Consider the following 123598-nt stretch of genomic DNA (forward strand, 5'->3'; position numbering starts at 1 on the left):
TACTGGCTGGGATGCATAATTTAGTAGTTGGGGGGATGTTGAGGGTGAACATAGCGTTCTGGTGGGTTTTTATATGACCAGCAATAAACTTACGATAAATTTCCCCTATTTTCCTTGCCTTTAATTTATTCAAATTATCGTGGTCATTTTGTGGGTCAAAAACGCAAAAATGAGTTTGATACTTTTATATTTCCAATACGACAAAATTCTATTCGTCTTTAATTTAGAAATTAACTTTGTTGTTGTTTTCAAACTATTTCGGACCCTTCCGGCCACACCAACCTGATTTTGAACCTGAGTTTCGAAAATACGATTGTAGAACAACAATGACCAATCGATGACCCATCGATGGACTTTTTATGAAATTTCTATGATCCACCGATGGGATTTACTGGGACTACAACCCGGATAGTTTTTTTCCCAATTAATCATTAAAGATCCAAGTGGAGTCAACTAATAAGTATTCTAATGTTTCAATTCAGTTTGGCTTGACTTAACTTCATACTGACACCTGTTTTCAAAAACTTTCATTTTACGTTTTCTGAAACTGTTGCATGATTGTATGATTTTTACGAAACAGATGTCTTTTTATCATTCTTCATGTGAATTTTGTTTAAAAAATCAACTCAAGTTGGTAGAAATCTTGCTCAATTTTGTGTACCCGTGAAGCATTAAACACTTACAAAAATTTTTTCTTCGAAACAAGTAAATTATATTATGACCAAAAGGTGAAAGATACCAAAAATGTTCAAATTTTTGGTCCAAAAATATTATGACCAAAAATGTTCAAATTAAGGAACTTGCTGTTTTCTTCCCAATAATAAATACAACCTTTGAAAGCACCTAGCTTTTTATTTAAAGGGATGCGATCGTGTTGATAAAAATCAGATTATTTTTTTACTGTTCTTCACTTCTTGCGGATCAAAGATATTCCGGTATATATCACTCTGAATTGGAGATAAAACGAAATCGAAAAGAAGTTTGCATGCCGCCCAAGTGGAGTTGATCTGGTAAGTTTCGCCTTCATTCTAAATCTGTTCAATAGACAGCTGCCGCTTGAAAATTTACATGGAACAAAGTGGAAAAAAAACATAACAGTAAAAGTCCTGGCCTACAATTCAAATAATTTTCATTGACTAAGCCATAAAATTATACTTAGTTTGGACTAAAAATGAATTGGGAAATCAATGGGCATGATATTTTTCTGGTGAACGCGGGCAACGTGCCTTGCAGTAATGTACTGCGCACGTGATTCATACTCACAAAACCCGCACTCAAACCGTTTCCCCTTGCGTTCATTCACAACCACTACACTACTCGCAGGTGCCCGTCTTTTGCGCAAATTCCGTACAAGATCTATCCGTTCGTTGTCGATATCGAACACCTTCCTGACCGTTAGAATTTCATGGCATATCTTACTTTCCACATCCGCAACTACAAACATAACTTCCGGCTGGCATTTCATAATCGATTCGTGCAACTCAACCGTAATAACAACCTGTTCCATATCGATACACAATTCAATCAAATCAAAGTCACTTCGAGTCAACAACACAAATATCAATATCAAGTTCAATCAAATCTGAAATACACAAAATATGAAGACCATTGAGTCTACTATTCAAACACTGGAAAAAGGTTAACATAAATACACTGATTAACACTTGGATTGACACCCCACGGGCTTAATACATTGGTGCATTCACGTCATTCAGGTAGAAACGGCAGAGGTCGGCGGACGTCGGTGGATGTCGGAAGTCGGCGGAGGTCGGTGGAAGTCGGCGGAGGTCGGAAGTCGGTGGAAGTCGGCGGAGGTCGGCGGATGTCGGAAATCGGCGGAGGTCGGTGGAAGTCGGCGGAGGTCGGCGGATGTCGGAAGTCGGCGGAGGTCGGTGGATGTCGGAAGTCGGCGGAGGTCGATGGAAGTCGGCGGAGGTCGGCGGAAGTCGGCGGAGGTCGGTGGATGTCGGAGGTCGGCGGAAGTCGGTGGAAGTCGGTGGAGGTCGGAGGTCGGCTGAAGTCGGTGGAGGTCGATGTGTGATTTATTTGTGGTGTAGTTCGTAGAAGTTCAGCTAGAATGCAGCTCCGGGTATCGACACGTTGAAAATTTCAAGCATGATATCAGTCATTCGAAATTTTCAAAATTTGCTATGTACAGTCTGTTAGTTCTTTGTATGTACAGTCTGATCTGAAACATTCTGTGCAGTGTTAACCAATAATGTAAATGATGCTGCGAAGAAAAAGGACAGACTGGGATGTTGCCTAATCGAGTCTGCGCAGACTGGCAAAAGTATTTAGACTGCTATTTGTCTGGTACAGTAATGGTTACAATTGAAAATCAATGGTACAGCAATGAAACTCACTGTGACCAAGGTACGGGACCGTACTGGCTGGGATGCATAATTTAGTAGTTAGGGGGATGTTGAGGGTGAACATAGCGTACTGGTGGGTTTTTATATGACCAGCAATATACTTACGATAAAGTTCCCCTGTTTTCCTTGCCTTTAATTTATTCAAATTATTGTGGTCCTTTTGTGGGTCAAAAACGCAAAAATGAGTTTGATACTTTTATATTTCAAATACGACAAAATTCTTTTCGTCTTTAAATTAGAAATTAACTTTGTTGTTGTTTTGTAATTATTTCGGACGCTTCCGGCCACACCAACCTGAGTTTTGAGCCTGAGTTTCGAAAAAACGATTGTAGAAAAACAATGAACAATCGATGACCCATCGATGGACTTTTTATGAAATTTCTATGATCCACCGATAGGATTTACTGGGACTACAGCCCGGATAGTTTTTTTTCCCAATTAATCATTAAAGATCCAAGTGGAGTCAACTAATAAGTATTCTAATGTTTCAATTCAGTTTGGCTTGACTTAACTTGATACTGACACCTGTTTTCAAAAACTTTCATTTTACTTTTTCTGAAACTGTTGCATGATTGTATGATTTTTACGAAACAGATGTCTTTTTTATCATTCTTCATGTGAATTTTGTTTAAAAAATCGACTCAAGTTGGTAGTAAGTTTGCTCAATTTTGTGTACCCGTGAAGCATTAAACACTTACAAAAATTTTTTCTTCGAAACAAGTAAATTATATTATGACCAAAAGGTGAAAGATACCAAAAACGTTCAAATTTTTGGTCCAAAAATATTATGACCAAAAATGTTCAAATTAAGGAACTTGCTGTTTTCTTCCCAATAATAAATACAACCTTTGAAAGCACCTAGCTTTTTATTTAAAGGGATGCGATCGTGTTGATAAAAATCAGATTATTTTTTTACTGTTCTTCACTTCTTGCGGATCAAATATATTCCGGTATATATCACTCTGAAGTGGAGATAAAACGAAATCGAAAAGAAGTTTGCATGCCGCCCAAGTGGAGTTGATCTGGTAAGGTTTCGCCTTCATTCTAAATCTGTTCAATAGACAGCTGCCGCTTGAAAATTTACATGGAACAAAGTGGAAAAAAACATAACAGTAAAAGTCCTGGCCTACAATTTAAATAGTTTTCATTGACTAAGCCATAAAGTTATACTTAGTTTGGATTAAAAATGAATTTGGAAATCAATTAGAAAAAAAATGCGATCAAAAAACTGCAAGAGAAATAAAATTCAAAGTCAAATTGCCGGACGTGAACAATAAATTGCTATCGCGAAGGTAAATTTTTGTTAAAGCACCGGTTTTGCACTCTACTTCGAAGTCCGAGTTGAAAAATGTTGCGACGCAAAACCACTTGCTTCTTCACTCCATTTCCTATTTCGGCGTGACCAAAATCACTACTCCAATTTGACTTCAAAAATCTTGAAAATGTGTGGACAAATCTTAAAAGCATAGCTGGAAGAATTGCAAAAAGGACTCAAAGTAGAAATTGACCAGTTTAACTGACCTAATGAACCTCCTTCTTAACTATACCAATCAATTCGAACCGATTACAAGAAAAACAATGAAAAAATTTCTGACAACGAAAATTGATAACGCATCCGATATTTTTTTTACAAGTTGTTACTCCAAAACAACTATCAAAAATCTCTTGCAATAGAGTTAGTTCTCATTAATTTTACGACTGATAATGACAGAAAAACCAACAAACGGGTTCCTGTAGGTATAACATAGGGAAAGCAAAGGAAATGAAGCACAAAGTCAACAAAAAAATATTCTGCATTAAATTTATCCAGAAACACGCTACCTCAGAAGTGTTGCATTTGAAAACAATTTACTAAACTCTTTTGCTCCATTATTCACCAACTTAACACATGCAAGAAACAAATTAAACAACAATGCAAAAGCAAAGAACAAAAAAAATTGGAAAAATGATATTTGTTTTAAATATTGCAGTGAAAATTTCCCTGTCTAACTTTCAGTGACAACTGTTAGCAGTAAAATATAATGGATAGCTTTAAAATTGAAAAAATGAACAAAATAAAAAAATAGCGAAAAGCTCAAAATCAGAGAAGAAATTTGGCAAAAAAAGTTGGAAAAATGCACCTGAATGTTGGCAAAAAATGGTTAAAATTCTTCCATTTTATTTAAATAAAACAACTCAAAACTGACACCCTTTAAATCCGGAGGCAGCTCAAATAGCAGGAGCAACTAACTTGAATCACAGAACTTACTTAACGATCCAAAAATTGAATAACACAAAAAATGCTACAAAAAGAGTCCAATATGGCGAAAAGGTAAAAATAGCTTCAAAATGAATCTAAAATGGTATTATTAGCTTCATATGGTCAAAACTTCTTCAAAAAGTTCGCTCCCTTTGAAGCAATTTATTCACACCTACTTTTACTTCTCTCTCAAAATGCCACATGAACAGATAACCACTCCTTTTCTCTGCTCGTCATTAATTTGACCTAAACAAATTGTTTTAACGCGCGCATTTCAATTCTTTTCTTAAAATGAATCTAAAATTGTATTATTAGCTTCATATGGTCAAAACTTCTTCAAAAAGTTCGCTCCCTTTGAAGCAATTTATTCACACCTACTTTTACTTCTCTCTCAAAATGCCACATGAACAGATAACCACTCCTTCTTCTCTCTGCTCGTCATTAATTTGACCTAAACAAATTGTTTTAACGCACGCATTTCAATTCTTTTTTTAAAATTGTCTCCAAACATTTACCGATCAAATAAAATGACGCTCCACCAATACTCCTCCTTGAGTCGTAAAAAGACAGCGCCCCACTAAAATTCAAATTTTTTCAATTGTCAAGAAATCTAGAAATCGATAGTCATGGAAATCTATCCAAAAACAGCCAATCGGTAGAATTGAGCTAAAGTGAGACTGTAATAATTTTCAGAATTCAAACCAATAGTTTCCTCTTATAGAATTGAATTTTTTTTACATTAAAAAACTAGTTATTTGGAGATATATTTTTCAACAATCGATACTTTTTCAATCTCAATTTTCCAAATCGTAATTATTTTTCCGTTTTTTAAGCAAACAAAATAAAGGTTCAATTAAAAATTCAGAAAGATCGTGCAAGATTTCTAAAAAGAAGCTTAAATTATTAGTGCAGACAGAATTCTTACAAAAAGATTATTATCTTGTAAGATCCTGCGCGTTATTTCTGGTTGATTTTCACTCTCATAGGTTTTTTTGCGCGCCTTTTGCTTCATTTAATGCATTGACAATTTGAGAATTGGTTGCGCATTTTTGAGCAAATTTTTAAGCATTAATCTTTTTGAGAATTATTTATCAGAAGAATAAACTCACGATGAACTGCTTCGGTACAAATTTGTCTCCTTTATTTTTGGTTTACAACCAAAAAAACTGAAGCTTCCAAAAACATGATATAAATCATTATAAATTGTTTTTCATTTTTCTGATTATGCCTTTCTGAACAACAGGTAGCGGAAATAATTACCTTTAAATGAACATTTTCAAATTGACCTCAAACTGGAAAAACAGAAAAGTTACCTAAAGTCTTACTTTCCAATTTCTATCGTGTATTACAGGAATTCTCAAAAAATAAATTTTCACATTTCTGAGTTCCACGCTATTGAAGAAAACCTAAACCATTTTTTTTTGTATTGTCAGTCCTCTCCAAATTTATGCGTTGTTTTTCTACAAAACGACCGGTTACCTAGAGAAGCTCTTGTAGCAAGAATGTTAGTCTTGGAAAAAAATTATAAGACAGATGTTTATCTCATAAGAATCTTGTAAGGCGCTTGCTTATCTTGTATGACTCTGTCAAAAAATATTGTAAGAAGATACATCTTCTCGTACGATTCTGACAAAATCTTACAGTATTTTGCAATATACTCGTCCGCAGCTCACTCGGGAGCGTCGTCGACTCTATGAGCCGGCAGACTAGAAAACAAGAAACAAAACATACATTCGGGATTCTCAAGAATATCACATTGTAAAATACGTTAATACCACATTCCCAATGAACACATTCCCAATGAATATTCCCAATTCAACACTTTCCCCAATAAAAGTCCACAATAATATAACATTCCAAATTTCCAAAATACCTGAATTACATGATGATTTAATTTTTAAAAAATTGAGGAAGAACAGTTGTTCTGCTTTCCAACTCGCACACAAATATCACTCGCTCTGGAGTTTTTCTCGTTGATCAAACCTTTTGCTCAGAGGATGATAAGAATTTGGATGTGATGCATGCAGACAGTATTTTATCCCTAATTACGACCGTGTCTCAGTAACAACCCAACAATCCCTGGAGGAAAGAAATTAAAAAAAAACAGTACGAGGGCAAAGAACAAGAAAAACCTAAAAAAAGATATTTGTAATAATTTTTGCAGTGAAGAACTCCTTGTCTAAGTTTCAGTGACAATTTTTAGGAGTCAAAATTACGGAATAGCTTCGACATTGAAAAATGAACAAAAAATAGCAAAAACCTCAAAATCAGAAGAAATTTGCAAATAAAAATTTTAAAGTTGGTAAGAACAAAACAAATACACCTTAATTGCAAAAAATCTCGTTTATGGGGGTCTTGAAACGTCATCGGCTACTGTGCTGTAGCTTGATGACGTGAAGATAGTCCTAAAAATCCTTCCAAAAACAGCCAATCAGTAGAATTGAGCTAAAGTGAGACTGTGATATTTTTCAAAATTCGAACCAATACTTTTCCTCTTGGAGAATTAAATTTTTCTCTGACATTAAAATGCTAGCTATTTGGAGACATATCTTTCAATAATCGATACTTCTACTGGCTCAGTTTTCAAAATCTTAAATATTTCTCAGTTTTCCAAGCAAACAAAATAGAGATTCAATCAAAAGTTAATTAAGATCTCGCAAGATTTCTATAAAAATGGTTAACCTATAAGTTCAGACAAAATTCTCATAAAAGATTGATATCCTGTAAGATCTTGCACGTTGGTTTCGTTTGAGCTTCACGCTCATTGGTCTTTTTGCGCGCATTTTGCTTTGTTTAATGCATCGACAACTTGAGAAATGGTTACCGATTTTTGAGCAATTTTTTAAGCATTAGTCTTTTTGAGAATTTTTTGTCAATAAAACAATCTCAAAATATACTGCCTCAGTACAAAATTGTTTCTTTTGTTTTGGTTTACTTCCAGAAACAGAAGCTTCCAATATCATGAATTAAATCATTATAGTTTTTATTTCATTTTTCTGATTATGCTTCTTTGAACAACAGATTGCTGAAATAATTTTCTTTTCTTTGACATTATCTTTTTACCCTCAATCCTGAGAAACAGAATAAATACTTCAATTCTTACCTTCCAATTACTACCGTGTATAACAGGATTTCTCCAAAAATAATATTTCTGACTTCTAAGTTTCACACTATTGAAGAAATTTAAACCATGTTTTTCGTAATGTCATCTCCAATTTTATGCACTGTATTTCTACAAAAAGATTGGTTACCTTTCGAAGCTCTTTTAGGAAGGAAGAATGTTAGTCTTGGAAAAAAATATAAGACGGATGTTTATCTCATACGAATCTTGTAAGACGCTTGCTTATCTTGTATAATTCTGACAGAATCTTACAAGATCTTGCAAAATACCCATCCAAAGCTCACTCGGGAGCGTCGTTGTCTCTATGAGCTGGCAGACTTGAAAACAAGAAACAAAAGATACATTCGGGTTTCTCATGAATATCACATTGTAAAGTACGTGAATATCACATTCCCCGATGAATATTTACAATAATATAACATTCCCAATTTCCAATTTACATGAAATAAATGATGATATAATAAAAGAAAATAGTGGAAGAACAGTTGTCCTGCTTTCCTAGTCGCGCACAAAGAGTAGGAAAGCAGGACAACTGCTCTGGAGTTTTTCTCGCTGATCAAGCTCTTTTGCTCAGAGGTTGGTAAGAGTTTGGATGTGATGCATGCAGACAGTATTTTATCCCTAAATACGACGGTGCCGCACTATCATATTCCCCCGGCCGTGGGATAATATACCGTGATGACATTTTGACACAGAAAACCCGACCTGCAAAATGGGCAATTCCCTTCACCTTTGTAAACTGGAACCCCAGAACCGCCCGGGTCGCCACTTCCTAGTAGTCATACAAGGATCATATATGATGTCATACAAATCATAACGTATTTCCTAGTACGATCCTTGTATGACTACTAGGAAATCATATATGATCCTTGTATGAAATCAAGGAAATCATAAATGCTAACTAATACTGCTCGTAGATCGCAAGCATTCGAAAACCGATAGCCGACCCAATGAAACCACTGCGAGCTGACCTATGACCTATGAAATCATTTATGATCCTTGTATGACTACTAGGAAATCATATATGATCCTTGTATGACTACTAGGAAACCATATATGATCCTTGTATGACTACTAGGAAATCATATATGATCCTTGTATGACTACTAGGAAATCATATATGAGCCTTGTATGACTACTAGGAAATCATATATGATCCTACAAGGATCATATATGATTTCTTAGTAGACATACAAGGATCATAGATGATTTTTTAGTAGTCATACAAGGATCAAATATGATTTCCTAGTAGTCATACAAGGATCATATATGGTTTCCTAGTAGTCATACAAGGATCATAAATACTACTAAGAAATCACGCACAGGGCAAGGTCCCAGATAAGCCGAGACCTAAACAGCACAAGAAAGAAGGCAATGGTAGCACCAATAAAGAAAGGGCTGGGTCCCAGATAAGCCGGGACCTAAAGAACACAAGCAGGCGAGAACATGAGAGGCACTCCATGAGTGATTTCGATGCAACGGTAGCAACTGCTGGCTACCGGGGCACCAAAAACACTCAAATAGTGCATCTCAGAAAAGGAAAGGGGAGCTCCGGTTAAGCCAGAGCACTAAATCTAAAGGGGCTAGTCCCAGATAAGCCGGGATCTAAACAAAACAAAAACAGGAAAGCGAAAAAGAGCAAACAAACGAAAAGGCGGGGCTGTCCCAGATAAGCCGGGATCTAAACAGCACAAGAAAGAAAGCAATGGTAGCACCAATAAAGAAAGGGCTGGGTCCCAGATAAGCCGGGACCTAAAGAACACAAGCAGGAGAGAACATGAGAGGCACTCCATGAGTGATTTTGATGCAACGGTAGCAACTGCTGGCTACCGGGGCACCAAAAACACTCAAATAGTGCATCTCAGAAAAGGAAAGGGGAGCTCCGGTTAAGCCAGAGCACAAAATCTAAAGGGGCTATTCCCAGATAAGCCGGGATCTAAACAAAACAAAAACAGGAAGGCGAAAAAGAGCAAACAAACGAAAAGGCGGGGCTGTCCCAGATAAGCCGGGATCTAAACAGCACAAGAAAGAAAGCAATGGTAGCACCAATAAAGAAAGGGCTAGGTCCCAGATAAGCCGGGACCTTAAGAACACAAGCAAGAGAGAACATGAGAGGCACTCCATGAGTGATTTCGATGCAACGGTAGCAACTGCTGGCTACCGGGGCACCAAAAACACTCAAATAGTGCATCTCAGAAAAGGAAAGGGGAGCTCCGGTTAAGCCAGAGCACTAAATCTAAAGGGGCTAGTCCCAGATAAGCCGGGATCTAAACAAAACAAAAACAGGAAAGCAAAAAAGAGCAAACAAACGAAAAGGCGGGGCTGTCCCAGATAAGCCGGGATCTAAGCAGCACAAGAAAGAAAGCAATGGTAGCACCAATAAAGAAAGGGCTGGGTCCCAGATAAGCCGGGACCTAAAGAACACAAGCAGGAGAGAACATGAGAGGCACTCCATGAGTGATTTTGATGCAACGGTAGCAACTGCTGGCTACCGGGGCACCAAAAACACTCAAATAGTGCATCTCAGAAAAGGAAAGGGGAGCTCCGGTTAAGCCAGAGCACTAAATCTAAAGGGGCTAGTCCCAGATAAGCCGGGATCTAAACAAAACAAAAACAGGAAAGCAAAAAAGAGCAAATAAACGAAAAGGCGGGGCTGTCCCAGATAAGCCGGGATCTAAACAGCACAAGAAAGAAAGCAATGGTAGCACCAATAAAGAAAGGGCTGGGTCCCAGATAAGCCGGGACCTAAAGAACACAAGCAGGAGAGAACATGAGAGGCACTCCATGAGTGATTTTGATGCAACGGTAGCAACTGCTGGCTACCGGGGCACCAAAAACACTCAAATAGTGCATCTCAGAAAAGGAAAGGGGAGCTCCGGTTAAGCCAGAGCACAAAATCTAAAGGGGCTATTCCCAGATAAGCCGGGATCTAAACAAAACAAAAACAGGAAAGCGAAAAAGAGCAAACAAACGAAAAGGCGGGGCTGTCCCAGATAAGCCGGGATCTAAACAGCACAAGAAAGAAAGCAATGGTAGCACCAATAAAGAAAGGGCTAGGTCCCAGATAAGCCGGGACCTTAAGAACACAAGCAGGAGAGAACATGAGAGGCACTCCATGAGTGATTGCGATGCAACGGTAGCAACTGCTGGCTACCGGGGCACCAAAAAACACTCAAATAGTGCATCTCAGAAAAGGAAAGGGGAGCTCCGGTTAAGCCAGAGCACTAAATCTAAAGGGGCTAGTCCCAGATAAGCCGGGATCTAAACAAAACAAAAACAGGAAAGCGAAAAAGCAAACAAACGAAAAGGCGGGGCCTTTTCGTTTGTTTGCGTGAAACTGCATACCGACACTCTTTTGAGCGCAAAATTTGACAACGACATGAGTACTTTTTTCGTAGACCACCCAGATCAAAAATTCCTGCTGATTCAGAACTTACTAGGATGCTTACACCCCTACTCCAGCCCTCATTCAATTTGAACAAGTCCTTGACTAGATTGAAAAACACTTTTCGTGAAACTACATTCCGAGACATTTATAGGCGCGAAATTTGACAACGACATGAGTTCTTTTTTCTTGGACAACCCAGATCAAATATTTTTTCTGATTCAGAACCTAGTAGGATGCTTACACCCCTACTCCAGCCCTCATTCAAATTGCACAAGCCCTTGACTAGATTGAAAAACACTTTTCGTGAAACTGCACACCGACACTCTTTTGAGTGCAAAATTTGACAACGACATGAGTACTTTTTCCGTAGACCATCCAGATCAAAAATTCCTTCTGATTCAGAACGTACTAGGATGCTTACACTCCTACTCCAGCCCTCATTCAATTTGCACAAGTCCATGACTAGATTGAAAAACACTTTTCGTGAAACTGCACACCGACACTCTTTTGAGCGCAAAATTTGACAACGACATGAGTACTTTTTTCGTAGACAACCCAGATCAAAAACTCTTTCTGCTTCAGCACCTACTAGGATGCATACACTCCTACTTTAGCCCTCATTTCATTTGAACAAATCCTTGACTAGATTGAAAAACATTTTTCGTGAAACTGCATACCGACACTCTTTTGAGCGCAAAATTTGACAACGACATGAGTACTTTTTTCGTAGACCACCCAGATCAAAAATTCCTTCTGATTCAGAACATACAAGGATGCCTACACTCCTACTCCAGCCCTCATTCAATTTGCACAAGCCCTTGACTAGATTGAAAAACACTTTTCGTGAAACTGCACACCGACACTCTTTTGAGTGCAAAGTTTGACAACGACATGAATACTTTTTTCTTAGACAACCCAGATCAAATATTCTTTCTGATTCAGAACCTACTAGGATGCTTACACTCCTACTCCAGCCCTCATTCCATTTGAACAAGTCCTTGACTAGATTGAAAAACACTTTTCATGAAACTGCACACCGACACTCTTTTGAGCGCAAAATTTGACAACGACAGGAGTACATTTTTCGTAGACAACCCAGATCAATATATCTTGCTGTTTCGGCACCTACTAGGATGCATACACTCCTGCTTTAACACTCATTTCGTTTGAACAAGTCCTTGACTAGATTGAAAAACACTTTTCGTGAAACTGCACACCGACACTCTTTTGAGCGCAAAATTTGACAACGACAGGAGTACTTTTTTCGTAGACAACCCAGATCAATATATCTTGCTGTTTCGGCACCTACTAGGATGCATACACTCCTGCTTTAACACTCATTTCGTTTGAACAAGTCCTTGACTAGATTGAAAAACACTTTTCGTGAAACTGCACACCGACACTCTTTTGAGCGCAAAATTTGACAACGACATGAGTTCTTTTTTCTTGGACAACCCAGATCAAATATTCTTTCTGATTCAGAACCTACTAGGATGCCTACACCCCTACTCCAGCCCTCATTCAAATTGCACAAGCCCTTGACTAGATTGAAAAACACTTTTCGTGAAACTGCACACCGACACTCTTTTGAGTGCAAAATTTGACAACGACATGAGTACTTTTTCCGTAGACCATCCAGATCAAAAATTCCTTCTGATTCAGAACCTACTAGGATGCTTACACTCCTACTCCAGCCCTCATTCAATTTGCACAAGTCCTTGACTAGATTGAAAAACACTTTTCGTGAAACTGCACACCGACACTCTTTTGAGCGCAAAATTTGACAACGACATGAGTACTTTTTTCGTAGACAACCCAGATCAAAAACTCTTTCTGCTTCGGCACCTACTAGGATGCATACACTCCTACTTTAGCCCTCATTTCATTTGAACAAATCCTTGACTAGATTGAAAAACATTTTTCGTGAAACTGCATACCGACACTCTTTTGAGCGCAAAATTTGACAACGACAGGAGTACTTTTTTCGTAGACCACCCAGATCAAAAATTCCTTCTGATTCAGAACATACAAGGATGCCTACACTCCTACTCCACCCCTCATTCAATTTGCACAAGCCCTTGACTAGATTGAAAAACACTTTTCGTGAAACTGCACACCGACACTCTTTTGAGTGCAAAATTTGACAACGACATGAGTACTTTTTTCTTAGACAACCCAGATCAAATATTCTTTCTGATTCAGAACCTACTAGGATGCTTACACTCCTACTCCAGCCCTCATTCCATTTGAACAAGTCCTTGACTAGATTGAAAAACACTTTTCGTGAAACTGCACACCGACACTCTTTTGAGCGCAAAATTTGACAACGACAGGAGTACTTTTTTCGTAGACAACCCAGATCAAAATATCTTGCTGTTTCGGCACCTACTAGGATGCATACACTCCTGCTTTAACACTCATTTCGTTTGAACAAGTCCTTGACTAGATTGAAAAACACTTTTCGTGAAACTGCACACCGACACTCTTTTGAGCGCAAAATTTGACAACGACATGAGTACTTTTTTCGTAGACAACCCAGATCAATAATTCTTTCTGTTTCAGCACCTACTAGGATGCATACACTCCTACTTTAGCCCTCATTTCATTTGAACAAGTCCTTGACTGGATTGAAAAACACTTTTCGTGAAACTGCATACCGAGACTTTTATAGGCGCGAAATTTGACAACATGAGTACTTTTTTCTTAGACAACCCAGATCAAAAATTCCTCCTGCTTCAGAACCTACTAGGATGCATACACTCCTACTCTAGCCCTCATTTCATTTGAATAAGTCCTTGACTAGATTGAAAAACACTTTTCGTGAAACTGCATACCGAGACTTTTATTGGCGCGAAATTTGACAACGACATGAGTACTTTTTTCGTAGACAACCCAGATCAAAAATTCTTTCTGTTTCAGCACCTACTAGGATGCATACACTCCTACTTTAGCTCTCATTTCATTTGAACAAGTCCTTGACTAGATTGAAAAACACTTTTCGTGAAACTGTATACCAAAACTCTTTTGAGCGCAAAATTTGACAACGAGATGAGTACTTTTTTCGTAGACCACCTAGATCAAAAATTCCTGCTGATTCAGAACTTACTAGGATGCTTACACTCCTACTCCAGTACTCATTCAATTTGAACAAGTCCTTGACTAGATTGAAAAACACTTTTCGTGAAACTGCATTCCGAGACATTTATAGGCGCGAAATTTGACAACGACATGAGTATTTTTTCTTAGACAACCCAGATCAAATATTCTTTCTGATTCAGAACCTACTAGGATGCTTACACTCCTACTCCAGCCCTCATTCCATTTGAACAAGTCCCTGACTAGATTGAAAATCACTTTTCGTGAAACTGCACACCGACACTATTTTGAGCGCAAAATTTGACAACGACAGGAGTACTTTTTTCGTAGACAACCCAGATCAATAAATCTTTCTGTTTCGGCACCTACTAGGATGCATACACTCCTGCTTTAACACTCATTTCATTTGAACAAGTCCTTGACTAGATTGAAAAACACTTTTCGTGAAACTGCACACCGACACTCTTTTGAGCGCAAAATTTGACAACGGCATGAGTACTTTTTTCGTAGACAAACCAGATCAATAATTCTTTCTGTTTCAGCACCTACTAGGATGCATACACTCCTACTTTAGCCCTCATTTCATTTGAACAAGTCCTTGACTGGATTGAAAAACACTTTTCGTGAAACTGCATACCGAGACTTTTATAGGCGCGAAATTTGACAACGACATGAGTACTTTTTTCTCAGACAACCCAGATCAAAAATTCCTCCTTCTTCAGAACCTACTAGGATGCTTACACTCCTACTCTAGCCCTCATATAATTTGAATGAGTCCTTGACTAGATTGAAAAACACTTTTCGTGAAACTGCATACCGAGACTTTTATTGGCGCGAAATTTGACAACGACATGAGTACTTTTTTCGTAGACAACCCAGATCAATAATTCTTTCTGTTTCAGCACCTACTAGGATGCATACACTCCTACTTTAGCTCTCATTTCATTTGAACAAGTCCTTGACTAGATTGAAAAACACTTTCCGTGAAACTGCATTCCGAGACATTTATAGGCGCGAAATTTGACAACGACATGAGTATTTTTTCTTAGACAACCCAGATCAAATATTCTTTCTGATTCAGAACGTACTAGGATGCTTACACTCCTCCTCCAGCCCTCATTCCATTTGAACAAGTCCTTGACTAGATTGAAAAACACTTTTCGTGAAACTGCACACCGACACTATTTTGAGCGCAAAATTTGACAACGACAGGAGTACTTTTTTCGTAGACAACCCAGATCAATAAATCTTTCTGTTTCGGCACCTACTAGGATCCATACACTCCTGCTTCAACACTCATTTCATTTGAACAAGTCCTTGACTAGATTGAAAAACACTTTTCGTGAAACTGCACACCGACACTCTTTTGAGCGCAAAATTTGACAACGACATGAGTACTTTTTTCGTATACAACCCAGATCAATAATTCTTTCTGTTTCAGCACCTACTAGGATGCATACACTCCTACTTTAGCCCTCATTTCATTTGAACAAGTCCTTGACTGGATTGAAAAACACTTTTCGTGAAACTGCATACCGAGACTTTTATAGGCGCGAAATTTGACAACGACATGAGTACTTTTTTCTTAGACAACCCAGACCAAAAATTCCTCCTTCTTCAGAACCTACTAGGATGCTTACACTCCTACTCTAGCCCTCATATAATTTGAATAAGTCCTTGACTAGATTGAAAAACACTTTTCGTGAAACTGCATACCGAGACTTTTATTGGCGCGAAATTTGACAACGACATGAGTACTTTTTTCGTAGACAACCCAGATCAATAATTCTTTCTGTTTCAGCACCTACTAGGATGCATACACTCCTACTTTAGCTCTCATTTCATTTGAATAAGTCCTTGACTAGATTGAAAAACACTTTTCGTGAAACTGCATACCGAGACTTTTATAGGCGCGAAATTTGGCAACGACATGAGTACTTTTTTCTTAGACAACCCAGATCAAAAATTCCTCCTTCTTCAGAACCTACTAGGATGCTTACACTCCTACTCTAGCCCTCATATAATTTGAATAAGTCCTTGACTAGATTGAAAAACACTTTTCGTGAAACTGCATACCGAGACTTTTATTGGCGCGAAATTTGACAACGACATGAGTACTTTTTTCGTAGACAACCCAGATCAATAATTCTTTCTGTTTCAGCACCTACTAGGATGCATACACTCCTACTTTAGCTCTCATTTCATTTGAATAAGTCCTTGACTAGATTGAAAAACACTTTTCGTGAAACTGCATACCGAGACTTTTATAGGCGCGAAATTTGACAACGACATGAGTACTTTTTTCTTAGACAACCCAGATAAAAAATTCCTCCTTCTTCAGAACCTACTAGGATGCTTACACTCCTACTCTAGCCCTCATATAATTTGAATAAGTCCTTGACTAGATTGAAAAACACTTTTCGTGAAACTGCATACCGAGACTTTTATTGGCGCGAAATTTGACAACGACATGAGTACTTTTTTCGTAGACAACCCAGATCAATAATTCTTTCTGTTTCAGCACCTACTAGGATGCATACACTCCTACTTTAGCTCTCATTTCATTTGAACAAGTCCTTGACTAGATTGAAAAACACTTTTCGTGAAACTGTATACCAAAACTCTTTTGAGCGCAAAATTTGACAACGAGATGAGTACTTTTTTCGTAGACCACCCAGATCAAAAATTCCTGCTGATTCAGAACTTACTAGGATGCTTACACTCCTACTCCAGTCCTCACTCAATTTGAACAAGTCCTTGACTAGATTGAAAAACACTTTTCGTGAAACTGCATTCCGAGACATTTATAGGCGCGAAATTTGACAACGACATGAGTATTTTTTCTTAGACAACCCAGATCAAATATTCTTTCTGATTCAGAACGTACTAGGATGCTTACACTCCTCCTCCAGCCCTCATTCCATTTGAACAAGTCCTTGACTAGATTGAAAAACACTTTTCGTGAAACTGCACACCGACACTATTTTGAGCGCAAAATTTGACAACGACAGGAGTACTTTTTTCGTAGACAACCCAGATCAATAAATCTTTCTGTTTCGGCACCTACTAGGATGCATACACTCCTGCTTTAACACTCATTTCATTTGAACAAGTCCTTGACTAGATTGAAAAACACTTTTCGTGAAACTGCACACCGACACTCTTTTGAGCGCAAAATTTGACAACGACATGAGTACTTTTTTCGTAGACAACCCAGATCAATAATTCTTTCTGTTTCAGCACCTAATAGGATGCATACACTCCTACTTTAGCTCTCATTTCATTTGAACAAGTCCTTGACTAGATTGAAAAACACTTTTCGTGAAACTGTATACCAAAACACTTTTGAGCGTAAAATTTGACAACGAGATGAGTACTTTTTTCGTAGACCACCCAGATCAAAAATTTCTGCTGATTCAGAACTGACTAGGATGCTTACACTCCTACTCCAGTCCTCATTCAATTTGAACAAGTCCTTGACTAGATTGAAAAACACTTTTCGTGAAACTGCATTCCGAGACATTTATAGGCGCGAAATTTGACAACGACATGAGTATTTTTTCTTAGACAACCCAGATCAAATATTCTTTCTGATTCAGAACCTACTAGGATGCTTACACTCCTACGCCAGCCCTCATTCCATTTGAACAAGTCCTTGACTAGATTGAAAAACACTTTTCGTGAAACTGCACACCGACACTATTTTGAGCGCAAAATTTGACAACGACAGGAGTACTTTTTTCGTAGACAACCCAGATCAATAAATCTTTCTGTTTCGGCACCTACTAGGATGCATACACTCCTGCTTTAACACTCATTTCATTTCAACAAGTCCTTGACTAGATTGAAAAACACTTTTCGTGAAACTGCACACCGACACTCTTTTGAGCGCAAAATTTGACAACGACATGAGTACTTTTTTCGTAGACAACCCAGATCAATAATTTTTTCTGTTTCAGCACCTACTAGGATGCATACACTCCTACTTTAGCCCTCATTTCATTTGAACAAGTCCTTGACTGGATTGAAAAACACTTTTCGTGAAACTGCATACCGAGACTTTTATAGGCGCGAAATTTGACAACGACATGAGTACTTTTTTCTTAGACAACCCAGATCAAAAATTCCTCCTTATTCAGAACCTACTAGGATGCTTACACTTCTAATCTAGCCCTCATTTCATTTGAATGAGTCCTTGACTGGATTGAAAAACACTTTTCGTGAAACAGCATACCGAGACTTTTATAGGCGCGAAATTTGACAACGACATGAGTACTTTTTTCTTAGACAACCCAGATCAAAAATTCCTCCTTCCTCAGAACCTACTAGGATGCTTACACTCCTACTCTAGCCCTCATTTCATTTGAATAAGTCCTTGACTAGATTGAAAAACACTTTTCGTGAAACTGCATACCGAGACTTTTATAGGCGCGAAATTTGACAACGACATGAGTACTTTTTTCGTAGACAACCCAGGTCAATAAATCTTTCTGTTTCGGCACCTACTAGGATGCATACACTCCTGCTTTAACACTCATTTCATTTCAACAAGTCCTTGACTAGATTGAAAAACACTTTTCGTGAAACTGCACACCGACACTCTTTTGAGCGCAAAATTTGACAACGACATGAGTACTTTTTTCGTAGACAACCCAGATCAATAATTTTTTCTGTTTCAGCACCTACTAGGATGCATACACTCCTACTTTAGCCCTCATTTCATTTGAACAAGTCCTTGACTGGATTGAAAAACACTTTTCGTGAAACTGCATACCGAGACTTTTATAGGCGCGAAATTTGACAACGACATGAGTACTTTTTTCTTAGACAACCCAGATCAAAAATTCCTCCTTATTCAGAACCTACTAGGATGCTTACACTTCTAATCTAGCCCTCATTTCATTTGAATGAGTCCTTGACTGGATTGAAAAACACTTTTCGTGAAACAGCATACCGAGACTTTTATAGGCGCGAAATTTGACAACGACATGAGTACTTTTTTCTTAGACAACGCAGATCAAAAATTCCTCCTTCCTCAGAACCTACTAGGATGCTTACACTCCTACTCTAGCCCTCATTTCATTTGAATAAGTCCTTGACTAGATTGAAAAACACTTTTCGTGAAACTGCATACCGAGACTTTTATAGGCGCGAAATTTGACAACGACATGAGTACTTTTTTCTTAGACAACCCAGATCAAAAATTCCTCCTTCTTCAGAACCTACTAGGATGCTTACACTCCTACTCTAGCCCTCATTTCATTTGAATAAGTCCTTGACTGGATTGAAAAACACTTTTCATGATACTGCATACCGAGACTTTTATAGGCGCGAAATTTGACAACGACATGAGTACTTTTTTCTTAGACAACCCAGATCAAAAATTCCTCCTTCTTCAGTACCTACTAGGATGCATACACTCCTACTTTAGCCCTCATTTCATATGAAGAAATCCTTGACCAGATTGAAAAACACTTTTCGTGAAACTGCATACCGACACTCTTTTGAACAAAAAATTTGACAACGACATGAGTACTTTTTTCGTAGACCACCCAGATCAATAAATCTTTCTGTTTCGGCACCTACTAGGATGCATACACTCCTGCTTTAACACTCATTTCATTTGAACAAGTCCTTGACTAGATTGAAAAACACTTTTCGTGAAATTCAACACCGACACTCTTTTGAGCGCAAAATTTGACAACGACATGAGTACTTTTTTCGTAGACAACCCAGATCAATAATTCTTTCTGTTTCAGCACCTACTAGGATGCATACACTCCTACCTTAGCCCTCATTTCATTTGAATAAGTCCTTGACTGGATTGAAAAACACTTTTCGTGAAACTGCATACCGAGACTTTTATAGGCGCGAAATTTGACAACGACATGAGTACTTTTTTCGTAGACAACCCAGATCAAAAATTTCTCCTGCTTCAGAATCTACTAGGATGCATACACTCCTACTCTAGCCCTCATTTCATTTGAATAAGTCCTTGACTAGATTGAAAAACACTTTTCATGATACTGCATACCGAGACTTTTATAGGCGCGAAATTTGACAACGACATGAGTACTTTTTTCTTAGACAACCCAGATCAAAAATTCCTCCTTCTTCAGAACCTACTAGGATGCATACACTCCTACTTTAGCCCTCATTTCATATGAAGAAATCCTTGACCAGATTGAAAAACACTTTTCGTGAAACTGCATACCGACACTCTTTTGAACAAACAATTTGACAACGACATGAGTACTTTTTTCGTAGACCACCCAGATCAATAAATCTTTCTGTTTCGGCACCTACTAGGATGCATACACTCCTGCTTTAACACTCATTTCATTTGAACAAGTCCTTGACTAGATTGAAAAACACTTTTCGTGAAATTCAACACCGACACTCTTTTGAGCGCAAAATTTGACAACGACATGAGTACTTTTTTCGTAGACAACCCAGATCAATAATTCTTTCTGTTTCAGCACCTACTAGGATGCATACACTCCTACCTTAGCCCTCATTTCATTTGAATAAGTCCTTGACTGGATTGAAAAACACTTTTCGTGAAACTGCATACCGAGACTTTTATAGGCGCGAAATTTGACAACGACATGAGTACTTTTTTCGTAGACAACCCAGATCAAAAATTTCTCCTGCTTCAGAATCTACTAGGATGCATACACTCCTACTCTAGCCCTCATTTCATTTGAATAAGTCCTTGACTAGATTGAAAAACACTTTTCGTGAAACTGCATACCGAGACTTTTATAGGCGCGAAATTTGACAACGACATGAGTACTTTTTTCGTAGACAACCCAGATCAATAATTCTTTCTGTTTCAGCACCTACTAGGATGCATACACTCCTACTTTAGCCCTCATTTCATTTGAACAAGTCCTTGACTGGACTGAAAAACACTTTTCGTGAAACTGCATACCGAGACTTTTATAGGCGCGAAATTTGACAACGACATGAGTACTTTTTTCGTAGACAACCCAGATCATTAATTCTTTCTGTTTCAGCACCTACTAGGATGCATACACTCCTACTTTAGCCCTCATTTCATTTGAACAAGTCCTTGACTGGATTGAAAAACACTTTTCGTGAAACTGCATACCGAGACTTTTATAGGCGCGAAATTTGACAACGACATGAGTACTTTTTTCTTAGACAACCCAGATCAAAAATTCCTCCTGCTTCAGAACCTAATAGGATGCATACACTCCTACTCTAGCCCTCATTTCATTTGAACAAGTCCTTGACTAGATTGAAAAACACTTTTCGTGAAACTGCATACCGAGACTTTTATAGGCGCGAAATTTGACAACGACATGAGTACTTTTTTCGTAGACAACCCAGATCAATAATTCTTTCTGTTTCAGCACCTACTAGGATGCATACACTCCTACTTTAGCCCTCATTTCATTTGAACAAGTCCTTGACTGGACTGAAAAACACTTTTCGTGAAACTGCATACCGAGACTTTTATAGGCGCGAAATTTGACAACGACATGAGTACTTTTTTCGTAGACAACCCAGATCAATAATTCTTTCTGTTTCAGCACCTACTAGGATGCATACACTCCTACTTTAGCCCTCATTTCATTTGAACAAGTCCTTGACTGGATTGAAAAACACTTTTCGTGAAACTGCATACCGAGACTTTTATAGGCGCGAAATTTGACAACGACATGAGTACTTTTTTCTTAGACAACCCAGATCAAAAATTCCTCCTGCTTCAGAACCTAATAGGATGCATACACTCCTACTCTAGCCCTCATTTCATTTGAACAAGTCCTTGACTAGATTGAAAAACACTTTTCGTGAAACTGCATACCTAAACTCTTTTGAGCGCAAAATTTGACAACGACATGAGTACTTTTTTGTAGACCACCCAGATCAAAAATTCCTGCTGATTCAGATCCTACTAGAATGTTTACACTCCTACTCTAGCCCTCATCTCATTTGAACAAGTCCTTGACTAGATTGAAAAACCTTTTTCGTGAAACTGCATACCTAAACTCTTTTGAGCGCAAAATTTGACAACGACATGAGTACTTTTTTCGTAGACAACCCAGATCAATAATTCTTTCTGTTTCAGCACCTACTAGGATGCATACACTCCTAATTTAGCCCTCAATTCATTTGAATAAGTCCTTGACTGGATTGAAAAACACTTTTCGTGAAACTGCATACCGAGACTTTTATAGGCGCGAAATTTAACAACGACATGAGTACTTTTTTCGTAGACAACCCAGATCAAAAATTCCTCCTGCTTCAGAACCTACTAGGATGCATACACTCCTACTCTAGCCCTCATTTCATTTGAACAAGTCCTTGACTAGATTGAAAAACACTTTTCGTGAAACTCAACACCGACACTCTTTTGAGCGCAAAATTTGACAACGACATGAGTACTTTTTTCGTAGACAACCCAGATCAATAATTCTTTCTGTTTCAGCACCTACTAGGATTCATACACTCCTACCTTAGCCCTCATTTCATTTGAATAAGTCCTTGACTGGATTGAAAAACACTTTTCGTGAAACTGCATACCGAGACTTTTATAGGCGCGAAATTTGACAACGACATGAGTACTTTTTTCGTAGACATTCCAGATCAAAAATTCCTCCTGCTTCAGAACCTACTAGGATGCATACACTCCTACTCTAGCCCTCATTTCATTTGAACAAGTCCTTGACTAGATTGAAAAACACTTTTCGTGAAACTCAACACCGACACTCTTTTGAGCGCAAAATTTGACAACGACATGAGTACTTTTTTCGTAGACAACCCAGATCAATAATTCTTTCTGTTTCAGCACCTACTAGGATTCATACACTCCTACCTTAGCCCTCATTTCATTTGAATAAGTCCTTGACTGGATTGAAAAACACTTTTCGTGAAACTGCATACCGAGACTTTTATAGGCGCGAAATTTGACAACGACGTGAGTACTTTTTTCGTAGACAACCCAGATCAAAAATTCCTCCTGCTTCAGAACCTACTAGGATGCATACACTCCTACTCTAGCCCTCATTTCATTTGAACAAGTCCTTGACTAGATTGAAAAACACTTTTCGTGAAACTGCATACCGAGACTTTTATAGGCGCGAAATTTGACAACGACATGAGTACTTTTTTCGTAGACAACCCAGATCAATAATTCTTTCTGTTTCAGCACCTACTAGGATGCATACACTCCTACTTTAGCCCTCATTTCATTTGAATAAGTCCTTGACTGGATTGAAAAACACTTTTCGTGAAACTGCATACCGAGACTTTTATAGGCGCGAAATTTGACAACGACATGAGTACTTTTTTCGTAGACAACCCAGATCAAAAATTCCTCCTGCTTCAGAATCTACTAGGATGCATACACTCCTACTCTAGCCCTCATTTCATTTGAACAAGTCCTTGACTAGATTGAAAAACACTTTTCGTGAAACTCAACACCGACACTCTTTTGAGCGCAAAATTTGACAACGACATGAGTAATTTTTTCGTAGACAACCCAGATCAATAATTTTTTCTGTTTCAGCACCTACTAGGATTCATAGACTCCTACCTTAGCCCTCATTTCATTTGAATAAGTCCTTGACTGGATTGAAAAACACTTTTCGTGAAACTGCATACCGAGACTTTTATAGGCGCGAAATTTGACAACGACATGAGTACCTTTTTCTTAGACAACCCAGATCAAAAATTCCTCCTGCTTCAGAACCTACTAGGATGCATACACTCCTACTCTAGCCCTCATTTCATTTGAATAAATCCTTGACTAGATTGAAAAACACTTTTCGTGAAACTGCATACCGAGACTTTTATAGGCGCGAAATTTGACAACGACATGAGTACTTTTTTCGTAGACAACCCAGATCAATAATTCTTTCTGTTTCAGCACCTACTAGGATGCATACACTCCTACTTTAGCCCTCATTTCATTTGAACAAGTCCTTGACTGGATTGAAAAACACTTTTCGTGAAACTGCATACCGAGACTTTTATAGGCGCGAAATTTGACAACGACATGAGTACTTTTTTCTTAGACAACCCAGATCAAAAATTCCTCCTGCTTCAGAACCTACTAGGATGCATACACTCCTACTCTAGCCCTCATTTCATTTGAATAAGTCCTTGACTAGATTGAAAAACACTTTTCGTGAAACTGCATACCGAGACTTTTATAGGCGCGAAATTTGACAACGACATGAGTACTTTTTCGTAGACAACCCAGATCAATAATTCTTTCTGTTTCAGCACCTACTAGGATGCATACACTCCTACTCCAGCCCTCATTCCATTTGAACAAGTCCTTGACTAGATTGAAAAGCACTTTTCGTGAAACTGCACACCGACACTATTTTGAGCGCAAAATTTGACAACGACAGGAGTACTTTTTTCGTAGACAACCCAGATCAATAAATCTTTCTGTTTCGGCACCTACTAGGATGCATACACTCCTGCTTTAACACTCATTTCATTTGAACAAGTCCTTGACTAGATTGAAAAACACTTTTCGTGAAACTGCACACCGACACTCTTTTGAGCGCAAAATTTGACAACGACATGAGTACTTTTTTCGTAGACAACCCAGATCAATAATTCTTTCTGTTTCAGCACCTACTAGGATGCATACACTCCTACTCCAGCCCTCATTCCATTTGAACAAGTCCTTGACTAGATTGAAAAGCACTTTTCGTGAAACTGCACACCGACACTATTTTGAGCGCAAAATTTGACAACGACAGGAGTACTTTTTTCGTAGACAACCCAGATCAATAAATCTTTCTGTTTCAGCACCTACTAGGATGCATACACTCCTACTTTAGCCCTCATTTCATTTGAACAAGTCCTTGACTGGATTGAAAAACACTTTTCGTGAAACTGCATACCGAGACTTTTATAGGCGCGAAATTTGACAACGACATGAGTACTTTTTTCTTAGACAACCCAGATCAAAAATTCCTCCTGCTTCAGAACCTACTAGGATGCATACACTCCTACTCTAGCCCTCATTTCATTTGAATAAGTCCTTGACTAGATTGAAAAACACTTTTCGTGAAACTGCATACCGAGACTTTTATAGGCGCGAAATTTGACAACGACATGAGTACTTTTTTCGTAGACAACCCAGATCAATAATTCTTTCTCTTTCAGCACCTACTAGGATGCATACACTCCTACTTTAGCCCTCATTTCTTTTGAATAAGTCCTTGACTAGATTGAAAAACACTTTTCGTGAAACTGCATACCGAGACTTTTATAGGCGCGAAATTTGACAACGACATGAGTACTTTTTTCTTAGACAACCCAGATCAAAAATTCCTCCTGCTTCAGAACCTAATAGGATGCATACACTCCTACTCTAGCCCTCATTTCATTTGAACAAGTCCTTGACTAGATTGAAAAACACTTTTCGTGAAACTGCATACCTAAACTCTTTTGAGCGCAAAATTTGACAACGACATGAGTACTTTTTTGTACACCACCCAGATCAAATATTACTGCTGAATGAGATCCTACTAGAATGTTTACACTCCTACTCTAGCCCTCATCTCATTTGAACAAGTCTTTGACTAGATTGAAAAACCTTTTTCGTGAAACTGCGTACCTAAACTCTTTTGAGCGCAAAATTTGACAACGACATGAGTACTTTTTTCGTAGACAACCCAGATCAATAATTCTTTCTGTTTCAGCACCTACTAGGATGCATACACTCCTACTTTAGCCCTCATTTCATTTGAATAAGTCCTTGACTGTATTGAAAAACACTTTTCGTGAAACTGCATACCGAGACTTTTATAGGCGCGAAATTTGACAACGACATGAGTACTTTTTTCGTAGACAACCCAGATCAAAAATTCCTCCTGCGTCAGAACCTACTAGGATGCATACACTCCTACTCTAGCCCTCATTTCATTTGAACAAGTCCTTGACTAGATTGAAAAACACTTTTCGTGAAACTCAACACCGACAATCTTTTGAGCGCAAAATTTGACAACGACATGAGTACTTTTTTCGTAGACAACCCAGATCAATAATTCTTTCTGTTTCAGCACCTACTAGGATGCATACACTCCTACTTTAGCTCTCATTTCATTTGAACAAGTCCTTGACTGGATTGAAAAACACTTTTCGTGAAACTGCATACCGAGACTTTTATAGGCGCGAAATTTGACAACGACATGAGTACTTTTTTCTTAGACAACCCAGATCAAAAATTCCTCCTGCTTCAGAACCTAATAGGATGCATACACTCCTACTCTAACCCTCATTTCATTTGAACAAGTCCTTGACTAGATTGAAAAACACTTTTCGTGAAACTGCATACCTAAACTCTTTTGAGCGCAAAATTTGACAACGACATGAGTACTTTTTTGTACACCACCCAGATCAAATATTACTGCTGAATGAGATCCTACTAGAATGTTTACACTCCTACTCTAGCCCTCATCTCATTTGAACAAGTCCTTGACTAGATTGAAAAACCTTTTTCGTGAAACTGGGTACCTAAACTCTTTTGAGCGCAAAATTTGACAACGACATGAGTACTTTTTTCGTAGACAACCCAGATCAATAATTCTTTCTGTTTCAGCACCTACTAGGATGCATACACTCCTACTTTAGCCCTCATTTCATTTGAATAAGTCCTTGACTGTATTGAAAAACACTTTTCGTGAAACTGCATACCGAGACTTTTATAGGCGCGAAATTTGACAACGACATGAGTACTTTTTTCGTAGACAACCCAGATCAAAAATTCCTCCTGCGTCAGAACCTACTAGGATGCATACACTCCTACTCTAGCCCTCATTTCATTTGAACAAGTCCTTGACTAGATTGAAAAACACTTTTCGTGAAACTCAACACCGACACTCTTTTGAGCGCAAAATTTGACAACGACATGAGTACTTTTTTCGTAGACAACCCAGATCAATAATTCTTTCTGTTTCAGCACCTACTAGGATGCATACACTCCTACTTTTGCCCTCATTTCATTTGAACAAGTCCTTGACTGGATTGAAAAACACTTTTCGTGAAACTGCATACCGAGACTTTTATAGGCGCGAAATTTGACAACGACATGAGTACTTTTTTCTTAGACAACCCAGATCAAAAATTCCTCCTGCTTCAGAACCTAATAGGATGCATACACTCCTACTCTAACCCTCATTTCATTTGAACAAGTCCTTGACTAGATTGAAAAACACTTTTCGTGAAACTGAATACCTAAACTCTTTTGAGCGCAAAATTTGACAACGACATGAGTACTTTTTGTACACCACCCAGATCAAATATTACTGCTGATTCAGATCCTACTAGAATGTTTACACTCCTACTCTAGCCCTCATCTCATTTGAACAAGTCCTTGACTAGATTGAAAAACCTTTTCGTGAAACTGCGTACCTAAACTCTTTTGAGCGCAAAATTTGACAACGACATGAGTACTTTTTTCGTAGACAACCCAGATCAAAAATTCCTCCTGCGTCAGAACCTACTAGGATGCATACACTCCTACTCTAGCCCTCATTTCATTTGAACAAGTCCTTGACTAGATTGAAAAACACTTTTCGTGAAACTCAACACCGACACTCTTTTGAGCGCAAAATTTGACAACGACATGAGTACTTTTTTCGTAGACAACCCAGATCAATAATTCTTTCTGTTTCAGCACCTACTAGGATGCATACACTCCTACTTTAGCCCTCATTTCATTTGAACAAGTCCTTGACTGGATTGAAAAACACTTTTCGTGAAACTGCATACCGAGACTTTTATAGGCGCGAAATTTGACAACGACATGAGTACTTTTTTCTTAGACAACCCAGATCAAAAATTCCTCCTGCTTCAGAACCTAATAGGATGCATACACTCCTACTCTAACCCTCATTTCATTTGAACAAGTCCTTGACTAGATTGAAAAACACTTTTCGTGAAACTGCATACCTAAACTCTTTTGAGCGCAAAATTTGACAACGACATGAGTACTTTTTTGTACACCACCCAGATCAAATATTACTGCTGATTCAGATCCTACTAGAATGTTTACACTCCTACTCTAGCCCTCATCTCATTTGAACAAGTCCTTGACTAGATTGAAAAACCTTTTCGTGAAACTGCGTACCTAAACTCTTTTGAGCGCAAAATTTGACAACGACATGAGTACTTTTTTCGTAGACAACCCAGATCAATAATTCTTTCTGTTTCAGCACCTACTAGGATGCATACACTCCTACTTTAGCCCTCATTTCATTTGAATAAGTCCTTGACTGTATTGAAAAACACTTTTCGTGAAACTGCATACCGAGACTTTTATAGGCGCGAAATTTGACAACGACATGAGTACTTTTTTCGTAGACAACCCAGATCAATAATTCTTTCTGTTTCAGCACCTACTAGGATGCATACACTCCTACTTTAGCCCTCATTTCATTTGAACAAGTCCTTGACTGGATTGAAAAACACTTTTCGTGAAACTGCATACCGAGACTTTTATAGGCGCGAAATTTGACAACGACATGAGTACTTTTTTCGTAGACAACCCAGATCAATAATTCTTTCTGTTTCAGCACCTAATAGGATGCATACACTCCTACTCTAGCCCTCATTTCATTTGAACAAGTCCTTGACTAGATTGAAAAACACTTTTCGTGAAACTGCATACCTAAACTCTTTTGAGCGCAAAATTTGACAACGACATGAGTACTTTTTTGTACACCACCCAAATCAAATATTACTGCTGATTCAGATCCTACTAGAATGTTTACACTCCTACTCTAGCCCTCATCTCATTTGAACAAGTCCTTGACTAGATTGAAAAACCTTTTTCGTGAAACTGCGTACCTAAACTCTTTTGAGCGCAAAATTTGACAACGACATGAGTACTTTTTTCGTAGACAACCCAGATCAATAATTCTTTCTGTTTCAGCACCTACTAGGATGCATACACTCCTACTTTAGCCCTCATTTCATTTGAATAAGTCCTTGACTGTATTGAAAAACACTTTTCGTGAAACTGCATACCGAGACTTTTATAGGCGCGAAATTTGACAACGACATGAGTACTTTTTTCGTAGACAACCCAGATCAAAAATTCCTCCTGCTTCAGAACCTACTAGGATGCATACACTCCTACTCTAGCCCTCATTTCATTTGAACAAGTCCTTGACTAGATTGAAAAACCTTTTCGTGAAACTGCGTACCTAAACTCTTTTGAGCGCAAAATTTGACAACGACATGAGTACTTTTTTCGTAGACAACCCAGATCAATAATTCTTTCTGTTTCAGCACCTACTAGGATGCATACACTCCTACTTTAGCCCTCATTTCATTTGAATAAGTCCTTGACTGTATTGAAAAACACTTTTCGTGAAACTGCATACCGAGACTTTTATAGGCGCGAAATTTGACAACGACATGAGTACTTTTTTCGTAGACAACCCAGATCAATAATTCTTTCTGTTTCATAACCTACTAGGATGCATACACTCCTACTTTAGCCCTCATTTCATTTGAACAAGTCCTTGACTGGATTGAAAAACACTTTTCGTGAAACTGCATACCGAGACTTTTATAGGCGCGAAATTTGACAACGACATGAGTACTTTTTTCGTAGACAACCCAGATCAATAATTCTTTCTGTTTCAGCACCTAATAGGATGCATACACTCCTACTCTAGCCCTCATTTCATTTGAACAAGTCCTTGACTAGATTGAAAAACACTTTTCGTGAAACTGCATACCTAAACTCTTTTGAGCGCAAAATTTGACAACGACATGAGTACTTTTTTGTACACCACCCAGATCAAATATTACTGCTGATTCAGATCCTACTAGAATGTTTACACTCCTACTCTAGCCCTCATCTCATTTGAACAAGTCCTTGACTAGATTGAAAAACCTTTTTCGTGAAACTGCGTACCTAAACTCTTTTGAGCGCAAAATTTGACAACGACATGAGTACTTTTTTCGTAGACAACCCAGATCAATAATTCTTTCTGTTTCAGCACCTACTAGGATGCATACACTCCTACTTTAGCCCTCATTTCATTTGAATAAGTCATTGACTGTATTGAAAAACACTTTTCGTGAAACTGCATACCGAGACTTTTATAGGCGCGAAATTTGACAACGACATGAGTACTTTTTTCGTAGACAACCCAGATCAAAAATTCCTCCTGCTTCAGAACCTACTAGGATGCATACACTCCTACTCTAGCCCTCATTTCATTTGAACAAGTCCTTGACTAGATTGAAAAACACTTTTCGTGAAACTCAACACCGACACTCTTTTGAGCGCAAAATTTGACAACGACATGAGTACTTTTTTCGTAGACAACCCAGATCAATAATTCTTTCTGTTTCAGCACCTACTAGGATTCATACACTCCTACCTTAGCCCTCATTTCATTTGAATAAGTCCTTGACTGGATTGAAAAACACTTTTCGTGAAACTGCATACCGAGACTTTTATAGGCGTGAAATTTGCCAACGACATGAGTACTTTTTTCGTAGACAACCCAGATCAAAAATTCCTCCTGCTTCAGAACCTACTAGGATGCATACACTCCTACTCTAGCCCTCATTTTATTTGAATAAGTCCTTGACTAGATTGAAAAACACTTTTCGTGAAACTGCATACCGAGACTTTTATAGGCGCGAAATTTGACAACGACATGAGTACTTTTTTCGTAGACAACCCAGATCAATAATTCTTTCTGTTTCAGCACCTACTAGGATGCATACACTCCTACTTTAGCCCTCATTTCATTTGAACAAGTCCTTGACTGGATTGAAAAACACTTTTCGTGAAACTGCATACCGAGACTTTTATAGGCGCGAAATTTGACAACGACATGAGTACTTTTTTCTTAGACAACCCAGATCAAAAATTCCTCCTGCTTCAGAACCTACTAGGATGCATACACTCCTACTCTAGCCCTCATTTCATTTGAATAATTCCTTGACTAGATTGAAAAACACTTTTCGTGAAACTGCATACCGAGACTTTTATAGGCGCGAAATTTGACAACGACATGAGTACTTTTTTCGTAGGCAACCCAGATCAATAATTCTTTCTGTTTCAGCACCTACTAGGATGCATACACTCCTACTTTAGCCCTCATTTCATTTGAACAAGTCCTTGACTGGATTGAAAAACACTTTTCGTGAAACTGCATACCGAGACTTTTATAGGCGCGAAATTTGACAACGACATGAGTACTTTTTTCTTAGACAACCCAGATCAAAAATTCCTCCGGCTTCAGAACCTAATAGGATGCATACACTCCTACTCTAGCCCTCATTTCATTTGAACAAGTCCTTGACTAGATTGAAAAACACTTTTCGTGAAACTGCATACCTAAACTCTTTTGAGCGCAAAATTTGACAACGACATGAGTACTTTTTTGTAGACCACCCAGATCAAAAATTCCTGCTGATTCAGATCCTACTAGAATGTTTACACTCCTACTCTAGCCCTCATCTCATTTGAACAAGTCCTTGACTAGATTGAAAAACCTTTTTCGTGAAACTGCATACCTAAACTCTTTTGAGCGCAAAATTTGACAACGACATGAGTACTTTTTTCGTAGACAACCCAGATCAATAATTCTTTCTGTTTCAGCACCTACTAGGATGCATACACTCCTACTTTAGCCCTCATTTCATTTGAATAAGTCCTTGACTGGATTGAAAAACACTTTTCGTGAAACTGCATACCGAGACTTTTATAGGCGCGAAATTTGACAACGACATGAGTACTTTTTTCGTAGACAACCCAGATCAAAAATTCGTCCTGCTTCAGAACCTACTAGGATGCTTACACTCCTACTCTAGCCCTCATTTCATTTGAGAATAAGTCCTTGACTAGATTGAAAAACACTTTTCGTGAAACTGCATACCGACACTCTTTTGAGCGCAAAATTTGACAACGACATGAGTACTTTTTTAATAGACCATGCACATCAATAATTCTTTCTTTTTCGGCATCTACTAGGATGCATACACTCCTACTTTAGCCCTCATTTAATTTGAACAAGTCCTTGACTAGATTGAAAAGAAATTTAAAAACGAATTTGTGCAAAGCTTTCTTGAATAATACCAGCAAAGTTTTCATTCACATTAAATAATGATATTAGGCTGACATCAGCTGCGTAAAAACAAAATGAGAAGACTTTCGAAGCAAAATAAGGCGATAAAATTATTCGAGTACAAAACAAATTTTACAAGTAAAAAAGAGAACATTCAGTAAAAAAAATTGTAACAAGTGCACATTTAAGTACTTTTAACTGCCCAAGTTTGAAAAGTTTCCATTGAGTTATCAGTCGTGCTCAAATGCATCGATGAGTGGCACTAGGTAAGATATGCTGGCAATCTTAAAATGTAGCATCTTGTTGATGACGAGTTTCACATTCAGAGCTTTCCATTCCGAATATAACTCAACGATGTGGTACGAAAACACATTATTAGAGGTTCCCAATAGTGAGGCATAAGACTTCAATATTTTGAACATTTGTGCTGATACATAATGATTGTCTTCCTCTGTGAAGAAAGCGCAAACTTTTCCGCATATAAGTGCTCCATTGTGTTCAGCTGAAAAGAAACAGTCTTTCTCGTTTGGTGGACCCTCCAAAGAAAAGTTCTCGAACTTCCGACAACGGTAAAAGGACCTTCCCTGCTTAATAAGATCAGGAGGAACTTGACTAGGCAATAAAATGTCTTTTTTGAACGGTTTTTTACCTCGCAGTTTTAGGCAAAACGCTGCTAAGGGCTCATTCTCTTTAATAGAAGCCCTCCAGGCCTCCTTGTTACGGTGATATCTTTCAACTAATAGTGGTAAATGGTTGACCGTACCAGTAAACTTCGAGTTCAGCAAATAATTTGCTGATTCGAACATCATTCCCGAACTTGTCCACAGAGGACCAATATTTCGGACTTGCCACGTCAAGTGTGTGAGCGAGTGCACATTAGCAGAGAAGGCAACTTCAGAATAATCCTCTTTCGTATCTTGAAGAAACTTTTCGATAACTTTCTCTGCGTAACAGCAATGTTTCGATGACGCCATTAAAAGGCGCACAGCAAAGCTAAGCAAGCAAAATCTTGAGGCTAATCGCTCATTTATTGTCTCATTAAATAATGCTGGACCAATGTACAGTAGCCAAGTTTTCAGCTCGTTAGCTTTAAAGAATTCCAACTCATTTAGCGGACGTACTGACCGCTTGAAGTCAGACGGAAGATTGATTTTCGACACAGTTAACTTTAAGCATTCCAGATCAATGCGAGAGGTTTTCTTAAGAATTACCTGCAATAGAACTTTAGTTACCCCAATGTAGACCTGATGCATGCAGTCAGGCGGCGCACTGAGCGGTAAATTCCGGATAATTTTGAATAGAAAACTAGGTCCTTTAACACCCATGAACGAACTTAAATTTTCCTCCCTAAGACGCTGGAGGTGACTTGAATGAATTTCAGATGTTTGGAGAGGGAATTTTTTCAAGGGGAAGTACCGAACACGTTCTTCAGTTTCTGTTTCAATTAAACACATTGTACAACCGAACTTGGCGAGATGGTGATGCATATTAAGCATCGAAGCAGTGGCGGGAATATCGGCAACCAGTAACACTACTTGGGCAATGATTTTGAAATTAACGTTTTTGTACTCTACAGTAAACTGCTGTTTAAGTTTTTGCTCAAAATCCGTGAAGAGTTCATCCCAATTCGGTTTGCCGACACCACACCAAAGAGTTGCTAGAACGATTTTGTTATATGAACAGCGCAGTTTTGGAGGCAGATCAGCCAGCGCTAGCCACACAGGCCACAGATGCTTAGGACTAGATTTTATTATGCGTACACCATCTGAGTTCATAATTAATGAGATCGTGAATTCTTTCTTCTCAAAGTTGAGACAGGGCTGCAAATTCAAGTCATAACTTGAGTCACGCGTTAGCGAATAATCACCTATAACATCGAGGTTAGCTTTCAAAATTTGAAGGATTTCGTTCATGAAATCTAGCATCCAGTACTCACCGGTACCACAACTTTTTATAAAGGAGTTGTGTTGAGTTTGGGGGACATGATGACGGTTTTTCATCTGCGAATAGCTTGGAATGTCAGCATTAGGGAAAGAGGCCTTCATCAATCCCATCCAATCTTTAAGTTCTTTGTCTGAGGTGCCATGCCTGGCAACGATTGAGGTCAACGCAATCTCAAAGTTTCTGTTTGTGTTTGGATCTTCGTTATCATTGCTCTCAGCAACTGACGACAAATCACTATGTAACGTAGTATCGTCATTTAATCCATCCTGTTCCACATCAAAGACAACTGCCCCCGTCGTTTCTATTTGCTCAGTATCTTCATCATTATTTCTGCCGTCAAACTCCTCCATGTCGCCATCCAACGACATTTCGACTGAGTTCTGACGGATGGAGGTATGGTTTTCTTCAACACTCGAATCACTCGACAAAAAAAACGCATTTCGTAATTGAGAACTTTTTTCTGGAGGGGCTTGCGCCGTTTTCGATTGCTTAGACGAATAAAACGTTTTTCAATATTTGCAGATATAAGCGATTTTTGTTTCTCGCTGAAAACCATTGGACGCTCAGAATGCATGGAGGAATGAGGACATTTACATTCCCAGTTTCCCTCGCCGAAAAAACTGCTGCCATAGAAAACTGTTATTTCTTCTCCTTTGCTAAGTGTTTTCAACAATTCGAGCTTTACACATTTTAAAGTTCCAAACGAAGAAGCAACATATTCCGCATTTGGACAACAAGAATGATTCGCAAATCTTACCGGGCCAACCATAATACGGTTTTGGCGGCAGGCTTCAGTACCAGAAAAAATCGAAATCGGCTTAAAGAGTGGCATATAACTGTCGCTTACTGGTTGAAGTAAAGCACAGAGATTGTGCAGCAAAACATCACGTCTCTTAGAAACCACAATAGGCACATCACAATTGTAGAACAAACCATAGCCACCAAATGCATCATGCTCAAAAATATAACCTGCACCAAGAGCTTCATTATAGCACTTTTAAGTGTTTCGGCGCACTTCTTATAGCGATTATCTGTTACAATCCAATTACTAATGTAATCATAGTCAATATCTTCAACCATTGACATTATTTGACGTCCCTTCTTTTTCAATAAATTGTTCGAAATTAAGTTGTCACATTGTGCCAAAATAATTGCTTTGCTCACTTGCTTGTCGGCTTGCATTTCAAGAACCATAGAATGGGACGACTAACGATTGAATATAATTACAGTTTGCGCTGTTTTGAAAAAATTCCCTAAGCCACTATCGGCGTTACGTTAGATAAAAGAAAAACAGCAAACTAATTAAAATAGACGGGACTCAACAAAAATAACAAGTTTCGTTTAACGTTCTGCAGCTCTGTCTTGACATATCGTTTTGCTCGACCCCATCGTTTCACCAGCTGGAGAGCAAATTTTCATTCATAATCCCTGTCATAATTTTTATATAAAACCGACGGCAAAGGCGAGTTTTCTCAGATGAATACCTTGCCATTACATTAATGTGTTGATCTCTACATCGAAATATTTTTACTCAACCTCATTTGTCTAGTGAGCACCACTATCAGTGCTACGAAACACTATACAGAAAGACAATCAAGAACCTTCATTTATTACTAGAGGAGCAATCAGAAGTCACTTATGTTGGTTGACCCTCACCTATTTTGATTAGGTATAAAATGTAACTGAAAACAATTTTTTCATATAGGAAATCAACAAAAAAGCAATCACAATCACAATCAACAGCAGGTACAAAAAACGCTGAACAACTTATTGCATGCCACATGCGGCTTATTACAAATATTGCAGCAATTTAAAGATGAAGCAACTAAGATTATTATCTGACACAGCGCAGTAGTCAAGTTTTGATGCAAAGAAACATTTTATAATGGCAGGAAAGCAAGAAGTACGTCGTTTGGTTTGACGAAGCGGAAAATTAGAAGGAAACGCCAATTCATTAACAAGCAACATTTACAATTAAATAGCTGAAAGGAAAGAGCAAAGTAAAGGAAAGCGTTTTTTAAGCCTCTTTCGGCTTCTCGAAAGTTAAAGGAAAAAACTACAGCAAGACAGTTCAATCTTCGTCACTTTCATCAACATCCCAGCAGTTGTCTGCTTTCAACTGTTTCTTCTTGTAGTCCAAACCCAATTGATTAGCAGCAATTCGAGCTTCGCGTAGACAGTATTCTGGTTCACGAGGGTATTTCGATCGAACTATTTTGCAAAAAAGTTTTTCCAGCTGGAGGTCAACACGAGGCCGTGAGTTAGTTTTACATCTCTCCTTCCCAATCATATAGTTTATAAGTGCACAGTCTTTTTCTTCGCCAAAAATTGCCTTAGCTAAGTCGCGACCAAATTGACTAGGATCCGAAGTCGCAACAATTGACATCAAATTGCGCCACTTGAACTTGACTTGCTCATTGGATGAGTTATCAGCAGACAACGGTTCTCCAGACAATTCACTCGCAACGACGCTGAGGAACTCAGCATTATCCGCTTTCAACTCTTGCCTAATCTTCTTCAACCTGTGCTGATGTTGACCAATTAGGTTGTCCAGTCTTTTAGAAAGAACTTGTGCCCGACTATTCGTTTCTCTGGGAGTTGAAGATTGCGTAGCCTCTAAGTTCATTGACGACGAGCAAGGTGTCGGCTCAAATCTTCCTTGTGTTACATCATCTCTATCTTGATCATCTTCTAATTGTGAGTTCACATTTATTGTTTCGGAGTTCTCACAGTTTTGGCGTCCCTCATGATCTTCGAATGTAAATGAATCGTTGTCATCCGACTCCGAGGTGGAGTCAAGCACATGTTTATTTGCAATTCGAGAAATGGGGTGTATCTAAAACCGGTAAAAACTCATTTTAAAAATATCCCCAGCTGAAACCCATCTAAAAAACCGTAATAAAAAGACCCTAAGAACCAAATTTGATAATTAGTGAGCATCACAACCGGTGCTTCATTGCACTAATAATATTTCTCAGAAACCAAATTTGATAACTAGTGAGCACCACAATCGGTGCTTCATTGCACTAGCAACAATTCTCAAGATAGAGCGCTAATTTCTAAAACCCTATTCAAGTTTTTATAATTGCACAGGAGTCTCCGATGTTGAATATTCGCTTTGCTAATCAAAAAGGGGCTCAATTTTAGATTGTTAACTTCTTGAATATACAGAATCATGGAAAACAGGATACAAATTCCTTTCAAAGTAAACAAAAATTAACATACAACGCTATAAATAAGAGCACTGCTTACTTACTGGCTTTCAAACTTACATATCAAAACTGAGCAAGCCGCCGAAACAAATAAAAGAATAGAAAGTTCGGTTCTGAGACCACACTCGGCCTCTAAAGCAAAGTCAAGTTTTTCAAACTGAAACATTGTTCGGATCTACGTTCTCGTCATTTTCAGTTGCCTTTACGTATCTCGTTTTCATGTCGGTGCCGTACTGATTTGCACCTCGTACAGCTTCCTTGAGGGCATTTGCAGTGTCGCTGCAATAAAATCGTCCTACGCATTCTCTGAAAAGGGCTTCCTTTTCAGCATTAGCCGAAGTGCGACAGTTATTCTTCCTAATTTTTACTCCCAGCCTTTGATGGATTAGCTCACATTTGTCATCGGCACCAAAAATTGTTGCGGCTAAAAGACGTCCGAATGCAGACGGTCCTCCTATAGGAGTTAGAGACATCAAGTCCAGTTCTCCGAACATCAGAGGATCTGCAGATGACGAGACAACGGGAACTGGGGTTTGATCACCCCGTTGTTTCTTGTACAGCTCAGCAAATCTTGTCCTGAATCTGTTGTTCTCAAGGGTTATTTTTCTTGCATGCTCCTCTTGAACGGCAATGATCTTTCGCAACTTCTCGTCCACAACGTCAATTATATCGGAAATATCGTTTTCGAAGTGACCCGAGCTCTCGGTTGGTGTCCGAATGTCCTTTTGCGTGCAATAGTTCTCAGAACTATTTTCTTCTACCGTAGCATTGAGCGATATTGAGGGCTCATAAGTGTTTGGAACAAATGTGATGCTCTTTTTCGACTTGGGTTTCCCTGGTGAGGTGCTAGTCCTTTTAAGGCTAGATCTGGCTGGTGATGGTGACGGCTGAGATCCATAATAGCTAACATCGCTCAATTGTCCGTCAGCATCAACCATTTTCTGATGTATAAATTCCATAGCATCAGACATCGCATTCTTATTAAGGACAACACTTAGAAAGCACTCGATCTCTCTATTTTCGTAAAGAAGCGTGACCTTCGTCTTCGTCGGGCGATTTTTCAAATTGACTTTTTGTCTAGTGGTCAGTTCAGTCGGCCACATGACACTGTTGTATGCAATTAGTATAGGACTCTGGTCCCCTTTTTTCACGAACACCCACATCAGACTCCGTGCCTCTTTCATTAGATCATTGTCAAAATCGTCAAAATTTTGAGACGAAATTCCTTTATTAACTCGATTTGATCGCATCATTTTTGATCTACAAAATTGATTAAAAATGCTCACACTGATTATTTACTGATTTTTTGCTTAATCGTTGGATAGTTCATTCAACGCCACAAGCCTTGTGGGCACCACTTTCGGTACTCAATCCACCAGACTTGTGGCTTAGCTGACTTGTTGAGGTTAAAAATCTCCGTACGAACATTTTTGCGTCTTATATCTTTCATGTGTCATTGGTTGATACATCAGGGATAAAAATTAGGCGCGCGCGGTTGGCTCAATTTAAGCCACAAGTCTCGTGAGCACCACTTTCGGTGCTTCAATCCACTAGACCTGTGACTTAATTCAATCGTTCAGTTTTGAACAATTCCGAAAACCGAAACGTAAGCAAATCAAAAAAAACTTTCGGCTTGTTTAATTGGTTGAAGCTTGAAACCAATTCCTTTAAATATTTGGTACTCAAATATTGTATGTACGTTACTGCTTGATACCAGAGACATGCACATGATGTCAGTAACCAGAAACTGTTAGGGGCTAGGAGATGCTATAATCCTTTCAATTAATGTATAAAAACATGATTGAAATGAAACTTATCCTGTTTTAAACGAAAATGTAGTATCACAGAGTAGGTACAAAGGGTTCACATTGAACAAAGCAGAAAATTAGGCGAAGCAAAAATGACCAGCAAATCATACTTCTTGGGTTTTTTAAACGTAAACATATCTTGGCGCAATTCTTTCCAAAACTCATTTATCATCTAGTTGAGATTCAACGTGGCCATGTTCGCTTGATTCTCCATCATCCTTTACATTATTGATTGCCCTCAAGACATCGTCACCCGTGCTCTTATTGATTACACCCTTTAGGGTGCAATCGATCTGCCTGGATTGGTGGACCAGCTTGACGTCAGTTGGGCAACAATAACGGAGTTCAACTTTGTCATTTATTGACAGCTCCAGCGGCCACATCACACGGTTGTAAGAAATGAGAAAAGGCTGAAGTTTCCCTTTCTCCACAAACAGCCACAACATTTTCCGAGCCTTTGACAGCTCACTCTCAGCGCAATCGGATTTTGGCATTTCCATCTCCTTTATCGGACAAAAAGGTTGTTGCAATATCGATCTAAAATGCGGATTAAAGCACTATTTCAAGAATTCAGGAATTCAAGTAAGAAACTTCCCGCGACTCATAACTTTCATATGTTATTGGTTGATACAACAGGGATCTAAATGCGGGTGGGGGCAGTTTGCACAATAAACACAACGCCACAAGCCTTGTGGTACCCCTTTTCGTGCTCAATCCACCAGACATGTGGCTTAGCTAACTGGTTGAAGTTAAAATGATTCCTAAAGAAAATTTTTGCGTCTTACATCTTTCATGTGTTATTAGTTTTGTACAGCAGACATAAAAAACGAGGAGCCCGTGGAGAGTTCATTCAATGCCACAAGCCTTTTGGGCACCACTCTCGGTGCTCAATCCACCCGACATGCGGCTTAGCTAACTGGTTCAGGTTAAAAATGATTCCTAAAGAAATTTTTTTTGTCTTATATCTTTCATGTGTTATTAGTTTCTACAGCAGAGTTTAAAATGAGGAGCCCGTGGATAGTTCATTCAACGCCACAAGCCTTGTGGGCACCACTCTCGGTGCTCAATCCACCAGACATGTGGCTTAGCTAACTGGTTGAGGTTAAAAATGATTCCTAGATAATTTTTTTTGTCTTATATCTTTCATGTGTTATTAGTTTGTACAGCAGAGATAAAAATGAGGAGCCCGTGGATAGTTCGTTCAACGCCACAAGCCTTGTGGGCACCACTCTCGGTGCTCAATCCACCAGACATGTGGCTAAGCTAACTGGTTGAGCTTAAAAATGATTCCTAGAGAAAATTTTTTTTGTCTTATATCTTTCATGTGTTATTAGTTTGTACAGCAGAAATAAAAATGAGGAGCCCGTGGTTAGTTCGTTGAACGCCACAAGTCTCTTGGGCACCACTCTTGGTGCTCAATCCACCAGACATGTGGCTAAGCTAACTGGTTGAGCTTAAAAATGATTCCTAGAGAAAATTTTTTTTGTCTTATATCTTTCATGTGTTATTAGTTTGTACAGCAGAGATAAAAATGAGGAGCCCATGGATAGTTCGTTCAACGCCAAAAGCCTTGTGGGCACCACTCTCGGTGCTCAATCCACCAGACATGTGGCTTAGCTAACTGGTTGAAGTTAAAATGATTACTAAAGAAATTTTTTGCGTCTTATATATCTTTCATCTGTTTTGGGTTGTCTCACCAGATACGAATAGAAGGGTACCCTTTCGGCTCAATGACTTCACAGGAAGGGTGAGCACCACTCTCGGTGCTTCATTTCACTAAACTGGTTGCTGATTTTAAAGGTTGAGAGAAAACAAAACATGGATCATTTATATGAATTCAGATTGCAAAAGGTTTTTTTAATCGAAATGCAAAGTGTCAAAGGAAAATTTAGAAGGCATCAAGTTAACAACATCGCACTCACAACAAAATAAGTCAGGAGGCCACAATTGGGCTTAGAATTATCAGTCAAGTCATATCAATTTTAAAAGTCAAGCAACAAAGTATTTTTCTAATTTCTATTTACAACCATCATAGACGATTGCAACAATTGAACGAATGACAATTTTTCGATATAGGTATAGCCAGAACTCCTCATAATTCGTCAAGTGAACTTTGTCCTTTCCAATGACGAAGTCAAACTTCAACCTTATATGCCGTTTCTTCATCCTTTTAAGCAGCCTCTGGTCCGAGAAAGATGTTCCTCTGCTGTTGTTCGCCCGAGGAATTAAATCGCAAGTTAATGCTTTGACGCCAATACTGTCCGCGTATTCAACCAAAGACTTGATATCGTCAGTTAACTCTTTGATTGATCTACCCTCGGTGCCTTGACGGGTTGTTATATCATTCCCGTCAATTAGCACTACAAGAATATCAAGATCCTTTATCTCTTCCCGGTAATTTCGCAGATTTTTCGCTTGTTCACCTCCTCGAGCAATGACTTTGATGTAGCCTGGTATATATGGCTTCATTCTTACAACATGCGAATCCCCGATCAGACCTACTTTATACAGCTTAAACAAATCGTGCATCTTTCAACTGAAGAAAAGGCCTTTATTTAATTTGGATTAAAAAAACATTCTTTTACCCTAGCCTACAAATTTTGAGCCCTATGATCGCCGATCACATTATTGGGCGCTGCCACGACCCGTGCAGCTGGGGAGACACCTACCGCTGAAAAGAACTAACATTGAGACAACATAAATACGGGCCAAAATGGGGCATATGGGGTGGGCTGGAATGATTCACAAGGCATTGGCAAAATGCGTCCGCTAGACAAATGAAATGCTATATACAGCACCCAATCATTAGTTTCTACATCTAACTTAGAGTGCAACACGCCATAGTACATCAATTTTGGACTGTTTTACAATGAACAATTTCAAAATGCACCTTTATTACACTCCCCCAGTCCCCAGGTGGTTGCACACCTTGCAGAGGCAAAATTCACCCCCAAGACAGCTGAAACCCTATATACAGCACCTGATCATTAGTTCCTACAGTTGAAAAGGGGTGTAACAGGCCATATGACATCGAAATTGGACCAATATAGGATGAGTAATTACATAATACACGCTTGGTACCCCCCAGACCCCCCCCTGGGGGTGCACCACCTGCAGAGTCAAAATTCACCCCCAAGACAGCTGAAACCCTATATACAGCACCTGATCATTAGTTCCTACAGTTGAAAAGGGGTGTAACAGGCCATATGACATCGAAATTGGACCAATATAGGATGAGAAATTACATAATACACGTTTGGTACCCCCCCCAAACCCCACAGGGGGGTGCACCACCTGCAGAGTCAAAATTCAGCACCAAGACCGCTGAAAACCCATATTCAGCACCTAGTATATAGTTTCTACATATAACAAGGGGTGTAATAACCTATAATACATCAAATTTGGACCTTTGTACGATGAGAAATTCCAAAATACACGTTTGGTACCCCCCCAAACACCACAGGGGGGTGCACCACCTGCAGAGTCAAAATTCAGCACCAACACCGCTGAAAACCCATATTCAGCACCTAGTAAATATTTTCTACATATAACAAGGGGTGTAATAACCTATAATACATCAAATTTGGACCTTTGTACGATGAGAAATTCCAAAATACACGTTTGGTACCCCCCAAACCCTACAGGGGGTGCACCCCCTGCAGAGGCAAAATTCAGACCCAAGACCCCAGAAAACGTATATGCACCACCTGCGTGGCGGTTTGCACGGCTAATAAGGAGTAAAACAAGCTATAGTACAACAAAATTGAACAACTCTACGATGAGAAACTCCAAAATTCACATTTGGTACCAAAACAACATATATAGGGTGTGCACCACATGCAGAGGCAAAATTCGGCACCAAGACCCCGGAAAACGTATATGCACCACCTGCTTGGCGGTTTCCCCGGCTAATAAGGAGTAAAACAAGCTATAGTACAACAAAATTGAACAACTCTACGATGAGAAACTCCAAAATTCACATTTGGTACCAAAACAACATATATAGGGTGTGCACCACCTGCAGAGGCAAAATTCGGCACCAAGACCCCAGAAAACGTATATGCACCACCTGCTTGGCGGTTTCCCCGGCTAATAAGGAGTAAAACAAGCTATAATACAACACATTTGAACAACTCTACAATGAGAAACTCCAAAATTCACATTTGGTACCAAACACCTCAAAATGGGTAGTTACACTGCTACAGAGGGGAAATTTGACATGTTCCGGGCAAGAAACGCACTGAAAAATGCTATGGGTGCACTCAGGACATGTTACTGTCACTTTATTAACCATTAAAAACAACCAGTACAACTGTTTTATCATACCGAAAATTCGAGCACCACAGAATTCGAGGTATTAGTGTATTTTTCCAGTTTACACTAAAATTGCCACAAGCCACTAAAAAGTTACATTGAATACACGTATTAGCAGTAACTAGGTGCTCAATACCAAGCGATTGCGACCATGACGAGCTTATTTGGTTCAGTGGTTGCTGACTAATTAATGCAAACAACTTTAAACATAATGAATTTTTTAAACTCTCAGGTGATATTATGTAGCAGTGCACATCGAAAAACGTTGATTAAACTTTTATTGGTGGATCTCTGGCCTCCACTATGACATGCTTGATAAATTGCAGAGTTACATGATACGAAAAATTGAATTCTGCAGTTTGAATACACCATTTTTGTAAGTTCAACCGAATTAAACAGAAAGAGCAGTTGAAAAAAAGAAAAGAGTCAAAGTATTCATCATTTTTTAACTTGAAAATCAAACGTTTTGATTTGTACTAGATGCACCCCAAAAAGCAGAATAAATGAGCAAGACAACAAGCATACATACATGTGTATCGATAGCGTAACCGTAATGATACTAACGAATAAGTTAAATTGAGCATCACTCAACATTGCACTTGTTCAAAGTTTTCAACAAATTTATCAATCACCCCTCATTATTAACCACGCAAGCATGTGTATGCAGAAACGACAAGGTCAGTATCAAGCGTTTGCGCCTATGTTGAGCTCATTTGGTTCAGTGATTGCTGATTAATAAGGATAAACAACTTCAAACGTCGATAATTTTTTAATTTTCAGCTGATATTTTTTTAAAAAAGAATGTCAAAAAACTATGAAAAGCCCAACAATGATTAATATCCGGCTTTAACTATGGCATGATTGTTCAAATGTAGTGCTAAATGATAAGAAAAATGTAATTCTAACGTTCAAATACGGTAATTTTTTGTTAGTTGAACCGAATTTTAAAAAAAAGCCGTTAAAAAATAGGAATATTTGCCATTTTCGAAAAGAACACCCATTTATAATGGCCGTTACCTCATGCATTCCAAAAACTGTATTGAAAGAGCAGTACACTGAGCAATCAATTATACAATTTGATAGCGTAACCGTAAAGATACGAATAAAACTGTTTAACAAATTTTCATTCAACTTTGCACTCGTTTAAATTTTCTACTAAAATTATCAACAACCACTCATTAGTAACAAAACACACGGGTATCAGCACAACTAATGGCGTTTTTGCTAAGCGCTTGTTGCAATGATGAGCTCATTTGGTCAGATGGTTGCTGACTAAATAACTTAGAACCACTTTAAACATAAAAAATTTTTAAACTTACAGCTGTTATTATGCGAGAACACACTACAACAAACGTCGAATAGCCATTGATTGATAGTCCTCTGGCTTTCATGGTGTTGTGGTTTTAAATTGGTTGGTTTTAATACAATAATTTAAGTTTTACTGATCGAGTGCAGCACTTTTGTAAGTTTAACTGAATTACACAGGAAAAGCAGTTGAAAAATTAGGATATTTGCCATTTCTTAGATCGATGTTCAATTATAATGAGTGTTATTTAATGTGTCCAAAAATAGATTGTGTTAGCAAAAATGAGCATATAATCATTCACACTAATGGCGTGACCATAAAGATTTGTAAAAAACTGTTTAATGAAGTATCACTTAACTTTGCACTTATTCAAAATTTTTAATAAATTGATCAACAACAAATTATTAGGAACCACTTGAATAGGTGAATAGGTGTATCCATTAACATCAGGGCTACAATCAAGCTTTTGCAGTTCTGTTGAGCTCTTTTGGTTTTGTCCTTGTTGATTAATTAACCTAAACAACCTAAAGCATCGATAATCTTTTTAAACTCTCAGGTGAATTTATGTAAAAACACATATCAAAAACCGTTTAAAAGCCCTTCACTGATGAAAATCTGGCTTCAATAATGACAATTTTTTTAACATGGTGGGTTTTATGATACACAAATTTTTATTCTATTGTTCGAATACAGTAAATTTTTTAATGTGAACCAATTTAAAAAGAGAAATCATCTAAAAAATCAGAATATTCGCCATTTTTGGAGGTGATGGTGATTTATTATGACGTGTACTTAATGCATTCTAAGAAAACATAAACTGAACCAAAACATTGAGCATGCAGACATTTTCATTAATAGCATATCCTTAAAGATACAAAACATTGTTTAATGAATTATCACTAAATTTTGCGCTTACTCAATTTTTTTTTTAATTTGATCAACAACCAATCGTCAAGAACCACGCAAAAAGTGTACGTAGTAACAACAAAAATATTATCAAACGTTTGCGGTTAGATTGAGCTCATTTGGTTCAATCCTTGCTTACTAATTAACCTAAACAACTTTAAAAACCGACAGTTTTTATAACTTTCAGGTGAAATTATGTAAAAACGCATGTCAATACCTGTTGAAAAGCCCTTCACTGATGAAGATCTGATTTAATAATGACATGTTGGTTAACATGATGGGTTACATTATACACAAATTTTTATTCTAATGTTCAAATACAGCTTGTGAAAATAAACCATCTCTAATGAGAGATGGCTAAGGTTAATTCAAAAACCACTTTTTTTCATTGGATTGAAAAATCCATTGGCTGAGAACTCTTGATTTGCTGTAACTGTGACTTCGTCCCCATTCATGTTTTTCAGGAAGCTGAAAAAACGCAATTTGACAGCTTAAATAAAACTTTTGAAATTTTTTAATGTTCCTTGTATGACTACTAGGAAATCATACAAATCATATATGACCTAGTATGATTACAAAGAAATGTCCATTTTTTTTTGCTTTGCTAAGGTTTGCCAACGCTATTTATGGTGTTTGTTCTTCTCAATGAAAGTCTCTTTTAACATTATGATTGCGTTGCGCCATTAAAAAAAATTTGTATGATCCTTGTATGATTACTAGGAAATCATACAAATCATATATGACCTAGTATGATTACAAAGAAATATCCATATTTTTTTGCTTTGCTAAGGTTTGCCAACGCTATTTATGGTGTTTGTTCTTCTCAATGAAAGTCTCTTTTAACATTACGATTGCGTTGCGCCATTAAAAAAAATTTGTATGATCCTTGTATGACTACTCGGAAATCATACAAATCATATATGACCTAGTATGATTACAAGGAAAAATATTTTTTTGTTCTTATAGAATGGCTGCAATTATCCTGTTTTTCTGGTGTCAGTTGTTTAGGCCGTATTAAATTGAGTTTATTAGTGTAAAGTTTGATATTTTGTATGATCCTTGTATGACTACTAGGAAATCATACAAATCATATATGACCTAGTATGATTACTAGGAGTCATATATGACCTAGTATGACTACTAGGAAATTTGTATGATGAGCAACCCGGGCGGTACTTCATGGCAGCCCAAAATTGATTGGAGGAAGGACGTTACCCAGGACCTGGAATTGCTGCAGAGAACCATCCTCCTAATAGAGGCAGAGACGATGATAGCAAATGCATATTCTCGCAAATTGTGAATTTCTTTTCTGAGTTGAGTAGTGTAAACTGTATCATCGATTGTTTCTCAAAATTGACTTTGAGTTAGCTGCGGTGTTGATGTATACCTTAGACCGTCGACAATGTCGCTAAAAATGGTCTTCAAATGATGATTTGAATTATAGCTGATGATTAGGTTAATACACCTACGAAGGCTGCATTCCACTAGTCAATTTCTCACCTGATTCAAGTTGATTGGGAGACATGCCTGATCCCATGTCCTGTCTGTTAATAGGCCACCAAGTATGCTTTCAAAAATGTTTCAAAAAATATGCTTTCGTAAATTTTAAGAAAGACTAAATTTCCATGCAAACTTTCCCGGAAAGACTGAAAAACAACCCGGGTCGAGGTCTGGTAAAAAAAATAATGTAAGATTAGCGGTGATTAGCAGTGAAAAAAAAACTTTTTTCACCGCAAAGCGCCCGTATCTTTTAGCGTTCAATGCGTTCATAGCGGTGAATTTTTGTAAGATTAGCAGTTAATTTAGCGATGAATTTTTGTAAGATTTGCGATGTTAGCGCTGAAAAAACTTTTTTTCACCGCATTATGCTAGTAGCGGTGAAAAATTTTCTTTCACCGCATAAGCGGTGAAGGAAAATTTTCAGCGCTACCATCAATCAAATTTAAATGTTACTTTTCATAGGCAGAAACATACCATTGGCATGAGATTCACCTAAAGAGCAGAACCAAAAAAATTCGCCAGTTCTTAAAAATCATATAGCCTAACCACATGTCTTCCTGTGCTTCGGCTTTTCATAACGTACAAATTTTTCTGGTCTGCTGTACTCTAATTATTTTGTATGGCTTTATAGGTATCATTTATCATTTAGAGATAGATTTAATTGAATACAGAAAAAGGAGAAAACTTTAACCTGACAACTGTGATATAAACCCAAGCAAGCACAATAACCTATGTGTACATTTTTGTAAGTTTTCAAATTTTTCCATTGATTTTACTCCATAACCATAACTTAATCATAATATGCGGTGGTATTTTGGCGAGCAGGCACTCATGTGTGTATGTGCGTATATATATGCGTATATATATATATATATATATATATATATATATATATATAAAGGAGATAAAACCACTCTTTCGTAAGATTCAATTCATTTTTCGTATATAAAGCAACGTCTACACAAGCAAAGATTATAAAGCTACGTATAAGCTCATCGATGTTAGCAACAAGTGTTTTTAGACGGCAAAGTCTTTTTGCTCATTAAACTGGTATCAGTCTATTTTTGATACTTGAGATCAAAGCTGGTCACCATTTTACCAATGCATTCAAAAACCCGAAAATTATTGAGCCGTATCATGTCTTATTTGAGAGGTCTTATGATTAGGTTTACTTGAAATTATGTTATTTGCACTTTTTTCGAGCTTTGTACGTAAATTGGAAGGATTTCTATGCATATTTAAATACTCGATTCTGATTGGCTAAGAAAAATGACGCATTTTGATATATTACTCGCTTTACTCAGTAACATCCTCCGGCCGGCCCAGAAGAAGATGTTGGGAGAATCGGTACTAATTTTACAAGCGGGCGAACGAGCGATCCGGAGGACGTACACAAAACGGCGGAGCGTGCGACGCTGTCGGAACCGTAACGAAGTTCAGTGATCCGAGCAGTAGGGTAGTAACCCCTTGGGTTAGTCTCTTCAACTACCCAGACCAAGTCGCCGGTCTTAAGGTGTTGCTCTGCAGGCGTCTGCCACTTGGAACGTCGGTTTAGCGCCGGTACGTATTCTTTGATCCAACGAGACCAAAAAGCGCTAGCGTAAGACTGCGCGCGGGCGTAACGTTTACGGTGATCAAACTCATCTACACCAATGATGGACGGGGGACTACTTGCTTGGTTACCGAGGAGAAAGTGATTAGGTGTTAATGCTCCTAGGTCGGACGGGTCGGCTCTCACGGGCGTTAGCGGACGTGAATTAAGTGCATGTTCTACCAGACAAAAAGTGGTACTTAAAGCCTCATCTGTGAGGCGACGCGTTCCAAGGACTGTGTAAAGTACGCGCTTGAAACTACGTACTAGCCTCTCCCAGATGCCACCTTGGTGTGGCGCACTGGGCGGATTGAACCTCCACTTAATGCCTTTGTGGGCAAGTTCGACGGCGATGTTGATGGTATTCCACTTCTCGATATTCTCGCGTAGTTCTTTTTCCGCGCCAACAAAGTTAGTGCCATTGTCTGACCAAATGATGGCAGGTGTACCTCGACGGGAGACAAAACGCTCCACTCCCATTACACACGAACTGGCGTCCATGATTAAAGCCTCATCTGTGAGGCGACGCGTTCCAAGGACTGTGTAAAGTACGCGCTTGAAACTACGTACTAGCCTCTCCCAGATGCCACCTTGGTGTGGCGCACTGGGCGGATTGAACCTCCACTTAATGCCTTTGTGGGCAAGTTCGACGGCGATGTTGATGGTATTCCACTTCTCGATATTCTCGCGTAGTTCTTTTTCCGCGCCAACAAAGTTAGTGCCATTGTCTGACCAAATGATGGCAGGTGTACCTCGACGGGAGACAAAACGCTCCACTCCCATTACACACAAACTGGCGTCCATGGACAGAACAATTTCAACATGAACAGCACGAGTAGTTAAGCATGTGAAGAGGAAACCCCACCTCTTCTCGGTATTCCTACGCACAGTAACGTAAAACGGGCCGAAGTAGTCGACCCCGGTGTTTGTGAAGGGAGGATACTGGTATGCGAGTCTTTCTACTGGGAGGTCAGCCATGATTGGTTGGATAGTGGCAGCTAGGAACTTTCTGCACGTGACGCAGTTGGATTTAATTGAACGCAGCGAGAATCGTAATTTGAGGAGGGTATAACGTTCCTGTATTTTAGCCCGCAGGTAGTCAGTACCTTGATGATGATGTTTAACAAGGTTGTGCCTAAGGAACAACTTTACATATGCATGGCGTGCGTCGAGAACGATAGTATGTTTAACATCAAGGTCAACTTCAACCAACCGTTTGATGCGGCCGGCCGATCGGATTAGACGATTTGGCCCAATAAAGGGAGAAAACGAAGCAATACGGCTACTCCGTTTAACGGGTTTGTTTTCGAGGAGATCTTTCCTCTCTGCATTGAATGACTCCCCTTGCACAAGGTACTGGAGATGACGCTCGGCTTCGTCAAGCTCCGTGGGGTCTATGATGCTACCATCGGCATTACGGTAACATTCGTGAGAAGGTAACAAGCGGAGTGCGTACGCTGTTATCCGTAGCAACTTCTGATAAGAACTGTACTTATCGAAGGGGATTAGTTGCGGGGGCGGTTCCTTATTTTACTTGGTTACGGATGCGGCCAATGATGTATTGGTTTCGTCAGTTTCCTTAGTTACTATACCAAGTTTGATGTTTTTAACTACTTCAATGCTTGGTTCGAACGGGAATTCCTTGGTTCTTAAGAAATCTGGACCCCTCATCCAGCTACTTGATTGCAAAACCTCAGCGGACATACCACGAGTACCGGATTATCGCTTGAGGCAACGTGGTTCCATTCGTCAACGCTAGTGTGTTCTAAAATCTCGCATACGCAGTTTGCAACAAATATTGGCTGCTTGCTTGTGGAGTTGAGCCACTGCAAGACAGTAGTGCTGTCAGTCCACATATAAACTTTGTTGACATGCACAGTAAGGGCTCGACAGATATCTTGTTCCAACCGAGCGGCCAGTAAAGCAGCTTGCAGCTCTAGCTTTGGAATTGTCATCACCTTCATAGGTGCTACACGAGCTTTACCCAGGACAAATGCAAGCTCTGTTTTTGGCCCACTAGAAGTGTTTACTTGAGCTCGGAGAAATGCAACAGCGCTGAAGACTTCTTGGGAACTATCGCCAAACATGTGTAGTTCCAGGTGTTTAAAGTTTCCCGAAAAGTAACTCTTTGGTATAGTGATTCCGGCAAGCATTGGTAGTTCTACACTCCATTCGAGGATCCCTTCTACAGTGTCTTTTGGTAATTCTTCATCCCAGTGCTGCCCGCTGACACGCCAGATGTCCTTTAGTAACAATCGGGCAGCAACAGTAAATGGTGCCACTAGGCCGATGGAATCAAACACCTTAGACACTAGACTCAATACCAAGCGTTGTGTTAAAGACTTAGTCACTGTGCTGGAGGTACCCGACTCACAACTAGAGTATCATTGTTGTGATCCCATTTCAACCCAAGCACGTGCGAATAATCCTCCTTAGACGAGGCAATTACTTTTGGTTCGGTAGACTGAGTTGACCCATCAATTCGATCAGCCAGATTTGGTACATTGCTTACAAACTTAGTAAGCTTGAACCCACCTAGCTGGAGAAGATGCACCAACTCCTTCGATCTTTTGAGAGCCCTCTCAGGTGACTCCACCGAATCCAAGTAATCGTCCATGTAGAAGTTTTCTAGGACGGCTTTGGTTGCTTCCGGGTACTGATTAACATTGTCTTGGGCCGTGCGTTGCAGTGCATAGTTAGCGCATGTGGGCGAGTCTTTAGCCCCAAATATATGGCGCGTGTATTGATACACTACAACATTTGTTGTGGTGTCCCCCCGCCACAAAAAACGGAATGATGGCTGGTCACAGTCAGGCCCACCCACTTGGAGGAACATACCCTCGATATCTGCGGACACGGTGAATTGATGTTGACGGAACCTAAGTAGTACGTGGATTAGGTTTTGGAGCAGGTCGGGGCCAGTGAGCAACGATTTATTCAAAGAGGTACCGTGGAACTTTGCTGCACCATTTAATACCCTACGCACTTTCCCCGGTTTGTTCGGATTGATTGCGGGATGATGTGGTAGGTACCACTCTTTATTCGACCGCTGCTCGACCTTGTGAGCATCAGGGACTCTAATCAAGTAACCTTTTTCCAAGTGTTCACGGATGGTATTAGCATAATTTTCTTTCAATGATGTATCTCTCGAGAGCTGCTTTTCGAGAGACTTGAGCTGTACCAGTGACGAAAAGTAGTTATTCGGGAGCTGGATGTTGTCATCAGCCCATAACATACCGACATCGTATCTCTGGCCGTTATGAAAAGTTGTTGTTTCAAGTATATCCTGCGCGCGAGAATCCGCTGCGGATCGTGGGTCAACTTGCTTGAACGCGCCGTACGATTCCATAGCATACCAAGATTTAACCTGACAAGATTATTCAAAATCCTGTTCTCTATTGGCTTTGAAACACACCGAGACTAAACTTGAACTTGACGGGAGTGGGCCACTTAAAACCCAACCTATGGGCAAGCGGACAGCAAACGGTGAGCGCTTTTCGTCGGCTGAAAAATACTCTAACGGGCGGATGGCATGATAGACATCCTGTCCAAGTATCATCTCAATTTCTCCATAGCTATATCTTACTGGATCTAGAACTGCCAAATGTGGGTAAGTTTCTTGCATGGACTTGACGTCAATGATGTCGGAACCTACGTTTAATGTTTCCCTCACGTAGGGACGCACAATGAATGCTTCGAAGTCTTGGTCTTTATGAGGTGTCACAGTCAGTTGAACCACCTTTGTCTCTATGAGTTTTTCTGTGTTTATATCCTTGACGGTAAGCTTTAATGCGGTATCCTGCAAACCGAGCCTAGCTGCGAGACTATCGGACACCCAAGAGTTACTGCAAGCGGTATCGCATAAAACCAACGCCGTAGTACTTATATCAGAAGAGTTAGTAAGTTTCAGTTCCGTGACCTGAAGGAGGCCTTTGACATCCGTCACGGAAGACAAAGTGGTTGTTTTGCTTGGTTGCTGTTGACCAGTAGATGGCCTACCAGTACCTGCGTTCGACTTCGAAGTATCGATGTTGTTGTTTGTTGACGGTGTAGCTGGAAGAACCGTTTCAGCTCCATGATGTAAGATGTTATGGGAGCTGTTGCAACCATTTTTTCTACACCTACGGGGACTTGGGCATTGCCTAAACATGTGTTTATCACGCAAACAAGAGAAACAGAGCTTTACCTCAGCCACGACCTTGGCTCTCTGCGTGGGGGTCTTTTCCTTAAAGACAAGGCATTCCCACAACCGGTGGCTGCCTTTGCATACGATGCAACTAGAGATTGATGTTAACGGAGATCTCTGTTGCGGCTTAAGGTTACTCTTGTGTTGCGTATTTGCAGCGAATGCCTTCGAAGCAACTTTTGATTTTGTTACTGAGTTGATGATATCCTCAGTCCTTGCCTTAGTTGCGGTATTTTTCATTAAATCGTGCGCTTCGGCCTTCTCTTTTAACCAATCATTGAAATCAAGAAGAGTAGGTTTCACCCAATGCTTTTTGACCGTGAAGAGTGACCATGACTCCTTCATATTGGGTGGTAGCTTCTGTACGGCAGTGTTGAGAAGCGCGGCACTCTTTAAATCCGAATCGTATGACAGCGATTTAAATACACCGACAAGACTTGAAATGCACCCCGATTAGTTAATGATGTTATCGCTATTGTGCATCTTCAATGGTGGAAAGCTGTTGAGTTTATCCAAATGGGCACCTACGACCGCCTGTGGTTGGCCAAATTTACGTTCTAAGGTCCTCAGTGCGTCTTTGTACATTGCACCGCAGCAAGCAAACTCAGCTATAGCTGTTTTAGCTTTACCAGTTACGAGGGTCTTAAGGTATGTCAATTTCACATCGTCAGTTAGGGACTGAGAGTCAATTGCGCTTTTAGATTGACCATACCATTCGTGCCACTGTAGGGGATCCCCATTGTATTGGGACAACTTCCATTCGGGTAGAGGGTCATTCCTCTTGTTAGTTAAGGTGTCAGTTAATGCCTTAATCAAGCTTGCATTTTAAGATGGTGGCGCTGGAGGCGTGGGATGCGGTGGGCCACCCCAGCACAATGGTAACGGAGCAGTATGCCCGTATGTTGGATGTATAACCGGCGTGACAAAAGGTGGCGCGATGTTAGTAGTTGCACTAAAGGGGTTAACAGGAATGCTACAGTTTGCTGCGTGTTTGCTATTAGTATTTTGTTGTCCATTCAACTGCAAGATGGGATGGCTGATGGCGGGGTTAGCTGTACTCGGGGGTAGGTTCGGTTGAACTTTGTTGAAGACGGTTGCATTATCTTTCGCCTGGTTTACGTTTAGGGGATTATTCTGCGGAAATGTCCACAAGTTTTGATCAAGTTTACTTTTCAGGGGAGGTTTTGGTGCGGTAGGACACGGTACCAGGCGCGCTTGAGGTGATTGGACAATGTTTTCTTGTGGAATGTTGGGGACGGGTAAGTATGTTGCTGTGCTCGCTTGAATGGGCGACGGAATCACGGGAGGCTGAGGATTAAATAATTGTAGAGGCGGGATTACGGGTGGCGGGTTCACGAGTGGGTTTAGAGCTGGAGGGACATTATGCGGGGAAAGGGCAATAGGGACTTGTGTTTGGCGTAGAGTGTTACTTTGAGATGGATTCTGTTGTTGTGGAACATGAGGCATCGACATATGTAATTGACCAGGCACACTGGAGCTTTTCGGACCCAAGAACTGATTTACTTGTGGGTTTGTTGAAAAATCAGGTACAAAAATGGAGTTCGTTGGTGCGATAACGGGTCTTGGTGACCGGGGAGGTTGCAAAGGTGGCTGATGTGGTTGGAGTGCAACATTTTGTACGTCGACTGGTACTTGGTTCACTGGGTTCACCTTACCACTTCCTGAGGGACTGTTTGCCTGCTCGATCCTTTGATCACTGAGTGATTGCTGCAGTTGAGCCTGCAGATATTCCCGATACAACGCTTCTTGTTGGGCAACAGAAATTGCAACTCCTGGCCGTGTGTACTGAGAAAGCATTTCAAGATGATTTAAGTTACCGGCAACATTATTTGGGTTTTCTGGAGGATTACTAGGGGCAGTTTCTTGAACAGGGAGTCAGCGGTTGCTGAACCAGGACGAGAAAATTTTAACTCACTTGCAGCAGTTAATGAATTACCTGCTGGAAATGAATTTACCCAATCCTGAACAAGTCTCTGACTTCTATCTGATCCCCTATTTTTAAGCAAATTCAGTTAACTTGAGTGGTGACTAAACAATGATTGATTATCCATTAATTCAGCCTCATTTAATTTAGCTGCGGCAACACGCTGGCGGTGGTCTTCCTCCAATTCTTGAAGTGACATCTGCTCCATTTGTATTTCAAGCTCCTTTTTTCTCATGGCAATTTCGTGTTTTTGTTTAGCGAGGCAAATGGCAGCTTGTTCTTGTTTTTCGGCCTCTTCGCATTTTAGTTTTGCCATGAGAAATCATGTTTATGCTGGCTAGACATTGATGATGTTGTTCGGCGTGAACTTCTCCTAGACTGCCCTTGGGGATTAACGCCGTCACATACGGTGTCTCGGTCAGCAACTGTGTCAATATAGCTTCTAGCCGCGAGCAAGAGTTTATCATTGTTCTTAGTAACATCATCCAACCATTGCTCAAGGACAGGGTAAATTGACTCTGGGTTCTCCGCTTTACTGGCCAAGTCAAATAGTTCTTCATTCTTCTGCACCAGTTTACTGAAGACATCCTTCAACTTAGAAACCAAGCTTTCAACTTTAACCCTCCTGTCTTGACGATCTATGGCATCTGTGATGTCATTATGGATGTTACATAACTCAGATTCTAGATTAGATCCTGCATTAAAGAGCTTTTTCAATTTTTCCTGCTGTTCGGCCATGATATTGAAATGGCCGATTTATCAATGTAGAGTAACTTTCAACCAAACACGTGAAATGAGGGTTATACCGAACCCAAATGACGACGACTTGATAATCAAGACGTCGAAGAGCAGAAAAGAAGTTACTGAGTAATGAATTACTCGACGAAAGTGAGTAACAAAGTGGAGAGGGCGTCTAACGTGCTTGAAAGCAACGTGAGACTAAACAGGATTACAGACAACCGGGGAAAGAGGACTGGTGGACGAAACACGACGAAACGGGAAACGAAGCGGACGGGGCGGGAAGGACGGGCAAACGGCGCGCAACGCAACAGGGAACGGAACGGAACTGGCGAAAACGCGGGTAGGGAACGGGCGACGCAACGGACGGGACGGAAACGCCGAACAAGCGACGCACGAAGAAACGGGAAACGGGGCGGACAAAACGGAGGCGTTGAACGATTAGCGCGCAACGAAACGGAAAGGCGGGACGGAACAGGCGGGAGACGATTAAGCAGCGAGCGGGGCGGTCGAGAACCACTATGCTAGCTGATCCCAGCAGCAAACTCAACCAAACAAACTAGCCGTAACTCCAGAACAATATTAAGTCACACCCTAGGAAGAAGGGGAGATGCTACTTCAAGAGACAAACTATCACAAATCATTGTGGGGCTTGATATGTACAAATAACGAACTAATTTACGGCAAAACAGTAGTATACTAAATGGATGAAAAGAGCAAGAAATTTACTAGCCGTAACTCCAGAATAAATTTAAGCCACACCCTATCAATGTTCAAACCTAAACAACCAATCAGCATACCAACAATATTAAACAACCTGCAGCAAAAGTTAAGTAATATGCAGCGCCTTTGTAGTCTATGAAAGCTGGAAAAGTTAAATAACAATCTAGCCGTAACTCCAGAATAAACTTAAGTCACACCCTAGAAGGCAAAAACCTAAACCAACTAACAATCATACAGTTACACGCAAACATACAGCAGCAAAAATCAATATACTACAACAGTGGTGCTGGTAAATTAGTGAGTTGGAAAAGTCCAGGAACCAACAAGCCGTAACTCTAGAACAAACTTAAGTCACACCCTAGAAAGGAACAAGAGCAAAGCAACTAACCAGCGTACTAGCTTAATCAGCATACTGCAACAAAGCACAACATACTTCATCATATATGACAACATACTATATCGAAGGAATAAATGAAGCGGAGAAATACGACGTTGAACGCAAAAAAAACGGAACGATCGGATACGAAATTGAAAAACAAAATTTTGGGAGAGCGACGTTATTGAAAAATGAACGGAACGTGGAGAATTGAAGTGTCAAAGAACGAAAAACACTCAAACGGTACGATATCGAATCGAGAACGAGAAAAAAGCAATGCCGTTTTTTGTAGACCGGAGGTTGTGAAATTTTTCACACCTTTTCTGTATTGAGTTTTTTCACTCAATTGACGAACCTTCTACTGAAAATAATAATTTTGACGAATTTGTCAATTTTTATGCTTTTGTCCAATTTTTTGAAAATTTTGGTCAATTTTTTTGCAAATCCTTGATTACGGAACGGTAATGTGGTAAATAGAACGGTTTTATACCTGAAATTATGGTTTATCAATATTCGGCATTGATTTTCTAAATTTTCTTGATTTGCCTCAAAATTGACCAAAAATTTTCAAAATTGAACAATTTAGCATTATATTCTCACATTTTGTCTCATTTTTGAGGTTAATTTTTGCTATATAACCATAGTACACTTTTTTTCTCAATTTACTAAAATTCGACCAAAACCGATATATTTTTTTTTCGTCACAAAAAATTTTGATATGTGGGGTTTGATAGCGACCGGTAGCTATGTTAAACCAAATATAAATTCTTTCGAAGTTTTGATATTGTTTAGGGGATGGTTTGTTGCCGTCCAAAAAAACTCGATGTCAATTTGAGACTTGCAATTTTTTTTCAAGTAAGTCTTACAGTTTCTTGTGCTCTCCACTTCGAATTCATTAACCATCTTCCTTAGCGCTCCACAGACCGTCCCACAAAAATCTGCGCTCAAAATTGTAAACTGGTGATGATCAAATTAACGAGCAAAATTGGTACAGAATGTTGAATAACGGAGACGCTTGTTTCAATCCCCACGATTGTTAAAGCAAAATTTAAATAATGAGAGGAACGACTCTTACCGAAATGGCTTACGGCTTACAGCGCAATTTACTATTGAGGTAAAGAAATAAAGTTGAAAGTAACTCAAGTAATAATGGGATACGACGGAGTAATTTTATTGTGTGAACTCGCTTGATTGCTTACACAAATAACAGCGACACTCACAATCCCACCAGCATATAAATCGCAATATTTGTATAGATAATCTCTGATCCCTCGAACCACTACGCATTTAAAGTCCATAGATAAGAACTCTGAACCAACTAGTTGCTTTCTCCCCCTCACACACAATGAATCAGTATGCAGGTCGCCAATAGTGTTCTTTCATTCCAATATTGACTCGTATAGCCGTCTAGCTTCAGTGTTGTGAGTCATTCGATAAACCTATTTGGTGAGTTTATCACAATTAGGCTAAGGGATTTAAGGAATTAAGGAATTGATTTCCCCGAATTGATGTTCTTAAGCCGGGAGCGGCATCAAAAATAAAGGTGATAAAACCACTCTTTCGTATAGATTCAATTCATTTTTCGTATAAAAAGCAACGTCTACACAAGCAAAGATTATAAAGCTACGTATAAGCTCATCGATGTTAGCAACAAGTGTTTTTAGACGGCAAAGTCTTTTTGCTCATTTAACTGGTATCAGTCTATTTTTGATACTTGAGATCAAAGCTGGTCCCCATTTTACCAATGCATCCAAAAACCCGAAAATTATTGAGCCGAATCTTATTTGAGAGGTCTTATGATTAGGTTTACTTGAAATTATGTTGTTTGCACTTTTTTCGAGCTTTGTACGTAAATTGGAAGGATTTCTATGCATATTTAAATACTCGATTCTGATTGGCTAAGAAAAATGACGCATTTTGATATATTACTCGCTTTACTCAGTAACAATATATATATATATATATATATATATATATATATATATGTGTGTGTGTGTGTGTGTGTGTGTGTCTGTGTGTGTGTATGTGTGTGCGTGTGTGTGCGTGCTTGCGTGCGTGTGTGCGTGTCTCTGTGTGTGTGTTTGAGTTTTTGTGTGTTTATAGGGTGTTTGTGTGTGTGTGTGAGTGTTTACGTTGTGTGTGCTTTTGTGTTTTTATTTTGTGTGAACTTTAAGGTATAAGAACCAAGCTGTGATTTTTCCCATTCGAGTAATATTATTATAGTTATGTACTTCAAACTTAATTCTTAGAAACTGCGACCAACAATACAGGAGATTCGACTTTAACCAAATTTAGCTAACGTCTCACATCATAAAAATTAATATTCGCAATTTAATACTCACAATCTCGAAATTGATTAGAGACAATAAAATAAACGTTAATTCAATTACTCCAGTTTAATCTATTGCCATGAAATGGTCATTTTGATACTGTTTGGGTCTGTTTAGAGAGTTCGTGTAAGTGATAAGTGTTCCTTTGATCTCAAATGTCAAGAGTTTATAACTTTTATAACAGAGTAATAAAGCATTAAATATTTTTATTATGTCATTAGTAAAGTAGTAAATAAAGGAGGGTCACTAATCAAAGACAGGTAAACCATGCATACGAAAAACACATCGGATCGTAAAACTTTTACATTACTCGTTTTTTGCGCGTATGAGTATTAGATTTTGTTAATTGTTATAATCTAACCAGGTATGATTTGTAATTTAATGCAGTTTTTGATTGATATCTGTTGTTATTAAGATGTATATGCCAAATTGTATTGAGTTCAAAACCTCTCTCAGCAAAGACTAAGAGTGTATCTTCAGTCGTTCTTTCTGCTCAATAAGTCGTAAACTTTCAACGACTTATTAACCCCCGGCTATAGTCTGCTCTCGTCCATATGAACAATTACACAGCTGTTCAAATGACCAACCACTGCAAGTTTTTAACTAGTGACCCCACGTTGTGTTTGTGCAAAAGTTATCAACTACAATTTGCTCATAATTTCTTCAGAACTCGCTTCAGGCTTGTTAAAAGCCCTCAAAGTGCGTTTTTTGCGGCGTGACAGGTATCTTGACTTCTATGATTTATTGACACGTTTCAGAAGTTATATAACTTGATAACTTATGTTGGTAATTGCACCCATCTTGTTTGGTTATGGAATACAAACGTGCAATTGTCAAATCTCAGGTGAGTTGTCTGTGGTTTACATTATTTATTTGACGTAGGAAACCTGGTCGACATAAATAGTTGTACCTCTGAAAGGTTAGCTCATAGCTTATATATTTGTTGCTTATAAATTTCTTTTACTTTTTGGATAAACACGAGGCCCAAAAAATGGTTTAAACTTAATCAACTGGATTATCAGTTTCAAATTTTGGTAAGTCACTGATTTTCGTTTCAAATTTTGTGCATCAGTCTTCATATTTTTTTAAGAACTGTCAAATTATGACAACTCAGAACTGATACATATTGTATATGTCATAGCATTCACAACGATTTTTTTTTCTACAGATGTTGCAACGATGGTGCCTTTTTTTCAGAGGAGTGGGTTTAAGTTTTTCAGAGCAGTGGGTTTAAGTACGATCAAAGCTTTTTGGAGCAGTTGGAATTTTGTATGATCTTTGCCAAAAAATTCAAACGAATCATATATGACCTAGCATGATTACTTAGAATCCTTTATGACCTAGAATTACTTCTAAAAACTTTGATGTGATGTATGAACAGGGATTGTACTGAAAACTAACTTGTTTCTATTTAAGTTGTTTCTATTATCTATATTGGGTAAAGAAGTTATTTTAACTAGCAGGGTTTTAGTTCCTTCCCTATCAATATCGAAATGTGAACTGAGTGATATCTGTCAATCAACCAGTTACAGACGGGTACTGTCCTGATAAAGGCAACATTGACCGCTGTGTCTTAAGAGTTAGTTTGACCTCTATCAATTCAAGTCAAACAGCTTTCAGTTATTCAGATTTCACTTGCAGAGTTACCTTTCAGGACAAACTTGCTTTGGTCTCGCCTTAGTTTTCTATTTAACAAACGATATGACTTTGTTACGCGATGGGTGCTTTTTCTTTGCTTTCTAAAGAGTTCTTGGAAAAAATGCAAATTTAAATCTCCCTCTCTAAGTATTATCTTAGATATATATAAACTTTCAATGAATTATTTATGTACATAAAGTGATCATCATTACAGGCTTCCATCGTCATTACAGGGAGTAATTTCCCTCAGCTTTTTGACCAGTTTTATTAACTCATACTTAATACTTTTAATTGATCTGTGAGTTGAAGCAACTGCCCTTGAAAGTACGTTTATTTCGACAACGGTACACACATATAATGTTAAAGTTTTTTTCTGATCAAGCAATATTCAAATGATCAAGATTCTGTTCCGTCAGATAGATCTATGTTCTGTTAATAGATAATAATTCATCTCAAAACATTGATAGATTTTTAGATAGATTGATAGATTTTTAGACACGACAAATTGTTATCTGCCAGTATTTTGTAGGGAAATCTTTACAAACAATGCTTCAAATTGAAAACTTTTTTCACAATATGTTGCGACTTAACAATTCACTCCACAATGGGGCTAGCTTGACTTGAAGAATGTCATGTGCGCACAAAGCAACTATATGATCATTTGTTTTTCTTTGTTTAGTCAATTTTGGCCGATATTTTGATTGTAGAAATTAAAAAGCACGTCAGGTGTGGAAAATTTAAATCGAGGGTCTTTAAATTTCGTATATTCCGTGGAGTTATTGAGGTTTGCGAATCTCCCTTTCACGTTTGAAACTAATGTCCAATTTTTAGTGGAGTTTCTGGTACAGACCTTTTTATGCATGCAAAAATGTGATCATAAATACATAGATTTAACAAATATAATCTTAGCGTATAATCATTGTTACCAAACAGCTTTTATACGATCCAATTTTTATCGTTTTTAACATTATTGCTTTATTTTAACTAAAATTAGATAATTTGACAGTAAAACTGGTAAAAATGGCTGCTTGTTATTTAAATGAAGTTTTATTGTGCAATTCACTTATTTGCAGTTTGAAGTCAATGTTTGCAGGTTATTAGTTTGAGTTAATTATTTTTAAATGGTCATTTTTGTTTTGTTTAAAGTTTTCGGAGATGCTACTAGCATCATTCCTAATTCGTTGGAAACTGCGTATCAATAACATCAGTTTGTTTTGTTTGAACAGCTTTTGATTTCAGGTCTGTCATAAAAAATTAACAAAGTTCAAAACAAGTAACGAAATTCTTTTCACAACCTCATAATTTTCATCAACATTACAGGGTTCTCTTTGAGCAACTTAGTTATCCATCAAAACAATCATTCAAACAAACAACTCTTGAAGTTAAATCTGTCATATTTTTGATTTTTGGAGTTTCCTTCGAATAAAAAAAATGATTGACTAATGTCGGGTGGTTTACTCTCAGACGAACAGCTAGTGGTTGGATTCGATAGTAGCCAGTTGAGGATGAAGGATGCCTATGTTGTATCGCATACTTAGAAACAAGAAAAACTCAAGGCTATAATGGAGTTTCTGAACCAATTAATGTCCTTTGAACGTTACCTGTAAACCCCTATTTTGAGGACAAAAACTCAAATGAGTCTGACGAAAAATTGGTAAACAAAGAATCGCAAAAAAGAGCACAAGATAAATATCACTGGTACAAATTTTGTTGGAGAGCAATTATTCAAGTTTCATGCCAACTTTTCTAGGAAGATTTCCTATTTCATATATGATGAGATATTTGATTTTAACTACCATTTCATCTTTTGTTTTTTCTTTTTTTCTGTCTTGTGCCTGCTATAAAGAAAACAATTCTCCACCAAATACTAGACTTGCACATTGAAACCTGTCCTACTCATATTGACAGATTTATTAAAAATTAAACCCAATTTTGAAAGCAATAGGATCAAAATGAAAAATAATTTGCTTAACGACTCAAACTATTCGTTAATTTTGAAAATAGTTGCTGAGAAAAATTAAGTGCCCGTTCTCTATGGAGACAGTTGCAAAGTTTCAAGAAAATTACCATGATCGGCAAAATAAACCTTGTTGTTGTTTGAAAAAAATAAACTCGAAGCAAAACTCATTAATCATCAACCTAAAGAACTTTTTAGTTCCCGTATGCTCCCAGAGAAAGACAACTGGACCTATATTTATGGATTTATGTAATAGGACAACAGACATGACAAAAATTACAAGCAGACCTCAAAAAATCAAAATTAAAAAAAAATCGAGTTCTTGTATTGAAAATTTCAAGCATTGAACTGAAAAAATGCAATAAGTGTTTTTTAAAGTCACATTAGTACTGACGCACGAACTGTTAAAAACAAACAACGCACAAAAAATTGAGAAATACTGGCAAAACTGAGAAATCCTACTATATTATATAAAAACACACAGTGATACCCTTACGAAACTCGTTGCTGTTATTGGCGGAACAAATTGTTGCAATTGTGCACCGTAGGAACATTTTATCATTTTTATAGTATCCTTTACGTAATGTGAAAAACAGCAAAAACAGATGCTAAAATTTCCCAGAAAATTTTTATTACCACCTAAATTCTCACTCCACTATAGCAGCAACTTGAAAAAAAACTTCACATTTTTAATGGATATTATTTTTGTTGCCTTCACTACTCCCGTGACGTTTCATTGATATCACAGAATAGAAAAACTCCAAACAGGATATAAGAAATGGCCCTCCACTGCAATCCATATCCTTTGCTTTGTTTAAAAACCACGACGAGACCAATAATAGCCTAGCTATCGCTCCCTAGCTAATTATAATAATATATAAAAAAATTCTTTTACTTTTCAGCAGCTAATTAATTTGCAATTTGTAAAATGATTGTGTTTTTGCTTCGAGAAGTCATCGTCGGCTTGCTTCACAAAATGTGATAAGATGCGGTCAGAACAATGACCTCACGCCCATTACCCAACCTCCATGTTCAGATTTTCTCTTTAAATAAGCTATTTTCTGGAATTACCGCCATCAAACTACATCAATTGATTCCTGCAAATAAAGCATTTTATATGAAAAATCTCGAAAAACAGGCAGCTTACCATGTAAAAATGCTATATTAACTTTTTTGCCATCAAGTGTAATTGATTGAAATTGAAAGCAGGTGCTTAGACTGTTTATAAAAAAAGACTTCATCTTGGTTCACTTTCTAGATAATCATTGCACATGTGAACAAAGGATATCAAATAATTTGTTCAAATTAAGCGTTTCACTTCACTTCAAACGGTTTGAACAATATACTATAAAATTAATGGCGATTGAATGGGCGATTAAATTGCATAAATTCACTCCAAAATCTACTGAACAGTTAAAACAAAGTTTTCTCAACTTAGCACCAAAAGCTGAGAAAAAGGGTGTGAAAAATTTTATTGCAACTTCAAGTCTTATGAAGATTACTTTCATCACGTTTTATATACGATTGCGATGAATTTCAGGCGTGTGTAGATTTTTTAGTGCAAAAAAGTAATCACAACAACCTTTGTCTTAATAGGCAACAGCGAGAGTCCGAAATTTCGTGAAAATTCAAAACATTTGAAATAATTATAACTATCGAGTCACTCTTTAAATTGAAATCTTCGGTCATTTTGTGACAAGAAAATTGATTGAATAAATAAATTTTGCGTTTAAGAAAAGTTGGACAAGTTTTTTTTCTGCCAAAAAAATACAATTTTTACAAAAAAACTCGGCTTTACTAAATAGAAGACCCATTAAGGATAGAAAATGTCAAATTAGGGTTGTCCGAACAACTGATACGTTTCAAACTTCAAGAATTAAGGTTCTGAATTACTTTTCATTAAAGCCTTTCCGAAAAACTCTTTTTAACTGATTTCACATATGGTAATTTTAGATCTGTTGTCATACTTCCGAAACGTACAACTAGAAGCAACTGAATTAACAATTAAATTTGCTAAACTGTTTTAAATCTGTCAACATAGCCGATCTCTTTCCAACCCGTAAAACACAACTTTGGTGCATCAGTTGTTTTGTTCAAAATCATTGCGGGTTGATAGACAAATTCAATGTAACGGAATTTATAGTGTAGGTAAATTTTACCTGACCAAAAATGTCGATTTTTCTAAAATACTTTGTCGTGGTCGATAACACGGGTCAAAGAATTCAATAAGTTGAATTTTAAATTAAATTTTGAACTGAAAATATACAAAAATTAGCTTGTATTTATAGTGGTTATCTATGCGAAAATATACAGAGAAAATTTAGATTAGCTAAAAATATTTAACATGATTGGCATGTGAATAGATCTTAACTCCGAATCCCGGAGGTGATATTCTATTTTCATCAACATTTCATGAGAATCATATATGGCTTGGGTACAATCGAGTTCATTAGTTGGAGGTCGGTGGATGTTAGAATCAGGTTTCTGTTGGTGGGAGAATTTACTTCTGACATATGATTGATAGATCAATAAGATAATGATAGCGCCAAAGCAAAATTAGAATTGAGTTTAGTTTTGTAGCCATTACTTATCGACACAGCAATAAAGTTCGTCAGGTAAGTTCTTCTTTCGTTCTTTGAAACTTTAATAAAACTTCTAAGTTTCTTGATGTTTCATTGAAACCATCACATCCTCCCTCCTTTTTTAAGCAAGTTTGTGGGTATAGGTTCTCCAAATCTGTCAGGTTGTTTTCTGTTCCTGGTTGATGTTCGTGAAGGCTCTGAGGTTTCGGGTTGTTAGTGCTTTGCAGATGATGTGGCTGCAGAAGCTTCATCTTGATGTGAAGGTCCCACATCTGTGTTCTGAGGTTGTAGTTCTGATTGAGATATGGTCTCCTCCACTGCTGGTTCAGTTTTCACATTGTCCTCGTCTAGTCTCGCAATTTGGTTGTCGCTCACTAGAATAGTCCATGCTGAGTTTTCAGGCTGTATGAAAGATGTGTTCAGGCCCTTCCTGATGATGAAGGTAGCAGGAACTGTATTTGTCTTTTCGTTGGCCTTGAATAGAATGGGTTCGCACAAGTCGAAATCTGCTATTGCTGGTAGTCTCACTCTGCGTCCCAACAGGAGTTCAACTGGAGTTTTGCTCCTCGTCTTTGAAGTGTTGCGATGTGTCATCAGTGCCCTTTGCAGGAATGCTCCAAATGACACATTAAGGTTGGGACTCCACGCTTGAAGTGCCCGCTTCACTGTCTGAACTGCTCTTTCAGCTAGTCCATTAGCTCTTGGATGATAGACGGGTGATTCTATTTTCTTAATTCCCAGTGATTCACACCACTGTTTAAGGTCACCACTTACAAATTCAGGACCATTATCAGAAACTAAAGTTTTTGGTATTCCGAATCTTGCAAAGATTTGACTAAGATATATTTTAACTGATTCTGATGTTCTATTTCCCGCGGGGAAGGCTTCTATCCAACCAGAACCCGCGTCAACAATTACTAATATATTGCCTTGGTCCTTAACGTAACCCCAGTTCATGTGGAGCCGTTCCCAAACGTCGGCTTCTGGCCACGTAGAGACTGTTTTTCCCAGGCTAGGCCTGTTCAATTGACAATTCTTACATTTACTAACAAAGTGTTGAACGTCTTGGGTAATGCCAGGCCATCAAGCTATCATTCTGACTGATGCCTCAGTTGCATTTTTTCCGGGATGTGTCTCATGCGATTTTGCCAAAACCAAGTGTCGTAGTTTGGGTGGAATGAAAGGAACAACACCTCTGAAGATGATTCCATTATGTAAAGTAAGTGCATCTTTCTGTTGTTCAAATCCTTTTTCCGCTTCTGAACATTGTTTCCAATTGCCGCTTTTGATTCGTTTCATTATGTCCTGGAAGAGTCTGTTTGTTCCAAGTTCAGTTTTGATTTCTGCTTGGGTCACCAAATCACTCTGAGCGAAGTAGATGTTATTGATTGCGAAGCACACGCGATCGTTGTCGGATTCGTCCTCGTCAAAATCCATTCTGCTCAAAGCATCTGCATGGGGTATCTACTCCCCTGGTGTGTACTTCAACTCATAGTCGAAACCCATTAGAGCTATTGCCCATCTTGTGATTCTCGCTGATGCTGTCTTCGGGATCTCCTCGTCTGGTGCAAAGAGATATTTGAGTGGTTTGTGGTCAGTCTGTAGGGTAAATCGTCTTCCAAGAAGGAATTGCTTCAATCTTGTGACCACAAAGACAATTGCCAGTGCTTCCCGCTCTATGTTCGAGTAGTTTTGCTCCGCTGGAGTCAATTTTCTCGATACATATATGACTGGATGTCCTTCTTGCGAAAGAACCCCGCCAATGGCTTTTTCAGAGGCGTCAGTAGTAACTGTTGCTTCTTTTTGTAGACTATACGGCTGTACTAGTGGGTTAGCAGATAATTCATTTTTTATGTCTTCAAAGGCTTTTTGTTGCATTTTGCCCCATGAGAAATCGCTATTTCTCATGTTAGTTAAGGGTAGCATTTTTGTTGCAAAATCAGGAATCATTCTTCCGTAAAAATTAGCTAGCCCAACAAACGATTCGAGTTGTTTATTGTTAGTTGGTGCTTTTGCATTTTTTATTTTTTCAACATGTTTGGGATCTGGTGCTATTCCCTCCTTTGAAATGGAGTATCCCAAAAAGCTAACGCTATCGACTGGTTTTGAGTTAGATTTTTTCTCATTAATAGTAAAGTATTTCTCACATAGTCGACTTTTTACTGCAAGCATTCTCTTGTCGAAGTTCTCCTTGGTAATTCCATACACCAATATATCTTCTTGAAAGATCACAACACCTTTGATTCCTTTGAGTGTTGATTCTATGCAATTCTGGAAGATTGAAGAAGAGTTTTTCAATCCCTGAGGTAGTCGGCACATCTTGAACAGTCCCTGAGATGTGTTGATTGTGCATATATCTTTTGCTTCTTCGTCAAGTTCAATTTGATAGTAGGCATCTGAGAGGTCAATTTTGCCAAAGTATGAGGCCCCATGTAGGTTATGGAAGATCGTCTCCATATATGGTATTGGGTAGTCCTCATCCATGACCTTTCCATTGATGTGCACTTTCAAGTCCACGCAAAGTCTCAGTTCTCCACTCTTCTTTCTCTGCCACACCACTGGAGATGCATTAGTGACTCCTCCTGGCTGTACCGGTTCAAGGATGCCTTGTCTGACCATTTGTTCCAGCTTCTCTGTGACCTTGTCTTGAAGAGGTAGAGGTATTTTTCTGGCTTTGCAGAACATTGGCTGTGTTCCTGGTATCAACTTCACATGAGCTTTGTAACCCTTCACAGCAGGTAGGTGCTCGGCTGTTATGTTGTTCACTCCGTGCTTGGGTAGAAGGTCTCTACCAAGTAGTCCAAATTCTTTATCAGACTGCACAACTGCAAGTTGTTTTTGAGTGAGCCTGCTTCCGTTCCACTCAACGTCACAAGTAAGTGATCCCAGAAGCGTTAATTGATGACCATCATAAGCTTCAAGATGTCTTATCTTACCATCCAACTGAGGTTTACCAAGCTCAGTCCATATTTTTGATGATATCACTGTGCTATCTGCACCTGTGTCTACCTGCATTTTTACTTTGCAGTTATTTATTGAGATATATTCCCATGTCACAGACATGCTAAAGATTTGTTCTTTAGTATAAAACATTCCCATCTCCGATGCTGGAGATGCTTGCTCTGAAGAAACATTTTCTTCTTCGCAAAAGTTATTCTGTTTATTGTACTTACCTGAATTTGGTTGGGGTTTGCTTCTACACATTTTTGAGAAGTGTCCCACCTTTTCACAGGTGTTGCATTTCTTACTTAGCGCTGGACAAGGTCTACTAGAGTGTGGCTTACCTCCACACCTAGTGCACATGTTGTTGCTTTTATTAGTCGTAATTTTTTTCATTTGGTTTTCGAAAAGTCTTTTTGAAGTTGAACCCAACTTCTTCTTTCACCGTAAAGGGCTTATTACCTGATGAAGAACTTGCAAAAGCCATTGCTTGACTTCTGAACTGTAAGCTCTCGGTCATTTCAGTAACCGACATTGCTGGTTTTGCTTTAATACCGTCTAGTAGTCTAAGTTTTGCTTCAGGGTCCCTCAAACCTGAGATAAACTTTATTTTTACCAACTCCTATTCGGGGTTGGCCGCTGTTTTCAATTTTTCGAAGTCACAATAGCGTGCTTCTTCTCTAAGATGTGCTAGGAAGTCGTCGTCTGACTCCCCTACACCTTGTATAACGGACAGAAATTTAGCCCTTTCTGCCGTTACTACTCTCTCTTTAGGAGAAATATAGTTTTGAATCGCCAATCTGATGTCTTTATACGGAGTGTCTATTAAATTCCTAGGACTCATTAAACTCCTAAGATTAATAATTGCATCTTGCCCGCACATACTAACAAAGAGATTGGTTACCTGTAGGTCCTGTACAGTACCATCGGTGTTGACCTTGTCCTCTTTCTTCTCTGCGCGACATTTCGCCACAAAAGACATAATCCACGCAGTAGCTGATTCTGCATTCTGTAGATCCAAAATTTGTCTGTCTGTAGCTGGTCTGGACACCATTGTCGTGGTCGATAACACGGGTCAAAGAATTCAATAAGTTGAATTTTAAATTAAATTTTGAACTGAAAATATACAAAAATTAGCTTGTATTTATAGTGGTTATCTATGCGAAAATATACAGAGAAAATTTAGATTAGCTAAAAATATTTAACATGATTGGCATGTGAATAGATCTTAACTCCGAATCCCGGAGGTGATATTCTATTTTCATCAACATTTCATGAGAATCATATATGGCTTGGGTACAGTCGAGTTCATTAGTTGGAGGTCGGTGGATGTTAGAATCAGGTTTCTGTTGGTGGGAGAATTTACTTCTGACATATGATTGATAGGTCAATAAGATAATGATAGCGCCAAAACAAAATTAGAATTGAGTTTAGTTTTGTAGCCATTACTTATCGACACAGCAATAAAGTTCGTCAGGTAAGTTCTTCTTTCGTTCTTTGAAACTTTAATAAAACTTCTAAGTTTCTTGATGTTTCATTGAAACCATCACATACTTAAGTTGGTCTGATTGCTTTTGGAACAACTAAAACATCAAAATTAGTGACGTAAATTGCTAACGGTCAGTATAATTGCCCATTACAGCTGCTCTGTAAAAGCTAAATTAGCTATTCTTGATACTTTAAAAACATTAATGAATATGCCAGTTGAATTTTTCTAGCAGATGACAAATTAGATGGAGTGCACGAGGATGACGAGCATAGATTTGTTCTATTTCGTCACCTAATGCTGCTTGACTACCCGGATCTGAGTGTCATAATAATTCAGTACTGAATCATGAAAATTTCATTATGATTTTTTCCATGACCAGTTCTGATCAGGGCACTTATTAGGCATTTCATGATAAAATTCAGAGTACAATTCTGAAATTAGCATAAACATAATGAACTTCTATTCTGCATTTACCATGGTCATTATGAATTTTTGTCTATTTTTGAGCTGAACAGAATGAAAAAGATTCCATTAAGCATAATACGCTGTACGCACATGCACCTTTGACATTTTCCCTTGACGCGCACGCTGACTTTAATTCTAAAATTTAGAGGAACTCAAAGTAGTTTGATGGAAGATATAGTGCCAGATTTGGAATGGGAGTGACTATGATTACAGCGCTTATAAATGAAAGGCAAATGTAATTTTTCGAATTTCCCTAGTCTGACTTTAAAAAAGTGCAACTGAAGCAGCCTCATCTAAAGCCTCTGTTCTTATGATTTTCATGTTAATTCGGCCCTCCGAAACTCAGGTTGCTGACAGTACCAGAGTAGTCATTAATGTTTGTTATTTTTCTAACGTCATCACTTCTAGCATAAAATATACAGAAACGAAAACGTTTTGGGCTATTTTTATATTTTTCTGCAACACCAAGCTTTCTTGTCTGAACAAATTGAGATTCTTTGAAGTGTTTTTAGATACAAGTCGACTGTGAACTCTGCAAACTGGTGCTTGGTGAGAAGCCGCTTTATAATATTCAGCAGAACCGCTCGGGACGAACTTAAAAAGGGCTCCTAATAATGTGGTTTTTGGCTTCTGTTATTAAGTGCTCGAATCTTATTACCTTTGCTAGCGCTTGTTTAGACTTTTGCAATAAAATTTTTAGCACTCAATAAGAGTTCTTATGAATTTTAGATTGATCAAGAACTTGTGTAATTTACAGCGCTAGTGTAATTTGAAAACTACTAAATTCCTGGAAATCTCGCCATTTCCTTAATGACAATCATCAAAACTTATTTTTCTGGCTACAACCATGTGCTTCATCTTGGACACGCAACTTTTCATTTTGTTGCTTAGTTTCTAGTGAAAAATTGTTTTGTCGAAAACTCTAACTGAAATTGAGTTCTTTAGTGCTTTCCAGTTTCATCTTTAAAGGCATTACTGACCTTTTTAGCATGTTCCTCGATTTAGCCTCATATCAAAGACCGCAGAATCTCCGTGCTCTGCTTTATCGAACCTATTAGATATCAACTTCTGCTGTTGTTTTTAAATTTTACCACTTTTTTCAGGTGCAGGTAGAAACCGTTTATTGATAAGAAACTTCATCTTCCAGTTATCAATTCAACTGGACTTCAACACTGAGGTTGACAAATTCAACCAGTTTAATTTGACGAGCTCAGTTTTTAACTCTTTTTCTAGTGGGTTGCTCTTTTACTAGTTTTTGCTATAGTATTGTGCAAGGGTTTAGCACGCCGACACAGCCTTATATTTTCGAATACTCTTCTTTCTAGTTTTCGAACCAATTTTGGGAACAAGGAAACAAGTATTTTTATTGATATTGAAAAACAACGTGTTCAATGTTTAGCACAAAAAATAAAAAATGAGCCAAATCGATGAAAATTTTCCGCGCTCCAAAAACAAAGTTAAAACGACATTGAAACCAAAAATGGTGATATCACATTTTTCCCAAAATTAAACGAGAAATCTATACGGCGGATTTTTCTTACAAAATCTATACGGCGGAGAGATTACGTTTGTATTACAAGCTTAATCTGGTGTACGTTTTTTAGACTGGTTACTTACTGCATTCAAATTTTCGGTAGATTTAAGCAAGTGAAACCTAAAAAGAGCTTGCATCTGGTTTTTGTTCTGCTTAGTTTTTGCAAAAGTTTTACAGAAAAAATACGCGTTAATTTTGATCAAATTTTAAACAAATATGTTGTTCTTTCATGAAAAGTTTCCAAACATTTGGGTTGCCGAATAAGTCTTTCAAATAATCAAAAGCATAGAATGAAACATCATTTGTTGAACACAGAACCATATGAAAAATTACATAAAAATGGATGCTCGATCAAACGAATTTTTCCAGTTAATTATTTTTTTAATAGCCGCACAGCGATCACTGGGGCTATTTTTGTCCTTATTTTTGGTTTTTACAATTCAACGAATTTGAATTGTATTGGGGCGCTGTCTTTTTTTTTAAGATTTGTTCACACATTTTCATGATTTTTGAAGTCAAATTGGAGTAGTGATTTTGGTCACGCCGAAACAGGAAATGCAGCGAAAAAGCGAATGGATTTGTGGCGTGAAATTTTTTCGCTCTAATTTTAAAGTTGAGTGAGAAAACGGTGCTTGAACAAAAATTCGGTTTCTCGGTAGTGGTTTTTTGTTCACATGCGGCAATTCCACTCTCATTTTTACTATTTTTTCGATTTTTTGGATCAGAAATTTTTTCTAAATGGTCTTCCCAATCCATTCACAGCTCATTATAGGCCTAGTTTTTTGTTTGAATTGAATTTTCATTTCTCGCTAGTGGTTTTTTGATCACATGCGGCATTTTGACATTGATTTTCAGTTTTTTTTTCTTAGTTTTTGATCTGATTTTTTTTAAATGGTTGTCTCAATTCACTCATAGTCCATTCTTGTTCTAGTTTTTCCGTTTAGTCAATGAAAATTCTTTGGATTGTACGTCAGGACTTGTCCTGCTATGTTTTTTTATTTCGTCATCGGGATTATCGTTACGACCATATGACGTTGCAGTCACTTCAAATCTGCTTTTTGTTCATTTGTTCATGCAATTTTAACTGAATTACGTGTGTGACGTCAATTTTCACTCTTATTACCGCGAGTTTTCTGTTCATTCCCGTGATTATTTTTTTGGTCAGGCGTGACTTACCCCGCTTTCAAAATTGACTTCTTGACTCTGAAACTGACTTTTTTTTTCTTTAATTGAGAAAGATAAGGTCAATTGAGTGCGTATAACTCTAATTGAAGTCTATTTGAGAGCAGCTCGTACATAGAAGCAGCAATAACTTAATCAGATTCTTAATCAAAATTTAACACCTCATCAATTAATAAAGGATATTTCTTTTCGGTCTGTTTCTTTTACTATCTTTTTGAGAATGCAGATCTAAGAAGCTATTGCAGATTCTTTTCTGGCAATCTGCTGGCTATGAGCGTCATTTTCCCGTACCCTAGTGTCGTAGTAAACAACTACTGATTCATGATATTCCAATAATAACAGTCTATATTAGCACTGTTGCATATTATTTTAAGAGTCTTGACTTCTCAGAATAAGCTCAGTAAGCATTTTTTTAAAGAATTCAGCCTCGACAAGCGGTTTTTTGATTTTTTTTCTCTGCTCTTACAAAAATAATAATAAATTTTGAAAATTTTTATAACAATTTTGAACTTTCGAGCAATGCACAAGAGGGCATGATGGGCCATTTTGGAGGCAATGACAGCTATAGTTCATGTCAAACTCAAAACACTGCAGATACTGCAACTGTAAATCATTTTTATGCATAATAGTTAATATAATCATTCATAATTAAGGGTTGGCACAAAAGGTTGTGTTCTTTTGCGTTCAAGCAAGCAAACAGAAAAGGCCACTTCAGGAATTTTTCAGAGATGAGTTTATGTTTCGTATTCCGTATACTTTTAAACCTAGTAGCTTCACAAAGACCTGTCGAAAACAAAGTTAATTTTATAAGATGTAAGCTTCTTTCACGATTCTCAAAAGCCGTTGTTAAATCTTAAAAAAATCGTACTTGATTCAAATATGATCAAAATTGAAAAGGTAGTTGATCTAAAGAGAACACTATCAATGGCATCATTAGATTTGTAGTTGGCCCTAAGAAATGCTTCCAATCAGGCTAAGAAAGTTTTTTGTTACCAGCGGACAGAAATCTTTTTAAAGTGCTCGTGAATGAATTATAGTTGTTCACGCGGACTCCCACGATTAAGCACCACTTGCTCACAGTCAATTTAACCCCGATGATTGTTTGACTATCTAATATGACCAAATGTGATTAATTAAACTCGAAAGTATTAAAATTGTTAAATGGGCCGAAAAAATTAATTAAAACAGAGGTAGACACTTAGCTGATAATTCTGAGTAACTCTTATTACAAACCGTCTATTCATCAAAAGCTTAATAGCCATTAGTTGATTATCATATCGCTTCTTCTCAATAGCCATTAAGGCGAAGATTAAACGCCGGCATATGTTATAAAAATTAGTCAAAACTTTACGTTAAGTACCAAAGACTCGCTTTATTCATTTAACGTTCCATTAAGTCGCTCCAATCAAAAAAAGTATTAAAATTTATTGCCATTGCCTTGATTGATCTGAATCAATAAAATTTATTGAAAACAATCTGTAGCGATGTACAAAAATTCACACTTCGCTTAGTTCGAGTGAAAGTTTAATAGAAGAACTTGAAAAATTTTCTTCCGAATCATTTCGTGCTGATTATACTTGGCGGGTAAGTTTGCTTCACTTTTTATTATGTTTTTATTCGCCAGCCAGCAAGAAATTGCAAGAAAGTATGCGCTCAAAAGTTTTATAATGTGGCTAGAGGCAATGAGTGGAATAAAGAAGAATGAAGAAATAGCAAAAATAGGCGACCATTTTTTTGAAGACCTCTTCCATATATAACAAACGTTAAATAACATGAGCTCTATTTTCAGAGCACCGTTAACAAAAGGGTTCAAATCAATTGCTGTCCGATCTCGATTCCAGAGGAGTTTTTTTCGTCATCTAAATTCACAATCTCTTAACACTTCTTTGATATCCCAAGAACTTTAGTTGAAACTAGTACCCAGTTTGAGGTTCCAGGCAAACAGTAGGCCAGACCGTCCTAGACAGAACATGTTTTTCTCCAGACCGTCCCAGACCAAATGTAGATATCTTAGAGCACTGATTGTGATATAAAGCCCTAATAATTGGTAAATATAAAATAATGAAATTGGCTGATGACGATATTGTTTGAAAGGGATACCAATGATCCAAACGAAAACCTTAGTTTTTGCTACAATTTCAGCAACGTTTAGATAGTTTTTGCAGTAAAACCATCGAAAACAGGGCAAAATGCCAATACAGTATTTTCTCTGTTCCACGCGATTTGCAAATTTTGATCTCTGAAGTGCATTTAGGCAAATTTTGAAATGAATTTAGGTTTTCTAGGTAGAAAACTTTCACCGGGTGAGCACTCTTATAAGATTGTTGAATCATTAATAAGTTGAACAGTTTTTGCCATTTTTATTTCAATGCACTGAATTTTCGTGCGCTCGAGGGTCACTGTGTTCACAATTTTGTGCGTTCACAGTTGCTTATGTCCAGATTTTCATGCGCTCAAATTTGCATTCAACACTTTTGTGCGTTCAATCGTGTTTTCCAGATAGCGTAATTTTGAACGATTGACTACCTTTGTAACGTTAGGTTTTGATAACTTTTTGCTATAATTAGGATAAACTTGTCAACATTAGTCTCAATGAGTTTACATACAAAGAACAAACAAAATCGGCAAACAGCATTGCTTGTACCAAGTTTTTTTGCTCAATTTTCAGCCAAAATTTTGAATATTCAAAATTTTTTTTAAAAAAATGGCATCAATTATGCCTACTTGGCCCATTTTGTCCAAGTTGACTGGTAGTTCGGACCTAAAAATTACCGACACAAACTTTGTTTACTTAGCTACGGGCTAATTGAGCCTATGGATCCTAGAAAAGTTTTCTGGAAAAAATTGACTTTTGAGTTTATTTATATAGATAATTAGAAATAATTCATATTTTATTTTTGAAATATTAAGATTTTCGTTCACCAAAAAAACTGTTACACAATATATTAGAACAATTGCGGTTTTTAACAGTCATTCAGTGATAGCAATGCCAGTTTTTGTCTCATCGTTGATTTTTGCATTGAAAAGGGTTGATTGTGATTTTATTTTGGGTCTGTGTTTTATAAAATCTTTTTGCAAGGTTCCGTTCCCAAATACAGACAACTCTATTATCGGTTAATGGTTCAATTATTAAGAGTTTCAATAGAAGTTCAAATAAGGTTGAAGTGATAAATTCTGTTTTTTAGTAAAGCTGACGGTTTTTACTGATTGTTTTTTGGCTTCAACAACGTTTGCGGAAAATTGTTTTTGAAACTTCGATCTGCCTGTAATTGTTACAATTTTTTTAGTCTCACTGATGACATGTCCAATTATTTACTTACGAAGCATCAAATTATTCTATTTACCATCTCTTAATTGATTTATTGCGGTTGTTATAGATTTTAGCAAATAATAGAAATGAATTTATGGTAGTTTTTCTGTTTCGCAAGATCATTCTGAGAATTATTAGTGAAAATTGAACATAGCAAGTTGATGATAAATGGCTTGTCTTTTTTCATCCCCGCAGTTTTTCGTATCGCAATTATATTCATAAATCCAAAAATTTGGCTAAAATTTTTTGGTTTCAAGCTTTTTAAACAGCTATATCAAAGTAGAAGGAATGATTTTCAAATTTTTAGAGAAGAAAAAAGGTAAAAAGGTACTATTGAGCTTGAGTTCTGTGCCTATTTTAAATTTTCCATTGCTGTCATAACGTTTTGGCGTTGTATACAAAACCTTTTTAATGGCCGAGTCAGAAATAAATAAAAATTTGATTAATTGGCAAATCAAGTTTACGAGAAAACATAATTTAAGTAGCAAAACCACCCCGATCTTACCTTAGCGATAATTTTCTTTTTCATTTTTTAGTTTCCCTCCGATTTATTGGGTGCTACCCTTTTTTCATTTTGCACTAACGTAAGTTTGTAAGTTTTTTGAAATAAAAGTAAAAGTAATACCTAAGAGCTTCTATTGTAATACCTACGATGTATCTCATTATTATTTGTTGAGCCAAAAAGTCATAGAAGACCCTAAAGGTTTCGATCAATAAGGTAGTATATGTTTCAGTATATGTAGCTATTCAGCTGTTTACAGCACTGCAAATAAATGTTATCGCTACCATCTTGCATTAAATCTTAACAAATTACAAGCCAATGTTACTTTCTAATTTTTGAATTATAGAGAATGTGCAAGGTGTTCATTTGCTATTTTTCTTAAGTTTTTATCCCAGTAATGAGGGGAAAAACAGGGAGCCCAAAAATTGCTCTTTTAATCAAATGTACTGATTGAAAAACTAACACAACAGATAATTGTTTTGATTAAAGTTGCAGAAACCAAAATTGCTTTTCGCTTGTTTATTTACAATTCCCGGATGACGCGATCAAACACGCATAGTAATTAATTCAAAAGTATATCTCGATATAAAAACTTGGTTAACAAAGAAAGCGATTTCCAGTAACATATTGGTTTAAAAAATTAATCGTTCATATCAATTCATTTTCAATTTTTTTTCACCCTTTGAGATTATAAATAGCCATATCAACGTTAAAATTACCTCTACTTTTACTCAACTGTTTTGCTGAATTATTTTCTCCTCTGATATTGTTTGAGAAAAAGTTGATAAACACAATCAGCATTTAGAAATCCTTTCACACCTTTTGAAAGGGAAATAATACAAAGACAACACGCGCAATTGGCTCGTTTACAATTTCAAACAAAAGAATTCCTTTGGGCAAGTTTCATTTCGCTGTTAGTTTTATTTCACGAGGTGTGAAAACGCAAAAAAAAAACAGTCTGATCACATCCTAATTTTGCTGTTGCCCCAGTTTCTGTTATTTGCAGCCACTTTTCAGACAACTGATTGTCCGGTAGTTTGAAGGTGAGTTCTTCTTCAAATAATTTCAGGCGAGTCTTTCAAATAATTCAAATAAAAAATAAAAACAAGAATTTTAAGCGGAATATTATTTGGATTATCTACCTAACAGAAACCTCCCCGAAAAATGAAACCATCTCTAGAATTAATTTCGATTTTTCTAGCTCGGCCAAAGAGGAACAGCTAATAGATTTGTCAATTCGATAATTCTGCACCTTTCTCTATTCAAAAACCTACGCTTAAAAGATTCTCTCGAGACCATTGCAAGCTCATTCATAAAATTGAGAATTCTTGAAAAGTCTATCCTTGTAACTGTATCAAAGCACAATCAAAAAGTAATGGTTTGAATAATTAGGTTTCTTTGCTTAATAAATTGTTTTTTTTTTGATAATTTACCATAACTTGTCGAGGTTGGATATAATTTTGGGGTTAACAGAAAGGAAGCTTAATTCCATTTCTTCATATTTATTGTTCCGACTCCTCTTGAGGGGGGAGGAACTATAAACTCAAATGGGTTTTTTTTGCTCAGACAATTTTGACCGATCGATATATTCATCGTAGAGAGTTGTGAGTGATATCACTAGAAAGCTCGTCCAAAAATATGAAATTGAAAAAAAATGATTTTGTTTTTTGCAGGGAGTTATCGAGGTTTAAACTTTTGAGAAAATATAGTGAATTCTGTTTATTTTATTCACATTTGCCGGAATTTTTTACTACAATTTCGTCAATTTTGCTAAACTTTGTTAAATTTCTTTCAAAAAAGTGCGCTTGATTATATTTATAAAGACAAAAAAATCGTCAAATATTATTTTTTATTTTCATTTAATTTTTTGTCAAAAATTCTGGCTGAGTATTTCAAAAATCAGACTTTTTCTTCGAAAACAGCAAGAAATAAGCTTCTTCAGTCCACTTTCATTAAATTTGCCCAAACACCACCTTGTAGATTCAATAGGGGGTTATTTCCACTTACACTGCAGCTGAAAGTGCTCTGTACTTAAAACTTTAAAACTTTAAAGTGCTGTGTGCTCTTACTTAAAACGCAGCATTTTTTAAATTTATTAGCTAACAACATATCTATATCTAAAAAAATATGAAAAAATGACTGTTCCTAATGGACTAACGACGTTAGCATGTCTTTTTTGCATTTTGGACCAATCTTGGACTGTTACAATACAAAAACAATTGGGATTGTAATCAGTCGGTCTTTTTTTAAATTAAATTAGTCGATCTTTCTTATGTTATTTAAAGATCAGAACATTTCGAATCAAAGCTCAGAAATGATAAACCCCAGTGTCTTCCTTTGCAGCTCTTAAATAAGGAATCTAGTTTTTTATATGAAAGCTTATTGTCGTTTTGACTTTTCGAACTGTTTGTTTTTTAAATAAAAATGGGTTTATTGAACTTTGCCTCTTTTTTTATTTTGGTCCACTTGTAGCTTAGTGCCAGCTAAGAAAGAAAGCTTCTTTTTTTCTACCGATTTTAATTTACATCTTTATTGCGGTTTAATGCCTTAACTTATGGTTTTCTGTCTTTGATACTACTAGATTTCACATTTTTTTAATTTTTAACTTTTGCCCAATTTTCATGTTTTCTAATTTTGTCACATTATGACTTTATTGACAGTTCTCAAATCAGAATATTTGCGTCCAAATAAGAGAGAAAAGATAATATTTAAGTCCTTAAAGACAGAGACTATGGCATTAACGGCTTTGACACTACTTTCTCGGAAAACTTATTTGATTTTTTTAAATTTTGTGTTTAACTGTCGCTTTTACTTTGTCTTTTCAGTCGTATGAAATTTCTTGTATATTGACAGTTTTCACTGTATTTTCAGAGAACGAACCATAGATGAGCCATTTTTCTGATAATTGTAGATAGTTGATGGCGTTCATGACTTTGAAAACAATTAGTTTAAAAAATAAAAATAAACACACTTTAACTTCGCAATATTGTTCCTTTTTTGTCAATTTGTTACCTAATCTTGATAATTGTTCAAATATGAGACTATTGGTGTCATAGAAAGGCTCTAAATGGGACCGTTCTTGCAAAATCTAATGTTTTTTCAGCACATTAATGACTTTACTGGCTTCGACACGGGTTTTTCACAAGAATTAGTAAACAAATTTTTGAGTTTTGTCATAATTGACGTTCTTATTGCAGCCGTCAGACATATTCTTTCTATTTGCAGGTCTCAAGGGCTTCCTTTGGAGGAATAAAGGAATCTTTTTAATTTTTTTCACTTTGTAGTTAACGGCTTTCATGAATTTGGAATTTTTTTTTTCGAAAAAATACAATGTATTATTTAATTCTGTCCTTTTTCTCTTGTTTGTCTGTTTGCTACCTCGTCGCATAAAAAAGTTGCATAGTACGTTATTGATGTTCGGAGAAGGTGCAATCAAACAAATTTTGATGTTCAAAAATTGGCTTTACGGCTTCGAAAGCGCTTTCTGGCAAGGTTTATTTGATTTTTTCTTTTTTGTATATTTGTTGTTCTTCTTTAACCACATAAAAAATGGAATACCGACAGGTCATAATGCCTTTCTATAGAAGCACTGGCAATAGTAAACCTATGGGATTTTTTAGTTGATTTCTATTCGTTTTCCTTACTTTGAAGTTAATTGCTTTTTAAAAAATAAGCTTAATTTTACTATTTTTCTTCCCTATTGTCTAACTGTTATAAAAGCGTTATTATGGACAGGTCTATATCTTTTCTAGTGAATTACAAGTTATTTTGTTTAGTTTCAGTTTTATCTGACGCTATTTTGACTTTTTTATTAAGTTTTGTTTTTTAAAACAGTCAAAGTTTTGATGTAACTATTGTTTTTTGTTGTTGTTTGATTTTGCTGTTCGTCTTGACGCTTTATTGATAATACCAAATCTCATCAATCTAATGCCTCATTTTTACTCCACTTTGTTATTTGCTTTGGAGGCTATCTTTTCGTTCAAACACCAATTTTTTTATAAAAAATACTTGAATTTTTGGGTTTTCCTATCTGTTCCTCATTTGGTAGACAATTATGCCAAAATTGTGGATGAACGGGGTCGGAACCTTATGGGCAATTGCACATTACCGAGCCTCCTTGTTTGAACTGCTGTCAAGCGATGTTTGTGGCAATTAGATTACACTGCTGGTTTTCTTGATATTGTGCTTTTTATCTCACTGCCAACTTTTCGTCAGATCGTTTTTTCGTCTGACCATTTGACTTTTTGCCCTCAAAACGATTTAAACAGGTAGAGCCCAGACTTTTCTCACAGCCTTATGCTTTACTAATCTCCGATACTCTTTACAATGAGATTCACCGATACTCTTTAGGAGAAAAAAATTGATGGCATGAAGGTTGCTCTCAAAATTTAATGTCCCCAACCCCCCCCCCCCCCAAGTTAACTCTCCCCCCCCCCATATATACACGTTATAGTGGACACACTTTAGTTGATAAAATACTAGTGGAGTTGCGCAAAAGCAGGCTTAACGAATTAAAAGCATAATTTTAAGTGATCACGCATCTTTTTCTGTCTCATAAAAAAGTATTTAATTTTTTACCCTTGTTTTGTGCAACTGCACAAATAATTTATCAACTAAGAAGTTTCCCTTAATTTAATATTTTGTTGACACAATCATTAGCTTTGCAATATCTCGACAGATCAGTGCTTGCATCTGTTGACTGATTACTGCTCGTAATAACTTCGTGTGACCTATAGAAATAGAATTAGAATGGTTAATCGAAACCAAAGGACGTTTTTTTACGACACCCAAAGTTACGCAATTTTTTCATGCGATGTTAAAAATATACCAAGAACCCGCAAATACAGTCCAGACGCGTATCTCAATATTAAGCAAGCTAAGCACGACTGAGAGAACGTAATGCCACATGTAGAATCCTTTTAAACTACATAATGCAAAAATAAGATTGCAACAATGAGCTGAACTGTTGAAAAAACTGAACTGATTTCAACCTAAAAACCATCTTTTTGTAGTAAGTATTTCATTATTAATGATCATTATCTGTTTCTTTGCAACTTGAACTCCTGAGATTACATTTTACTACGAAAACGATTGCAAGCGAACCCAGCACATAAGGGGAAAATATCCATTTACATGGGTGTACTTCTTGTCCATCATTTTATATTGATTAACTTGACTTTAGCAATCATTAAAGCGAGTAAATTACTCAAATAAATGTACACTAATGCTACTTGTACTATTTTTACTACCACCCGTAATAGAGTACATTTGGCTATATTGACGTTGACTTTGAAAGGATAGTAGGGGTGGGTACAACGGCCGTAATGAACAAAAATCAAACAATTTCCACCCTAAAATTTATGAATGGTTCTTTCCTTCCTCATTTTTATCCATTTGAGTACGTGGGAACGTTTCAAAACTCTTAACAGCAGATTTGGGTGAATTTAATGCAAAGCGGGGATGCAAAGGATTGGTTTGCCCTTATAATTTTTTCCACTACTTAACCCGTACTCCTTTTCCTCCCTTTTCTGGCCCAGTAATACCATAGAATGCTTGTTACGCCTCCTGTTAGTTGTTTTTTTTAATTTATATTCTACTGTTACTACAACTAGCGCATCGTTAGATATTAAAACCTGGCTTTGCTAGTGTCTCCTGTCTTAATTTCTAGACCACCCGCAGAGGCGGGCGCGCGTGAGGTTGCTCCAGTTTTAACCCCGTTCCGTTAACACCCACCATTCAAACAAGCAGGATAGTAGCTCTATTGCAAGCAAAAAATATTGTACGGTAATTAGAGAAAAGCGTTATTTAATTTAACATAAGTCAGCGGTTAATCAGATCTCGCTAAGTTTTGTGCCAATAATGATTTGTTCGGTTATCATAATTCTTATCTGGACCATTACTCCGCTACTAGTACATATTTCAAATAGTAAAATATTTAAAAAACTGCTTCAATTATCCTAAATTTTAATAATTGACGCTCTGTTAGCATGCTCAAATTTGAAGAAATTTTCTGGAGAAAAAATGTGCCTTTAGCGAGGTGAAGAGACTAAGTTTTATATTTTAAAGTTTTAGAGCTTTATTGTTTAAAAAACCTGGTTCAATTACAGTCAATTTAGGTGATCGTCCAATTTTACCTTTTTCGATCAACTGTCCTTTCGATTTACTGCCCCTTCTCGTCTCTGCGCCTAGTGCTAAGAAATGGTTTGTGATTGTAACTGAGTTGGAGCGGTACCTTGGCGTGCGTGGACAAATGCGTGATGATCTGAATGTAGGGATCATTTTTCCCCATTTTGAAACCCGGGCGGGGGGAATATAATTGGGTCAGTTTTCGCTTCAGATTTTAGCTGCTCAAATTAACTTTTCTCTTACACGAGCCTTGCAATTCGCTATCAATTCTAAAACGTTTTTATGCAAATGTGGTTATACACAATTATTTGCAAAATATATTGTGAAAATTTTTTACTCGCTTCACAGGAACGAAAATTGAGAGCTGTACACAATTAGAGAAAAACTTGGAAAAATGGGGCGAGGGTAATGAATTGGCGGAGAAAATTCTTATATTCGGCAGAGAATATATCATGTAATAAATATTTCGATCAATTTAGAACAATTGATTGAACAAAATTAAATAATGTAACTTTAAGTAGAAAACAATGAACAATAAAAATTGATTTACAAGTTGCATCAATTTCGGGAGGGGGAGGTGGTTTTGAGGATTAGGTTTCCATTTTAGGTCGCTCCGATTAATTGATTACTTCAGACCGGCTCTTACTGACGACATTTTTGATAATCTTTGATGGATCTGAAGAGCGTCCTTTGATATGGCGCATTTCTGTCTCCGTCTCCACTAACTTAGTTAGACAACCTGGTTATGAATTACAATTTAGCTCTCCTAACAACTGAAAAAGTGCAAGTTCCGCTCAGATGCGCTTCGTCTAACCCCCCATTCAAACTATAATTACAATTTCCAAAAATAACCAAAACCCATCTACCCTTTAATACATACATATAAAGATACCCCGTCCTGTCTTTACCTTGGAACGTGCTGTTACAGCATGCGAGCGAGCGAATAGCTACAACTAACGCAGTTATAACATAGTTATAACTAACAGGACTAACAAGACTATTCTAAGCTGAGACATTGAATTTTTAATCCAGCGCACACTAAATATAAAAATCAGCAGGGTCGCTTTTTTGGAGGTACCCGTTATAAGAAGTCCACAATGGCTGTAAAATCCACAAATTCACTCTATAGGCTGCCAAATTCAATTCCGTTTCCTTCCCCCACTCACCCCCTCCCCCTCACCCTGTATGTATGCCCTCGTTTGTAACCGCAACCCCCCCCCCCCCCTCACTCATTTGAAATGCTTATATTGAGGAGGTACCTAACTATTGCCTCTTGAATATGTTGGACAGGAACTATTAGACAATAAGGAGCTGTCCAAACCCTTTGTTAAAATGTCTCCGTTCGGGCACGGGCCAATTCTGTCCAATTTAGGGCCCAATTCAAATTGAAATAACCTCATTTGTTAAACATGCTTACATCTCAAATGCCCGGCCTAAGCACGTACATACATACCATAAAAAATCTTTTTTCTTCACTGTTCCGTAAAATTTCTCTGCTGCAGCGTCCAGCTTGTATCCGGAAAAATTTGCATCTCGCCTTGACAAAATTTACCCAAAAATTGCCCATCTATTTATTCAAATTTATGTCAACCCGATGTTCGCCTTTCCCTGCGTTATTTACGCAACTCCAATTTGTTATTTTGCCTTTCCGTCAGGAGATATAGACCAGCGGTTATCCCCTAATTTTACGGTTATCCCGGGTTAAGTCTGTACCAACGTGTGGTATACTTACCGTTAGCCAGATATCGCACAAGTTATAATACATAAACGACCAAGGAAGACCCCAATGTAGCCCACAGTGGTGTAGCCCCTCCTATCACCCTCACGTGAACAAAGTCTGGGCAATAATTTTTGTGCTTTTTATCTGGCTGTCCGTCACATCAATAAATCATATCAATCTGTGCATATAATTGGACATGCTGCGATTCCCTTTTTCTCTCTCTCTTCCTCTTTCAAATTATTTCCCACATCACTCTCTTCGTTTCATTCCACGATGAGCCCATCAATTAGTCCGTATTTATAACAGGTCAGTTTATAACTAGATCAATTTTATGTTTAAATGTCAGGATGCTATTGAATTCGATCTGTAGTATAAATTTAGGGCGTTTTTTTTTTAATTTTCGGCTTTAAAAGCACATATTAAAGGCGATTAGTTTAAGACAACACTTTATCCGATTAGTGTAAATTTAACACATTATTGTAATTTTTACTCATAAAGTTCTTAACAGCACAGGTCTGTATGACAACATTTAACCTCTGTATAACAGTGTGTTTATATAAAATCAATTTTGGTTTTTCGAATTTCAGTTTGACCTCAGTGTTATTGCTATCAACAGCGCCTGTTGATAGCAAATATTTGCTATTTTCGAACAAAAACTTCAAATGCTTTTCTCTTAACTGGCTTCAATAATGAAAACAAAATGGAAAGAGCAACAACAATTTTAGCTCAATGACATTGGAAAAACTTTTTGGAGTCCACACTTGCTTAGACAGTACTTTCAGGGATATGAAATTTTTAATTTGGCTTCCTATTTACTAAATAAGCGCCAAAAATTTGTTATAATTCGATAAAGTTCTCATAAAAAATAGTTGAAGTCAAGCTTCAAATAAAATGATTTCTCAACAAAAGCTCATCTTATATTACGAAAAGATTTTTCAACGCGTTTTCTTATAGTTGCTCTAAATTTGTGTCTTCAATTGTTATAGCGATTATATTTGAATTACAAAATTAAGCAACTTTCACAACGAAAACATATCTCCAGTGCCAACTTTACTTGCCTGATAAAAACCAATTTTGATTTAATGAAAGGATATGGAAATTTTGTAAATAAAAAAAACTACGTTCAGTTTTGTCCAACTTGGAAATGATTTGATAAATTTTCCTATAAGAAGAATTTAAGTAATAAAGAATCTGTTTCCTTGAAACAACCGTTTTTATGTTTGAACCTTAGGAGAAGTGATATAGGGAGAATTATTTTGTCTGCAAAACTGAGAATTAGAAGTTTGTTTCTAATCCACTTCGTTTTGCATCACCAATTTGAACAGGTTTCAGGTTAGGGTTCAAGATATAATTTTATTGAAGACATATCTCCAGTGAAGACATATCACAACGAAAACATATCTCCAGTGCGAACTTTACTTGCCTGATAAAAACCAATTTTGATTTAATGAAAGGATATGGAAATTTTGTAAATAAAAAAAACTACGTTTAGTTTTGTCCAACTTGGAAATGATTTGATAAATTTTCCTATAAGAAGAATTTAAGTAATAAAGAATCTGTTTCCTTGAAACAACCGTTTTTATGTTTGAACCTTAGGAGAAGTGATATAGGGAGAATTATTTTGTCTGCAAAACTGAGAATTAGAAGTTTGTTTCTAATCCACTTCGTTTTGCATCACCAATTTGAACAGGTTTCAGGTTAGGGTTCAAGATGTAATTTTATTGAAGACGGCCAATAAGAATAAAAGAATAACAATAACAAAATTTTTCGATTAGACTAAACTAATATTGAAAAACAAAAAAAAACGAAATCACTCTAAATGAAATGGATCCGTCAACTTCAAATTGATCCAGTTTTGCTATTGCTAACAGTTTAATTTTATTCGGTTCAAATAATCTTGGTTGATTTTTTATCTCTGACGTTTTTTTTCACTGTTAAAAAAATTTTTGCTTTCCATTTTTAGATTTAGTTTTTGGTTGTAGGAAACTTTTCGTCCACGGAATGTTAGCCTGAGTCCTATTGGAAATATCATGAGAGAAAATGTTTTCCTTGGAACTGAGAGAAAATGTTTTCATTGGAACGGGTATTTCTTACCGGCTGAGATATGACTGAAAAAAGAATTGATATTTGTTCCTGGTGTCATCATCACGTCACTTCAGGAATTCGTTCGCAAACTAATAGCTCGTTATGTTGATTCTATGTCACCACAATATAGTGATAGTTAAGTTGGAGACTTTTGTAGGTCGCTACCCCACGATCTCCTTTTTGGTTGCATTCCTGTGTTCTCTACCCAGCTAACTATTTCTCGCTACGAGATTCTTATTATTCTTTCTTTTATTGAGCTATCATTTCAAGCTCCATTGATCGTCACTTAGTTAGTAGAACTACTTTATTAGAACACATTGGGGGCTGATGCGATAATTCACATTACTGGGCCACCTCGTTGCTTTTTTGATGGGTTCGAAGATATAATAAGGAACCTCAAATATGTATTAAAAAGACCCAAACGATTTCGATGAAGTGTCTGGTCTCAGCTGTCTTTCGCTTCAGGCAACAAAAGTCAAAATAAGACGATTGTTTTTATGCTTTCCTAAACTGTGGCATTAAAGCTCATACGATATTTGCTTGTTCATTGATGTAAAATTAGTTAAAAACTGTAATTTGTGGTACAAAAATTGCAGTCAAATAAAACTCAAAGCTTGAAATTTTCTCTAATTAAACTCTTTGATGTTAATCTTAAATGCAAATTGCAATTCACTTCAAACAACAGGGTTTTCAGTTTTTTAACCTAGTGGTTGCTTTTGATCGAAAGTGTTTACAAAAATTACAGCCAAAATGACATTTAGATAATTATTTATGCAATGTGATGGGTTGTTTCTCGTGTCAATCTAATTTAAAATTCTTAACGCAGTGTCTGCATTTCGAGAAGTGGAAACAACTCTTGTCTTAAAGAGGAAACCACTAATGCTAATCACAAAAGTTGACGACAAAATGGTACTAATTAAACTAAAATTTTATCTTTCTGCCTACTCAAATTTCTTAAGCCGTATCCTGTTCACAAGGAAAAGCAAAGCGTGACCAATTTTCCATCTGATTAAAAAAAACTGCAAAACAAAACGAAAACGTGAACACAATGCAAACATGCGTATGGTCTTTCGTTCACATTTGTATACAATATTCTTTTTTTGCTAATCAACAATTTATCCGATTTCTGTGTAGGATTAATTTTAGAATTGTTGATTTTCAAGACCATATTCTCCCAATATTTTCCCAATAATCGCGGATAAAATTCTTAAATTCTTCATTATCCCTATTTCTTTTCCTCTTTAAATCTGGAATCTTCCCTGAATTAATTCTGGAAGACAAAATCATTATATTTGTGACATTTTATCCGATTACTGATTTTTTAGGAAAACTAAGCCCACAGATTTATCTAGAAATTTATACAAACGAAAAAACAATTGCGGTCTTTTAAATCTTGATTCAGCGGTTTTATTATTCTGCTATATTCGTAATATATAATCATTGTTTGCTCAATTTTTGTTTGAAATAATAGCCCTAAAGAAATCCTCGTTTTCAATTTTAAAGAGCGGTCCTAAAATAGTTCACACACGCGTGAGTAACCACTCTTAAATTGATTTCTTTTTTGTTGTAAATGTCAATTTTCAAGGGATTCAATATCAAATGCCCTTTTTTAGCCCAAATTGATTTTTCAGAGGCATTAATGCCCCCTAAATTGCAACTGATCCTTCCCCAACTAGAGAAAAAGTTATCCACGGATTAAATTGAAAATGATAATTTGGCACTTTATGGTGCCACTAAAAATTGGAACTCGTAAAATTTCATCAACGGATAAATTTTGCTCACCATTTCTTTAAAAAAAAGTGAGCGTGGGTGGGTGCGGGGGGCGGGGGGGGTGTAGTATGTTTCCACGACCAACAAAGACGATGAGTGTTGTTGCAAAATGGATTGCATCCGAAAGATGATAGTTGAAACAAACAAAAAAGCAGATTGCGTAAACCGCTTTTCTATGAAAACTTTAAAAAGCAGATTTAAAATCCCAAATTACCCCGTTGATCGCTAATTGAAAAGGGCTGAGCTTGAAATCTAATACAATAGGGTGAAATAACCACATCAAAGGGGACACTTGATGAGCGTAAAATCTGATTGCGAGGTCCAAGGGGTCGCAAATGGGCCCAATTGGATAGTGCCGGACTTGAGAGGCATTTTTGAAGTGTGGCGAGCGGGTTGTTAAATTGAATATTTCCAAATGGAAATTAGACCACGTCGCCGCGTGAACAAAATCAATAAATCCATATTTTCCAACTGTCTTTCTCCCCAATTTCCCCAACCGGGGTTTTTCTTTCTCTTCTTTATGCCTTTCATTTTTTATTCTTCACATTTGCTAATCGCGAGACAAGTCTTTGAATTAAAAATGCTTTTACATTTTTGCAAGAAGGGCTAAATTGTCATTTCATCCGCGGGCAAATTTTCTCTTTTTCTTTCGTTGTCCGAATTTGGTCAACATCTGCGACAGGGGGTAAGTAACGGACATTTTAATTGAGTTTTCCAACATTTCAAAAAGATTTTTTGCTCCAATCCGTTTTTGAACAAACAAAGATTATTTGATTGTGGCCTTTTGAACTTAGGTGCTCTATTTTCTCAGAAACTCTGTATGAATTCAAAGCGAACTTTGAACTCAGGTGTTTGGCTCGAGCATTTAAATCTAGCTCAAAGAAAAGCTTGCACATGCGTTTCTCAATGTCATTTGCGTTATGCGATTGTCATCTGTCCATATGCAATCGCCCTGTAGAATATTTTGCGCAGTTTCTTTTCTGAACTTGAACTTGATTTCCAATTTCTAATAAATACCTACAAAAGCTTTAACATTTCCAGTTTAATTTTTTTGAGTTTATAAGTAATCTAATTGTTCCGATCCCACTTAATTTTTTTTCTTGTTCAGCCAACTTTGGCCGACCGATATCTTCATCGTAGAAAATCACGAGTGCTTTCATTAGAAAGCTCCTCAAGCGTACAATTTAAAAACCAAAAAAAAATGTTTAATTTCCTCTTTTTTTGAGACCTTATTGAGGTTCAAAATTTCTGTGAACATTTGACATTTGGGTGTGATTTTGTTCTTTTTTAGGGCCAAATAAGGATTGATTGTGTGTTCCTCAAAAAACAGTATTTTAAAGGCCAATTTTTCTCACATCTCGAAGTTTACAATCTAAAGGATTCCATATGGTTCTAATGGCTCCGCTACTTTCTACTAAATCTTTTCTGTTGAAATTTTGGTACTTGCCGGAATTTGTGCCTGTTGTAGTCATAAGACTTATTTCTGATTACTGAATGATCTTCATTGGCTTCTAATTACCAGTTAGGGTTTTAATTGCTTTCAATTGAAAGCTATTGGTTCAATGGCTCTGATACTAAGAGTTGTATTTAAAATTTAGTGTTTTTTGTATGTCAGTTCATTTTTGTTGATTTTTTCAAAGTTATCTTATCAAAATTTTGAGTAATCTCATTGGCGTTGAAAAGAAAATCAAATAAAACTACCGAAAAATTTTGGCTGATTGATTTAATTGTTCAATAACTTCGGTACCTTTACCACGATTTTCTATAAATTATGTTTTCCCATTATTGTTTTTATTGTTTTTTCAGATGTAGTCGATCGAATTTTTCTGATTGATTATAAGTCACATCAGCTTCTTTTTAATGAAGTTAAGGAATTGGTTCACTGTGGTCAGTTGATAGCTAATGGTTTTGTTGGTTTTGATTTTAATAATTTGAAAAACTTTCGAAGTTTTTTTTTCAACTTTCTGTTTTTTATTACTTTTCTTTTTGTAAACTTGAAACTCGGTCTCCTCAATCAGATTCATTTGATTTAACGCTCAACCTCCCGATTGGTTTTATGTTACAGCCTTTTTTATATCTTGGATTTTATGCGTTTTCATATAAAATTGGCTCCAATACTTTTGTGTTTTTTTTAAACTGTTATTAATTCTTTTCTGTATTTTTGTATCTAGATCTTTTTATAGTCCTGTCTTATAGCTTAGTCTTGCAAAAAGCATGTTCATTGAGAGGTTATTAGGAATTATTAGTTAAAAGCCAATGGTTTCTCCTACTTTTTAAATTGTATCGTTAAAAAAAATCAATGGTTATTCAACTTTGGCACTTTTTTTGTTTTTGACGACTGGTTATCTGGTCCCATTATGAACACATTTCATCTGCTTTGTAGTTTAAAACAAGAGATACACAATTATTTGATTAGTTCAGGTTTTCTCTGATGGTATTTTGATTTTGTCTATATGTGTATTTAAAAGTAAATATGTTTTTGTTTTTGTTTTTTGTCGTCCTTATTAGCTTACTAACGCAGCATAGCAATAGTTAAATTTTTAGTAGTTTAGGTTTGTAACCAAATTTTTTACTCAAACACCTATTTTTGTGTGTCTCTAATTTGTTAGACAATTAAGCCGAAAATGTGGATGAACGGGTAGGAACAATATGTGCAAACGCATATTAACGAGCTTCCTTGTTTGATAATTAAATCCAATCAACTATCAACTGCTCTTTTTAAAAGTACAATGTTTGGCTGCCAATGTCACTGGCACAATGTTGTACAAAAATAAATCAAAACCCTTAAATTTTTAAATCTTACTAAACATTTTAATTCAAAATTACATCGAAGCCAATGAGATCTACCAGAGCGCTGTAGTCAGTGAAATCATTCATATTTTTAAAAGTTAACACAAGGTACCGTTTTTTAAATGCTTCCAATGTCATGAAAGAGCAGTACATGCACGAAATTGCTTTCATTTTTTACTTGTTGCAAATTCAAACTGCAATTAACACATTAATGGCTGAATTATGCAAAACCTGGTGAGTTTTACTCTGTATATAATAGTGTTCGCTTCGCAATAGTTTCCTTCTTTCATAGAAAAGTAAGTTTGACTTGCTTTCACATTTATTCTGAAAAACATTTCAAGTGTCTTTTTTAAATGAGGTTAGTGGATGTTATTAAAACAATTTTGATATCTTTGTTACCTTTAGAAAATTTACTGAAATGACAAATGAATACTGACGGATCTGTTGATAACCTATATATATTACCAGCCTTATATATTCTTCACTTAACTTTGACTCACAGATATATATAAATAGTACTGAAACTTTTTACTCTAAGAACAGCAGAAATTGAAGCTAAAAAACGTTTTGCATATATATATATATATATATATATATATATATATATATATATATATATATATATATATATATATATATGTATATATATATATATATGATGATACATTAGGTTCAAATTAATTGGTAGCCGTTTGATGCAACTGAAATCAGCCTAAGCTATAATTTTATCAGGTGTCTGTCATAATTAGTTTCATTCACATAAGTTTTGAAACCAAAATTTGGCCAGTCTTCAACCTAGAACTGCCAAGAAAGTTGACCTAAGGAAGTTCCCTTAGAACTTAATTTCAAAATTGTTTCATCTTTAACTCTTTAATACATAAAACTTTAATATTTGTGTCAGAATATGTTTAACAACAGGGATATATATATATATATATATATATATATATATATATAGATATATTTATATACATACATACATACATATATATATATATATATATATATATATGTGTGTGTGTGTGTGTGTGTGTGTGTGTGTGTTGTGTGTGTGTGTGTGTGTGTTTGTGTGTGTGTGTTTGCGTGTGCGAGTGAAATGAGTGAAAAATGTGAATTGTCAGAATATGTGAAACAACAGGGATATATATATATATATATATATATATATATATATATACAATTTGTGCAATTTTGAATCCGCAAGGTAAAATTTGGTTCAAAAATCAAATCATTCAGCTATCTCTCAACCTATTCATCTACGAGCTACAAATTTTATACAATTTTATGAAAAGCTAATCTGCTTATTTGTAGTATCTCGGTATATCTAGCCATAAAACTCGGTAATTTGAATCAGACAAAAACAAAGTGTCCTTAAACTAACCCAGCGCAACTAGTTTACAAATGCTTTTGTTGGGTGCAAATTATGTTTACGATTGCGTTATATGGGTGCAAGACAAGTTATAACCTTAAAACAAGAATTGTATATTTTAAACTAACAGGTCATAAATTCAGGTAAGTTAAATGGTGGGATAGGTTTGCTCTTCCTTTTCGTTATCTAAAACTAAATTCCAAAAAATGATACGCCGAAATCTCCTTTTGCCGAAATAAGTCTCCTTGAAGCACCAACACTTTCAAATAATAATTTGAGTTAGTTTTGAGTTCCGTCATTTTATTATTCCGACCCCACATAGATTTGTGAATATTTGATTCTGTTTCAATTTTTTTTGAAGTACAAAATCTCTGGTCCGATTGCAATTAATAGATTTGATCAAATTTTCAAATTAAAAATTTTCTGCCGTAAAAGCTTTCACTTGACCTTTCTCCTTGGTAATTTTTCCTTTATCGTTTTTGAGATTTTTCCGCTGGCTTCTCGATATTACTGTTTTCGATTCTGATAGGTTCTCAGCTGTGCATTGTAGTCGTTAACTTGAGTAATTTTGAAACTCTGGTTTTCGGGTAAAAAAGCAAAACGTCGCAGAATTCCTCCAGCCGGATGCTTGTACTAACTTCTTCTCTAATTATGACTTTCTGAACTTGTGAACAAAGAAATATGCCACTATATCTTGCAATAATACTTTGATCCCTCTTCTAAATCTGCTTTTGATTAATAGACTCAGACCCATGTCAAAACCAGATGCTCTTTAGCCCTCTTTTCCGCCAAGTTGCAATTATTTCAGTCCTTCTAATCTCCATAGAAATCCCAAATCTAATCAATACTTCCCGGTTCAGAAATTACTTTTTAAAAATGCCCCGTTTGCCCGGCATTTTAATCGTTTTGGTCAAATCTGTTCTTAATAACAAAGGCGCTGTAGGCTATGTTTTCTGAGTACTTTTAAATTGACCCTATAAGGGAGTGAACAAAACGGAGAACAAACGTGATTGAATTTATGTTGTTTATCTTTGTTTATCTTTGGTTTTCCCGCAGATTGTTTGCTGGTTCCAAGAGGAATTGCAATGTTTAAATCCCGAATTTTGGGAACTTAGCCTGATTAGCTGGGAAGGGCTTAAGAGACAATCTAATCAAAAGAGCTTTTTCACTTTGTGTTTCTTACCCTTACAAAATAACTTCCCATACTTATAAGGATAAATAGTATATACACATGTTTAGTTAGTAATCAAATGTCAGTTACCAATTTTGAAATTGCAATCCTCAAAATTCCCAACATTTGACATTTTCTATCTTCTTTCCCAAACAAAAACATTTTAAAAATTCATTTTGCTTCTGCAATATAATCTCAAAATTAAAACGCTGTTTTCTTGTTTACGGAAACAAAAGAACTCATAATGGTTTTAGAGCTAATTTGAAACACAGTTTACGAAATAATTATTTACTGAAGTTTGTTAAAAAGAAATCGCCTTGTTATAATCTTTTTTGACTACTACAGACAGTTGTACAGTTTTGAAAGGCAAGTATTAAATTTTTAAACAGTTCCAAATTTAGTCGACCACTTTTGTGACGGGCTAAATTGATAACCGAAGTTACGAGTAAATTCAAACCTTACGATAACGGCGCTATCGGTGGGGGTTTGCAAATGAAATTAATAACAGCGAAATGAGAATTAAGAGCAGGATCGTGGGTGCAAAACCCCCGAAATCTCACTACCCCAGTGAACAGTTTGGGCTCGATTGGGTCCTTATATCTGACACTGTTTCCCTAATCCCAGCTTGAAACTTCCCGCGTATCTCGCCCAGTTCCCGCTTTCAATCCATAAAATATCTTGTCGTGTGAATCTAAACCCGCCCGGGCTATCTTGTTTTATAGAGTGTTGTAACTACTGCTGCGTTGGCAAGAAACTTTACGGTGGGTAATTAAATTGAGATTTGAACGTTGTAAATAAAGTTTACTTTGACGTTGATCCTGAAAAATCTTAAACGCCTTTCTGATCAAAATTTGATCCGGGAGCTTTGAGCAGGTTGGTCTATTTCTAAATATTTTAAAACCTTTGAAGCTGCACAGCGCTGTTTTCAATTAAGTGCCTAAATTTAGCCGTACTAAACTAAAATCTGTTCGAAAGTGGTTATATATAGTTCATGTTGAGAACTTTTGTTTTTAAGTCGAAAGAAGTTGTTATTTTTTATCAACAGTTTTGTCGCTGCGCATACTTGAAAACCATAATTTGATCGCTTCTCACTAAATTTTGTTGAATTTAGCCCATCAAAATTAGGTATACTTCACACGTGTTCGTAGGATTCGTTTTTTGTTAGGGGGGGGGGGGGGCTGGCTGAACAATTGACACGTAAAGCTAGATGAATGAGTGAGTCCTCTTTAAATAAATGAGTTATCAGTTCTTTGGTGTTCCCTGGTTGACAAACGTTTTAATCTCATAGCTCTCATATTGCCCGGGTCGAGGTGTGGTGGTGAATATTCGTAAGAAATGCGGTAAGAAAATAATTTTCACCGCGTATTTCTTACATCTTTTTGCGGTGAATGCGGTGAATCGCGGTGAATTATTTATTTTCACCGCGTTCTCAGTATTCTTACAAAAAAGAATCGTCCCCACACGGGTTCGAACCTCTGACCTCATGCATGCCTTCAACTTCTCAGTCCATTGCGCCAACTCTCACTTAAATCTTTAAAATTTCTTGTGAATTTAAATCAGATTGAGTATACTTTAGAAATCATATGCGGTGAATTTTTGTAAGAAATGCGGTGAATTTCGCGGTGAAATTTTGTAAGAAATGCGGTGAAATGCGGTGAAATATTTATTTTCACCGCATTCACCGCAATCACCTCATTTCTTACAAAAGTTCACCGCATTCACCGCATTTCTTACAAAAAATTACCCTAAAACCTCGACCCGGGTGTGGAACATTGGCTTCATAAATTTTTTAAAAAAGTTACAAATTATTGGTAAAAATACAACTTTGTTATGAATTAAAGTTATACCCTTCCAGATTTTTGCAAGATATTGCGAGATCGACCATTCAAAAATGAATAGAGCTTATTCATGATCAAAACTCGACAGAATAGATTTGACCAATAAATTTTGCAATAATTTTTAAAAAAAATTTATTTTTGATCTTGAATGAGCTCCGTTCAATTTTGAGTGGTGATCAAGCAATATCTCGCAAACATCTGGAAAGATTTATACCTTATATTTATGATAGAGTTGCAGTTTTACCAGTATTGTATAATAATAAATTGTTTACTGGTGTCCTTACAGAACAAAAAGAGCGCTTACACAGTTGATCAATACATATAAAAAATAACACCAGAAAGATCGCCATTAGACCATAAGGTTCGTTTTCAGGCGTCTAATAGCCGGAAGAGAAATTTCATGTTATTTTTTTAAAAAGTTATTTAGTGGAAATCAAAATTAACCTGATAGGGAGAAAAAAAGGAAGGTTAGTATTAAAATGATTTCAAATTGGTCATAAATAAAGTTTCTATTTTAAGCCATAAATTAACCTAGTAAGTTGTTCATTCAGTAAAAAATAACTTTCTAGCTTTTCGTGAGCAAAATTGTTTAACTGTCCACCGCTCAAATTTTTCACTTTTGTTACAAAATTAGAATCCAGTTTGAGAAAAACGTTTAAGAGTTTTTGGATTTTATTTGACAGACTCTTTTCGGTAAAAGATGAATTAAGGGGGGACAGCTTTAACTCGTTTTTCGCATGAGCACAATTTTGACAGTTCATTTTTTGTAATGAAGTGATTTATGTTCATAATGCAACTGTCACGTCTTATGCATTTTGTCATCAATTTAAAAACTTCGTACAGATGAAGCTCCTGGTCCGAAAAAACTTTGTATTTCTCTCTGATGAGAGAAACTGAGTCAAACTTTCGAAAAAAAAGATTACTCTTAATATTCTATTAATTGTTGCATCAATTTTTCTGCATCGTAGCTTTACTGGCAGTCCCTTAGACTAGAATCCCGTATTGAACCACTGGTTTAACATAAGTTTTGAAAATCTTGATCAATAGGCTGCGAATTAAAATTTTTCTCAATTTATAGAAAAGTCAGCAAAATTGTATCTATTTCTCTTCTACGCGTTTCGAGTGTTCTCTAAAAAATAAATTTTTGTCAATCGTTATGCCCAAGTAACTTAAAGAATTTAGATTTTTTTCAAGGCGCTTTCCGTTCATTGTAAAGACATCATTTCGGTCATGCTTAGTCTTAAAGGTTATGGTTTTACTTTTATCCGTGTTCAGTGTAAGTTTGTTCACTTTAAGCCAGTTTTTTGTTTGAGATAAGATCCGTTGATGTTCCCGACAAGCATTTGCATTATTTGATTTTGTGTAAACTGCAGTACCATCAGCATAGAAAATGAAGTTCGAGCATGGGCTGTTGGTTTTCAAATCATTTATGTAAACAATGAAAAGAAGTGGACCTAATATAGACCCTTGTGGTACCCCGTATTTGACTTCTGTCATTTGCGACTTCCTTTGTCCAGACTGTACAAATTGATTCCCATTTTTCAAATAAGATTCCGAAATATTATATACAGGACCCCTTAGTCCATACATTTTACACTTTTGAAGCAGAATTTTTCTGTCAATAGTGTCGAAAGCTTTACGTAAATCTAAAAATGTGCAATAAGTGAGCTCCGTATAAGAATGTTTTGATGATCGTATCAACTCAACCAAAGTGATAACTGCGTCAGCAGCTTCTTTTTTTCCCTAAAACCGAATTGTTTGCTGTTTAAAATTTGAAAGTCTTTAAAATAGTTAGAAATACGATATAGAATAATTTTCTCTAAATTTTTACCAAGAGTTGTAAGAGGGATATTGGGCGAAAGTTATTGGGTTCACTTTTTTCACCTTCTTTATTTAGCGGTATTACTGATGCTATTTTCAATGAGTCCAGAAAAATGCCTTCCTGAAAACATGCGTTAATCAATTTGGATAGGTAGCGCGCGATTGTAGCTGCTACAGATTTTATAAAGATATAGTTAAGGTCCATATTGTCTTCGCTGTATTTTGACTTAGACTCCTGGACAACTCTAAGCACTTCTTTTTAGCTCGTTGGTAACAAAAACATAGATTGAACTTGTTGATTTTTTAATGAAGACTCACTTTGTCTAAACTTTTTATTCAAATTTTCACCAATTGTTGCAAAGAAGTGATTGAAATAGTTTACTTTCTTTTGATTGAGATTTTGTACTTTTTCTCGCTCATTCCACTAAAATTTTTTATTAATTGAAAAAATTTTCTGTTTGATTTTGCTGCATACTTTTCTATTATTTTATGATAAAATTGTTTCATTTTTACTTTCACCATACGTTCGACTTTTTTACGTTGTTCTTGGTACTTTTCTTTGGCCTCAGTTGTTTTTGATTTCATACTTTCTCTGAACATCCAATTCTTTTTTGCAGTTTCTCTTTTCAATTGGTTATCAACCCAGCTGTGATGGTTTTTATTTTTTACAACCTTTTTGGGAAGATATCTGTCCAAAACTGATTTCAGTAAAATTTGAAGCTCTTCAAACTTGTTATCAATTGTCTTGTATTTCTCACAACTTTCCAGTTTTGATATTTCATGACTCAGAACAAAATTTATTTTTTCAATAAGGGAGATATATTTAGGTTTTTTCCAGTTTCTTGAGGTGATGTATTCAAGTTTGTTTTCCATCTGTGTTCCTGCCTGAAAACCAAGAAATACGGAATAATGATCAGATATACATGTTTTTTTTAATTTTTAACTCTAAGGTGTCTGAGTTTGATTTTGAGCATTCGGTTTCTCGCGTGATTGAATTTTCATCAATTATTTTCATACAACATCCCTTCATAATTTCCTTCAACGTCTCTCGTTTCTAATTGTTCTTCAAAAAATTGATATTGAAGTCACCACAGACGATTTCATAAGAATGCGGTTCTAATATTAAACTGTCAATATAACTTTCAATGTTTGTAAGGGTTTCCGTGTTAACTGAATTTGGAGGCATATACATCAAGTTACATAGATGACGGTTTCGACGGTTCTGGTAACTCTCATAGTGAGTGCCTGAAGTCCATTTAAATTACACAACTTAACAACTTTTGCTTGTAGAGATTTTTAAAAAAAATAGCAACATCACCTCCTCTTTTTTTTCTGTTGATATTAACGAGAGGTCTATAACCCTCTAAAAACATTCATTCTGTGTGATAAAATTCCTTAAGCCAAGTTTTCGTCAGACAGATTGCTGACGGTTTCTCGCTTAGGCTTTCTATTAACACTTGTAGATCATCAAAGTTTATGGTTAGTGAACGAATGTTTTGAAGCATGATTTGGAAACAGTTCGACATGTTTATCGATAAGGGTTGAACTTGTAACTCAATTGATTAACAAACTAGCTACACAGGCCGCCAGACACAGCCTAATGTGAAAAGTTTACAGATGATTTAAAAATTAAAATGGAATTAAAATTACAGGATGAGAGGAGCAATGATAACAAATTTACCCTTGCTTAACCCCTGTCTTTTCAAAAAGACTGCGTATATCACAGTACGAAAAGACTACTTGCGGAAATCACAAGCAGAGTTAAGGACAGAGAACTTTGCTAACCAAAGGTTTTACCAGCTGGTGGTTTTTGCAGTGTCAGGTGTGGCAAGCTTTGATGCTGGGTCTCTCCAGGTACACTCCAAGAAATTTATCAAAAATTTCAATGTTTCGAGGGTACCGTCCTGTACACTTCGACTATCAAATGAGGGGTTAACGATTAAATCTATCTTTCCTTGAGTACCGTTCCTGTGTTCTGAGCCTATCGTTCAATTTTTTCTGGTTTTTTGTTAGCATTTCAATTTTTTGGTCTTGTTCGACAATAGTTTTACGAAGCTTAGATACTTCCGTTTGTAACTCTTGTATTTGTGATGTTTGTGTGTTGTTTTTACTCACGATACCAATAGCCACATCCTCTGCGTTGGTTGATTCCATAGTCCAGTCAATAATAATAGAGAAAAATAGAAGTTCAACTCAGTTGTTTTTATCAATAAAAGACAGGAAAATATTCAGTTTCGATAAGCTAGCTAATGCGTGAAACGGCCTGCGTAGTTTCGTTTTATAGACGTAGAAACATCAAGGTCAAAAAGAAGAAAGAAATAGAGGAACCGCTCTGTATGGAAACTATTTGCATAACGTTCTTAATTTATGTTATCAATGTTTCACAGTATGAAAGTTCTAAGAGCAAAGTTCTGTCAACCCTAAAACTAGCAGACTTTTGCATTTTAAATCTCCACTCATTTTAGCTGAATTTTGTGTGAGTTCAACAATCAAGGTTGGCTGAACGCATTTTTTTCAGTCCATTGAATGAAAAAGTAATGCGTACTACGTTTTTTTTCATTGTCACATTTTTTGACGATGAACGTCTACAGATTGATTGTTAATCTTTTATCGCAGAACTTTGGCGTAACTTTTTCTATTGTCATTCCCATATACAACAATATGCCCACTCTCAGTTGATCATTTTGTTTTTTGTCAGAAATTTTTTTTCAAAAGTTTTTTCGTTTTGAGTAAGAGAATGATGCGAGCGAGAGCCTAAGTTATAATGAAAGCCAAAAAAATTTTGGTATATTGAAACCACATAAAATTTATCTACTTTTCAATGAATTATCGCATACTCGTTCATTGAACATACAATCAAAAGAATGATATTAAACTTGATTCATGGTATTTTGATTATATTTAAAAAAAAAACTTATAAAAGACAATGATTTCGCCCAATCACTTTAGTTTTAAAAAATGGGTTACGAAAAGAAACATTAGGACGAAAAAAATTAAAAAGTTTTTAGCTAGTTAGTTGTAATACAGCTCGAAATGAAACTCTTATCAGCCAAAACTGGCCGGTTTGCTTCTATTACTCTAGTAAAGGGACTCTAAATAGTCAAATGTCCATTTCTAATTCAAATTGAAATGAAGAAGGCTTTTAATAAAACCCTCAGTTTCAACATTCACTTTTATATTTACGAATAAATTACCTTAAAAGCCTTTCGCAGTCAAATGAAGCGTTCACTTTCTCAAAGCTCCTTTTCCTATCTGCATCAATTTCCTTGGGGTCATTTTGGAGTGATATCATCTCTGCGGGTTATATTATCTTCCCCTATTTTAAATTCCCTAATGCTTCATTAACGATTGCCTTTTCATACTTGGCTTAATTCACTTAAATACCGTCCGTCTAATATAACCCCTAAGTCATCTCTACCTGTAAAATATTTTTGAAGTTATCCATCGCCGATCAAGAGAGAAGAGTTTACATCAGAGCCTCTTCGCCTATTGAGGTAAACCTTGTATCTCCCCTAAGGATGCTCAAAGGAATTATGGAAAGATCAGCTATTTTATTTGCTGGCTTTGATGCCGGAAATTAAGTTAATCGCTCCGATTTGTAAACAATAAAACAGGCTAGGCAGGTTTATTTAAATCAGTTTGTTCATTTTTGTAAAGAGAGAAGAAAAAGGCGGATCGTCAGAAATAATTAGGTGAGTTTTCTCTTCTCGATATTTTAAACCTATTTTAAGTTTATATTCATAATGGGGCTTTCTTAAACTTTCTATCTATTGCGCGCACTTTTAATTGCATATAAACGATAACTCTGGATAATAATGGATAATTCTATTAAAACGTTGAATGGTTCCAACCTAGAAAATGGTTCTAGCGTTGAATGGTTCCTTTGCCCAAAAAAAATAAATCACCGTCATTGAGCAATCATAATTCTTCGGAAACACAGTCATTGACCTCAGATTTTTTTCGATCCTTGTGACCCTTTAGAGCGTTTTTTAAAATAAATAGATTTTCGACCGAGGAAAACACACCGTTTTTGACAAACAATTTCTAGGAAATTCAACTAACGATTTATTCAAAACAACCCGAATGAAAATTGTGACCGACAATGGTGCCTCAGGGTCAATTTCATATAACGAGACACTGTTTCGCGCTTCTATATGATTAAATTTCATTAAATGATTTTTCAGAAAAAAATAACGAGAAACAATTTTATGGAACCTCAAATTTCTTGATATCATTACGATGCAGAGGTATACCCAAATCGTCACGGGCAGATATGCTCGATCTCGTGTTCGTTTTTACAATGTTAATACATTGAAAGTGGAACAATATTGCGGAAAATAGCTACTTTAGCAGAAACCGTCAAAATGGAAGGGAATATCGTATCCCGTGTTCGCAAAAAAGTCCTAATTTTAGCCGCAAAATAAAAGTACAAACTTATTAACCTTTTTTCGCGCGAGTTGTGTTACGCATCCGCTTCATTAACGTATCGATTTTTTGCACGCAATGTAGCTCGATTTCGCATATAATCCGCAATTAAGCCTAACTTAATTACTACTTATTTAATTAAGCCTAACTTATTACTCTTAGTAGTACTTTACTACTTTATTACTACTAATAGTGCTTTATTACTACTTCTTACTACTTATTAGTACTATTTATTACTACTTATTAAACTCGGCCAGTCCCACATTGATATACAAAGCCTTTGATGTGCAAGGGATTTTTCGGGAAAAAAATCAGTTTTTGTGGTTGCATCTTTTTAAAGCATTTTGAAGCTTTAAAAGCTTTATTTAAATCTTTATTAAAGTGCTTATTGCATGCTCAAAATGCGCGCGAAAAATAAATACCTAAATTGAGCGGAAACGTGCTACAAGATTTGTTACCTACTTTTCGCACCGAGTGTTCTTTTATTTCGCAAAATTGGCGGAACCCCTTTTGCGAAAAGTAAGATACAAAGGATGTCTCCTAATTTCATTCATGGTGTGTATCTAATTTTCGAGCCAATTCACTAAGGCGGAAATTTTGGGGTATACTTCTGCATCGTAATGATAAACTAATATTTGAATAATCTTCATTCTTATTCATTGGCTTTAGGGCAGTATTTTTTGCAAAATCTGACAGAAAATTGACTACATTTTATGCCGAAAATTATTGATTTATAGTAATTGCGCAATTTTTTAACTGTAACAAAAGCGCTGAAAAACGGTTATTTACTAAAATGCCAGTATAAAACAAGAAAACCTTCAAAAATCCGGAAAATTTTGTTACTTTTCTTTGACTTTAGCGCTCATAAAAGACCATTCGTAGTTTGACCTTATCTCTTTTGCTGGGTTTCATCAAGTGAAGAATTCAGCAAAGATGAATTATCTTCGTATAAATTCTTTACAGAGAGAAAAAGTGATTTTTACATTTTTACGGTAAAAGTAAACAAAAATTAAGTAAAAGCTTTTGCTATTTTGGCACGGCAATTTCAGTACTCACTTTGGCTCCACTTAATTCATCGACGCTCTGTTACGCTTTACATGAAGATAACACCAAATTCAAAGTCTTTTTCGTAATTGCCAACTCAATTTGCAAGGTGCATTTTATTTCGAGCTCACAAAAGTACGTTATGCAATATTGAAAAATGATAAAGGAAAAAGAAAATTGGGAAAAAATTCTGCTATTATGTATGAGCAATTACATGATGGCAATGAAAAATTCTATTATCTGTTCGGCAGCACAATCTTCGTGTTTAACTTTCAAAAGGATTGCAATTTCACTTCTGAGGTAGCTAAAATTGTGCTTTCCCGGAGGTGGGTGGCAGAGCAAATGAGCGCTGAATCAGTCTAGAGACACTCTGTTTTTTTAGTAAGGCCAGTACTCTTTTCATGTCACAATTTACACTTGCCATTCCTGATTTTTGAGCAAAATTTACTGCATTAGAAATAACACGTTCAGCAGTTCAACTCCCGCCAACAAGGTTTGCTGACATGCGATTGGAACTGCCACGTGGGCACTTGCAATTTTTAATTTGCGTATCAAGTCGTAACCACTAAGCTAAATGGGTTTGCGGTAATTGCCTACAATTTAGCTCATATATAATTAGCGTGTTTACTATTATTGTAATTACCAGTCATAAGCTACAAAAGTCTGACGTCTTTGCTCAGAGTTAATTTTTTGGACCAATTTTGGGTTATGACATAACCCAAAATTAAGTCTGCTCAGACTTAATTTTGGGGTGTAAAAATCTGCACATAAAAAATTTTTTAAAAATTTCTGTAGATGCAATGTTTCAGAACTGAATTAAATTTCTACACTTGAAATGTGCTGATTCAGCTTTCAAATGCTCTGAGACTCCAATCCGGGTTTTATTTAGTTTTTTAATCACCTAGTTTAATTATTAAGCATTAATTCATCATTGAACCCTATGTGGCTTCGAACCCTAGTATAATACCAATGATTTTATACATAATTTGTGTAAAATTAGAGGCCATAATTGTGTCAGATAATGATCAAAATTCAATGACTTTTCATAGAAGCTTTCTTCTGTAAAATATGGCCAAGATTTGTTTGCTATTTAGACAAATATTCAAAAACTTGACTTTTACTTTTCAGCTATTTTTGTCTAAATTGGGAACAGAAGAAAAATTGATAAATGTTTTGCACAACTATTTTAAAAAAGTACAAAAAATGTCTGAATATGATAAGCATTTGAGATCTGCTAGTTTTCAGTTCGTTACAAGGTTACAGCATAAACAGTAATGGAATTGTGGATATTTGTTCTCATAAGTCAACTTAAACTAAGATAAACTATGAAATAAACATCATTGAGGAAAAATCAAGTGCTCAGGGCTGTTTTCTTCTTTTTCAGTATAAAACTATTGGAACCTTCTTTTTCGTCTCCTTAATGAAATAAATGTTTATATACAAAATTAGCATGCAATGCTTTTAACAAAATTAAAAATGTTATATCTATCAGATAAACATCGATGTCTTTGCAGCAACAATGGATAACATTAGTTTTCAATAATTTTTAACACTTCAGTTTTTGGTGTTATTTCTTTTCGTTTTATTTGCCTACTTCTAAACATTTTTATTCTAAACATTTCCGAACATTTGTAAAAACGTGTATTTTTACTTGTATCAATTCTCATATTTTCTTGAAATGCATAGCAAAAAGTTTAAAGTTGCTGGAGCCGAACAGATGTTCAGTTTTCTCTGAGCCGGAAATTTCTAATTCATTTTTTTATTATTAACAACTAGCAAGCAGAAAATTCGGTTTAAACACCTTAACTCATCAAAAGGTGCCGCGTTTTACATTTCAGATTCTTCTATTTCTTAACCTCTTTATGAATATTAATCTTCAAGTCTGTAAAAGAAACTTTGGTTTGGTCTGGAGCCCCACTGTCCGCGACCCAAGTCGGTCTCGCCAATACCTGTGTTGGGTCGCGGACCACATCTTAGGCTCCTTCCAGTTTTTCTTAAGCGTGAGTTCAATTATAAAAATTGCATAACTCAGCAGTAACTGTTAGTTGGCAGAAACGTAGATATGGTAGATTTTGATAGTCAAATAGCTTGAAATATTGATTACAATTTAAAAGCAATATCAGTCTTTGCTTTGTCAAATTTTTGAGATACAAATAAGAGGGCTTCCAATCGTAACGAAAATCTGCTTCATATTAGACGGTATATATATTTTTAACTGACCGCAGTTTTCATTATCTGAGCCGGAACATTTCGATAATAATCTTAACTCTTATTTTGCATCTCTCCTTTCTTGAAAACTCAATTTTTAAACTACTCTGATCAAATATTACTTCCTTTGAACTCAATCTGAACAAATACATCAGTGTACAACGCTGGGTCTGTTTCTAAGGTATTAATTTCATTTTCTGCTGCGTCTATTCCATTTATTTTGAGATGAAAGCGCACCGCATAACTTATTACAATAGAAGAAGAAATTGGAATAGATTTTTCATTAATATTCCAGATATGATACGCGGAATTAATTTGATTTTGTGTCAAATTGTCAGCTTTCCTGCCCCGGGAGGTGGTCCATGAATTTCCAAACAGCTATCGCATCATCAGAAGAACTCAAATTAAATTCAACTCCTTCGTACCCTGAAAATTGAGTTAGTCATTTCGTTAATTGACCGGACCCACGGATAATTTTCAGCAATATTTTTGTTGAAAACCTCTTTTAAAAAGAATTTTCTTGATAGCTTTTAAAGCACAAAACTCATAGTCACAAGAAATTGTAAGAAAAAATAACTAATCATAGATTTGAAATTTTTCCATAAAGTTTTCTAGAAAAGAGTCCACAAAGATTAACACTTCATTATAAAACTTTTTCAGGAAACTTTTCACAAGGTTTATAAAAAAATTTAGCAAAATGCTGGTCAATTTAAGAATTTCTTTTCCTTAGAACCTTATTTTAAAAACCGTTGTTTTCGTAAGTGACTGCATTTCTTGACCAGGCAGACATTTTTTTGCTTCTCTCCAGTTTTGCTCCACAGGCTACAGGTAATAGTTTTAGTTATAACAGTAGGTTTTGTAATAAAGAACTGTTTAAAACCCATTAACTAGCCCCGCCCGCCGTCTGTGTGCTTTATGTTTGCGATATTGCTTAAAACGAAGACAAATAGTAAAACTAATTTGAAGCTGTCTCGGTTGAATAATTATGATAGAAAGTAAAAAGCCTTTTCGATTAACGGAGGCTTATGTTTAATAATAACAAGATTTTCAGCTTTAAAAGTTCACTTTGATTTCCTATTTGGTTTAATTTTTTATCCTTACAATATTTTTTATCAGATTTTACTCTAGTTTCAGCAATCAATAATTAATCCCCAGGTATCATTGTTACATGACCAGGAATAAAAAACGAAGCAGTATAATTTGAAAGGTTTCCTTCTATACTAAAACATAGAGTGGTGTGTAAGAGCAATTGAATGTATGTTATTGTGTCTTCGCAGTTCGATTTAAACTTCATTTATTTTGAATGAAGCTCTATTCAACGGACAAATTTCTGTCTTTCTGCTCCCTCTCATGTATAAGGTGTCTGCTTCTGAATTATTTGGTCTATTCAAATTTTATTGATTTTTCAATCCTAACTTTCATTATTTGCATATTTTTGAATATTTGATAACTGATCATCAAACTAATCCTAAATCTGCTCGTTTTACTATTAATTTCTTTTTTGATTTTTCCATTAATATTCTTTGTTATTAAATGCAGGTTTTTTTTACAATTGTTACGTAATCATTCAAATTCTCTATAAGTGAAGGCAAAAACCCTTTTTCTATAAGGTTTTACAGTAAAAAAATGTAGTATCAGTTTTTTGACGAATTCAAATTTCTCGGGCCATATATAAAAAAAACCAATTTTTTAGTCATTTTGCTTTGATTATACCATTACTAGGCCTCTAGACATTCAAAATTAAAACAAAAAAGTTGCTTTTCTAAAAATAATTAAACCACCGAACTTGTGCTGAGTGGTTGTGTTGATATTTTAGACAAGAAGATAGTGCTTGAATAGAGAGAAAATGACGGGTAGAATTTCATTTCCTTTTTTGGAAGGCTGTAGACAATTCAGGTATCATGAACACTTTTAAGAAACAGGAAACTTAAATGGACACATTTACCGGTTTAATTTTGTTCACATTCGTTTCAGTCTTTTTTCACTCTCTCCTATTTTTCTATTCACTTTAATTTCTAGCTCTCTTGTTTTTTGTAACTGAACAAAAAATTGGCTTAAGAAAAAAATTGTAACGAATGCCGTGTGGTTGGATAAAACGCGTGGAAATAAATGTCACAGGCTTTAATGGAACTCATCGTGACTTAGGCACATTAGTAATTTTGCAATTCTAATTGACATTTTAGGAAATTAGGAAACCCGTCGCCGCTTGTCAACTGTCCACGCTCCTGCCGGACAAAGGAAAATTATTTCCCACTTTTGTTTTCCATTCCAGTCACGGCTAAATTACTCGATCACAACTCATTTTCTCTTCCTATTCTACCCGCTTTTCGCCCAAAAATCATGAATTGGCCCAGAGCGATTGTAATACTTAAGGAAAAAAATGAGTGGAATTTCTGATTGAAATAATGACCCTCTATTGATAAGAAAAATGTTAAAAGTGAGTCTTTTTGAACACACAAAGGCACTCAATTGAGTAACACTTAACTGCTTTTAATACCCTACAATTTATATTCACTATCATAACCCGCAGTGATTACTAACTGGCAGGGTTATGACTCAGTTATCTATATATTACGACTACCTTATCAGAACTGATAACTAAATTAATTTCCACAGGACTGCTCTCTAATTGAGATTTCCTATCTCTCATATCATTTTTCAGTCTCGCATTTTTCCTGCAGGTACGTGACTTTAATTTAGATATAATTTACTTTCCATAAATATTCTTCAAACAAAACTAAAAATGACTGTTGTCTGTTGATTGGAAAAGTTTTTGAAAAAATTGTAAAAGTTGGCGCCAAAAGCAAAACAAATACCGTTTGAAAAAAATTGTATTCGGCCTGGTACCTTATAGCTTGCGCAATTAAGAATTTATTATTTGCGCTCAATCAAGTTTCGCTTGATCATTTTTGGGATCTACTATGTTTTGCCCCAACCGTTTTCTATGTCCCCTTTAGAATTTGTGTGTTATTATATAGCACATTACTGTGTAAATAATAGCGTGTAGGGCGTAAAAGTTACATGCTCGCCACGCCCGGGGGAGGGGCAGAATAAATTCCGTTTCTGTCCGGGAAAGTGTTTTTCTTCGCTCGAACGATTAGACCTATCGTCAAAAGAAGCGGTGTAAACAGGTAGAACCTGAGAGCATAAGTCGCTGGGCAGTTCTCTTAAATCATTTGTAATCTTTGTGCGCGATGCCCGAAGCTGTGAAAACTAAAAATTGTCAATTTTGTTTGATCATAACTTGAGTCGTAATATATATGCCATTTGAGTTGTAATTTATATGCCTATCATAAACTTCAACAATATTGCTACCGCTGAAAAGATATTCAATTTAAAAAAAAAACGATTTTACGACAGTTAATCCAATACCAAACGAACCAATGTACCAAAGTAACCATTGCATGAACTTCCATTCAATTTCAATTAACCATCAGATTGCAAAAGATTAGCTAAGGATACTGCTGCATTTGCAATTAAATAGTATTTTTTGTTTTTTGTCTTGTGTCCGCTTATTACATTATGCACAAAGTGAGCGTTTCACTGCCAGTTTTTGATGGAGTGATTTTTCTCTCTAATTGTTTGTTTAAACACCTCAATAGAATGGCTCATTGTTGGGACCCACTTTAAAGGGGGAGGAAATATAAGCTCAACTGTTTTTTTTTTCAGTCAATCTTTGCCGATCGAAACAAACATCGTACAGAGGTGCGAGTGGTATTATTAGGAAGCTTTGCTACGGAGGCTTAACGTTTTCTGAACGTCAGCCCAATCTCCTTAATTTCGTTCACATTATTCGTAATTTTTGCCGAAATTTTGATCAATTTTTGCTAAAAATGTGATAAAACTTTTAACAATAGTCTAAATGTTTTAACGTTTAAAGATAAAATGGTGTTGGCTGAACCAGCTGTTTTGGTCAAATTTTCAGCCAAATTTTTGAATATTTAGCCCTCTATCCCTTTTACTTAAAAAATGCATCAAAAATACCTATTTGGCCCACTTTGTCCAGTTTGACCGGTAATGCAGACATAAAAGCTGCTGACACAAACAATCTGCCTAATTAAACCAATAACCATAAAACATGAATATTTTTGTGATATATCATGATTTTCATTTGCCAATAAACTGTCAGTCATTGTTTGAGAACAATTGTTTTTCTTAACAGCCGCACAGCGATAGAAAGGCCAATTTTGGCATTGTTGATTTTTGCAATAAAACAGATTCAGGTTGGACTCTGGGTCTGTTCTTTGTAAAATTTTTGCAATTTTTTTTATCCTAATTACAGGAAAACTTGTTTTCATTTTGAAAATTCAGTTGTTTATAGGTCCCAGTTATGCTCAAACATGATACAATGAACGAATAGTGTGCTTTTTGATTAAACTTCATGTTTTTCTCGCTCCGACAATTTGTTTCCAAAAATTTTTCAAGAATTCTTGAAGTTTGCCATAATTTGATGCACTTTTTGAGTTTTTATGACTAGTCTAACTAATCAAATTAAAAAATAAGTACTGATGGAGTTTTTAATCTCACGCCTGCAGTTGGAATATAATGATTTTTTGAAAACAAAACTTGATGAGTATCCAAAATTCATCCCTTATTTTTGATATATTGACACTTTGGTCAAATGAGCTATTTCGTAACCACATAAAATAATTTTATTTTTAACAGAGAATTAGCCAGAGAAACACCAGTTTTCGTCTAGCTAGAAAGTTGTATGCAATTTTTGTTCGGATTGTATTTTGTCGCATCAATTGCTTTTTTTTGAAACACTTTTACCTTTTTCTAATTTATGTTGGTCACAGATCAGAATGATATCAAACCTTACCTCAGTTTATGGCAGGTCTAATATACGACGTGCATATGAAGGCAAATGAAGAAACATGATCAGTTCAGCGGAAAGCATATGGTTTTATGACTTCAACACATTTTGCCTAATTTTGTTTTTCGACTGGGTCTGAATAATGAGATGTCCAATTGGCTTCTTGAGCAGCAAAAAACTGATCTATGTGTCATTTGATACTTAAACACTCATGGTTGTTTTGTTTTACGGCCCTAAATAATTTACACAAAACATAAGGGTTTTTTGAGATTTGCCACTTCCAATCTTTTAGCGTAGTCTAAGCAAAGAGAGAGGTTTTTATGTTCATTTTGCTGCCTTGTCCAATCGATACATTAACGGCACATTAATGACAAATCGCATATCACATTAATGACAAGAGAAGAAGGCAGTGCAAGCAACTATATACAATACTTTTTTTCAATAGATTAATATTTTATTGGCTTGAACACCGTCTCCTCGTCAAAAGAATTGACTTTTTAATTTTTGCCTGTCTTTGTTGTTTCTTTCCTGTTTGCCTGAATCTCGTATGACATTCTGGAAAGTGAAAGGTCTGGTCTCAATGATTTTGCAGGAAAGTATCAGTGAAGCTATTGAAAGATTTCAGATGATAATTAATGGCTTTCACGACTTTAAATTTAATTTTTTTAAAAAAAGGGTGTAAACGTTTTTCTAATTTTGCCGCTTTTGTTTTCTGTATACTTGTTGATTATTCTGAATAAAGACATGTCGCTTTTTTTAGTCGCATATTCAGCTCATTTTTTAGTTTTCATTCGTATAAGGATATTTTAACTTTTTCATTGAGTTTTTGTTCTAGAAAAAACTAATAATAGCTTTTTAATTTTGTTTGATTTTGTTTTTGCTATTTATCTTGTCTCCTAATCTCTCTAATGGCAGGTATGATCGACCCCTAAGATTCAATTGTTTATTTAATATAGTGGTTTGAGCTTAATGCGATTTTTTTAGTAGATGCATCAATTATTTTTGACCAATAATTGAATTGTTTTAAAGTTTTCTGTCTCTACCTCTTTTGGTGAACACTTAAGTCGAAAACGTGTTTGAGCGGGGTCGGACATTATGTGCAAACGCAAATTTTTGCGCCTTCTTGTTTTGAATTAGCCTTGTTATTAAAACGAAATCGTTTCAAAGTTTGTGACGAATCCCAACGCCTTCTGCATTTTGCAATGTTCTTAGATTTGAGAAAAATGAGTTGTATTCCGATTTAATAGAAAAACAGATCAAATTTGTTGGAAAAGATTTTTTATTGTCACAAATATCATGAAAGAAGATACTTTTGAAATCTAACAGTTTTTGTTATTGACATCGAAAATGTGCGAGAACGAAAAAAATGGGTGTGAAAAATTGACAGCTGGTTTGAAAAATGTTTGTTAGACGGTAAAATGAGACTTGGTATTTTTTGGGCTAGTATTTTTGATAAAGTTTTTTTTTGATTTTCTCTTCTCACTACTAAGAAATTGTTTAGCCGCGTTCAATTCATTCAACAATTGAGCACTTCAATGACTTTCTTTATTATGTAAAGTAGAAAAATGATAAAGTGCAACGTTGCTTGAAAAATTATAGAATTTAATATCATCATAATAAATTCAACGAAACCTCAGCTCTGAACATTTTAAATATTGAATTAAAATTGACACCCCGGGATGAGGTCCTCGACCCTGTTGCCAAGAGATAATTTTTCAAGATATTTTTTTCATTATAAATATTTTACCAATGGTACCATGGTTTTAGCTTAAAATTGCCCTTTTCGACTGCTGCAAACTTTGCTTTAAAAAATTTGCTTACATCGTGTGCGGTCAAGAATTGTAATCACCTATTGAATTAAACACCTGCATTTTTATTCAATGTTGCTCTATCTCTTATCCCATTCGAAATAGTTTTTATAAACCTGAAAACAAGGAAACGTGAATGTGTATTGGATTAACTAAATTTAGATTTTGAACCAAAAAGGGGCAATAAAAATTCGAATGTTCTAAAAAGAATAACTCAATGCAGATTTTCAAAATTTTATGGTTCTCAATTTCATTCTCCGAACAATCACACAAAATTACCAGGTCTTCGATAACTTTCAGCAATTTTCTTTCACCTCCGGATTTGCGGCTTCTCCAATCAAATCCCTTTTGAAGTGTGTAGTACTCATACAGTGTTTGTGTAGATTATGACAAAATGTTTTGATTGCGCCCACGTACGTTTGAGTAGGCAGTTTAGGTAACTTGCTGTAATGTACGACCATTTTTCAAATGTGTTTTACATAATTAGGAAGTTCTTACCAGCCGAAAACACCCTTAGCCGACTTTTACACCAAATGCAACAAGAGACACTAATAATAGAAGTCATTACAGAATAGACACAATTTAGAATAGTAAGTTTCAAACAATTTCGTGCCCCAGAAACTATTTCATAGTTACCTTGAAAAATTGCATTTTATATTGATTTTTTAAATGTCAGTTTTAAAGTATATTAATTAGTTCAAACTTAAGCAGTCTCATGTAAACTTTCAGGAAAAATTCTGTTAACATTTTTATTATTGGATCTCATGTTTCAAATTTTCTGGAAATGCATACGGCCAAAAACGCGTTCTGAGAATTCAGTGTTCTCAATTAGTACTAAATTTTCAATCCAAATCAGGTTTCAATTTCTAAACAAGTTTGAAGGCCTGCAACTCGCTGACTATTTCTGCTACAATTTACAAACTGAAACTAGCTCTTTCGCCCTGGGCAGACGCTATACTACCTCTTTTAATCATAAACAGTTCCGTGAACTTGAAAAGTTCAAACTTCGCCATTTTCGCCAGAAAGACATACTATCGACTTGTTTATTTGCCTTTGGATTATGCTCTTTTAGTTTTGCTAAATTAGCAAATTTAACATTTCCATCGAAACTTGCATTAGTTTTTGCATTATTTTACATAATCCCAATTCGCTCAATATTTAAATTTCTTCTGTAGCGAGCTAGCATCGTTTAAATGGCATTCAACAACTACGCTCGCAGTTTTGTTATTAAAATCCGCAAATTTTACAATAAAAACATGTCAACACGCAGCGCTTGGCTCTGAAAAGATTGATTTGGTCTTTCAGTTTTAGTTTAAAAGAACTGGCAGCCCCGTTGTGATGAGCAACACTGCTCAAAAACTGGCAGCTTTTAGCCAAAGTCAAACAGAGTGAGTGAGTGAATGTCAAATTTGCACCAATTTTGTTCAAACCATCCCTCACTTTTTGTCTTCTCTGCTGACAGAAATAATATAAGGCGGTCCACTCGTTTTTGTGCTGGTTGTAGTAGGAAACCGATAGTCGGAGAAGTCGACATTTTTAAAAAAAAATATTACATCCTGTATAATTTAACAATTAAGATGACATTCATGAATAAGTAATTTGACAAAAATAAAAATGTCAATCTAATCCAACCCCCCCCCCCTCCGCCCCAACCACCACCATTGTCCCTAACACAGGTCATTCGAATTATTCGAAACAAAAAAAAAACAAAATTTAGTGCAGACTTGTCGAGTTTTATTTAGCTCGAGTTGTTTAATTCTTGTTTTTTTTTAAAAAAAAATTGTCACTCTGTGAAAAACATTGGTACGCCTGTCGATAGAATTGATTCCGTGAAAAATGAAATAAAAAATAGCATACAATTTTGAAGCACCAGCCCTTCCTTCGTATTTGATTAACTTAATTCCACATCGGCTAACTTCACCCCGTCTCCTTTTAACCAAATTTTCTGGTTTATGGTACCAGTTTGTCTGCTCGGCTGGAACAGGATGATATTTTCTGTGAATTACGTGCAAAAGTCAATAAACATATAATAAAATCCCAGCAGAAAACAGAGCAGCGAATATACAAAGATACAGTCTTTAAAAGAGCAAGACAAAAGGCGGAAAAAGTGCAATTGTCCAGATTGTGATTTGCCTTTTATTCTCAAATTGTATATCTTAAAACACCAATTTAGTGCCAATTCAGTCTTCCTAAGCTTAAGTCAGCTGATTCTGGTTATGTGCTGCCGGTTGCTACTAAGCATATATAAGCCAAACACTGGGGGATTGTACGGTCAAAACTTAATCCCTTATTTACAGTTTCCACCAAAAACAAAATTTATCAATTTACCTCAAAGCCCTACAATCTTCACCACCTAAGGTTTGCGCCCACCGTTTTCTTGTTAATTTTATTAACTTTGCCAAACCAGTCATAACCAACCAGACCTCAAAAATGCAAACTTTTCAAGCTGAGGTGAAAATTCAATTTTCGTGTAGAAAATGCTACATTGATTACTTTTGGGCTCAAATTTATCGCCGGCGCAGTTGTGAGTCACAATTTTGAGATTATCAGCAGAAATATTTAATATTTACGCAACTTCACGCCAGTAAAATCAGCGTGACTTCCTATTTGCATAATATGCACAACTAAAGCTACTTTGCAACATAGGGACTTGTATTTATAGATAGAAGAACAGATAGATATCCAGTAAGTTATTGATTATAATCGAGTTAGTAATGGCTATAACTTCTATCCACGATGATATCATTCATGTCCAATTGATGCTTGACCTGAATACAAATATAAAACCCGTCTAAGCATCAAAGCAAATTTGCCCAGTATTTTTTTTCATATCGGTTATTACCCCCGCCATATTTTCCCAACTTTTCTGCTTCGTTCCTTTCTGCTGATTTTTTCCGTTCAATTACAAGTTTACATGATGTTATTTGGGGTGAATTTAGTTGTTTAGCAGCCAGTATTTTCACCCCTATCGCGAAAATGGGCTGGGTTTAACTTGAGAGCGAAGGAGCGCTTCCTCGCAATTGCATTTGGGAAAAATTCTTCAGGGAATCATTCTGTTATGACTGCTAATTTGCTCAAAGCAAAAGAAAAAAGTTGAGCGCCGCTTCTAAGGAAGAATCATCGAATTTTAATCTCCCCTTGATTCAAAATCAAAACCCTGTTCAATGCGCAAAACGCTTTTTAGTCTTGAAGCAGAAATAATTCCGGCTATAAAATTAGCGAGTGAGTATACATTGGGAAAATAGCAATTTCCATTTTGTTAAGCTTACCGCCCGGCGCTTTTACGCCTTTTAATTTTTTCAAGAGTTTTCTCTCTGATTAGATTTTGCATATAAGTCTTGTCTCATTTTCATTTTGTTCCCGTTTTCAATTTATTCCATCCGATTTTAAGACTTTCTAAATCGATTTTACTTTCTCTCCGTTTCTCTTTTTTCTCTCTTTCCCTTTATAGATGCTACCTCTCATGCGAAGAAGCATGTTTTAATAGTTGCCCGGGTGCTTAAACGTGGGGGAGCATCGCTAGCCAACGACGTACATTTCTCTAATTTGTTTTGCGTTACAGCAATTTAAATTCAATACCTCTCTTGCTGTTCATATGCCCGCTTGTTCAAGAGAATATAAACAAATTCACATTCATATTTTTAAAAGTGTAATTTATACTTTATTCAGCTTCCCGTTGGATGAGTCTTAATAAATAGAAATAGTGTGTTTAGTCCTAATGTTTTCAATTTGATGCTAATTGCTCCAAAATTGTGCACCAGTAATAGCGTCATCTTCAAATAATTTAACGTTCATGTGCCTTTTTAAAAGAATTTTAAAAAAAACACTGCTTATTACTTTGTTTGGGATATTTTCTAAGATAATTTAAGGCTTTGAACCCAGCTTTTGTTTGTTTTAGATATTCTTCGCCGAATTTTACAATTCTGACACGAGCCAACCGGAACAATTGTCCAAGTTACATCGCATTAGCATCATTTCAAACTTGTGTTGTTAAACATTACGCACAAAAATTAATAGAAAATCTATACCGGTTTCGATCCGATTCATAAACCGTTATTGATTATCGTCATAACCAGGTTGATTTTAACAAAGCGTTTACCATTTTCAGTAACGTGAAAGAGTAAACAAAGCGGAACTGTGGCTGTCTGGTGGAAACTGTGGAAACTGATTACGCATGACAGAGATTAGTCAGCTGATTGTAATTTGAAATTATTCATTCCATGACAGCTCCAGATTAATTTATGGAAAAGTCAGTTAGGAAAACCGCAGCCAAATTTCCCTTCTCTTTACACTAGGGAACAACCAGCTAGCTAACAGTACTGTTACTAATACTATACTCAGATGCACATTCGCTATTATAGTTGATCCCCCATCACAAATCATTCAACCCCAGTTGACACGTAGATTACGCAACTTATTACGTAAACAACGCAATTATTACATAACATTACACAGCATCCTTTCATAAATTCACCATCGTTACTTTCTTTTCGTGATTCATCTTTTAAATTTAACGCCCAACATCAAAAACGTGAAGATATTACTACAAATTTTGCCGTTTGGATCATGACTTATTGAAAGCTGTTTGAAATCTTCAAACAGAGTGAAATTACAGCGGAGAAATTATCATCAGAGAGAGATTAGTAATAAAAGGGAATAAAATGGTGCCCCCAGCTGGTTTATGGTTTGATGTTGGCATGGGACCAACTAATTGGAACAATCTACATTGACTTCCTGACTTGATTAAGATATATTACCCCCTCTCTACTACCTGACTACCTGTGCCCCCAACAAGAACACCTGGTTTCTTTTGTCCCAACCCAATCACGCGTGATCCATCCCTGTCATAATCTGATTAATCGCTGTCATATTGTCCCATCTGATGCCCACTAAACACTTTCATAATCCCACTATATCTTCTTGCTCTCCAATTTCGCTTTCCGATCTAATTATTCAAAATAACTGATTGCAAATTCCGCTATTTTCAGCTGTCTAACCTCTCCTATTTTCTTTTCAAAATTCTGACCTAGTTTTCCTTCGACCGGTTGGTTGGTAAAATTTTTTCCTGAAGCGCCAAAACCAACAAAATCAAGCCAAAAACGCTTGCACTCATTGTGTTGGCGTTGTTTATTATTTGCACCATCAAAACATAAACAAACAATATTCACCTGATTATCAACATCATTCTTCAAGACTCAATTGTTTGTGTTCGTTTACCTGACACGCTTCCTCTTGTTTTTGTTTTGTTAGCCACAAAAACAACAAAACGCAAAATTCCCCCCTTTATTCAGAACCACGTTCTCGGAACAAACAGCTTTTGCCAAAGATTTATAGCTGGAGTTTCATCATATAAAGCAAACCAAATAAGTCAAATCTGCGGAGCCAATATTTGGAAATATTACATTTTAAAAACCGGCAATCGAATTAATATTTGGTTTCATTTCGTCAGTAGAATTCCAATAACTGTCTTTTTTATCATACAGTTTCTTTCCATATTTTGGTCGTTTCACATCTTTGCGTTCAATATTTCCGAGCAAGCACTTTGTTTACACACTCCAATACTACGCAAATTCAATTCACAACGCTTCAAAAATAAATTCACATTTATATAAAATCCAGCATTGAAGTACTCGTAAAGTGCTTTTCAAAATGAAACTGCTAGCCGTGAACACTCTTTGCAAAGAGGTCAAAATTGTCGATAATTATTCCCCTTCCAACTCGTCCAACGGCAAAAGTTCAATGAAGGTCGTCCCGGACAAGCCAATCAAAATGAACAACAGAGATAATGTTGTTTTGACCTTCGACACAACAAACCGGCTGCTGCTTCTACTCTCTTCTGCCCTCATTCTTAGCCTGTTCATTACAGTTACCATATCACAGCGACTGTCCGTGTTAAAGGATCATGATCATAGTCGATTGATTCCTGATCAGAATGAATTTTCAACTGATAGTTTTCTCAAGATGGAAGCGTCAATCCTGTTTCCCGAAGACGTAGTCAACAGTGTACCCAGTGGATTCTCAAATGAGGAGTTTCGCCAATGGAAAGGTAGATAGAACAAAAATTTAATGATACACTCATTCGCAAAAATAAACGCACAAATTCCAATTTTACATGCAAAACTGCCCGTTTTGAAGTCATATTAGGTAGAGATAATTTGGCCCTTTCGATTTTTACAAAATCGGCGCATACTCATCAGAAGTTTAATAGATCTAAGTTCAGAAAAACTAAAATCCTGTAAAAAAATTGGCCAGTTTTCCGTCATCGGCATTAATTTGAATCAGCCGAGAAATCTGTTCAACTTGCTCAAAAATTTGTTAAATTCAAATGCAAAATTTCATCTGAAGTTTCTCTGCAAGAAGGCTTTCTAGTTTTTCTGAAATTAGATCTACTAAACTTCTGATGATTCTGCGCCGATTGATATGAAAATCGCAAGGGTCAATATTATATTGACTCAATATGACTTCAAAAACGGACAGTTTAACATGTAAAATGCTATTTGTGCGTCTACTTCTGCCAATGAGTGTAGTGTAAAATCAAAATGGAGTTTGAAGCCTGATCCCGATTTTCAACTGAACAGATTTAAAACTGATCAGACTTTAAAAGTTGAACAGCTTGCACCAGACAGCGTTTGAAATGTGAACACAGCTTGAAATTTTATCTGAAGAAAGCTGGATTTACATGGAGTACGAGGATCATAGCAGTTCTAAGAAAAAACAAAGCATTTGATAATTGACTGCAGAAGATGTAGGCAACTGAACGGCTAGAACAATAACACATTCAACATGAGCACTGATTAAGTTAAGATCTAAAGATGCTTTCTGAACACCCATTGGACGATCTCAGTTTTTTTTGAATTATTTGGAAAACAGATTTTTTTACTACTGAGTTACCACCCTGTAGCCAGTTTTCATTATTTTCCAGACTGTTGGCCACTTTGGTGCTTTCTGGTTCCTGTGATCTGAAATTTTATAATAGAGCGACTGGCCAAATACTTCAAGATATATACACACATAGAACAAAAACAGCTATCAATTTAAATGAAAATTTGAATGTTAATAACAGTAGTAGTTTTTCTTTGCTGTGTTAGACTGAACTTGAGCAACTCGTAAGGAATATGTAACTGTACTGGAGAGGAGAGACAACGAGACCACTTCCACCTACTTTCCAGTCTATCCTTGAGCCTATTGCAAACATCACATTTCTTCCCTTAATATTTGTTTTTTTTCCTCGGGGTAGATGTAATATTCCATAGTATTGTTTCTGCTTACAATTGACTACTTTCAGACTTTTGGGCTCACTTTATCCAATCTCGTTCTTTAGATCTAGAATTTTCTATTACCGCAACCGACAGACCCCCTAAAAGTAAACAAACGAAAAAAATGTCTACTTATAACTAAGTTGTTTGTCATTAACATCATTAAATTCTGCGCCGATTTAGACTCATTGACGAGACGGAGAGTGGTGGTGGTTGAGCGTGGGTGTGGGCGGATGCTGAACAGACTGTTGTGGTTGGATGATGGAAGCAGGGTGTGCTGCAGGTACAGACAGAACCAAGACCAGATACAGGGGGAGATTTTCTCATTCTACCTCAGTCGCGCTATCGGTTAGAACTACTCCTACTAATTATGGAACTATTTACTCTCCCACCCTGCATACAGAATAATACTTACGATATGAATACTTTAAACAATACGCAGCTTTTCGATGGTAGACAGAAACAGTTTCTGCGAATTTTTAAGAGCTCTCCAAAATTTGAGACAATAAAGCTTTGCCTTTAGCTGTATGAGTTGGAAAGCAACGATAACTTGTAAATTGACAGATTTAAAATAACTAATAGCTATAACTAGCTCTTCTCTCACAGAAGGAGTAATCCCAAAGAATGCATGAGATTTGTTCACAACCGCTTAAGAAAGCAAACGTAATTGCGGGAAGGGAGTTAAAATGAAGAGTGCTGCCTGTCCACGTCTTCGTGTTTCATAAGTAAAAAATTTTCCAAGCAAAATTTCAATTCATTTAAACCAGGCTAAAGATCAGTTTTCAAAGTCAATGATGTCAACAATTGATACAAAAGCAAAATAACATTGGTCAATTCTGAAGGCAGAATGAATTGAAAATAATTAAAATTCATCATAGATTCATTACAGGCAGCATGTTCAAATATAACAGAGCTAACGATCGGGCACGGTTACTCAAAATTCACTAGCAATCATTTCTCTGGTTTTTATGTAGTTGTTCCACCATTAGCTTCTTTCTCGCGCACTAACCATTGATTTGAAACATTTCAGGCATCAACAAAGTTGCGCCCACAAAACTATCAATCTTCAATTCCTCAGACCCATTCTGGTCACAAGTCGCATCAGAGCTGGAATCTTCAGAATGGGAACAGGGCAAGTTGGTCATCCTAACTAAGTTCGTCGACTCTTTAACTCCTGTCAATATTCCACACTACTTCCAGCGCGATCAATCCTCCATCGCTGATTGGTCAATGATCACGTCGTCATTATTGACAAATGACAGTGCGTCAGCCAGTTTGCCGAAAGATGAAATACTGGAACTTGTCCAGTGGTCAGACATGATCATTTTCGACTATTTAACTGCCAACTTAGATCGCGTGGTGAACAATTTGAATAACCTGAAATGGAATTCAAGAATGTTGCAATATCCTATACACAACTTACAACAACGAAATACAGACAAGCTTTATCTCCTTTTTGACAATGAATCAGGACTCCTCCACAGTTACAGAATTCTGGACAAATTCAGTCAGTATCACGATCAGCTCTTGAGCTCAATTTGCATTTTCTCACCACAAACAGTTTCGAATATCGAAAAGCACAGCAATAACACCAGTTTATGGTCTTCCATGTACGCGGATTTCCAGCTAGAGGAAAACCTTCACCAAAGATTGCCCAAAATACCCACCCGTTTTGTTAATATATTAAACACACGGTTAAACAGTACACACAATCGAATCCAAGACTGTCAAAAACAATTATCTAAATAATTATTCTTAAACTTATCTTTATGTTTCAACTTAGTTGCCTAGTTTTATGTAATCCGCTATTCGTTTCTGTTTCTCTTAATTCTTATTGTGAGTATGGTCAATACACGTAACACTTTGGCTCAAGATTTTGAATTGAATGGTGCTATTTTTGATTGTATATTTAAATGATAAATTTAACTCATTTTCTTCAGAAATATAAAAGCTGATGATAATCGAGCAACTGTTCTATTTTCGTTTTGGGTTGCATCAAAGCTTGATTTGATATCTCTTTTGACCAGTACTACATATTAGGCACTACTGAAACGCTATAATAAAATAACTCCATAAAACTCAGAAATTGATTGCGTGCTGTATTCAATTTCTGCTTCGTAAAGTTATTTCATCATGCGGTATCGGTTGTGCCTTTCATTCAGCACTGGCAAAAGGTGATATCAAAACATGGTCAAAAATCTCCTTCCATCAGACAAAAACATATCCTACTAATGTCGGCTAATGTTTTCAAACGGCAGTTGTTATAATTGGCTGCTTAAACAGGACACATTTACCATTACAGAACCGAAGTTCGGGAAAAAAAGTTAAACACAGAAGGCACCAACTTACTCTTTTTGTTTTGCAAAAATGAGAGTAGTGGTAGTAGTGGGATAAGATAAAAGTTCGTTCTTCAGTGTTGAGGCCCCATTCAGTTGCCCTAGTTTGTTAGTTTTTGATTGCTGTTGCAAAAAAACGCCAGGTACATTTGTTTTCCTCTGTAAAGCGATACTCAATATTACTTTAAAAAAATGAAATGTTAGCGAATTGTCAACATGTGAAATTCTTGGTGTGACAATAGATCGATTCTAGACGTTCAAAAGTCGTGGCAGTAGTGTTGTTATGTCGTCTTTAAGCTTATGAGCAGTATGCAAAGTAAAACTGTGCTCCTAACCTACAAGTCTTATACTACACCAATAATATCAAACTGTTTGTTGATATATGGTTCAATAAGTACATCTGTCCTTCAGCCGATTCTTAAAAATAAAGAAAGCTGAGACTAATAAATTTCAGAAGTCCCCACGATAGACCCACTCAGTTGTTTAACAACTTGGTATTTGAAAAGCTTACATTAATGTGGTATCAAAGTTCCTTCTTTTCTCTATTAATGGAATGTTCAGTACTGATTATTCAACCTGCTGTACATTCAAAAACGTTGTGTGCAGCAAACCCGCTAAGTTTCGAATGGTGCGTATAAGATACGCAAATTTTGACAAAAACTTCTTATTCAGGCTGGGTACATTTTGCTGAACAATTTCCTGAAAAAAACATTTGATAATTGCTCCGAGAATGAGTCACAAAAAGATGTACAGTTTTATTGACAACGTGAAGCTGAATGTTCTTCATAAGGAAAACCTTTTTTTTACAATTTTTCAACTAAGTAGTAGTAGTAGTAGTAGTAGTAGTAGTAGTAGTAGTAGTAGTAGTAGTAGTAGTAGTAGTAGTAGTAGTAGTAGTAGTAGTAGTAGTAGTAGTAGTAGTAGTAGTAGTAGTAGTAGTAGTAGTAGTAGTAGTAGTAGTAGTAGTAGTAGTAGTAGTAGTAGTAGTAGTAGTAGTAGTAGTAGTAGTAGTAGTAGTAGTAGTAGTAGTAGTAGTAGTAGTAGTAGTAGTAGTAGTAGTAGTAGTAGTAGTAGTAGTAGTAGTAGTAGTAGTAGTAGTAGTAGTAGTAGTAGTAGTAGTAGTAGTAGTAGTAGTAGTAGTAGTAGTAGTAGTAGTAGTAGTAGTAGTAGTAGTAGTAGTAGTAGTAGTAGTAGTAGTAGTAGTAGTAGTAGTAGTAGTAGTAGTAGTAGTAGTAGTAGTAGTAGTAGTAGTAGTAGTAGTAGTAAGTAGTAGTAGTAGTAGTAGTAGTAGTAGTAGTAGTAGTAGTAGTAGTAGTAGTAAGTAGTAGTAGTAGTAGTAGTAGTAGTAGTAGTAGTAGTAGTAGTAGTAGTAGTAGTAGTAGTAGTAGTAGTAGTAGTAGTAGTAGTAGTAGTAGTAGTAGTAGTAGTAGTAGTAGTAGTAGTAGTAGTAGTAGTAGTAGTAGTAGTAGTAGTAGTAGTAGTAGTAGTAGTAGTAGTAGTAGTAGTAGTAGTAGTAGTAGTAGTAGTAGTAGTAGTAGTAGTAGTAGTAGTAGTAGTAGTAGTAGTAGTAGTAGTAGTAGTAGTAGTAGTTAGTAGTAGTAGTAGTAGTAGTAGTAGTAGTAGTAGTAGTAGTAGTAGTAGTAGTAGTAGTAGTAGTAGTAGTAGTAGTAGTAGTAGTAGTAGTAGTAGTAGTAGTAGTAGTAGTAGTAGTAGTAGTAGTAGTAGTAGTAGTAGTAGTAGTAGTAGTAGTAGTAGTAGTAGTAGTAGTAGTAGTAGTAGTAGTAGTAGTAGTAGTAGTAGTAGTAGTAGTAGTAGTAGTAGTAGTAGTAGTAGTAGTAGTAGTAGTAGTAGTAGTAGTAGTAGTAGTAGTAGTAGTAGTAGTAGTTAGTAGTAGTAGTAGTAGTAGTAGTAGTAGTAGTAGTAGTAGTAGTAGTTAGTAGTAGTAGTAGTAGTAGTAGTAGTAGTAGTAGTTAGTAGTAGTAGTAGTAGTAGTAGTAGTAGTAGTAGTAGTAGTAGTAGTAGTAGTAGTAGTAGTAGTAGTAGTAGTAGTAGTAGTAGTAGTAGTAGTAGTAGTAGTAGTAGTAGTAGTAGTAGTAGTAGTAGTAGTAGTAGTAGTAGTAGTAGTAGTAGTAGTAGTAGTAGTAGTAGTAGTAGTAGTAGTAGTAGTAGTAGTAGTAGTAGTAGTAGTAGTAGTAGTAGTAGTAGTAGTAGTAGTAGTAGTAGTAGTAG

At 36.4% G+C, this 123598-nt stretch overlaps 1 protein-coding gene across 17 annotated transcripts; it reads left to right on the plus strand.

Annotated features, from left to right (window-relative positions):
• Window positions 1-59714: 59714 nt before the first annotated feature.
• Window positions 59715-120959, plus strand: LOC142344844 (extracellular serine/threonine protein kinase four-jointed-like). 17 transcript variants are annotated; one of them, XM_075396849.1, is made up of 4 exons: window positions 59715-60031; window positions 115676-117823; window positions 119217-119381; window positions 120064-120959. In XM_075396849.1, exons 2-4 carry the CDS (start codon window positions 117427-117429, stop codon window positions 120780-120782), a joined length of 1281 nt encoding a protein of 426 aa, XP_075252964.1. In that variant the 5' UTR covers window positions 59715-60031; window positions 115676-117426; the 3' UTR covers window positions 120783-120959. The 17 variants fall into 17 exon arrangements, with proteins under 17 accessions (XP_075252964.1, XP_075252974.1, XP_075252961.1 ...); XM_075396859.1 differs by lacking the exon at window positions 59715-60031 and adding an exon at window positions 60086-60106; XM_075396846.1 differs by lacking the exon at window positions 59715-60031 and adding an exon at window positions 84172-84938.
• Window positions 120960-123598: the final 2639 nt, after the last annotated feature.

This window comes from Convolutriloba macropyga, chromosome 8 (assembly GCF_964194025.1).
Source record: "Convolutriloba macropyga chromosome 8, txConMacr16.3, whole genome shotgun sequence".
Taxonomy (NCBI): domain Eukaryota; kingdom Metazoa; phylum Xenacoelomorpha; order Acoela; family Convolutidae; genus Convolutriloba; species Convolutriloba macropyga.

What these genes read in the sequence shown, in the direction of transcription:
- LOC142344844 (XM_075396849.1), top strand. Translation starts at nt 117,427, where the DNA reads ATGAAACTGCTAGCCGTGAACACTCTTTGCAAAGAGGTCAAAATTGTC. An exon ending in GGAGTTTCGCCAATGGAAAG is followed by an intron (nt 117,824 to 119,216) that starts GTAGATAGAACA and finishes GCGCCGATTTAG; the next exon opens with ACTCATTGACGAGACGGAGA. An exon ending in CTACCTCAGTCGCGCTATCG is followed by an intron (nt 119,382 to 120,063) that starts GTTAGAACTACT and finishes GAAACATTTCAG; the next exon opens with GCATCAACAAAGTTGCGCCC.